A 144,179-nucleotide genomic window follows, 5' to 3' on the forward strand; every position below is an offset into this window, starting at 1 on the left:
ACTTCTGCAAAGTGCCTGAGTCCCTTGCCATATTCCACTCCATGTTCAGTTTCTTAGCCTGTTCTAGAAGAGAAATTAGTAACCCTGGCTCTGAAGTAGTGGTAGGGAGAGTTCACAATCAAGAAGGAGCTGTTTCCTTAATCCTGCAGTCTTGGGCCTGAGGCTAACTTCTTGCCTGTCTTTGGGCCATCTAAGTGAGACAGAAATCCATCTGTTTTTAACAGCTCCAGAGGCAATTCCTCAACATCTCTTGGTAGTCTGTTCTATAGTTTCTGAAAACCCTTGCCAAGGTCAACTAGAAAATAGGCCCTTGTGACCCAGAGTTTCTAAAAAGCTTACTTGACAAATTGAGTAATGAGTCAATCAAGAGGAAAAATAAAGTCAGAGATCACCCTGCTTCTGGAAGGACCGAGTCATCTACAGCTAAAGGAGTGGATTGTAAAGGGGACACAGAGGCCAGCATCCTGGAGCGTGCACAGCACAGCTCTAACTCGGGGAACTGAGGAGCTCTGTCATGCCCAAGAACATCAGAAGCTTGAAGTACAAAGGATCATTTGTTCTGTGCCCTGAGAATGAACTCCAATGAAGTTATTCACAAGGAATGATTGTTGTCAAGGTCTTGTCATTGGAGTTTTCCCATTTTCGTAGTGTCTAGAACTGATAACCCTTGAGATCACGTATAGTGCTCGAAGACAAAGGGCATCAATTAACATCAAGGAGCCACATTAAGAAAAGAGTGGGGGGACAAAGAGGTACAGTGCAGAAATAATTAGAATAAAAACATGTGCTTGCTGCAGGTATTGAGACAGAGCTTATAGGGAAGCTTATAGGGAATGTCAAGGGTCCATGTCTGTGAATCATGTTACATTTTATTGGCACTCTACTAAATATGATACATGGGAAATAATGTTTTATTGGATTTTTAAGAATACTTTTAGTCATTCAAATGTTTATTGAGCAGCACCTAGGTGCCACGCACTAGGCTGGGCAACAGGGCATGATGGTGCATTCTCCTGAGGAGTGAACAGCTTATTGGGAGAGACAAGTGTAAGCAAGGAACTGTGAAATAGCTTTAAAGGTGTTAATAGAAGCAAGGGACTTACCATGAGCAGACAGAAAGAGAAACTTAGAAGAGCAGCACAGAGAAACTGTTGCAAATTCTGGGGATTTATTTGAGCTACAGATAGCCCCGCATTGGCATTTGCAGACTGAATATGCATGAATGATAAAAACCCCCAGCGAGTAATCCAAAAGGTCCCTGTCATGAGGTAATTTGCTGAGATGCAAATTTGAATGGGGCTGCCAGGAGGCCAGAGTGTACTTGCCAGCCACTCAGCTAGTGAATGACCACTCCTAACACTGGCATTTGTGTCCCAGCACCACTTAGCTCTCCTTCCTTTCTCATCAACATCTGCACAATAATTCTCATACTGTGATGAATTTTTTTCTTCACAGAGTCAGGGAAATAGGGTGTTAATAAGGTAAAGATATAAGGTAATGAAGTAAGAAGTTTATTTTAATGGCAAAATTTATTTAAGTAGCTTTAGAAATTACTTTGGCCCCATATTCATAGAACCATTAAGAGTCTAAAAAGATTCTTTACATTTTTCAGCTACACTTTACTGTACTTTATGGTGGAAATTATATGCCATGATGACATTCATGATCTTGGAGATTCACCAAGGTCATGGATGAACCCTCTGAGAATGTCAAGGGTCCAAGTCCATGAATAATGTTACATTTTATTGGCTTTACTAAATATAACAAAATCTTATTTTAAGTTTGAAAAATAAGATATTCTTCCTTATGTGATTTCCCTATATTATGGGAAACGCTGCCATTCCCCTTCCTGTTTATGAAGGTTTAACATGTGTCACCAGAAGACAAAGGAGTTATTTATCCACAAAACTGCAGCCTGACAAGCAACTCATATTAAGAAACATAACTACATTCCCCAATGAAATGCTTTCCTTTTGGTCTATTGCCTGGAACCTAATAACCACTGAAACCCAAACTCTGACCCCACCCTGCCCCCCAAATACCTCCAAGAACCTCGAACTTAACATGACATCACCCACAGTCCCAAGCTGCTTCCCCTTCTATCTCCTTATTCAGTTACCAAGTAAATACATTTACCTCATAAGTGATTCTCAAATGCAAATGCAGCCAGGCCTCTCCAGCCCCACAGCACTGCCCCAAGCTAGCCGAAGCTCAAAGTATCTGTCATCACAATATTCTGAAACTCTGCCTCCTCTATTCTCTATATGGATGCAGAGTAATTTTTCTCAGAATGCATGGCTTGCCTTCATTGGCTTCTACTGAAGTTTAAGATTAGGTCCTATCAAGAGAAAAGACACTGGGCCCTACTAGAAGGTGAAGGGTAGGAGGAGGCAGAGGATAAAAAAAAAATACCTGTTGGGTACTATGCTCATTACCAGAGTGATAAAATAATCTGTCCAACAAACCGCTATGACATGCAATTTACCTATATAACAAACCTGCACATGTACCTCTTAACCTAAAAGTTAAAAAAATTATTCACCAAACCCAGTGATCAAGGTTAATAACACCAGTAATAAGTCATATTGCTATCATGTACCCCTGACATAATGCAATGAGAAGGCACTTCATCTTCATGGTATTCATCCCCCAAATCCAAAACCCTGGTCTAATCATGAGGAAACATCAGATAAATGCAAATGAGGAACAATTCTACAGAATATCTGACCAGTCCTCTTTAAAAATGTCAAGGTCATGAAAAACCGAGAAAGACTGAGAAGCTGTCGCAGATTGAGAAGAATAAGGAGATGTAATGACTAAGTGCAACATCATATCTTGGATTAGATTCTAGAGAAAAAAGACATTAGCGGAAAAACTAGTAAAATCAAAATAAAGTCTGTAGTCTTAATTTTAAAAAGAAAAAAGATATGGTCTATCAACAACCGATTCTTGGACAGTGATTCTGATGCCCATGGTCGACACATAACCTTTTGAGAAATGCCTTGACTGTGAGTTGTTTCTCCCCCTCAGTACAGGATGAGTTCTTTCATATCTCTATGCATTTTGCATTTGCCAAATGCTGGTCCTGTACTACTCATTCACCTTTCTCTTTTCAGTGAGACTCTATAGTCTGTCAGTATTCAATTTAAATGTCACTACTTGAGCAAAGTCACATGTAAATCTCTCAGTGGCTCTCCGGCCACTGAGAGATTTACATGTGGCCAGAGATTTACATGTCTGGCCTTCCACGGCACTGGATACACAGCCCCAGTAAAGCAGGTGTCACAGTTTACTATAATAACTTGTTAACAGGTTTATTTTCTCCAGTGATCCACGTGCTCTTGTTCAACTTTGAATCCCTAGTACCTAGCACTATGTTTGGCTCCTGCCAGGCAGGTAGTCAGCCTTTGCTGAATGAAAGGACCAGTGATTGAGGTCTGTGGCTACATGGTAAAATGAGAGAGACGAGTCATCAGAGGGAAAAATTGCTTTTTTGTTAACTATAAAGTGAACCAAGGTGTTAGAACAGTTAAAACAAGGATGAAGAGTGCTTTTAGATCTCAATCAATTTTTAAATTACTCGTCACATCTGTCCTAGCTAAAGACTAACTCTAGCACCTCCTGCGGCCTGTTAATATTTCACACTTGGGCAGCAGATCCAGCAAATGTTCAATGATCAGAGAAGAAATACTTAGAAGCTATTGGCTTTGAAAATAAAAATGTAAGAAGATGCCTAGTAAAAGCATCTGCTAAATATTTTTCCTGTTTGGCACATTAGACTGCAGTATCAGACACATGACCGTGGTCATACTGTACACAATGCCCAATGTCTGCCAAAACTCTGGCATATGAGAGACTTAGTGTTGGAGTACAGAGGGAGTCTTCCGGTATCCCCACTACACACAGTGGTGGAAAGAAGAGCTTCCAGAACAAACCCAGTCAGGCAAAGAGGCAAATACACTGCATTTAGTAACGCTGCTGGAGCCCGCCCTTCACCCTTCCTGAAGGTAGGATACTAAAACGGCTCAAGCCTAAATCTAATCCAACAAGCTATATTCTGAATAACGACCAATCTCTGATAAAGCTGTTCCCCTAACCCTTCTGCTGCCCGAAACACTCACTCTACAGCCCCTACTGGGCTACTGGGCTCCCCACTGGACTCTGGACAGCGCCGCGCCCTGCTCGGCCTCACCCACCCGGTGGCGCTTGGGCCCGCCCTAGTCCCCCACCCCCACCCCAGGGCACCACCTACCAGGGCCCCGCCCCGCCTCAGCCCCACGTGCGGGGCCCCACCCCGGCGCTAGCGGCCCTTTAAACACCCCCACCCTTACACATTACCCCCCCACCCGGACGGCAGCCGGATAGGGACAAAACTCATGGCGTACAGCCAGTTTCCTCCGCGGAGGACGTCCTGTGCTGCCCCAGCCGTTGGAGCTCTTCACCCCGGGCCACAGCCTCCTGGCGTCCCCCGGGCCGGGGCAGCCGGGCCGAGGAGTGTCGGTGTGGTCCGGCTACGGGGCGGGGCCGGCGGGAGCTCCGGTCGCCGCCGCCGCCGCTGCTGCCTCCGCCTGCCTCTCGGGCCGCCCGCTCGCCCGCCGCTGGGTGCGCTGCACGCGGGGGGCAGCCGCGGTGCAGAGGTTCATGCAGCGGCGGCGGCGGCGGCGGCTGCTGCTGCTGCCGCCGCGGAGGCAGACAGACCGGGCGCTGCCACCGCCGCCCTCCCCCGGCTCCATGCCGCCGCCGCTGCCGCCTCCTCCTCTCCGGCGAGGGGCGGGGGGCTCCGGCCCGGGGTGGGCACCACTCCTCGCAGCGCCGCTCCCCTGCCTGCCCTCCGCCCGGGCGCTAGAGCCGGCGAGGGCACCCGCCGCCTCCTAGGAGTGCACCCTCCGTGCGCCCTGCCGGAGCGAGGGGTCGGGCGTGGGCGGGCGTCGGGGCAGCGGGGGCCCCGCGCGGCTACAAGAGGAGGGGGCTTCCCAAAGGATGCCCGGCGGCTCCCGGCTCCTAGGTGCGAGCTGAGTCTGACCGGGAGCGAGCGGCGCGTCGCCATGCCGGCGTGACGGGCGCCCCCGGCTGCCCGCGCGGGCCCCCGCGCTGCCCCACGCCGCGCCGTGCCGGCACCGGGCTGCAGGATGGGCTGTATCCAAAGCATCACCTGCAAGGCGCGGATCCGGCGCGAGAACATCGTGGTGTACGATGTGTGCGCCACCATCGACCAGTGCCCCACGCGCATCGAGGAGACCTCGCCCATCGTCCTGCGCTACAAGACCCCCTACTTCAAAGCCTCCGCCCGCGTGGTCATGCCCCCCATCCCCCGCCACGAGACCTGGGTGGTGGGCTGGATTCAGGCGTGCAACCAGATGGAGTTCTTCAACACCTACAGCGACCTGGGCATGTAAGCGACCCGCCGCGCGGCACGGGAGCGGACTCTGGGCCCCCAGCTCTGCCTGCCACCTTGACCCCCCTCCCCAGCTCCTTCCTACTGCTGTCCTCATCGTCTTTCTAAACCTTCCTCCCGCCTCCTCTCCCACCTCCCTTCTCCCTACGCTTTTGTTTCAGTGACAGGGCGGGTGTAGGGAGGCTCCTTGCGAAGGCATTTTCTCGTGGTTTGCTTCTGACTTCCCAGAAACGCGAGGAGAACGATGCGGGGCGGGAAGAACGCGACAAGGAGGGTTCGAGAGGCGGAGGTGGGGGATGGCTGGCGAGTGCCTGGCGAGTTTCAGGGCGCCGTCTGTGCTTTGTGGGGCTCCCCGGGAAGAGTTTGGGGGAAACCATAGAGGAGTGGAGTATAGTGCCGGGGGCGCATGGGCTGTGCCGCGCGTCCTTTGGAGAAACCGGAGCGGGCTTGGAAGAGCAGGTCCCGGGCATCCGAGCGGGAGTTGGTAGTTCTGTCTTTGCCCTCGCGACTGTTGAATTCGAACCCTTGTCCCCCCGGCCAGGGAGCCCGGAGGCGTTTCCATCTGGAACCACAAGCCGGACATAGTTGCCTCTCTTTCCGCGCCCCCTGGACCAGTGCTGGTGGGGAGCTGGAAAGCACCGGGTGCGTCCCGGCCAAGCAGGGCGGATAGTCTTGTGCGAGCAGCGTTCGGCTGGCGCGGCGCGGGGTGTTTCTTATGCTAAAGGAAAGGATGGGTCTCTTGTCTGTCTAGGGTCCTTACTTTTTAAAACTTTCCTAATTGCCGCACTGGAAGGGATTCCCCTGGCGCCCACCGCCGAATTCTATCGGCGAGCTGGGAGCTCTCCAACTTTCAGCAGCTCCGGTTGGTGCGCGCCGGGCTTGGCTGTTGCGGTGAAGACCAAGGATCGCCGCGGCTCCCCAACCGCCAGGGGCCGCAGGCTACGGGCGGTCGCGTCCGGGACTTTTATATTTACCAAATTTTCACAACTCCGCACCTGCCTCCTTTCAGAACTAGACTCTGAGCAGGTGGCAACGACAATAGCTAAAAGGTTTAGGGCCTGCCTTCTACCTGCTGTTACAATGTAGGTCTAGAACACCCTAATTGGCCAGTCTGCAGCCTACAGGGAAACCCTTTTTCTGGAAATTCAACCTCATTTCACTTATTAATCTAAAACTCTAGAGCGCCCAAGTTTCGCCTATTTAATATGGATATGGGGTGGGGGAGTTCCCATTTTAAAAGGTCAAACCATCTTTTTAGCAGCAGTTTGCAGGCTTTTTATTGCACTCTGAGAGCATGTCAGTTAACACTAGTCATAGGCGCTAAAAGAAATTTTGACAGGTCGTTGTTTCCTTTTTTCCTCCCAAAGATTTTGCACTTCTCTTTTCAAGCACAAAAGCTTAATGTTAGAGAAAACTCAATTTCTAGCGAAGAAATGTGAGGCCCAGTTTCCAATACGCCTCAGCACACTGTATTCTTTCTGGAAGACAGCTAGATGTGAGAAATGGGGGATATTTTATTTGGGGTGAATCATGCCATTTAAAAACCGACATACCCTCAAAAGAATGATTATATGTGAACACATGTGTCTCTTAAAACTGCTTTTTAAAATAAATCCATTGTTTCCAGCCAAGTCAGAGAAAGCCACAGGCAGGGCAAGAGCCCTCCCTTTCATTTCCCTGGCTTCACCCTGATGGCAGTGGGTTGCTGGAGGACAGCAACTGCTCCCCACAACAGCCTGGGGCCCCTGGTAGAGGCGGCCAGGAGTGACTGTGCAGAAGCAGCCTCACTTTTCCCAAGACTGCACAGCGGACCTCTCTGTTGCCTCAAATCTCTTATGAATAAGTAAAAGCAAATATATAAATACAGAATTATTTCCGTAAAACTTACTTTACCTTAGAAGTCAAGCTGAGATATAAACAGACATAGTAGTTGAACTTCCTGGAATCTATAGGGAAGGTGTGTCCTCATTGGAACCAACTTTAATGGATATGAATCAGTGACAGAATTCCTGACCCTTCCCCACTGAATCCTTGCATTTGGGATTTGGAAAGAGGTTTTGTTTTTAAACTGCCACTTTTGTTACTTTAACATTCTTGGTTTTCATGTAGGAGAGCAAAAATAGACCCCCAATAAATCATAAAGCATATTATTGTAGATTTGTGTCCACAGTCTACCTGTTTCTTCATGGTTGCAATAATTGCTATGTGTTTAAGGCCACTTTGGAGCCCAGATTTGAATGAACCAATTTCCACAAGATATTTATGCCTGGAAAATTTTGCTAGTGCAAACTTTTTAATGGGAACTCATATTGCATGAAAGTTGCTGCAATCTATTAGTTATTATGTCTACTTTAGCCAATATCTGGATTGTAAAAAATAGCATGGAGTGATTTTTCACCCCTGTGCAGTGTTCTGTCACATGAACCACAATATGCTGAAAGGGTTTGGATTAGAAAACTGCCTTTTCAATATTTTGAAAAGAGTTGTGCCAGAGGAAATCCACAACATAAAATGGCAAGAAACTTCTGTTTACAGGAGTGAAAGAAAGCCTGAGGCTTTGTGGTTTAAATTGTAAACTTTTCCAAGAAGGGGTAGGCTTCTAAAAGAACATTTGAAATAGTTGATGGCCATGATGGCCAGAGCTTAATTTGAACTTGAACTCATTGCCATGGCACTTCCTCGAATGATTCTATAGAAACCAGGCTGGTCAATAGTTGTGGCACCTATTTATTTCTCATTTGGCCCTGGTGAATCTTGCTATTGCAGCCTTGAACAGACTGCTGCAAGTCTTCATTCCTCGGGGAGGAAGGGCTCCTGACTTTCTCAATCAACCTGTCAATATACAAACATTTACCAAATGCTTCTGCTGTGCAGGCAGCAGCACCAAAGAAAAAGGAATATGGAGGCAGTTTTCACTGCTTCTCGTTATAAGACGACACATGCAGAGAAAAGCAGTGCTCTTTGGTGGTGTGGAAGAAATGCCTGAGAGAGAGCTGGGGGGCCAAGCAGGGTGTTGTAGAGGTGAATGGACTCAAGGTGAACTCTGAGATATGGGTAATATTCAGGTAGGCAAGGAGGAGGGACTAATTCCAAAGGGGAAGACCAGCAAAGATATGGAGGTAGGAAAATAGAAGGTGTTTTAAGGGGGCATACGTTGGCTAGAGTGGAGTGTTCAAGAAGGAGAACAGTAGGAGATGAGGTTTGAAAGGTAGCTTGGGGTCTGTTGGGTGGTCCCAGAATAACACAGTCTGGAAAAGGAAAAGATTAAAGTCAGATCTTGACCAGACAGAGGATGTCAGGAAGCTTTTCCTATCTTCTTTGTACCTCTTGAGTATGCAGAAGCTTTCCAACAGAGGTGGAAGACGTTTATAATGGAACAGTTTTGAATGCTGGAGTACAACGCTGAAGAGGTTTCCTGAGTAAGATTTGAACAAGGAATGGGACTCTTGTGCCAGGGTTGAATGAGATGAAGACAAGGTCAGGGAAAACCAGCAATAGTTAAAGGCCTTTCTCATTCTCTTTGAGTCTTCTGGGGCTATAAGGGAACTCTCCATGGTCAGGCTAGGGCTGATAGTATGGAAACCATCTCCACTGCCAATTTGGAAAACTTTGGCCTGTGTGAAACTTTAGGAAGTCATAGCTCAGTTATAGCTTCAAGAGACAGCTCCTGCCTGTTCCTCTACTCCTCCTTCAGAGCCAAGATTATTGAGGATTTGGCTGTACCTGCTCACCTCTGTTGCTTGTTCAGTTTAGTCCAAGCTGATTTCTATCCATTCTGAAACTGCTCTTGCTAAGTTCGTCTGTGATTTCCATGTTGCCGAATCCCTCAGACACTTTTGAGAGACTCACCGTTTCAGCAGCATTCTTTGTAGACGGGCTTCTCTGTGTGGAACTACTCCCATCTTTTAGCTTCTATGCTATTTTTCCGCTGTTCCTCTAACTCCATCTTAACTCAAAATACAGTTAATGGGACTTTTTTCTTCTGGTTCTATGCTTTCCCTGGGTAATTTCATCCATCCTAAGGGTGAGAGATAACCTCTATGATACACAGTCACCTCCAGTCCAGATGTGTGTCTTTGCACAATGATGACATGACACAGTGAAAGACATCTCAAGTTTAGGGTATCCAGACCCGAACTCTTGATCCCCACTATAGCTCCCACCCTAAATCTGCACCTTTGCCGTTCTTCATCTTAGTAAACAACGCCTCCACTCTCTGAGTTGCTCAAGCGAAACCATCTGTATGTCACCCTAGATATTTCCCCACACATCCAGCCCATCATTAAATCCTACTGATCCCATCTCCAGAATATGTGTGTAATCCAGCCACCACTCTCTCTGTCTACTGCTACCATCTCAGGACATGTCACCATCAACTGTCACCTGTTCCTGTAGAGACTTTCTAACTGAACCTGTCACCACCATTCTTGTCTCCCTCCAGTCTGCCTCCCACATAGCAGCCAGAGTGATATATTAAAAATGTAGATGTTATTACTTTCTTGCTTAAACCTTTTAATAACTTACCATTGCAATTGGAATAAAATGGGAAAATCTCTTGCATGGGAGGCCGAGGCAGGTGGATCACTTGAGCCCGGGAGTTCAAGACCAGCCTGACCAAGATGGTGAAACCCCATCTCTACTAAAAATTCCAAAAATTAGCTGGGCATGGTGGCTCACGCCTGTAAACCCATTTACTCCGGTGGCTGCGGCACGAGAATCGCTTGAGCCTGGGAGGTGCAGGTTGCAGTGAACCAAGATCGCACACTCTAGCCTGGGTGACAGAGCGAGACTGTTTCAAAAAAAAAGAAAGAAAATCTCTTTCTGTTCTCTGAATTGCTGTTCTTAAGCCATGACAGCCTTCTTCCAGTCTTTCAAAAGAACCAACTTTATCCCAACTCAGAATGTTTCCATATGCCACTCTCCATCTGAAATGTGCTTCCTCCCTGCACTGCTGTAGCTACTTCCTGCTCCTCATTCCGGTCTCAGCCACTGTCTCCTCTGAGAGGCTATCCCTGATCTCACAGCTGAAATTAGGATCCTCCTGTTCTTTTCCTTCAAGATGCCCTGTTCTTATACTGGTTACCATTACTAAGAATATAATTAGTGAGAATATAATTGTTTACTTAATTTCTGACTTGTCCACTACAGTGTAAATTTCATGAAAGCAGATGTCATGTCCGTCTTGTTTATGAACAGTGCATGGTCCATAGCAGATGTTCAAGAAACATTTGATACAAAATAAACGAATGAACTATTTTTGTGACCTCAAATAGTCTATGTCCTCTTCAACAAATAATGTCTCTTCAAAGTTAGCTTTTCATGTTAAACCTAAGCCTGAACCCACAAAGATCTTGAACCAAGACACTCCAGCAGTTACTTAGCACTAATATATAGTTTAACTCCGCTGTGCTTTTGCGTTATTTGTCCTGGGTTACCCCACCAGATGGTTTGTTTCTCAGCACAGGGCTTACTTCTGTCACTTCCTCTGTCTCCCTGAGGTGTTCTGTACACTGGGAGTGGTGTTCAGCAAACACTGAAGCCTTGCTCTCATTATCACCTACCTGCTGTAAAGTGGCATTCAGTGTGTACCCAAGGAGACCTTGTTGTGGCATTGTTCCACCTGCATCACTAACTCATTAATCCCGGACTTGTGGAGGAGAAGGCTAAAGGCCTTGGCTGGTACAGTTATGTCCCCCAAGCTAGAGCTCCCCTTCTTGTTAACAGTTACACACGGCTACATGCCCAGTGTGGCTTTAAGTGTGGCCCTCATTGTTGACCATAGAGATGGTCACACAGTTGGGCATTTTGCTCTCGAGGACCAGATCAGCCCATCTGTCCAGGGAGCCTGATGAGTCTCCAGGCCACTTGACCAATACCCATTCTCCCCCCACTATTTCCATTTCATTCCAATCAGGAGGCTCACGGTCTGGAAATTACCAGAACTGCTTCTCAGCAGAAACACTGGGGATGCCAATCTAGAGCATCAGATGGGAAAGCAGGATCCAGTTCCTTTATTAAAGTCCTGAGTGCCCTTGGAGGGGAGATGACCCTTTGCCTCTAATCTCCTCCATCTCTGCAAAAGAGGAGCAGCAGAGGATTAACCGGTCTTATCAGGGAAGCATTAAGCTCACTGGAGATAAAGCACAACTCTGGAGTCAAAGGAGGAGTTGGAGAGATAGGGGAGGAAACAAATGATTAGGGAAAGATGTAGAGGGGGAGAAACAAATGGGAAATTAACAAAATGTGGCTTGTGTAGTCTGGGATATTAATCTGCGTTCCAGGGCACTGGATACGTTGGGGAAAGCAAGGACAGGAGATGGACTGTGAGGGCATCAGACTGCAAGTTATCAGTGACCCTCCACAGGCACCAGGGGCAAATGCTGTTTTAGGGGCAGGTCTGCAGAGGCATCATGTTCCAAGTTAAGGATGCAGACTGGCAAGTGAAAGGGAAATGCGAAGTCTGGTGTGGGGTGCGCAGTCCCAAATATCCTCTTTCCTTCTAATTCATACTGCATTCTGATCTCATCTGACTCCCTCATCTGACCCTCTCATCTGACCCCCTGGTTCTTGGGAACTAGATACTATTATCATGCTGATCTTACTGATGAGGAAACTGAGTCTCAGGGGGTCAGGTAACCTGCCTGAAGCCATACATCAAGTAAGTGGCCGAGCTGAGACTGCAAGCCATGTCTTCTGACCCTGTGTCCTGGCTTTCTATATACTGCCACAGTTTGGCCTGTGAGGGGACAGGTCACCCCTCCATTTATATCAGCACTAGAAAAGTTAGTAGTTATGGCCGCTGTTATTGTCATCATGCACCTAGCTCTTTTCCTCAAAGCTTCTTCTAAGGAAGCCTAGGGTTGCCCAAAGGCTCCAAGTAGTTGATAGCATGGCTTTCTTCTTACCCAGCTTGCTTTTCTGGACCACTTTGGCCTACTGATAAGAAAAAGTTGTCACAGATAACAGAGGGGCCACAAATTCTGTTGTGTTAACACCAAACAGGACACAAGAAGTGGCTGTCATTTATAAGTTGGTTATTATGGACTCCTTTGAGAAGAGAAATAACAGGAAACTAGCAGTAGCAGAGCATCCTGGTGAATACTTACAAAGAAGCAGAGTCCTCGTGGTGCTGAGGGTCCCTGGAAGGGGTTGGTGCGTGCCTGCACACCAACAGCAGAGCTGCCCACAGAGTGGGATATTCCCCCACAGAGGCAGAGTCATCAGGCAAGTTGCCTCTTATTCTCACCAATCCAAATCAGTGTGGTATTTAAGGATGGTTCTAGAGTTGTTGTTGTTGTTTTGGGTTTTCATAAAGAAGGTGTGAGTGTGCCTGTGCTGGGAGAGTTGTCCAGATCGAGGAACGTCTGGAGATGCTGTTTGGGAAGGAAGAGAAAGAGAAGGGAAATAACAATAACACACGTGAAAGGTCTATGTGACCGGCACTGTGCAGGGTGCTTTCCATGCATGGCCTCATTGAAATCTTACCCAGTGAGGGAAGTTATCCTATTGTGAGGTCCAGGGATGCTCAGTAGCTAGCTCAAGGCCTCATGGCCAGCAAGGAGCCGTACCAGGATTCTAGCTCATGTGCTCTGACTACTCTGTTTCTTTTTAAAAATTATTTATTTATTTATCTATCCGTCTATCTGAGATAAGGTATTGCTCTGTTACCCAGGCTGGAGTGCAGTGGCACAATCACAGCTCACTGCAGCCTGAATCCCCTGGGCCCAAGCGATTCTCCCACCTCAGCCTCCCGAGTAGTTGGGACCACAGGCATGTACCACCACACCTGACTAGTATTCTGTTTCTAATAGATGATGGCCTTATCTCCCAGGAAGGGGGTTCTCTGAACTTGCTTTGCAAAATAGTGATAATGGACCTAGCTTTATTGGTTTTCTCTGATTTCCGTATTTCCTCACTCCTTTGGAAACAGAGTAAGTTGCTCTGAGATCATGTGTGTGAACCTCCTTGCATTCCCCCTGAGAATGGCATTGGTGGTTAGCTGTAAGAGCCATATCTTTGTGAGGGGCCAGGAGTAAAGACAGCGGGGAATAAGCTCCTTTCATGCTGAGGAGCACATTCCTTGGGATCAGGGGGACGACATCCTCAGTTCTCGGGCTGCAAGCTGGTTGGTCTGGGCTGTAGCTTTTAGCTGTGTGCCTATACCTTCAGGCCCTAATGGGCAGCCCTGGGCCCCAGCAGACAGTCACCCAGACTACCCAGGTACTGGATATGGAGATCTGTTCATCCCCCAGACTCTCCAGGCAGTTGCTGTTCGGGTGGATGATTAGGAAGAGAAGGAGAACAAGGATTCCCTTCTGGTGGTGGAAGGGACCCCTGGCTCTGTCATCAGCTCATTGGACATACCTCTGGCTCCCAAGAATTCCTGCACTATTCCTTTTCTCGAGGCCTATGTGGACCCTGCTCCCTCATTAGGTTCTGGGGTACATGCCAGTTGGAACTGTTCACTGTGCCAGTGGAAGATTTAGCTGCTGGTTCCCCAGCGCAGGGTTCCAGTCAGAAGATCTGGGTCCCAGTGCCAGCTGCATGACCTTTGGCAGGTCCCTTAACAAGCCAGCGTCTAATTTGCCTGTACATAAATGGAGAGTAGTAAGATCTCCCCTATCCTAATGCCATAAGGATTAGGAATCAACACTTGTGGTTTTTGTTATTACAGAGCATGCTCGTTATTATTGCGAGGATGACTGTGGATCAGCCTTAAGGAACAGGAAGGTTGTGGCTGTGGCCCTGCAACTTCCCTGGACAGAGAAGCATTCAGACTCTGGAGAGGGGTCTCTGGCATGTCAGCTATACAAACCTCCCCTACAAACCCACTCAAAGATAGAGAGGAGGAGAAAGGCTTGCTCTGTACCTCTGGAGCCAGGGCTGTTTTCTGTTCAAACTCGGAGGAAGGCATTGGAGCCCCCCCCCCCCGCCTCCCCTTGACGTCATGTCACTCAGAAGTCACCCTCCTTGTTCTCCTCTAAGCTGTAGACTTTGGGAAGCCTCCAGGACCCTGGCTGCTCCTAATCCCTAGGCACGATGCCTGCAGCCTAGCCACATCCTTGTGGGGACTTCCTGTCCCATCCCTGAGCCCTATCTTTGGTAACAGTATCACTCAGGCTGGGGGAAGGAGCTACAGTTTGTCCAAGCCAAGAACTTGAGGGTGGGGTGATGCTGGAGCATGTGAGCCACGCTGTTCATGCTCAGGAAGGTTGTGCAGTTTCCAGCTTAGGCGGACAGTGAGACCAACACCTGAAATCATTTGTGTCCAAAGCTATTTTTGAGGTACTTTATTCTTTGCAGGTCCCTTTCATGATTTTCGTCTTCTTTATAAGGGGACCTCTCATAATTAACCTCACAATAATCATGAAACTTTTAGGGCAACAGTTATTCCTATTTCAAATAAGCAAGCTGAGGCCTAAGGAGATTAAATTATGTGCCCAAGGTCATCCTGGCAAGCACTGGTAGACTCAGGCCTGATGCTCAGGCATCCCACCTCCTCTCCCAGTGCCCTCAATACTGAGTCCATGCTCAGCCAACCAAGAATGGGAGTCGGGGATGGGAGAAGTCATCCTCAGAGCCATGTGCATTGGGCACCTCTGGCTCAGCCAGCATGTGGACACTTTTAGGGGCATCATTTATGACGTCTAAAGACAAGAGAGGGTAAACAGGACCACCTAAATGTCTTCAACAAGCGCAAAGAGACATTTTCAGGCTGTCAGATTAAAACAAAATAAATAAGGCCATTTTGTTATTAAAACAAAATAAAAGATGGCACATCAACAGGGTCACTGTGTGAAGCCTGCCTTGCAAAGCCTCTGGCTGGCTCCTGCTCCTGGGGCCTGACCTTTCAGAGCTGGCTGGTGGGCCTGTGTCCGGCACAGGCTCTCAGAGGCTGTCAGAGGCCTGGCTAATGGGAAGCGGTAAATCGGCATCCGCAGTCAGCACTTTCTGCAGCATCCTGAAGGAGCAGGCAGAGGCTTCTGGGGCATGCGTGGCGGCAGGTACAGGCTTTGGCAAGTCCAAGAGCTCCCAGAAACAGGCAAATTAGATGTTGCTTTGCCCTTGGCATGGGGACTCAGGCTGGGATATGTCGGGGAAGAGAGGCTTGAAGGGAATCAGACATGCCCATTGTGTGAGAGCAGGATCTTACTTACCTTCTATTCCCTCTCCCGAGACCACACATGCTGAGCCTCCATTCCAAAATGGCAGTCCCCACACCTGAGCTGGGCAAATCAATTCAAGAACAGATTTTTTGTTATGACTTAATAATTTGAGAATCTGTTTCAAGCTTCCACGAACCATCTTCACTTTCTTTAGGAAGGATGAGTGATTTGTGCCACAAACTAACCCCCAAACTCCTGTTGAAGTTATTTTCTTGGCTTTCAGAACCAAGGAGCCTGTCTTTTGCTAAGAAACCTGCGCACACTGAGTGATGGGCATCTATGTGCTCATCATCTGTCTCCCCATGAGCAACTTACTCAACTTGATGATAACAACAACTAGTGTGTGTCAGATGCTTTAGATGCACTGTCTGTGAAGTAGGTAGCACCATTATTTTCCTCATATTAGAGATGAAACGGAGGCCTACAGCAGTTGGATAACATGCCCAGCATTACTCAGCTAAGTAGTGCCAGAGCCAGATTTAGAAAGCAGGTCAAACTAATTCCTGTGACTCCTTATGATGTTGTACTGCCTCATAAGGGTTGAACGAATGAATGTCCAAATGAATGAATGATCAGGAAGTATTCAGGATATTGCTTGAGTGTTTGCTTTTGTCCTTGCTGAGGAGACTTGGGAAACAAAAGGTTTAAATCAAATTGGAAATGACTAGCCTCCTCGCCTCCCAGCTGCCTGGTTCACTCAGCTGCTCAGGATGTGATAGTAATGAAACCAGGGTCTTGGGATCAGACCCAGGGGACCATCCCAGCACCAGGAGCAGTCCTCTGTCCTTTCAGCTACCTCACAGGTGACTGTTACCAGCTACCAGTCACAGCAGGGTCTTGATTAAAGAGTAGAGAAATGGCCAGAAGAATGCAAGTGGTAGATCAACAGAATCATCCTTAACTTACAGGGTGTTAGGATGATGTGGGAAATCATCTAGCTGATTTGCTTCTTTTATAGATGGGGACACTGAAGCCAGAAAAGGGCAGTGCCACAACTAGTGAGGGACCGAACCAGGACTCAGACCCAGGTCCATGGGCCTGGATCACTGGCTAACTCTGTGGGTCAGGGCTGGGGGCACCCAGCACACCTAGTCTTCAAAGCAGCAGTCAGTGGTCACCACCCCCTGTTTTTCCATCAGTGCCTGCCCCCGCCCCCCATCCAGGTTTGCTGAGGGTCCAGGTCTTCAGGCAGAGATGGCCACCTGCCCAGGAAAGGAAAGTGCACAGGGTGCAGGAAGAACCCATCCCTTGGCAGCACAGAGAGGAACTCACATCAGCCCAAGGGATGTCTACACAGTTGCCGGGAGCAGAGAGTCCAGCCTATTTTCAGTGTCTATATGCAGTGATTAGCAAGCAAGAAAGAAGAGGGTCTCCCCAGAGACACCTATCACAGATGGCAGGAGATGGGAGGGCTTGGCAGCCCAAGGGAAGGCGAAAGTATGGAGAAATTGAGATTTAGCCGGGATTCCCAACAACCCAGAATCCCTTTCTTCCACCCCTCAATACTCCCCTCACCCCAGCCCTGGTGCTGATGGCCTGCATGGCCCTCCTGGCCCCCTACCCACACACAGGCAAGGTATCTTCCTAGCCCCTGGCAGCTCTAGAAGAAATAAGATCCAAGTAGCATCAAAGATGACAGATTGTGAGGGGGCCAGGGGCCCTCCCCTGACAGCAGGGCTCAGCTGGGAGGCCTCTGTGGAGCAGAACAGATGGGAGAAGTCTGAGAGGGATATCCTAGCAGCCTGGAGACCCTGTCTCTGTTGTGGCTTTTAGTTGGTTTCAGTCAATTCTTCTGTCGTTGTTGTTTTGTTTTATTGAGGCATTTCAGCATAGGGGCATGATCAAATTGTGCTGTGTCTGCTTACCCTAAAGGAGGTGCGGTTGGGGAAGAATGGGAGGGAACAGGTCTAGGCAACACCCCATTTTGCTTTGCCCTTGTTGGGATCTAAGAGGGGTATAGAGGGAGGACTGCAGAGGGAGACGAGTATATACCTCCGAGCATCCTGCCATCGCTGCCTGGCTGGCTTACTCTAAAGCTGTAGTTTCTGTACCACTCCACGCTGCCTGTCATGAGGACTCTGGGAATCCAGGGCGATGTCATGTGGTCCCCCTCCCCCTTACGTAGTCCTGTTGCAGCCTGGCCCTCCTTCTCTAAGCTTGCACTGGGACCTGGCTTCTGCCTTCCCTGGAGGCCTCTGTAGAGGAGGAGGCATCCTCATGTTTCCTGGGCTATGTGGACCCTTCACTTTTATCCTGCCTGCCTGGCATGGCCTGTTCCAAGTCCTATAACTCGCAGGGCTCCTGCCTGTCTGATCGATTGGCCCTGATGCCTGATTCTCAGTATTTGTTGCCAGGTTCCTGCCTGCCTTTGAACTACTTGTTCATCTTTGTGTCCATCTCAAGTTCTACCGGCTTGGTTTCTGACCCTTTGCTTGTCTTGGGATAGTCACTCTTTGAAGCTGCAGGGCTTTAGCCAGATGCCCTTCCCCAGACCCCTGGATCCCCCCACTTCTCATTGACTCCCTGACTTGTGCTCCCCCTCTCCCTCTGGAGAGAGAAATATGGAAGGAGCCACAGCTGGAAGAGCAAAGCTGTTCTCCACCCTTGGAGCAGAACCATTCACTCTTCTCCTGGGAGCCCATGAGTCACTCTGTCTTCCACATTGCCTCCAAGCCTGGCTGGGTGTCTACTTTCATCTCATGAGTGGGTTTCCAAAAACCATGGATGATCTTTATAAAGAAAATTACTTGTGATCTAAAGGGGCAACTCAGCTAGAGTTCTGGATGTCTGGTGAGGAAGCTGGGAACAGTTAAAACCAGAGTACCAGCTGGGTGTGCTCACGCCTGTAATCCCAGCACTTTGGGAGGCCAAGGCAGGTAGATCATGAGGTCAAGAAATCGAGACCATCCTGGCCAACATGGTGAAACCTCGTCTGTACTAAAAATACAAAAATTGGCTGGGCATGGTGGCGTGCACCTGTAGTTCCAGCTAGTTGGGAGGCTGAGGCAGGAGAATCTCTTGAACCCAGGAGGTGGAGGTTGCAGTGAGCAGAGATTGCGCCACTGCACTCCAGCCTAGTGACAGAGCGAGATTCCATCTAAAAAAAAATAATAATAAATAAGTAAATAAATAAATAAATCTAGAGTACCAAGAACTTCCCCTGAGCATGTGGGGTTTGGAATCCAGGGAGAGGGCACAGGTTAAAGGGGGATTGATTCAACAAGTGTCCGGGGCCAGTTCATCCACAGCAAGTCTGCAGCAGAGAGGGAGTATGAAAGAAGCTTAAGAACATGGTTGTCCTCTGGGCAAGCATCTTAAAGTCCTGGATATCAAGAGTAGATCCTAAAATATGGAAAAGAGAACAATTAATGTGGTGCAGACAGGGCCAAGGGAAGCTGTGGTGGGCCTAGTTCCTCACGACAAGACCAGACAAATTCTTGACCTTTGGTCCTGCCATGTCGCGACAGCATGGAACTGAAAGGCCCGGGCAAGGTTAGCAGCTGCTCCCATCCCTATCCCTGACACCTGAGAACAACAACCACCACGGGCTTCTCTGCTGCAGAGCTCCCTGGGGTAACATCTCCAGCTGGATGGCTGAGCAGATGGCTTTAGCTAGAAGATTCCAGAGAGGGGAGGAGCTAGGAACACTGAAGGGCCCTTTATAGCCACAGTGGACATCCTCCTCCCTGGCCAGTGCCTGGGCTGCTGGGATTCTCAAATATCTTTGAGAAAATTTGTCTTTTCAGAACCTGTATCTGACAGAGACTCTAGATAATCTAGGTACCTGTGGGGTTGCGTAATCACAATTGAAAAGTCTTTCAGAGATGGGACTGCTATATAATTAGGCTGAGAGTTGGGCCTGGGGTATAGTTAAGTACTGGTATGGATTTAGTGCTAATGGGCTCATTCCTCCTACCAGGCCCTCAAAGTTGAACAGAAGGGGAGAGCTAGCATTTGTCTACATGATAAAGTTTTTGCGGAAACCCTATCTGTTGACCTTTAACCTTGGGATCTGTACATAGTTACTTTTTCATGAAGCAGTTTATTCTCTTTAGTCAAATGGTTGAACAGTTGAGTAGGTCTGGCACTTGAAGCAGAGACACGTGGGTGCAGCCCTTACTGAGGAGTGTTTGTGAACACCTGGAAGCTAAGATGGCTTCTTGTCCACTTACATCTGGCCATGGTTTCTGTGGCTGTATCAATGACTTCAGATTGAGGGATCCTAGGCCAACAATTGGACAAACTCACTGCTGAGCCTAGAAAAGCAGGATGCTTCTGGATCAGAGCCCAGGAATGTTTAGGGCTTTATTCTAAGAGGGAGAGTCTTCCTTGGATGCTGGCGGGGGTTTTTTCAAGATTTACCTTCAACATCTGGTGCTTCCTGAAATGTCTGGTCATCAGAATTAGAATCTAGACTTATACCCTAGTACTTACGACTTTCCACTAAAAGGAAAATCTTGGAATGTTTTCATGCCATCCTCAAAAAGCAAAAACATTGAAAAAATGTTCTATCAGAAATGCCCCTGGTTAAACTGAAGCAGAGTAACCAGAGAGAAAGAAGTAGACGAGACAGTCAGATTGTCTTCATTGAGACATTTCAAAAGCACAGGCCAATTTACAGGGTAGCATTGAACTCTTGAGCTATTACAAGTCTACATGCATTTGTTTCCAGTCTCAAGTGTTCAAATTCTTCTCTGATGCCATCCTCTATAACCCAGCACAGAACTGAGGTGAATCACCCTTCAAGCTCCTTGGCAAAAATCAACTTCTATACCAGATTAAAACGCCAGTTCTGGGTCATACCATCCAACTTCTAAACATTTCTGATTTACCTCTATTACACATTTTAATTTTTTTTATTTTTTAAATATAGGTAGGGACAAGGTCTCACTGTGTTGCTCAGGCTAGTCTCAAACTCCTGGGCTCAAGTAATCCTGCCTCAGCCTCCCAAAGTGCTGGCATTACAGGCATGAGCCCCTGCACCCAGCCTGCTTCTATGTATACTTTAAAAGAATGTGTATTTCTTGTTGTCCGTAAGATCCCACTTGCTAGTTGTATTGTACAAATGTTCTACATTCTTGGTAATTTTTATGTTTGATCTATCATTTGAGAAGTTCTGTTGAAATTTGTGTATGCTAGTGTGGTCATAACTCTATGCAGGTTTTTCACATTTTGCTTTGTACATTTTGAGGATGAGGCTGCTTACCTCTTGAGTTGTGGGCTTCCTCTTCATTTTTGACCCCTAGGAATTTATTTTTGCAAATTCAACTGTGTATTCAAGAAGAAACTTGGAATGTAGGAGTTTTTCAGGAGATTTAGTCTATTATGATTTACTTACTATATTCTTCTGTTCCTCAATTATAGACAAAAGTAAACTTTTCATGTCTCCTTTTTCTGGTTTGAATGACTGTCTTTCAAAGCAAGCTGCCTATCTAGGCAAGGCTCTTTGATAAAAAGAACTGAGGTTTCTTTTTACTTAGCACTCCCTGTTAGGGGTGAAGGGGGAGCCAAGGCACTGGGAGGGTTTGGGTCTAAGGCCAAGGACAAGAGAGTCCAGCACGTTGTCCCACTGTGCACTAGGCACAACCACCTGGGGTATACTGCTGCCTCAGCAGACCCAGTTTCTCTGAGGTGCATTCCTCAGACATATCAAACCCCCCTGAGGCATAGCCATCCTCATTGTCCCTATGCAGTATCAGAGTCCGAAGTAGCTAGCTCCAGGTTTCTCTGCACCTGTTCCCTGACCTTACCCCAAAGGCTCACTTTGCACTGGCATTTGGCTTCTGGCAGGCAGGAAGCTTGTTGCTTTCTTCTCTTCCAGGTGGCTCTAGGAAGGACCAGCAGAGGGAAGGGAGGTGGGAGAGGAGACCAAGAGGCAAAGCAATGTCATTTGGAAGGTGCAGCCAGCAACCCCCAAGAAGGCACACATGCCTAGTATCACCCTGCACTCAGCAGGCTGACATTCTCCAGAGGTGGGGATGGAGCATGGGGATTCCCTGTGTGGAGGTATTCTACGATATGGAGCTCAAGGTGGTTGGGGCCATATAAACCTTGAATGTAATGAAAAAGGCTAGGCTTGAACTTTAATGTTTACAAAAATGCTTCCATGTATGTTACTCCTATTGAGCCTCACACACACTTTTAGAGATGGTATTATTGTTCTCCATGTAATGAGAGAAAACCAAGGCTCTGCATGCTGAACTGATTCAGCAGGTTTACATGGTTAGGAGGTGGCCACACTTGCCGTCCAGTTCCAAATTGATTACTCCCTTTAGGTAGCCGATACTGGAAAAGGGGAAAGTGATAGAACTTCTGAAGCTGAAAAGACCTTGGAGATCCCAGTCTTCTTCCTTGACTTTACAGGTGAGAAGACATGTAAAAAGAGGTAAAAAATAATTTCCCAAGCTCATACAAAAAGCTAAGAGATCCTCAAAGGATGGAGTTTATTTAAAATGTCTGTTTTTTATAACAGTTCAATTCAGTGAATGTAATTTTTATGAATGCTTATCGCTTATCTGAGAAACCCACTCTGTGGTGGGATGACAGTCTATAGGAATAACCTAGCTGAATGGACAACTACATTGGGAGGAAAAGATATGAGCTCCCTTTGTCACCTGATCTTCCTGGCTCAAAGTGACAGCACAGGTTGTCTCCTCTCTCATTTCCATTGAGTTCCCATTAGAAGTCTGAGCTGCATCCCAGCTGCCCGACTGCCATTGGGCAGATCCTTTTCTAATGCAGATTTTCATCATTGATTTATCACCTAATGGGCACAGATGAACATGAGGTGCTAGGCGTTTACACAAATGATATCTCATTTAACACTTATTCACATTACCTCTGTTTCACATATAATGAAACTATGGCTCATGAAAGACCATGTAAGTTGCCCAAACTTTCAGTGCCAGAATCAGAATATAACACCAGGTTAGAAGAATTCCAAAGCTGTGCCTCTGCCTACCATTGTGCTTATATAGATGCTTCACCTAAAAGAGAAAAAGGAACCTCAGATTCTGAGCAGGGCTTGGGAAAGCTGGGCACAGCAAATAATTTGAACATACCATGACAAAACTATTGCAATCACTCTTGCCAAATTACTGTACCGAAAGTATTTCAAGATTTATCTTTTAGTCGTAAGACACTCCTTAAAACATCTGATTAGAGTTGAATTATTTGCATTACCAGCTCTCTAGACCCCTCATATCGTACTTTGCATTCATCTCTTTCTACATGGGTTTCTACAAAAAGTGAGAGATTCATTGTTGTTAAAGTTGAAGTGTTAGATTAACAGGAAGAGTGTACCACAATGGAGAGGAGCATGAGATTCAGAAGCCACCCATCACCAAGAATTAATTTCCTTTAACCCCTCTTTGATTGCAGGCAACATTAAAAAGCACAGACTTTGGGCCAAGGAAGTGGCTCATGCCTGTAATCCCAGCACTTTGGGAGGCTGAAGTGGGAGGATCACTTGAGCCCAGGAGTTCGAGACCAGCCCAGGCAACAAAGCGCAAGACCCCATCTCTAAAAAAAATACAAAAATTAGCCTGGGGTATGGTGGTGTGCACCTGAAGTCCCAGCCACTCGGGAGGCTGAGGTGGGAGGATTGCTTGAGCCCAGGAGGTCAAGGCTGCAGGGAGCTATGATTGCACTGCTCCACTCCAGCATGGGTGACAGAGTGAGATCCTGTCTCAAAAAAAAAAAGAAAAAAAAAGCATGGTCTCTGGAACCTTAGTATGTGAGTTCAAATCCTGCTTGCACCATTTACTAGCTGTGTGATTTCAGGCACATTAACTGTCTGAGCAGGGGGAACGCAGTAGACCCATAAAAACACCTTGACAATACCGTAATTTCCCATCCAGCCTTCCCCAGGCAGACTTGTGCCAGTTCTCTAAAGCATCCTTATGGGTTCTAACTTATTCATCCTTTGGACTCAGTTCCCCAAGAAGGTCTGGCCTGAGCTGGCTGCAGCCATGAGAGGACATCCCTGGGCCTCCTGCCCACTGATGCTCATTTAGGTGTTATCATCCTGGCATTGCCTGCTTTTTGTCTCTGAAACCACAGCAGGCCATTAAGAGAGGCTGACTGTTACCTTCAACAACCCCTGGGACTTTTCTGACTGTGCTCACCACACACACAACCAGCCTTTCCTGTTCTGGTATTGAGCAAGTTTCCCCTCCTTGTGTCCACTGCTGCACTAACTAAGCTGAACTTTGTTCTTTCCTGACCACCTCTCCCAGGGTAAGGCTCTTTCTGATTATTTCCTCCTAGATCAGGTCTCTCATGAACTCCAGTCAAGCGAGTACCAGACCCAGAACTCAAAGCTCTGGGATGACGTTATGAGCTTAGAATGTCTAGGAACCTTACAGCTTTGTGTGTGTGCTTGGTGATGTGAGGATCAGACCTGCAAGGAGAGATCGTAGGTTAGTCTCAGAAAGTGGTGAACCGAGCCTGCACATTCAATACAGAGGGAGGTGAATGACCTGAAGCTTACAAAGAGGAAGCTCAGGACAACTCCTGCCAGTACAAATGAAATGAATGCCAGTACAAATGAAATGAAAGCCATTTCTACTATTGTTGAGAGGTTGACTGAGATGTTCCCTAAGACTCATTATCTATGATTTGTCTACTTTTAACATCCCACTTCCCCTCTGCCTTCTGAATTTGAGCATCAGCTTAATGTGCTGCCCTTGACCCATTGTATATTCACAACTTCTCAACCTCCTCTTTCTGAATGTGGGGAGACTATCATAGGCAACCTCAGACCCCCCTTGCCCTTGGCCTAGTAGAGCTCTGACCTTGGAGTGTTTTTAGCCCAGTTAGGTTATAAAAATCTCCTAAAACTGGTAAACAAGAGCAAGTTTCTGTCCATCTTCATTTCCGTAGGACTGCATCATCCTACCTGTCCAGTCAGCAGTCCTTATTTATTGTTTTATCAAGTACCAGCTTTATAGCAAGCACTGTACTAGGCATGAGAGGACTATGAAAATCAATCAGTTTGATTCAACATAGAAGAAATGTCTCAGACAGTATCCTAAATAAACATAATGCCTTGTGATCCCAGATGCCGTAAAACCCTGAGTGAAGAAAACAGAAATTGGTCATTGGGTGAGAAGTCTTTTCAACAGAATGGCAGTGGCACTGTGAGACATGAGTCCATTGAACTAATGTTTTAAAACATCCCCCTGAATTGTCCTCAGGGAAGATTCTGGACCTTTCGAGCAATGTTAATAATAACCATCCTTCATCCTTCATATAGGTAGTAGAAGTTTACAAAGTGCTTTCATTCACATTCCTTTTGCTCCTCACAGTAGCTGTGAGAGGAAGCAGAGAATCTATCATCTCTCCTTTGCAAATGAGAAGAACTAAGACTGAGACTTAAGGGGCAAAGCCTGGCAGAGACACAACAAAAAAAGGGAATTTTAGACCGATAACTTACCCCTTAATATATTTATTGTCCAAAGCCAGAAGGAGGAGACAAAAGACTAAAACAATATCTTCTGACTCATTATCCAGTATTTGTTTACTTTACCACCCTACTAGCCTTCAGGTTGTGAATTTAGCATCAGTTTAATGTGCAGCCAACCAAGAAAAAGTGTTAGTCACCTTTCATTTGAAAAGCTTGCATGGATGGGCTTCATTTGGTGCCAAAAATGTGTCTGACTTGAGATTGTCTTTGATAAGTTACAGATCCAAGACTAGATGTTTTGCTGGATTTTTGCTAAGATAATGCATTGTGGCCTGTCTTAGAGTTCTAAAGCAGCTGGAAGAGAATTTTGGAAAACATCTGACTCATCCCTCCCCCTCCTCCATGCAACTGAGAGGCAGGCAAATATCCTGTACCATGCAGGCCCTTCCATCCTCCTCTTTGCCCATCAAAAAGCCCTTTTTCCCTTTGAAGGCATGGGCAAAGTTCTGCTGCCATGATGGCACCTGGTACCAACCTACAGGATGCCCTAATGCACTCTGGGAAGGTAGGCTTCAGGCAGGGAAGTGAGACAGGTGGAAGCACACTCAACATGTAAAATCTTGCTTTGGTACCATGTTTAGGAGGCACCTTTGACTTGCAAAGATAAACTTGATGGAAGCAGCTTTGATGGAAGAGGTGGAAGTCTGAGGCAGGGATGGTGATTCCTGCAGTGCTTGGCCTCCTTAGTTTGTGGATATCAGAAGCTGAGAGGGGTTCAGCTTTTTTGTCCCAGGGCCAACCAGTTGGTACAATCTTTACCATGACTGGAATAGACCTGACCCAAGTTGAGGGCATTTCCCCCATCCTCCCACCTGTCTTCTTTGGTGTGGTTTGAGATTCAAGGAACTGGGGACTGATATATCCTTTAAAATGATAGTCAAGTTTGGTAGGTGGTGTTGAGTCCTCCCAGCCCCCACCCCATCTCTATCTTTTCCAAAGAAACCCCAAACTTCTCCCTTCCGTGGACAGGAAATCAGAGGAGTGGGTTGCCTTTTTATGGAAAGATTGATGGGTTCACAGCAAAACCCCTGGGTGAGGTACCATGGTAAAGAACAGAAAGGGGGTTTCTCCCATGAAGAAGTGGCAGGTCTCCTTCTTTTGTGGGCTCTATACCTTTGATGTGCTTTTCCCCTCTTGCAGCTGAAGATTTTGCCTTGAGGAAAGTTAGTTTACACCTTGTTGCTGGAGAAAATAGCTGAGGTTTGACAGATAAACAGCCACCCACTCCCTGTCTGTCAAGAGCCAGTACAGTTTAAGATGAATGGGGACCTCACTCTGTCCCCCTTTTCGCCCACGCTGTTACTCTCTGATCCTTCCTGCTCCATCATGAAGACAACAGCCAACCTCTTTCTCCCCATCCCTGTCTCCCACCTTTGGACAGAGACAGATCAGAGTTGAGCTAATCCTTTCAAAAATATTTAATGTTCATATGCCTTCCTTGCATAGAAGCAGTTTAAGGGTTCCTGTGATTCTGGATTTAAATCTGTCTCTTTCATTTCCTACAAATGTATTGCCATCTGTTGATTTCATTCCTGTGACACCCACATCAAGATCATTCATAAGAAAAATCAGGCCCATTTCTAGACCCCCCCCCCCCCACTCCCCAGCCTTACTCACAGCTCTCCCCAGTCCAAATGCCTGAGCAGGGATCTGTGAAAACGCTAACACACACACACAACAGACTGGCAGGAAATTTAGAATTTGGTGTTCATCTCCTAAATAATTGAAGTGGGCACCCACCAAGCCCTTCATCCCTGGGAACCCTGGTTACTGGACCCCCATTAATTTGGGCCCAGGAGTTCTCTGGTGCCTTTTGTCAGCTATTTTGGATGCGTCATCATTACTTACACCTTAATAAAACCACCCTCCTTTTTTATTGTCATCAGATGTGCGTTAGCAGTTTGTATCTCATCTGTCCTCCAGCTCCTAAGGACATTCTGGAGGAGGGACATTCCCTCCCCATCCTGCCCCCAACCCTCACACACACTGTGGTTCATAGGGTTTGGGTAAGGACTAAAAGAGGTGCTCCATGGGAAGTGTTTGGCACAGGGGCTGACGTGGTTAAGGGCTCAATGCATTGTCAGTGATGGTGTTTTAGTATATGCAGTTCTGTTGTGTAACCTGTTGATCTTTCTCGGATCTCTGCTTCCCTCTCCACCCCACTTCCTTAGAGCAACTCTCACTGCCTCTCACCTTCATTACTGCCATGGCCTCCCGTCAGGCCCGTCTTCCTCCTGGCTCCACATGCTTCCCCTCCACCACCTGTCCCCTGCACCACAGCCCGAGTAGGCAACTCAGAATAGAAAGCTGATAATATCACCCTCTCCTATTTGAAAGCCTCCTAAGGTTCCCCATTCCCTTCAAGATAAAATTTACACGCCTTAGCAAGTAATGCCAAGCTTCTGTTGGCCTGACCTTTCCGAGATAGGGAACCAGAAACATCTCTGGCCTGTCTTCATCTGCCAGTCTCTCCTTGGCACTAGGGCAGAGCTACACCACATGGCATGTAGCTCCCAGCCGTGATACCTCTAGACCTTTGCATATGCTGTTCCCCAGCCAGGCTTACCCTCTCCTCTCCTAGAAGACACCTGTGCATCTCCCCAGAGGCCTCCCTGGCACCCTTCTCCCAGTCTGAATTAGGCATCTTCCCTGCCACTGTCCCAGCCTCTACTGTATATTAATAGTTAATACGTTTGTAAATATTTTATGTTTTAACTCATTTAATCCTCACAACAACCCTATATTGGGTACTGTCACATTATGGCTACTTAAAGATGAGGAAATTGAGACATAGAGAAATTACCTAATTTGCCCAACATCTCACAGCTCCTGAGAGCTAAGATTTGAACCCAAATGATCTGGCTCCAGAGTCTACACTCATAACCACTGGGCTCTAATGGCCTGTTACACTACTGTACCACTGACCAAACCATGGCCCTCTCTGGACTGAGCTCCCTGAACTAAGAAACCATGTGCTGCTCGTGTTTGCACCCTGTGCCCTGACACAGGGCAAGAGCACAATTCCTTCTTAATTAACCCTTCAACCCATTCATCCTTCTAGGCCTGTGGTATTCAGTAGGTTTAAGACTAGCCCACCTTTTACAACCCATTACCCGTACATCATTTCATTAAAAAAGTGCCTAGAGGACCTTTTATGTGCTACAGTGGTAAGGGTAAGAGACTTAGAAGACAAGGCTCCACCCTTGAGGAACTTATAATTTGGTTGAAGAGATAAAGATCATACCCAAACCTGAAGTAATGAAAATGATTCCTCAAACCACAAACAAAACCAGTTTCTTTGTTTTGTGGTCAGTCCTCGAATAAAGATAGTCTCCCTCTTTTCTCACCTAGACCTCAAGATCCTTGAGGGGAGGAACCCCCTTGTGTACCATACATATGTCAATGCCCGGTGTTCAGTAAGTGCTGGTGCTAACACACCATTGAGTCTGTGGACTTCAGGCTTCTGCTGCTGCCCCATGTCCTAGCCTCAGCTATGCATCTTCCCAGGCCTGGGTGGTAGCAGTCACCCAGAAGACTTAGGGCACAGGGAGAGTCTGGGAGAGTCTAGGTTGGAAGTAGATTTTTGGGTGCAGAGTCTCAAGCTGCAATAGACCCTAGTGGTTCAAGACACTAGAACCTCCTTTAAGTGCAGCCTACCCCTCCACTCCCCAATAATGGTTTTCCATTGCATAATGTCCCCTAGTGACCTGCCTGGGTATAGCTCTCCACAAGGCAGCTGTCCCTTCCATGCAGACTGTCCCAAGTCAGAGCAGGGCTGGTCACCATGCCACTCACCTTCACAGCCAGTCTGATCATTGAGGAGCTGTGCTCAGGGCAAGGACACCTGGGATCTCTCACAGGTGTCATGCCCTTCCAAGACCAGGAGAGAACACCACAACTTTGCAGGACCAGCATCTGTCAGCCTGCCTCCTCCCTTTCTCCGTATCAATATGATATGGATGAGAACTCATCCAGCATTGGATGATATGGATGAATGGTCATCCATCCCAGAGCACTGTCCCTACTCCAGTTCCAGGGCACTCTTAGTTTGTTCTTGGCACGTACAGCTTTGCATCTGTCAGTGTCCATGCAAAAGCCAACGCAAGTTGTGATGGACTGTGCATTGGGTAGCCACGAGAGGTAGCTGCCACTTATCTATCAGCCAGCCTTTGACAGGCCTCACATGGATATGTACCTCCCATCACCTCCAAGCTGGAATACACTTTACTCATCTGTAAAATGGGTATGAACATGCCTACTTTGCAGAGCTTTTTTGAAGATTCTGCATTTACTAGTTTAACAACTGTTCAGTACCTATTATGGGCCTAGCTACCAGCACATAGTAAACACTCAGTTACAATAGCTTTAAGAAAATCTGTCTTAGACAAAGGAGTTTCAAAACTATATGAAGAATATACAAGAAGTAGTAGTAGTCCATGCTGTTTTTTCGTTTGTTTAATGATCTCTATGACAAGGATGTTCAGGGAGAGGAATATCTTGCGCGATAACTGGAGTAAAACCCACTTAGATTTCTATGTCCCCAAACCTCTGGTGTGGTCAGTGTTGGCACCTGCCCTCTCAACCATTTGTCTCACTGTACATGCATCTTGTCTATGTCTTCCACTAGAGACCATGAGGGCAGAGATCTGACCTATGTACATTGCACATTGCTGTCCCCAGTACCTAGCACAGCACCTTGCCCCAGTAGGCACTTCATACATATTTCCTGGACTACGGCAGGTGAGCCCTTTGTGAGGGTTCCACCTGCCCACTGGCCTGGCCTTTAATGTCAGGGGAGCATTTCTGATATATTAACGCCCCTCTAATTGTGCTGCATTTGTTTACATAGGCAGTGCAGCAGCCTGGCTTTGGTGTTTAAAGACAGGATTGCAGTCAAAGCTCTGCTGTTGGCTGGCTGTGAACTCCAAGTAAGTTGCCTGGTTCCTCTGAGCACTAATGATAATATTACCTGCCTCACAGGGTTGTTTTGAGAGCAGCTTCTGCTGCTGCCCTATGCCCCAGAATTATGGAAAAACATTTTGTAAACTTCAAGTCACTTCCTCTCCATAGTACAGATCAATGGTGGACCAGTGATCAGGGAGGATACAAATCATACCCCCAAAAAAGGCTTCTTTGTTGTATTTTACCTCAAGTGTTTTCTCGGAGAACCTCAACAAACCACACTATTTTCTAGTAATCAGCCACTTATCCCACCATTTGCAGTAAGGAAAACTGAGGCACGCCTTGATGGCTTATTCAGCATCAGCAGCCTCACAAAAGACAGAAGTCTCCTTTGGATTAGCTTTATCATCTTTCCCTTAAGCAGAGATGATGGTGCCTTTCTTGCTGCTCTGGCTCAGTTAAGAAGTCAAGTCTCAGATTTATTGGTCATCCTAACTATCGTTTCCTGAAGGCCCAAAGCCCTGTAATGCTGTTGTCTGGCTTCCCAGATTTATGACCATGGTTTCTAGCCCCTAACAATATCTGGAGTTCGGTTTACATATTCACTTTCACTGTCCAATCCAAATCCTCCCAGGCAGCAATCAAGCTGGGGCTGGTTCCTTATCCATTTGTGGGCTCACTTTTTCCTGGCAAGTCAGCCTTCATTCTCCAGGACGCTTAGAAGCCGCATGTTGGCGGTGGATTGTGCTACGGGAAAGAGTGAATGTATAGCCTGCACATTTGAAGCCTTGCTGGGGTAGAGAGCAACGCTACTGCTCCTGGAATGTCCAGGCCACTGTTAGAAAGGCCATCTTATTCCTTAGAAGAGTCTAGCCCTGCTGCAGGCTTCAGAAACGTGTGTTCTAAGCTCTTTCCTGCTCATTTAAAGCAGTCTCCTGAAAAGGTCTGCAGAAACCTGCCTTTACCCTCTCCCTCATCCTGCGTGGCTTTTGTCACATCCTTCCTCCAGGGTTCCTCTGGTGGTGGTAGTAGGAAGGCTGCCACCTGGCTTTGCATGTGGGAAAGCCCAGCCTCTTCCCTCCACCCTCAAAGCAGGACAGCCAAACTTGGATTTTCATGAGGAAGCAACAGCAACGGGGAGACTCTCATGAGAATGTTCAGCTCTTTGGTTGAAAGACCATACTGTGCTGTTTCTGGGGCAGCACAGACCTGGTTGATCGTGTCCACAGGAAGAACAGCCTTTGGGATTCATTAGTCTGGTTAAGACCAGCCCTGCAGCCTCCTCTGCCAGCTATAGACCTATGTGCTAGAGTTGGTGCTGAAGCCAGTCACAAACCCATCCCAGATGCGTGTGGTCTTGTTGATGTTCAAATGCCACCTCCTCCTCCAGGAAGACTTCGCCACCTCCCCAAGGCTGCCGTATGGGCTCCTTCTCTGTTCCCTCTCAACTCTGCCCCTCTATCACTATGGCCATTTTATAGAACTTTAATTATTGGCTTGGGTGTCTCCACTAGACTGTAAGTATCAAGTGTGTAGAGACTTTTGTTTCAACTCTGTATCCCCAAAATTCAGCGTAGTTCATGGCACATACAGTACTCTCAATGCCTGTTGAATGAATAAAGAGTCTGCTTGCATGTAAAACTACAGTGGTTTTATCTTGGAGACACTTGTTTTGGAATTCTTCTACTGATATGGACAGCATCAAGATGATGGGAAATGTATTGGTCTGGGATTTGTTTTGCCTACAAAGTTTCTTATGTTGGCTCATCTCCAACTAGATAAAACCCTGAGTCTAGGCTTCCCCTTCTAACAAAGCTGCTACACCTTTATGGACCTCCATTTTCCTGTCTGTAAAATGAGAGTGTGGGCTAGTTAGAAAAATTTCTGGTGTCCCCCTTGCTGCTTTGTAATTCTGGAGTACATTCGGAGAACACCCCAACGTGACAAAGGATCTGGAAATTCTTCATAAAATATTCAGGAAGGGAGACAACTCAGGGAACTTGACAGCTGTCTGGAATTATTTGAGGGGTTGTCATGTAGAAGATAAAAAGGATTAGATTATCTTGAAAGGCCCCACAGGTTATAAATAAGACCAATTATTAATTCATTCAGCAAATATTTGAGTACCTGCCATGTGCAAGGCACTATATTCTAAGCAATAGTGATGCAGTAATGAATACAACAGACAAAAATCTTGTTGCCTTTATGGAGTTGACATTCTAGTGAACAGAAACAATTCAGAAACAAACACAATGGAGAGGAGCTTCTTGGACCCTCAAAACGAGCTGCTGTGAACTATTGAGCTCTTTGTGTTCAGGAATACGTTTAGTACTTAGAAATCTGCTTCCAGTGGCTGCTTAGACTAAATGACCTTGTTAGGTTTTTTTAGCCCAGCAATCCCATGAATCTAAGGCTAGCGAAGATGTGTGATCTCTCTATTCTAACACCACTAAGCCAAATCATGACCTCCACTCAATGGTAACTGTCACTCTAAAAAGAGAGATAAGGTAGATGCGGTGGGCTGTTCTTATGAAAAGGCACCTAAAAAATAGTACTTTAGAAACGTGCATTGTGGTAGGGGTCTGGGTGGAGGGGTTGCTTTTTCTTGAGATCCGTGTGATATTGAGGATGAAGAAAGAGAAACACAGGGGGTGGGCAACTTCATTGAAGGACCAGAGAGAGTGTCATGAGGAAGAGAAGGAAGACACAGAGAGCAGGAGAGTTGGGGATGAAGCCTTTGATGAGGGGAGTGAGGAGGGGCAGAAGTAGGAGACAGACATGAGGAAACCACCAACTGAAGTCCCAGAAACCCAGCCTCCCTCCCGTCTAGGTCCTACTGCCATCATCCTCTTTCCGTAAAGCTGAGAGTCTAGGTGCAGTGTCCCAGGTTCCAAACACAAGTTCATACTCATTGACTAGTGGGACGCCCACTGTGAGAGCAGGAGGGAGGGATAGAGAGATCTAAGAGGGCAGAAGCCCTGCCCTGCTAGGAGTTTTTGCCTCCAGCCACCCGCTCTGTTCTGAGACATACCTGAGACCAGCTGCCTGCAGGGGGACCAGGGTCTGTTTCTGCTGTTAGCCTTGGTTCCCTCCTGCATTCCTGCATGTGGAGATGTAGACAGGAAGCCTGCAGGTATGGAGCAATTGAAGCAGAGTCTAGAGCCCAGACTCCTTACTTCCCATAGTACTACTCTGCATTTTGTAGTGCTGCTTATGCTTTTCAGTGTTTCCGCATCTATTTACTAATAACATCATGGTACAAGGGCAAGAACATGGCCTCAGAACTCAAAGTTCTGGAATTCTAATATTTTATTTGATTGTCAGTATTTCTGTGAGATAGATAAAATAGGAATTATTTCCTCTGATCTTCAGGTGAGGAAACTCAGTCACAGGGAGCACATTTATCCATACTTGTGGAGCTATAGTATAACTAGTATTAGGACAAGGATAGCCAACATAGTTAAAAAAAAAAAAAAAAGTACTGGACTTATAGTCAAGAATCCTGGGTTCACATATCAGCTATTGTCCAGCTATGTAACTTAGAATACATCTGTTTTCTGATGCTTAATTTTATTATCTATAAAATAAATAGGTTGGATTAGAAAAAGAAAATATGGCGGATGGTGGACATCTTTAGTCCTTTCAGTCCTTTGCATGCCTGTGGCAGACATGGCTAATTGATCATAGCTCACTGTCCTGCTGAGCCAGATGCAGCCCAGAGTCCTCAGTACAGGGCTCCTGGGAGCCAGCAACCACTGCTGAAAATCAGGGTTAGCACATAAAAGGAAATTGCTTGTCATTCCTCAACTAGCTCTCCAAGTTTTTTTTCCAGTCTAGCGTTCTGGGCATAGAAAACTGGTCTCCTCCCTTCCAACCTCATGCTCTCTACATCACATCATCCTGGAACACTCCTTTTCTATAGATCTGTAGGAAAAGTAAAGGACTAAAATAAGATCTGGGTTCAGGCCCCTTCTCTTTCCATTAGGAGCTTAGTATCCTCACAGAATGTAATAACACCTACCTCACATGATAGTTATGAGCCATACAAGTACATTCAGTTAGCAGACGTCAGTGCTTGACAACTGTGTGCCAGGCACTATGCTAACACACAGCAACTTGAGCTCCCCATCAGGCATCTTCTAGACCCTCTTCCCTCTCAGGAACTGAGCAGGAGCCTAGACTATTGACCATCCATGCAAGCTGTGTTGCTGCAACTGCTCTAAATCAGAGTCACCGGCCCAGTTAGGGGCAAGGTAGCCTGGAGCCTCAGGTAGAGGTGGATTTTTTCGTCTCATAATAACATTATCTTCCAGGAGTTCATTGCTTTTTCTTTTTGGTAGATCTTCCTGTTTCCATTTACTTGTTTATCTGCTCTTTGGTGCCTTTATTTTTTGCCGTTACTTATCGATAAAGTTATGCTGTTGTAAAGAGGGGAAGAAGAAGGGATCCTGGTTCATAATAACACTGGAGTGAGAGTTGGCAGAGACAGCAGCAGCTGCGAGGGCAGAGAGATAAGGCATCTGGAGATGGCTGCTCTGTTACCTACGTCACTGATCCGCTCACGGGGGCCAGCACACAGCTAGAAGTCAGCTTCCCCAACCCTCACACCCTGTCCCTACAGGCTCAGGCTTTCCATTACCCAGGCTCTGTGAAGATTAGTGTGTCATCTTTAAAGCACTTGGCACTTCTTGGAAAAAGCCATGCTGTGAATTCAGGCATGGCTAAAAGATTGAATTCTTATTAAATCTCTGACACCCTCCATGCATCAGAATTCTTACAGCCTTGTTCTGTTACATCCTCAGTGTCCTTTGCTAGTTCCCAGCTGGTCCCACAGACAAGCAAATTACTGGCAGGTTTGTTTAAGACACTGTACTTAGCCCACCTAGAACACTCATGAGTGACAAGTCCCCTTTAAAAGAACTGTTTGAAAAAAGTTAGCATTGAGGCTTGCAATATTCCTTCTGCTTCATCTTGAGAATGCAGGAATCTCTGGGGATATTCTAGGTCTTAGGAGACTAGATCTCTTGTTAATATGTCAAAAACCAACTTCTGGAAAATAAGTCTGGTCTGTACTGATTCTAAAATACCTTGGATTGTTAACCTTTGCACCATCTTTGTAGAACACACACAGAATGTGACTATTCAGAGGAAAAAAAATTCTTTCTGCGTAGACCTCCCCTCCATAGTTGACAAAGTCATGGTGTTGAGTTAAAAGTGCTATGGCTGCTCCTGTGTTGTTTGGGGCAGGTAGTCCAGAACCCTGAGACCATGGTGGAAACAGCTCCATTTGGAATTCTCTCTAGTTTGGTTCTTTCTCCTTTTCCCCACCTGGCTGCAAAAAAATACTCAGAGGGTGCTATCTATGTCCTTTCTTTGAATCTTCAAGGAGAATATCTTCACCCAACGTGTCTCATGCTACTGGACTGAGTAGAAGAGCACTGGAATCTTACTACTTATTGCTAGTGAAACAGACAAGGAGCAATATATGATACATGCTTTCGTTATAAATCCTGATGTGGAAGGATTCAGGTAGTGCCATGTGAATCATCATCAGGATGATGCTTCCTGCTATGCCATCTCCCAGCTTTAGCTTTAGATGCTGGAGTTGGTTAACCATTACCAATGTACCCTTTGTCCAAAGAGGAATTGTTTTCAGAGTTTTGGACTTTGAAAACAAAAGAATGTGTTTTCAAGATGTCATTGCTGTTATATAGTTTATACATTCCTGCCCACTGGTCTTGCTTTTTTTCACTTTTTCTTCTGAGGCAGTTATAAGCCTTGTTGATACAGCTGTTTAGAGAAAATTCCTATGGAAGTAGTTCTAACTGGAAGTCATCTGGGGAAAATTAACCTCTGTAGGTGGACTGAACTTTTTCAGGGAACGTGTAGGGACCTCACAATTGACGTAATTAATGTGTTTGCATAGTAACATACCTGTTTTCATTGTACATTTAATTATCTTCTTTAAAAATAATTCTTCAGGTGAAAGATGTTAATGGCTTCTCATCCTGCCCTGCCGAGCAGAGCCAAAGAGCTTGATAGTTTTAGGACAAATAAAAGGAAGTAGTACTTTACGCTGTAGGTAGTAAATGTGTGAAAAATCATTACTCCCAGAAACACTATGTGTTGAAATTATAGATAGATTCTAGACACGAACTTTTAGAGAGCACCATGGATGACAGATATAAAGTGAGTTATGAAAGGGACATTAGGGAGCATTTTCTAATCATTTTAAGTTATCATTACGAATGGATCCCCCATATTCTCCAATGAGTCTTGTGACACCGCAATCAGGAACAGAATGTTAGGTGGATGAATGCTGGTCTGATCTTCTGAGGTATTATTAAATTCATATGCTCTAGTCAAAATTTTTAAGCCAGTTTAACCTCTTTACCTATTTATGCTCCAGTCTTTTTAGGTCAGTTTAACCTTTATAGCTATAATAATAATAATAATAATTATTATTATTATTACTTTAATGTTCTGGTGTCTTTCAAATGGCCACTTCTTCAGAACTCTCTCAAATGATTTGGAAAAGCTAGGGGGGTACTCAGCCTAACCGTAAGATGGGAAACCTGAGCTGCAGTCCTGCCTCTGCCACCAGCTAGTTGCTTGACTAGGGGCAACACTGCACTTCTGCTTCATTTTTCTGCAAAGAAAGGGAGTTGGATTAAATGCCCTGCAAGGCCCCATTGGCAGCAAAATACTGTGGATCAGTAAATAAATATTATATGCACACTCATTCCGGGAGTCCCTAGAATAAAAGAATAGTGGGATTGGAGGTGGGGTGGGGGACTGCTTTGTCTTATTTTCCAAAAAGGATAAAGTAGAGCATTTCTCCCTTCTGACGGGAGAAGATGAATGTTGTAGGGACAGTGCAGGGAAACTCCTGACAGCATGGGGAAACCCCCCAAACTTTCGTTTCTCTGAACCTGAGGAGGTAGATAGTGGGGAGAACATAGGGTGGGAGTTAGGCAGGTCTGGGCTCAGTCATCCACTGACTCTCAGTCTCCCGTTGGTAAAATGGAGGTAAGTACATGTAATCTTTGGGTGGTGAGGATGAAATGAGACAAGTGGCATGATCTCACTTAGTTCCTCGTATAAAGTAAGGCTCAATAAATAATAATGTTTAGAGAAAGGAGATGGGAGTTCCAAAACAGGGCAATTATAATGGTAAGCACCTCATGAGTGGCCATCAGAGAAGGAGAAGCCAGTGCAATTGAAGCAGACAGCCTGAGAAAGGCCATAGCCTGAAGCCCACAGCTGTGCAAAGGCCTGCTGTAATAAATTAGACATAAGATTAGCACTGGAATACATTTCTAACCACCAAAAATCAGATTCACTATTTCACATTATATTCACGGTTTTTTTTTAAGATTGCTCAACTTTACAGATTAATATTATTTGAAAGTTGTATATATTTTAATAAATCATTGAAATTAACAGTTACACATTTGTGGGATTTGCAGAAAGATCCCCACATGAAGCAAAGACATCTTGTGTTTTGGTTCATATTGCTGTCACCTGCTGGCAGAATATGCAAATTGCAGGTTTGGTTTTGTCTAAGAAATTCTACCTCTAACATACATCTCTCTTTAGGAAAATGTAACTCTAAACCTAAAGTTACACAGTAACAAGTATCCTCTCTTCTGAGAATTCCCATAACCAGCTCTTGAGGAAGACCAGAGTGGACCTTGTGAGGAATTTCCGGTACTACCATGAAGCTGCTAGGTCAGGATATGCAGCTGTGCACAGCTCAGCCCTTACTCCTCCTCCAGGAAGCCAATAGAAAAACATTGGGGTCTAACCTCTAGCGGAAATAATGTGCTCAAAGAGAAAAGCAGGGCCACTCTGCTGTTCTCAGAGTCAGCAATCTCCTTGCCCTGCCAAGATCCTACCAGTTTAATGAACAACTCATACCTTTCCTCGTTGTTGGAAGCTCCAATTCCTCAACAAAGTCTCAGTGCTGCTGATAACCTTAGACCAACCCCAGAGATTGTTCTCATATCCCAGAGGGCATAAATATGGCAGTCACACCCCTACAAACTGCTCTTATCATTTTAATCTTGGTTCGTCTTGAGAAACCAGCAGATACTATGAAGCAGTTTCGTCACACTGATAAGCTGGTACTGTAACTCAAGTCACTGTTTCTCTAACAATATGGGGCATAAAATAACAAAGCTGGCCTTTCTGGTACGCTTAGCTGACGTAGTATTATCTTTATAGTGGTTTCTTCACAGAAAACAACTAGAGGCAAGTGGCTTTTGAACTTGGTGACTTCATCCTAACATGAAAATTTTTGTCTAATTAGGTGGAATGACTTGGCAAGAGAAAGCAATAGTTAGGTGGAGATTCATTCACTGGGGGGTTGGAGGGAATCTCCCACTGCTGTACAAGAAGGGAGATGGCATATGGTAAAGCCCTTTGTAATAATGGTTGACATTCACAAGCCACTTACTTTGCACACACCTGGGTTTTTTTGCACTTCACAAACATCTCACTTAATCCTCAACAATTACCCAGTAAGGGTAAGCAGTAGTAGTATCCCCATTTTGCAGATAAGTAAACTGCAAAATAAAAATTACATGACTTGCCCAGGATCACACTGTTAAATTGCAAGCTAGATTTTGCTAGTCAAGTCCAGTGTGTCATGTTCTTCACACTGTGAGGGTTAGGGGAGAGGGGAGATTTGGAACCACTCTTCTAGGTAGCAAAGAGAGGACAGAAAAACCAAAACATATCCTTTCAGCTATTATGTGAACTGCTTAATTCTGGTGTTACACAATAGTAATGATAGGACATCACTAAACATGTCATAGTTACTTTATTTTATGGTGATAACTAATATGTTTCCAGTCTTCATAGCTTGTTGCTCTTACTATAGAGATATCTGCTGACAAGTTTTTAAAATTGGAGAAAATTGTGCTTAGGCCTTGCCTTTTATGTGGCCTTCCTGACATTCAGCCTCAGATTGAAGCAGAAGTCTCTCTCAACTGAAGTCAACAGCTTTCATCAGAGGGAGAGCAATGCATGTACACCACTGTCACTGCAATTTAAGACCTGCGTCTTCTGCCCTCAGCTATTTTCTGCCACATGAGCCCAGGATTTTTTCAAGTTCCATCTCCCACCCCTAGACAGCCCTGCCGCTGGGGTCTTCAGTTCAGGCCCTCCAACTGGTGCATAGCCACGTAACCTTACTTTTTTTTTCATAAAACATAGTAAAACCATGTTTACTATTTTCTTCTAAGGGACACTCAGTGTCCTGAACCCCAATGACATGGAACTTTGTGCCATTTTAGATAGTTCTCCCCAGTCTTCTTCATATTGAGCCCAAATCAGTCAAATTTTATTCTTCATGCAGCCCAGTTCTGCCCACCAGAGCCCCCCAAAATAGATCTTCTCACGGACACACATAGCCACCTTGCAGACTTCAGGATGTGCTCGTGGCCCCCCCTCCCGCCGCCGCCGCCGCCAAGTTCTGTCCACATCGGTCCTCCCCAGCCCTCCAACCCGCCACTCTCATGCTCAGGAAAAATGGCATCTATGATCTGTGTCTGTTAAGCTCCTCCTCCTCCGTGCCAGCGTGCTACCTCTCTGCTCTCTTGAGTCAAGGAATTCAGTAACCAAGGAAGGGTTGGTGTTAGATTTCCCAGCATGTTATTCCTATCACAAAGATATCTACTGTCCTTGGGCTGCTTCCCAGACTTCACCGCAGCTCTTTGAGCCAGGAAAGTAACCTTGCTGTTGGTTGGTCTCAGTAATGTCACTGTCTGTTGGAGGGTTCAGCTGCCCACTACTGCGAGGTAGTTTGCCCTCCTTTAACCCCCTCTGTAACATGGAACAGTGGAGTTGCTTTAACTCTGGAGCAGTTTTGCCTGGCGTACTGGGATGGGCCTTAGCTGCCTGCTGGGCTTCTGACATTGCCTCTCACTGTCTTACATAATTTGGAGACACTATTAAAAAGTACCTAGAGGGCTGGGCACTGTGGCTCACTCCTGTAATCCCAGCGCTTTGGGAGGCTGAGGCAGGCAGATCACTTGGGGTCAGGAGTTCCAGACCAGCCTGGCCAACATGTTGAAACCCCATCTCTACTAAAAATACAAAAATTAGCCAGGTGTGGTGGCATGCACCTGCGATCCCAGCTACTCAGGAGGCTGAGGCAGGAGAATTGCTTGAACCTGGGAAGTGGAGGTTGCAGTGAGCCAAGATTGCACCACTGCACTCTAGCCTGGGCAACATGTTGAACAAGACTCCTGTATCAAAAAAAAGCACCTCTGGGGAGATGCAGATACACCAAGTTATTCTGCCTCTTGGGCCCACAGCCTTGTGACATCTGCCAAGCTTAGTAATGACAGCATTCTTTGTTCTGTTTCTTCTCAGTTCTGCCACAGTGTCTGGCTGTGCAGATGTACACACAATGCAGGAGAAAGAGCACAGGTCTGGGAGTCAGGGAACTTAGGCCTGTATCTCCCACTTAAATAGTTGTTCTATCTTGGACAAGCCACCTCACTTGTTTGTGCGTCAGTTTTTTCAACTTGATTAATAATACTTATTTTAATTAATAAGTATTCAGGGTTTCTCAATAGCAGTACTATTGACATTTTGGCCTGGTTAGTTCTTTGTTGGAGTGGCAGCAGAGGGCTGTCCTGTGTATTGCAGGATGTTAGCAGCATACCTAGCCTCTACCTAGTAAATGCCAGTAGTACCTTCCAGCTGTGACAACCAAAAGTGTTCCCAGACATAGCCAGGTGTCCTCTGAAGGGCAAAATTGCCCCCAGTTGAGAACCACTGCATTAACTCATAGGATTAGCAGGATACATTAAATAACTGTGTGAAAATACAAGACATCATGGTTGTCTTCCTCCTCCTCTGGCATTCCATTCTTCTCTGATTGCCTATACTTACGTAGAAGCAGAAAGAAGAAACAGCATATTCTGTCCGCATCCCTACGTGGTCCAGCAAGTGACTTGTTATGTCCATGCTTCACATCATGCAATTCAGGTAAGTTTCTCCTTTTCTAATGGGCTTGATATTTACTGTGTGTGAAGAGCCACAGAGGTGAGTAGCAGTGCCTGTTTTCATGGATGACACATTCTCATGGGAGGAATATTTAAGCACAGAAATGACTAAGACCAGAAAGGCATGCTCAGGTGTCAGAGAGGAAGCACTTCACAGAGGAGGTGATGTTTGGATTTCAGTAGACAGAGATAGGCTGGTATAGCCTGAAGGGGCTTGAATCAGAGGGAGCAGTGTGACCCAGGATAGAAAGCACGTCGGATTAGATGAGAAGGTAGCAAGAGGTAAGACCTTGTGGTCAGTCTCTACGAAGGCTTGGAATGCCAAATATGTTCATTGTCCCTAATTTAGCAGTGACATGGCCTGGCCATAGCTGTGTTGAAGGGGGTTATATGGCAATGGATTAGAGTAAGGAGAGGCCAGCACAAGGTGGCTGGGGGACCTGAATAGAGTGATTGTGGTAGGAGAAGGGAGGATGAGGTTAATGGAAGAGAAAGTGCAGGAGAAGAAGCAGCAGGGTCTGTGAAGGTGAAGAAAGGGAAGAGGAGGAGAGGACTACAGTTTTGACTCTGGAGCTCAGGGAAAAGGGTTTCCCAGAATAGAACAGGAGAAGACAAGAGGAGGAACCAGGAATCAGGAAGTTCAAGCACTGGAGAAGGGCCAAGGTAGAACATTAAAATTGAGGGTTTCCTAAATTCATCCACATCCATGCCTGAAAAGGTCTCACACACTTCCTGGGAGAAAAGGCACATGAGTGTTTGCTTGATGCTTTGTTCATTGCAGAGATGGGCTTCTTGAATCCATTTATTGTTTAAGGACTATTTATGTGGCCCTCAACAAATAACATTAAGAAAAAAAGAAAAGAAAAGCACCTCAGCCTGGGGCTTTCATTCCTGTGCAAAGCACCTTTTTATAAGCAGAAAGAATCAGACTTTGGATTTAACTAAGTTAACAGCAGGAGCAGAATTGCATGCGGAGCACATGCCATATGCTGCTTTTTCCTAATATTCTAACAATACACTGGGATGCTCTAAATCTATATACACAGGAGTGCGCCCACAGCAGGGGCTCTGGGCACTGAATTGGCACAGCTGGGCCTTCTGCCACTGCTCACACACCCAGACAGAGAAGCATAGCCTGGACTCTTGAGGGCGTGAGCAGGATCCCCACATTTGTGTTCTCAGGGACAACTCAGTCACATTCGCATCTTGGCCCCCCAGCAGGTGACCCGACTTTGGTCTGCTTTTCCTCCCATGAACCTTGCTTCACCTCCTCCCATGCTTTCTATTATTTCATTCCAGCACTCTATGCAATTAAGATATTGAGATCCTTAAATGCATCTAAGAAGGGACAATCAAAGTAATGGCTCCCAGGACACCCATCCATCTTCTACCCTGCATACATATTTAGTCATTAATATTTATCTACTAACCAGCCAAAGAGATGCTCCATGTGTCAGTGGGTCTGTCATAGGGAACCAAGTCATCCTGCCTCACCCACTGTCTCTCACAGACTCAATGCCATGTTCTCTCCCAGTGGGAAAGTGGAAGGAGATGCCCGAAGACCAGACCTCCCTTGGTTCCAGCTTGTGAATGTTAGCAGTGGTATCCAGCTGTGAAACCTTCTCTCCTCTATTCTCTGGCTTATAACCAAAGAACAGTGATTTACATGGGGATAGCCTTTCACAATTAGGCATTTTCACCAACATTAGCGCATTCAGTTGTCACAGTGAAAACTAGTGCAGGTGTTAACTGCCTACTTTATAAGGGACAGAGTGCAGAGAGGGAGGGATGTGATTCAGTGCCAGTGCAAGGACCAGACCCCAGGTGTCTGACTGCCAGCCCAGGCTCTGTCCACCTGGCTGACTTCTGCCGTGGCCCTTTGCATCTCTTCTTTCTCTTGCTGCAGGCTTCCTCCAGTCCATTCAGTGCTCATTATGGCCTTCGTGGAGTGAGGAATAAAGGAGAAATGAAATAAATGTATAAAATTAATGAGGAAAGTATAAAATGAATGAATAAATAAAAGAAATAAAAGGAGATGAACTGCAAAGAAGAAAAGTTTAGCTCCTATAGGTAATAGGGTGTCAGAATTACTTTTGTTGGCTTAGCTCTCCTATTTCTCAGTTTGCACATTTCCTTCACTTCCTATGTTTTAGGCTTTTATTTACTATAAGTTTTCCAGTGCTCCTACAATAAAGCTTATATTACTGAGGCCAATTTCATAGGTGGTTTTTATCAAGTAGCAAAATATCTTGTCTGACGTGGTGGCTCTGTATTTTATACCGGCTACTTCTAAAATAATCATAAGTGCGTGCCAAGTAATTATGTGTGGATCCATTTGCCACCTAATGGACCAGGGCTCTCGCAGGTGAGGTATGATCTTGGCACCATCCTTAGCCTTTGGGTTAACTTCAGCAGTGGTCTGTGTGCTCTCTGACCTTGGTGTGTTTCTTTCACTGCACCCACCCCCTCCCCCTGCTACAGACACACAGTAGCAGTCAGACACATTTTTGAACTAAATTTGTCTTTCTCTTCTCATCACCAAGCTTTCCTTTACCAACATCTGTTCAAACTGGCAATACATTTTTTGGTAGCAACAAATTCCATTTCTACTAGTACTATTATCAATAACAGCTGTTTATTGAGCACCTAATATGTGTCTAACACTTTAAACAGAGCTGTGAGCACATGCAGTAGGCCCCAATTGGTAGAAAAGGGACTGCAGAGTCTCAAGGTTAGAGACTCCTCGAGCACCAGATCCTGAGTCCCCTGGAAGGATGTTGGACTCTCCATGTAATAGAGACAAAAAGGGAGGTGGTCTTCCACAATTGTAGGTAAACTCTTCTGCCCAAAGTCTGGAGAAAGACTTAATTCCAAGCTCCCTCCTGGACTGGTGGTGATTGGGGTAGAGGCAGCCAATATATACACCATCTCTGTCTAGGGCAGAATTGAACTTGGAGATGGATTGTCAGTGATTGCAGCTGCCAAAAGCTGGGGAAGTGGTAGGAAATGAAAGAGGAACTGCCAGCACTTTTCAAAGCCCTTGGACATGCATTCATTTCAATCTTCACAACCCTGTAAAGCAGGAGTTATTTTCTCCATTGTTGAGGTGAGGATACTGACATTCAGAAAGGTTAACATTATATGTCACCCAGTAAGAGAGAGAAAGACCCAGGCTTCAGCCTCAAAATCTTTTATTCCTTCTACCACAACAGAATCAGGTGAAATCTCTTGGATTCCTTCCAGATCACATATATCTGAGTCTTAGGTCCTACTGTGCCTAAGTTGGTTGACAGGGGAAGATATCATGAAACATCTTGGTTTCCATGTGTTAGCATTAGGATGCACACATAAGCTCTGAGCTGAGACCACCTGGGTGCATTCCCAGCTCCAATACTTGGTTATGTCACCTTGGACAAGATATGTAATATTCGTTTGCCTCAGTTTCCGCATCTATAAAATGGGACTAATATTGGTACTCAATATTGTAGCCTACATAATGTAATAATTATCACATATTATTGTGTATATTACACCCCATATGATGTGGCCCCTCATTGTCTCTCATCCTCATCTCCTCCATCATCACTTCTTCCCAGCCTCACATGCCCTCTTACCAGTCCCTGAGCACTGCAGCATGCTCCCACTTTTAGACCTTTGCCCAGAATGCTCCTCCCCCAGATGGCCGACTCCCTCACCTCCATCAAATTTTTGCTCAGTTATCGTCTTCTCAATGAGGCCTACCTGGACCATTCCCTGGCACTCCCAGTCTCTTTTACCTGCTGTACTATTTCATCCATACTATTTCTCCCTAACCTACCACATGGTTTACCTTGTAGTTTACTACTTGTTTATTGTGTTTATTGCTTGTCCATATACAAGTCAGAGATCTTTGTTTTATTCAGTACTGTTTCCCAAGTGTCCAGTATAGATCCTGGCATCTACAGGTACTTAATCATAACTGTCAAAAGGATTAACACAGACTTATGATTAAATTAGATAGGACAGTCAGCCCTCTGTATCCATGGGTTCTGCATCCAAGGAGTCAGCCAACCATGAATTGAATGTATTCAGAAAATAAAAAAAATTAAAAGTAATAGGCTGGGCACAGTGGCTCACACGTGTAATCCCAGCACTTTGGGAGGCTGAGGTGGGCAGATCACCAGGCCAAGAGATCGAAACCATCCTGGCCAACATGGTGAAACCCTGTCTCTACTAAAAATACAAAAATTAGCTGTGCATGGTAGCACATGCCTGTATTCCCAGCTACTTGGGAGGCTGAGGCAGGAGAATCGCTTGAACCTAGGAGGCGGAGGTTGCAGTGAGCCGAGATCACACCACTGCACTCCAGCCTGGCAACAGAGCAAGACGCAGTCTCAAAAAAAAAAAAAAAAATTAAAAGTAACAATACAATAATAACAAATTCAACATGCAATATAGTGTTACAATTATTTACATAGCATTTACATTGTATTCAATACTATAGGTAATCTAGAGTTGATTGAGAGTATACAGGAGGATGTGCATAGGTTATATGCAGATACCGTGCCATTTTATATATGGGACTTGTGCATCTGCAGATTTGGGTATTTGGTATTTGAATTGGTCATAAAACCAATCCACCACAGACAGAGAGGGACAATTGTATTTGTTAATAGTTTAGCTCAATGCCTGACCCATAGGAAGGACTCAATAAAAGGCTTCTCTTATTATATCTGACTTTGACATTGATAAATTTGCTGTCAGGTTGTAGTTAAGTTTCAGGTCCCACTGGCAGGGAAGATGGACCGTGTTTAATGACTGGCCATAATGATTGCAGTCCCTCCCTCTTGCCACTGGCTTTCCCATTGGAGACAAATAGGCCCTCATACTGAGCCCCAAGGCCCATTGAGGCAGGTTATTAGACTCAGCCTCAATATGCAACTGGAGAAACTGAGTCAGGGGGCATCCAATGGCTTATTTAAGGAAAGACAGTCAGAGACCTGCCTGGCCCTTGGTCCCACAACCATAGAAAAAAGAAGCTAAACTGAGGGATTAGCTCAATTTAGTTAATTGGTGAAAATCAGCTCTGAGTGCAAATCACTCCAGAACATGCATACCCCAACATAGGCCTTATCAAGTTATACATGGAAAAGTACTGCAATTGTGAGAGCTCAATGCTGGCAGGTCTCGGTTGACCATAGGAGAAGCCAAATTTGCTTAAAGAATAGGAAACAAGTTGGAGAGAGAAAGTGTAGCTGAGTTGGGAAGAGACATTTCTTAGAGGTGACCTGGTGGGTGTAGGGTACTGACCAGCTTGCTGGGTGTCTGTGTCCTTTCTCCCACACCAGGTCTGCCAGGATACAGCCAACCTGGGACTGACTCCAGTGACTCCATTCCTTCCACAGCCCTCTATGATCCCGCTCCCAAGGGCCCAAGTGGCCTTTTCTACTTCTCTCTTCCTCCTCCTGCTGCCCAACAGAGGAGGTTCTGTTCAGTTCTGTCAGACAGCATTTCATGAGGGACTCAGCCAATACCAGCAGTGCAAGGATGGCTGTCACAGTATCTGCCCTGGAGGGCTCACAGCCAAGCCGGGTAGACTGAAGCCTGTTAAATTATTTCTAAAGCAGAACTCAGAGCTACACTTCCTGGGTTTGAACTTGGCTCTGCTACTTATAACTCTGTGATCTCAGGCAAGTGACGTAAATTATCTGTGCCTCAGTTTCCTTGCTTCAATAAAGCAAGCTCCACTTGCCAGTAGTAGTACCTACCTCATAGGGTTGTTATGGGAGCAAGTGAATTAAAATATACCAAATGCCTAGAACAGTGCCTGGCATATAGTAAGTGCTACGTGTGTTTGTTTTTGTTGTTATCATCATTGTTTAGTGTTATTCTGTAGTAACTACAATAAAGACACACAGGTGTGCTAAGAGCCCAAAAAGAAGCAATCTAGTCTAAGAGCTCTGGGAAGGATTCTGGGGAGAAGCAACTTTGAATTGAATCTGGAAGGATGACTGTGCATTACCCAACCAAAGAAGGTGCAAAGGATGTTCCAGGAAAAGGGTGTTGAAACCCATGAGCCAGACATAGAGGAATAAAGCAGACTGGTGTGTGCTGGAAACTACAAGGTGATTGGTGTTGCTATGGTGGCAGCCTCGGGGTGGGGCATAGTGAGTGATGAGGCCAAAGCAGGGTCAGATCATGAGGGGCTTTTGTCTTCATCAGTTCAGCACCTTCTCCTGGCTTCTGCAGCCCAGATCCCACTCCTCGTCTTCCCACTTTGGACTAGGCCTGGGCCTGGGACCCAGGTACCAATCATATTCCCCATTCTACTGGCCGCAATAATTATCAAGCGATGGGCATTGCGACCCAAGCTGGCCAATCATAATGTTTGCCCAGGATTTCTGCTGGAGCTGGGGTGGAAGAATCCAGCTTGCCCCTCATGGCATGTTGCTGGAGGAGTGTGGTTGTGGGTCCCTAAATGCCTCTTCCTCACCCCGTGGAGAAGGCCCCTGTCCTGACCCCTGAGATCCCAGGAACTGCCCAGTTCTTATGGTTCTTTTCTGCTAGGAACTTTCCCAGTATCCTACCAATAAATCCTTTCATTCTTTATTAATCTGAGCTTCTTCAAGTTAGTTTCTGATATTTGCAAATGAAAAAGTCCTGACTAGTAGACTAAGGAGCTTGGATTTCATCCTCAGAAGCCATTGAAGAATATTAAATTGGGGTTGTTGTGTGTTTTAGAGATGTCACTCTGACAGCACTGTGGAGGATAAATTAGGTTGGAGACGAGGACACCAGTGAAGGGCTGTCATCTTCGTCCAGGAGAGAAGTGGCAAGGGCCTGACCTGAGGTCACTGAAGTAGGAATGGAGAAGAGGGATTGACCTGAGAAACACCGTTATGGGAGCGGCGAGGTGGCCAAGAGCCGACAGAGCCAGAGACTGAGTCAGCTGTGTCTTCACCTATGAAGCCCAGCCTGGGGCCCCCTGAACCAGCTACAGGTGGTCCAGGTGGGGGAGGCCTGGCCTGGCTTTGAAAAGTCAAGGCCCAGAAGGAGGCAGCTGCCAGAGGCAGCCAGAGACGTCTGTTCTCCACTTGCAACCAAAGCCTTTCTGCCACATCACACTGTTACCTGTCCATGTCAGGATCTACCCCCTGCTGCTCTGCTGTCCCTGCCACTGAGGAATTTCTTTTAAATGTATTTATCTAGTTTCCTGCCTTTCTTAGAGTAGCCCCTGATCAAAATTAGGCTCTGCCCTCTGCTGTGTTTATACCTTCGTCCTGGAGCTCTCAGCCCGACCATGTTTCCCCCATATAAAAGAGGGGCCTCAGATAGCTGTGAATAATCCACTCTATGGGTTCCTAAAGAGAACCTGAGAACAGAGGCTTCCAGGAGGGAGGAGGAGAAGCTGGAAATGGCCAAAGAAGGGGTAAAAATAACATTTTTAAAGCATATTTTGTATACTAGAACATTTACATGTTATTTCATTGAATTCTCGCAATAATCCTGTTAGATATTTTCCATTCCCATTTTGCAGCTAAGAAGCCAAGGTTCAGAGAGATCAAATAACATATACAATGCCACATAGCTGCTAAGAGAGAGAATGAGGATTTGAACCCAGATTCAGGGTAATTCACACAATGCCCTTTCCACATTTGGAAAGATTTCTTTAAGCATTTGTGAGTGGGTTGTAGCAAATCTCTATTCTGAGGCCTATTAACATCTGAGATATGAGTTGGCTTATATAATGTTGGATAATAAGCTTTATAAACATGTATAAATATCAAGCTGATGGTGTTTTCCTTGGCATTTGTTACCTGATTTAGATAGCGGTGGCTTAAGCTTTCAAGAGAACTGAGATCTCTTTTCTTTGGCTTGTACTTTCTCCCAATTCAAGGGCAGCTGTCATCACTGGCTGCTAGAAACCCCACTCATCTGGGGTGTTTTACATCTCTCCTGCTTTCAGGCAGATCTGTGCCCTGGGCAGAGCAGCCTTCTCCTGATTATCAGCTGTGGCATCAAACCACCAGTGCCCTCAGACTATGCTTTTCCCCTCCCCTAGGGATGATTTAATTCCTTATCCTGCCTGAGGCAAGGAAAAAAAGCCATCTCCTGACTCACTTCCAACTTACCAAAATGGTGCTTCAGCAAACCTACTGGACAGATCTGGGAATTAATCTGTGATTCCGCAAAGCAGTCAGAGGTGTGGAGATGTGATGAAGAGTTGTCCCAAATGTTCATGAATATAGGCCATGAGTACGCAGTAGGTACTCCATAGTGCCTGGTTGGGAGTTGCCTTCAGGGCTGAGCTCTGGGAGGCTGCCCTGTAAGCCAGTATGTGCCTCAAAGGTGGGCCCTGCTGTGTGTAGAGGGGATATGATGTAGTCAGTAGGAGTGAGGACCTGCAGCCAGATGACCTGGCTCCATCACTTATGACCTTGGGCAAGTTGCTTACCTGCTCTGTCTCAGGTTCCTCATCTGTAGAATGACAGTAGTAATAGTACCTACCTCGTAGAGTTGTTAGGAGGATTAAATAAGTTAGCACATGTAAAATGCTTGAGACAGCTAAACCTTGGCACATGGTGCTAATTATTAGAAGCATTATTAGTACATGGGGCTATCAAAGGTCATTACCACTCGGAGCCCCTTGCCCTGGGACCCATGCTTTAGAGGGCTTTGCTCTGGCCCTCTCTTATGTCCCTTTCCACAGGGTGTGGAGCTCTGAAGGGCCAAGAACACAGGCCCATACCCTTCCTTCTACACCATTCTTCAGTGTTAGCCAGGACCCTGGAATTCCCTGCTTAGACAGTCTAGAACTCCCAGAACCTGTGTGGACACTTTCCCTGGGCCTGCTTCCTCAGGGTAGGCTCCACTACCCTGTGAACCCTCAGGGGTCCAAGAGTGACCGAGGTTAGGGTGTAGACAGAGCCTGGTCCTGAGGACTTCAGTATCCCACCACAGCTACACACCCATGGTGGGATGCTGAAGTCCCCAGGACTATATGCATGTGGCCCCTTGTGGACCTTGATGGTGTCCACACCGATGTGTGTTCCATCCCTTGCCATCATAGTGCAACATGTCTTTGATTTAGTATTTGTAGGCTTGATTTGTAACTTTTAAGTATTTAGTCATATGATAGGTGGGCTTTAAAAAAAAAATTGCCCGAGGCTCTACAAATTTAAAGAGTGTACCTGGTGACAATAATTTTGCTAGTAAAGAATGAGATCAAGAAAAGTCACTCTGAGTTGAGGCTCTGGTGACAGCATCTAGAAGTGATAGTATTACTGTATTGACTTAGGTTCACACTTCTCCACTTTGGCCAAGTGGATGAAGGGGAAAGTGTTGGAAACTTAGCTGTAAAGAACAAGACAAATGGTGTTTGCAGATATGGCCAGGGTTCTGGAGTCTCCTGCCTAGCGCATTTATCCATTGCCTCTGGTTAACTGTGAGTTCACTGTGGATGTCCTCTGCTCACCACATGCTCCTGCTCTTGGGGACAGCTCTTAGCTCCTCCTGTTTTCGTCCACCCACCTCACTTCAGATTCTGCTGGAAGCTTGTGTTTTTGCTATATTCAGCCTCGCTTGCAGTGGTCCGCAGGGACCCCTCTTCAGGACCCCTGTTATCCAAATGAGCACTGTTGTCTGTACATCTTGTATTTCCACACAAATTGGGTTTGTTCTTCTCTCATTTCACTCTTCTGCTTCTGCTCTCCAAATGATCTTCAGCTCAACATGCTTTCGTTTCAACATGATGTACAGCACACTGAATGCACGTAAGCCTCGACCCATGTTCCCGCAGTTGCTGGGCACCCTGCTAAGTAGGTGTGGCACAGTCAGCCCGCAACTGTGATGAAAGAAAGCCTCCAGGCTTTGGATATGGTGCAGTGTGATGGAAAGCACACAGGCACACATGTGAGTTTGAATGCCTGGCTCCACCACTAACTTGCTGTGTGTCTTTGGACCAGTTACTTAACTTCTCTTGAGTTGTGGGTGCTATGTGTATAAAATGAGGAAAATAATGCTGACCTTATGGCTGTGTGAGGATTTAAAGAAATGGCATATGTAAAGCCCCCAGCACAGCACCTGGCACAGATAGATTCTGAATAAATGTAAAGACAAGGACTTTATTTATCTTCGATTCTCGGCAGCCCACCCAGTGCCTCACACAATCCTTGCTGGTTTTCACCTTTCAGCTGTGAGGAGCTGACTTTATGGGAGGGAGTGGGCTGAATTCAGAGGCACGAGGAACAGTAGATCCACAGGCTGAGCCCCAAACAGAGCTGCCTCTCTTGACACATCTTCTCTTTCATGCTTAGCTTCCCTCTTGTGGCGGAAATGTCACCCTTAAAATTCAGGCATGCATCTGAGCTGGGCAGAAGCTTTGTGGGCCTGGGGAACCAAGCACATGTTCAGTGTATTGCCTTGGCAAGGCTTCAGGGAGTCTCGTGTGGCCACTTACGACACACGTCCTTTATTCTTTTGACCACTTATGTTAGAACTGCTGATGCGCTTTAATCTCTTGGATGAATATTCGTTCCTATCTGTCCAAGAGAGGTGTGTAATAGAAGTGGAAATGCAGAAACTGTAAAGGCTTGTAAATGGCAAAGAGGAGGAAAACAGCTCTCTTAGGGAGGCAGCTGGAAGAAGGGTTAAAGTGGGGTCGGCTTTCAACTGATACTCTCCTGGACAAATGTAGAGCATGCTAATGGGCTGATTGATTCTTGTCGCTCTGGGAAATCTCCCACACAGAAAGCGGAGGCCTGATCTGGGCCTCAGATTGGCTGTTTGTTCTTTAAATGTGATTGTGGGTAGGTAGGGCTTGTTTTTTACCCTGTGCGTCGTCTCCTTTGGAATCTCTCATGTCAAAGAAAGGTAAATATCAGGTACTCATATGTTTTGGTGTTTGTAGCAGATGCCACTGAAGGAATTGAAGACAACTGGGTGTGTTAAAATCATTTTAGTCCAACAGGGCTGCTTGGAGTATTTTCCCTGGAAACCCGTGAAAAGGGTTTTCAAGTTGAACTCGAGACAGTTGTAAATGTGTCCTTTTGTTGGAAAACAAAAGGTGAATGCTAATGCTGAGAGGGACTTGGGGAGCCAGATGAGTTCTTGTCTTCAAAGCTCTTAGAAGCTCTCTCTGCCTTCCACTCCTCCCTCTCTCTCCTACTCCTGCTTGGAGTAGCAGTTTGAAGCCGGTTCTGTAGGATCAGAACTCGGAAGTGTGAGGCCTGTCCTGTGGCCGGCAGACAGGCATAGTGACCCTGGGCCAGTCAGTTCACCTCTGCCCCTCCGTCCTGGTGTCTGCAAAATGACAAAATGGAATGGCATGAAGAGGTGCACATCAGCAGAGGAGCTGGGGATGGGACACTGGGGGCAGAAGTGGAGAAACAAAGGCCTGGGTGTCATGTGTCATGGTTCTTGCCACAACTCAGTCACCACCTAGCTCTGTCAAAGTAAGCCCTTTACTTTGAAGGCCTCAGTTTTCTTATCTGTATAATGGGGGTTTAGGTTACATCAAAGGTTCGCAAACATTTTCTCTGAAGGGCCAGAGAATAAGTATCTTAGGCTTAGTGAGCTGTAAGGTCTCTTTTGCAGCCACTCAGCTCTGCCATGATAGCCCGAAAACAGTCAAAGAGAATATATAAATGAATGAGCATGGCTGTGTTTGAATAAAACTTCATTTATTAATATAAAAACAAGCAGTAGGCCATAGTTTGTCAAGTGCTGGATTAAATGACACACAAGGTTATTTCTAGCAATAAAGCTGTGTGTTTTATCTTGTGAAGACAAAACCTATTAGTGTGTGAAATTATTGGTTCTTTTATTTGCTATGTGATTAACTGAAACTGTACATTAGATAGGTATCTTGGTATAGACTTTTTAAAAATCTCATGGAATTTCAGACCCTTAGAGCTCAAAGAGATTTTAGCAATCACAGAGTCCCACTGCGCCCTTCATGCTGAAAGCTCCTCGACAAGTTCCTAACTCCTAGTTATCTGTATTCTGCAAAGAGCCTGTCATCTAAGGAGGCAACCCACTCCATCCCTCCCATCTGTGAGCAGGTTCTTAGTGAAGGCAGAATCTGCTTCCATGTAACTTTCTCTCAGTGGTCCTAGTTATGCCTGCTCCTTCATTCCACCTTTTCTTTCTACCTTTGTCTCCAGGAGTGGAGCTGTGATTCTCTTACAGAGTCCATGAGGTTTGCTTCAAAGGACCACCTCCGTTCTGCCTCCTTCCCTCCAGTCTGAACCTGACTCTGGGCCCAGCACCCCTGCCACTCCCAACTGCCTCATGTCAGGTTTGCTCACCCTTGCCCAGATTTTTAAGGTGAGCAATTCTGTGGGACTGTCTGCTTGGCTTTCCATTCCAGCTGTGCTTCTGACGCTGTCTTTTAGACCCCACTTGACTCAACCTCTGTGCTCTTCCCAGACACCCAGAAGCCCTGCTGTGTCTAGCCCCTAGGTCCCAATTCATCTAGGAAAAAGGTTTAGAATATACCATAACCCTTTAGATATTTAAAGTGCATTCTTTCAGACCAGTGAGACCTCCAGTGCCTTCCATGTACCTATAATACCCATAGATCTGCCATTCCTGCCTTGAATAAAACAACTAACTGCCTTCTTGATGGAAACCTATGCTAACAAAGCACATATCCATAGAAAAATAAGTGCCATTAAAACTGTAATGAAATGGGGGCCCTAGAAGCTGCACTTTTCACATGGAAATTAATGGATAGAAGAAATAGCAGCTTCTGCTGACGAGGAAATGTGATATGGGGTGCTAAGACTAAAAGCTGGTTGTCTAAATGAAGAAAGAAAAATGTGGCTCACAACTGATACTCATCCCCTTACAAAAAAAAAGAAAAGAAAAAAAGGAGAGAGAAAAAGTGTGCTATTTGGAGGTCCGTTAGTCTGCTCTTGTATTTACAGCAACAGCAAACTACATGTCCCACAAGATACAAAATGCAAAATAGACAAGTATCCTACTCAGGGATTGTTGAGTAGGATTCTTGAATTCTACTGGAATTCAACAAGAATTCTACTCAGGGAGATCGTGTGTCTCCTTAAACTAAGGGGGAAAACAGCAGAGAGAGACCATAGTGCAACACAGAGTTCTGGAAGGTCTGAAAATTCTAAATTTGAATTTGGTCTTCCAGATATGAGGATATAGTTGTCAAAGTAGGAGAATACCACATATTTTATTTAGCATTTATAGGCTTCATTTATTACTTTAAAAGGCAGAAGTCAAGGTCAACATCAAGGGATGTGGTGACTCCTTAGCCAAGACAGATGGCAGGGCGCTGCCATTAGAGACAAAGCATCATGGGATCCTAGAAGGCTGGAGCTGGAAGGAACCTTAAGATTTACCTGTTCTTAATCCTGCCATTTTACGGATCGTTGTTGAGGCCAAAGGGGTGCTCAGGGTCCCAAAGCAGAGCCAACACTTGAACCCAGCCAGTGTTTTCCCATAAGTTGAAAGGGGATTTTTCAGCTGAGGAGGGTAAGATTACTGTAGGACAACTCTGATTGGAAAAAATACACTGGAAGATGAAATACATTAAAGCCTTGGGGTTGGTGAAAATAGACTCCTCTTTCTGAAGGGTCCTAGAGAAAAAGAACTTTTTAACCCCAGAGAGGGCAGGTGGATCACGCTGCAATCTGGCTTTCATTGTTGGGGGTTGTTTGATTTTAAACCATGACCTTGCCAATCTACTGATGGAAATTTACTCCCTCAAAGTACCTTCTTGATAGAGAGGGCAGACGCTTCTCTTTCCCTGGCTAAGCGCCTATCACTACAGAGAAATGTTGCCCTGGACAGAGCCAAACCTGGCCTATGTGGGAACAGCATCCCCCTCCTGAATGCAGACAAACAGCAATGCAGGGTGACCAAGCACCTGCAGCCTAGTGGCCACCTCTTCTCTAGGGCCTGGAAAGCAGGGGCAGGATCCCATCTCTGGTTCTGGTCAGAGAGAATGAAGAGCCCAGAAGCCAACAGGAGTCTGCACACATGTCTGAGCAATTCCAGTTAACCAGCGGAGAAAATGCCACAGGGATGTTGTCTCCAGTAGCCCCACCAAGAGCCACAGGACACGTGAAAGCTGCAGAATGCAACCAGGCCTTGGGCCAAGAAGCCTGGCTTTACAAATTGACCAGCTTTGGTGGGTGCAAGGAGAGGTGCTAGGAGCCTATGCACTTAGCTGTGTGCACTCACACACAGTCACAGGTCTGTAGGAAGAGAAAGCACCGTGGTGAGATAGTAGGAGTATTTTACATCTCTCTAGAACATTACAGTCTTGAAAAGACCTTCACACCTTTCACCTTGTTTTCTGTTTAGAGAACAGGTATTGTTATTTCCATTTCTTGCACAAGGAAGTTGAAGTTCAGAAAGATCCAAGGATTTGACTGAGACGGGAAATGGGTAAAAGTGGCTCCAGAACACAGCTGACTTCTGGCTTATTTCACAACTGTTCCTTCCAGCTTTGGTGTCATCTCCTCTGGAAGCCCTTTCTTGAGCCCTCAGCCCCTCCGAACGCCTTTCAGCACTTACAACGGTGTCCTGTACTCACCTCGTTCTTTGTCAACCTTAGATCATAAGCCGCCCCGGTGAAGGCAGGGATCATGACATGTTTTTCTCTGCCCTCAGGCCCTAGGACATCCCTGGCACATAGATGCTGCACAATAAGTACCCCGGGTCCTCTCAGCATGGCTTCCAGGGCCCATAGGATCTGTCCCGCCTTTGGGCTGCTACCTCTTTGACCTCACCCCTACCTACCTTCCCAAGCGGAGCTCAGATGCACAAAGCACTTTCCGGTCACCCCAGGGCCTTTGCCCTTGCTTGTCCCCTCTGCCTGGAACACTCTGCCTCCAGATATCCATGCATTCTCTCCCTCACTCCATTTGGGTGTTTCCTTAAAATGACAATGTGACAACATTCTCAAAGAGCCCATCTCTACCTTCTGTCTTAAAAAGCAGCCCCGTCTCTCATTACCTTTATCTTGTTTGTGTATCGTCTCTTTCTCCGGCCAGTATGTAAGCTCCCTGCGAAGTGGGAGCTTTGTTTTGTTCACTGCTGTGAGTCCAGAGCTTGGAGCGGTCTCTGGCACTCAGTAGACTTTTGTTAAATGAACGAACAAACCATGCTGTTTCGTGTTCAGGCAGCCAAAGGTGTTTTCTGTCACATCTTGAGAGGACAGTCATACCACATGCTCCTCCCAAAACTCTCTCACCCATTCCCCTCTAAAATTTGAGAATCACCACCTCTATGCTATCAATGGAGAAGGCTAAAGGGAACTTGTTCCAGAAGACCAGACTATCTCCCTGGGAGTCAGGAGGCCCCAGGATACACATGCGTCAGATGTAGTCTAACTCTAAGCTGTTTGCCAGGATGGCCATGGTTTCTGAGGAAAAAGAGAACAACAACAAAAAAATACGCTATATTGTTGTCTCTTTTAAAATAAAGAATCCACATTGTTATTCTCTTCTGGGAAGGCTCCTCGTCTTCCCCTCCCGTGTCCTCTGAGGTAACTAGCACAGGGAGGAATGAGTAAAGGCCACCTCCTCCCTACTCCCACTATCTGTTCTAATGCAGGATGGACCAAGTCTTTTCAAGTCCTGCTGGAAATCTCCTGGCTGGAAACCTTCCCAGACACCCAATATTCTTGCTTGCAGTGCATTTCTTCTTTTCTCCTTGAAAATTGGTTCTGGAGAATTTGTCTCTATTATAAACCCCATCCTGGGGGGAAGTGTAGTATTCAGTATTCACACAGAACTTTCTAAATGCCAGTCTTTCCAAAAGGTAGCACATCTATTCCAAACTGGATCAAATTAATTCTGGAAAATTTGAACCATTTTATGAATGAGTGAGTGAACCAGTCAGCTTCGGCACAAGCTCTGTCATTTAATAACTATGACCCAGGGTACCCTCTTTCCCTGAGCCTCAGTTTCCCAACCTCTAAATGGGCATTAGACTGTGTTCTGCACAGGTTTGTGTCAAGAATTTAGTTGGATAGTGCGTGTGTTAGCACCTCAAAAATTCGAATGTGCAATGGAAATGTATTTTTAACATCATGCACCTAAAGGCGTGTCCAGCGTAGAGTGTTCACAGAGGAGGCCTTTGGCTGAACAGTGAAAGGATAATTGGTGTCTATGTGATTTATTTATTGTCCCATGTCTTGTTTTGTAAAGGATTTGCATGTCTAACAGGTGTCTTCAGGTTAGTGGGCCCTAATGTGGAGGGCAGTGCTACAGGTTCTGATGACTGCTTTCTTTTGACCTGTGTTTGACCTTCACTGGTTTTCAGCAGTTTGGACCCTGACACTGCCCCTGCAAAGATGGCATCTTCTCCTGTTCTCCATTCCCCACTGGGGAGAGAGCTGAATAGAGGCCTGGTGGTCTCAGAGGTACACCCATCTGCACACTGGCCCATCTCCTATACCTGTTCAGCATCCCTTCTGTCCCAGGAAACACCCTTTCATTGCTGCCCAGGGCTGCTTAAGGCAAAATACTTAAGTGAGAGTTCAGGGAAAGCCAGCTGGGACACTATAGCAGGACATGCCTTGCAGAAGGGTGGCAGGTGTGGCTCCAGTCCTTCCAGCCAGCTGGAGGAAGTTTCAGGATTCCGTAACTTCTGATGCCACATACACATCCCACTAATTTGAGCATCATTTGTTTGCAGATATCCTTGGAGGGTAAATCCTAATGGGCATTCACACCCCAGTGAAAATAAATTTAGTTGTATGCTTAGTCGCTAATGTTTGTAAGGCTTTCACACGTGCTGTCTCATCACACATTTAATTTAATCTTCATAGTTCCGTGAAGTAGCTATTAGTCCTGTTTAACAGATGAGGAAACCGGAGCTGGAGCAGTGAAGTAATCTGAACATGCATCTGCAAGGAACAGAGTTGGGATTTCAAACCCAACATTATCCCCCTGGAAAGTAAGTCTTTTTCTCCCAGGAAGTCTGTAAGGAGGCAGAACCCTGACTGGGGGATTCACAGGACCCACCAAAGGAGGGTCCTGGCCAAGGCCAACAAACCTGGTTCAGAGGCCGTGTTGAGAGTCGGTTTGCTCACGTCCTCACCTTCACCAGGATAGGATGTGCAGGGTCTGGGGCCATTGAACATCTTTCGGCTGAGTGACCATCAGACAGCACAGCTGAGCCTCTTTCCCTACAATAAGTTTCTGTATTTTTATTTTTTAAATTAGAAAACAGATTTTTTAAAATCTCTCTAGCTTAGCTAATTGAACAATGCACTTTAAGTGGATTTCCCAATACTATAGACATGAGTGTATTTCTCAACTCTGGCAATTACTAGTGATATGACTATGGCAAATTATATAACCTCTCTGGACCTCGGTTTCCACATCTGTAAAATGGGAGTAATGCTAGTATGTACCTCATAGGATTGTTGGGAAGACAAGTGGACTTTGTAGTATTTACACAGGGCCTGGCATGTAGGAAGTGCTCACAGAATCCTAGGTGGACCACGGCCTTGCTGCCATATCTCCATCCGTTATTGGTTTGAGAGCAGGGGTGCGGATAATGCCTGCCTTATGGAGTAATGGAGCACCAGCATATTCTAGCCACTCCTTGAATAATAAGGCATCCTCAGAAAGGAGCAGCTGGAGTGGGACATTAGCGTGTACTCCTTTTGTCATCATTAGAATCCAAGAGTTAGTATATTTTTTTCAAGGCCTTCCCTGAGGCCAACCCATGAGAGCACTTGGTCTTGCAGCATTTGGAGGCAGATTCTTTGGGAAGGTGCCCTTTCAAACTCCAGAGACTTCACTCCTAGACTAATTCAGACTGTTGACCTAAAAAACCGGATTAGTACTTTTTAATAAACAGGGTGAATTGAGGTGAAGATCACAAGAAATGAAATCGGCTGGGCTTCATAGAATTCTGCTTTGCTTTGGGCTCACACCTTTCTTTTCTTCATCCTTAATCTGTTTTGTGTCTGTCAATCCAAGGACCAAGGTTGTGAGCACAATTATAATAGAAATGTGGTAAATAAGTAAGAAGGCTAATCCCTGGTAAATCTGTTTTGAAGATGGGAATGACGGAGCCGGAATAGAATTGCAGAGCAGCGGACAGATATACCCCAAGAATTTAGGCAGGGGCAGTGATGCCAGAGAGGCCAGGCTGCTTCTGGAGATGAAACTGCAGAATTATAGCCAGGGAAGGACACAGCACTGAGTCATGTCTTCTGATGTTATAATAAAGAAAATGTGACTTCGAGATCCTGGATCACACAACTTAACTGAACTCAACTTACATTCTCTTAGGCAAAATCTCTATGACCTGGATGGAAATTTAGCCAGAGAGCAATAAGAATGGAACAGGCAATGAAGTATAGCCTCTGGGAAGCCAGAGACGCTGCTCTATGGCTAGTTGTTTTTTAAATGTTAGAGGAAATTAGATAATAATGCACATTTGCTGAGTGCTTATTGTGTGCCAAGAACTATGCTGTGAACTTCGATGACCTGCATTCGTTGGATCCCCTGAAAAACCCCCATGCAGAGGGCATCCCAGTCCAGTTACCACTTGACAGTTTTCTGTTATAAAGACGTAGACTTTGACCTTGGGAGTTTGACTTTTCCCCCACTTCAGGTGACCAAAAGGAAGTGATATTCCCAGTTACTTGTAACTAAAGCAAGAGACTTTTTATATTTCCAAAATAGACTATAGGCACAGCAAGGACACTGTCTGTGAATCACAGTCAATGTGTTACTACTGTAGACAGCTGCTCCAGCCTCTGTAATAGGTAGCCCTGGACTTACCTGAGATTTCTAACTTGTTCTCTACACTTGTGTATTAGGCCTCTCAACTTGATAACCCAGCTCTGAAAGCAGAGGCCCATTGGTGGGAGTACAGAGAGCAAATATGAAATTCAATATAACCTTACCCTTTCTATCCCTGCCTATCAGTCTTGGAGAGAGTTCCTATTTCTGACAACTTCATACATTTGGAGTCCTTGAGGCAGAAAGCAGCACTGATCCTTGGACAACTCCTAGCCACCTGGACCTCATGGTTGCTTGACCCAGAGGAGATATGAAAGAGAAGGGCCACGTCTGTGCTAGTGTTTCTGGGATGGTCAGGAGACACCTATCTACAGTGGCCCCGTCAGCTTATCTTCACACAGAGACCTTACACTTTCCACCCTCTGAGCTGGGTTATCCAAGATGGTAGTTCATATTGGTCATTTTATTCACCCCAACTCCTGTGTCCTCCTTCATATTTGCCCAGCAGGGACATTTCAGGTTTCTGTCATTTCTATATACATTTATAGGGGCACAGACTTTCCAAAGCTTGATTATATAGTGCCAATATATGCTCACACTTGTAACTTCTTAATTCACAGCCTGTCCTAATACCTTTTTATCTCATTATACCTTCTGCCTCACTCCTCACAGGTCTAAATGTGCTCAGTTGCACAGAGCTCTGCCAGATGCTCTGGGAAGGTATCATAAGCTGAATCTCTAATAGTTGGGGGCATGGGCTCTACTCTGTAAAAGCAGAGACTCCTCAGGTCTCCCTGTGTGGCTCCATTCAAAGCTGAATACCATCTTAAGTCACTGTTGCCCACCAAGCCACTAGCCAGTGTGCACAGGTGATATAGTCACTGTTTCCATGACAGGCAAGCAAGAAAGCAGTGGTGAAGTTAACTCTCAGCTGGCTTTGGGCACTACCACTGGGAGAAAAAGCCACTGATTGCTTACCACTTGTGTTGGCCTCAGCCACAAGGAAAAAGAATAATAATAATAATAATAATGAGTAATGTCCAAAACGGCAGAAGTGAAAGCTCACTTGCTGTCTCTTACTGCCTGACTCCTCAAAGATGCCCAGCTCTGCAGAGGGAGGATCTGAGGTTGGGATTTCATGATACCCAGGGAATAGCAGGATCAGGGCCAGTGATAAATCCCCATTCGCTTTCTTTTTTTTAATTTTTTTTCCTTAAGTTATTGGGGTACAGGTGGTATTGGGTTACGTGAATAAGTTCTTATTAAGTGGTGATTTGTGAGATTTTGGTGCACCCGTCACCCGGGCAGTATTCACTGCACCATATTTATAGTCTTCTATCCCTCTCTCCTCTATTTCCCCCCAAATCCCCAAAGTCCATTGCATCATTCTTATGCCTTTGTGTCCTCATAGCTTAGCTCCCACATATCAGTGAGAACATATGATGTTTGGTTTTCCATTCCTGAGTTACTTTACTTAGAATAACAGTCTCCAGTCTCATCCAGGTCACTGCAAATGCTGTTAATTCATTCCTTTTTATGTCTGCATAGTATTCCATCATATATATATATGTGTGTATATATATATATGTGTGTGTGTATGTGTATATATATGTGTGTATATATATGTGTGTGTGTGTGTGTGTGTGTATATATATATATCACAGTTTCTTTTTTTTTCTTTTATTATTATTATTATTATTATCATTATTATACGTTAGGTTTTATGGTACATGTGCGCAATGTGCAGGTAAGTTACATATGTATACATGTGCCATGCTGGTGCGCTGCACCCACCAACTTGTCATCTAGCATTAGGTATATCTCCCAGTGCTATCCCTCCCCCCTCCCCCCACCCCACAACAGTCCCCGAAGTGTGATGTTCCCCTTCCTGTGTCCATGTGTTCTCATTGTTCAATTCCCACCTATGAGTGAGAATATGCGGTGTTTGGTTTTTTGTTCTTGCGATAGTTTATACTGAGAATGATGATTTCCAGTTTCATCCATGTCCCTACAAAGGACGTGAACTCATCATTTTTTATGGCTGCATAGTATTCCATAGTGTATATGTGCCACATTTTCTTAATCCAGTCTATCATTGTTGGACATTTGGGTTGGTTCCAAGTCTTTGCTATTGTGAATAATGCCGCAATAAACATACGTGTGCATGTGTCTTTATAGCAGCATGATTTATAGTCCTTTGGGTATATACCTAGTAATGGGATGGCTGGGTCGAATGGAATTTCTAGTTCTAGATCCCTGAGGAATCGCCACACTGACTTCCACAAGGGTTGAACTAGTTTACAGTCCCACCAACAGTGTAAAAGTGTTCCTATTTCTCCACATCCTCTCCAGCACCTGTTGTTTCCTGACTTTTTAATGATTGCCGTTCTAACTGGAGTGAGATGGTATCTCATTGTGGTTTTGATTTGCATTTCTCTGATGGCCAGTGATGGTGAGCATTTTTTCATGTGTTTTTTGGCTGCATAAATGTCTTCTTTTGAGAAGTGTCTGTTCATGTCCTTCGCCCACTTTTTGATGGGGTTGTTTGTTTTTTTCTTGTAAATTTGTTGGAGTTCATTGTAGATTCTGGATATTAGCCCTTTGTCAGATGAGTAGGTTGCGAAAATGTTCTCCCATTTTGTAGGTTGCCTGTTCACTCTGATGGTAGTTTCCTTTGCTGTGCAGAAGCTCTTTAGTTTAATTAGATCCCATTTGTCAATTTTGGCTTTTGTTGCCATTGCTTTTGGTGTTTTAGACATGAAGTCCTTGCCCATGCCTATGTCCTGAATGGTAATGCCTAGGTTTTCTTCTAGGGTTTTTATGGTTTTAGGTCTAACATTTAAGTCTTTAATCCATCTTGAATTGATTTTTGTATAAGGTGTAAGGAAGGGATCCAGTTTCAGCTTTCTACATATGGCTAGCCAGTTTTCCCAGCACCATTTATTAAATAGGGAATCCTTTCCCCATTTCTTGTTTTTGTCAGGTTTGTCAAAGATCAGATACTTGTAGATATGTGGCATTATTTCTGACGGCTCTGTTCTGTTCCATTGATCTATATCTCTGTTTTGGTACCAGTACCATGCTGTTTTGGTTACTGTAGCCTTGTAGTATAGTTTGAAGTCAGGTAGTGTGATGCCTCCAGCTTTGTTCTTTTGGCTTAGGATTGACTTGGCGATGCAGGCTCTTTTTTGGTTCCATATGAACTTTAAAGTAGTTTTTTCCAATTCTGTGAAGAAAGTCATTGGTAGCTTGATGGGGATGGCATTGAATCTGTAAATTACCTTGGGAAGGATGGCCATTTTCATGATATTGATTCTTCCTACCCATGAGCATGGAATGTTCTTCCATTTGTTTGTATCCTCTTTTATTTCCTTGAGCAGTGGTTTGTAGTTCTCCTTGAAGAGGTCTTTCACATCCCTTGTAAGTTGGATTCCTAGGTATTTTATTCTCTTTGAAGCAGTTGTGAATGGGAGTTCACTCATGATTTGGCTCTCTGTTTGTCTGTTATTTATGTATAAGAATGCTTGTGATTTTTGCACATTGATTTTGTATCCTGAGACTTTGCTGAAGTTGCTTATCAGCTTAAGGAGATTTTGGGCTGAGACAATGGGGTTTTCTAGATATACTATCATGTCATCTGCAAACAAGGACAATTTGACTTCCTCTTTTCCTAATTGAATACCCTTGATTTCCTTCTCCTGCCTAATTGCCCTGGCCAGAACTTCCAACACTATGTTGAATAGAAGTGGCGAGAGAGGGCATCCCTGTCTTGTGCCAGTTTTCAAAGGGAATGCTTCCAGTTTTTGCCCATTCAGTACGATATTGGCTGTGGGTTTGTCATAAATAGCTCTTATTATTTTGAGATACGTCCCATCAATTCCTAATTTATTGAGAGTTTTTAGCATGAAGGGTTGTTGAATTTTGTCAAAGGCCTTTTCTGCATCTATTGAGATAATCATGTGGTTTTTGTCTTTGGTTCTGTTTATATGCTGGATTACATTTATTGATTTGCGTATATTGAACCAGCCTTGCATCCCAGGGATGAAGCCCACTTGATCATGGTGGATAAGCTTTTTGATGTGCTGCTGGATTCTGTTTGCCAGTATCTTATTGAGGATTTTTGCATCAATGTTCATCAAGGATATTGGTCTAAAATTCTCTTTTTTTGTTGTGTCTCTGCCAGGCTTTGGTATCAGGATGATGCTGGCCTCATAAAATGAGTTAGGGAGGATTCCCTCTTTTTCTATTGATTGGAATAGTTTCAGAAGGAATGGTACCAGCTCCTCCTTGTACCTCTGGTAGAATTCGGCTGTGAACCCATCTGGTCCTGGACTTTTTTTGGTTGGTAAGCTATTGATTATTGCCACAATTTCAGCTCCTTTTATTGGTCTATTCAGAGATTCAACTTCTTCCTGGTTTAGTCTTGGGAGGGTGTATGTGTTGAGGAATTTATCCATTTCTTCTAGATTTTCTAGTTTATTTGCATAGAGGTGTTTGTAATATTCTCTGATGGTAGTTTGTATTTCTGTGGGATCGGTGGTGATATCCCCTTTATCATTTTTTATTGCATCTATTTGATTCTTCTCTCTTTTTTTCTTTATTAATCTTGCTAGCGGTCTATCAATTTTGTTGATCCTTTCAAAAAACCAGCTCCTGGATTCATTTATTTTTTGAAGGGTTTTTTGTGTCTCTATTTCCTTCAGTTCTGCTCTGATCTTAGTTATTTCTTGCCTTCTGCTAGCTTTTGAATGTGTTTGCCCTTCCTTCTCTAGTTCTTTTAATTGTGATGTTAGGGTGTCAAATTTAGATCTTTCCTGCTTTCTCTTGTGGGCACTTAGTGCTGTAAATTTCCCTCTACACACTGCTTTAAATGTGTCCCAGAGATTCTGGTATGTTGTGTCTTTGTTCTCATTGGTTTCAAAGAACATCTTTATTTTTGCCTTCATTTCGTTATGTACCCAGTAGTCACTCAGGAGCAGGTTGTTCAGTTTCCACGTAGTTGAGCAGTTTTGAGTGAGTTTCTTGATCCTGAGTTCTAGTTTGATTGCACTGTGGTCTGAGAGACTGTTATAATTTCTGTTCTTTTACATTAGCTGAGGAGTGCTTTACTTCCAACTATGTGGTCAATTTTGGAATAGGTGTGGTGTCGTGCTGAAAAGAATGTATATTCTGTTGATTTGGGGTGGAGAGTTCTGTAGATGTCTATTAGGTCTGCTTGGTGCAGAGCTGGGTTCAATTCCTGGATATCCTTGTTAACTTTCTGTCTCGTTGATCTTTCTAATGTTGACAATGGGGTGTTAAAGTCTCCCATTATTATTGTGTGGGAGTCTAAATCTCTTTGTAGGTCTCTAAGGACTTGCTTTATGAATCTGGGTGCTCCTGTATTTGGTGCATATATATTTAGGATAGTTAGCTCTTCTTGTTGAATTGATCCCTTTACCATTATGTAATGGCCTTCTTTGTCTCTTTTGATCTTTGTTGGTTTAAAGTCTGTTTTATCAGAGACTAGGATTGCAACCCCTGCCTTTTTGTGTTTTCCATTTGCTTGGTAGATCTTCCTCCATCCCTTTATTTTGATCCTATATGTGTCTCTGCACATGAGATGGGTTTCCGGAATACAGCACACTGATGGGTCTTAACTCTTTATCCAATTTGCCAGTCTGTGTCTTTTAATTAGAGCATTTAGCCCATTTACATTTAAGGTTAATATTGTTATGTGTGAATTTGTTCTGGTCATTATGATGTTAGCTGGTTATTTTGCTTGTTAGTTGATGCAATTTCTTCCTAGCCTTGATGGTCTTTACAATTTGGCATGTTTTTGCAGTGGCTGATACCGGTTGTTCTTTTCCATGTTTAGTGCTTCCTTCAGGAGCTCTTTTAGGGCAGGCCTGGTGGTGACAAAATCTCTCAGCATTTGCTTGTCTGTAAAGTATTTTATTTCTCCTTCACTTATGAAGCTTAGTTTGGCTGGATATGAAATTCTGGGTTGAAAATTCTTTTCCTTAAGAATGTTGGATATTGGCCCCCAGTCTCTTCTGGCTTGTAGAGTTTCTGCCGAGAGATCCGCTGTTAGTCTGATGGGCTTCCCTCTGTGGGTAACCCGACCTTTCTCTCTGGCTGCCCTTAACATTTTTTCCTTCATTTCAACTTTGGTGAATCTGACAATTATGTGTCTTGGAGTTGCTCTTCTCGAGGAGTATCTTTGTGGCGTTTTCTGTATTTCCTGAATTTGAATATTGGCCTGCCTTACTAGATGGGGGAAGTTCTTCTGGATAATATCCTGCAGAGTGTTTTCCAACTTGATTCCATTCTCCCCGTCACTTTCAGGTACACCAATCAGACGTAGATTTGGTCTTTTTACATAGTCCCATATTTCTTGGAGGTTTCGTTCATTTCTTTTTATTCTTTTTTCTCTAAACTTTCCTTCTCACTTCATTTCATTCATTTGATCTTCAGTCACTGATACCCTTTCTTCCAGTTGCTCGAATTGGCTAGAAGCTTGCGCAGTCGTCACATAGTTCTCATGCTATGGTTTTCAGCTCCATCAGGTCCTTTAAGGACTTCTCTGCGTTGGTTATTCTAGTTAGCCATTCGTCTAATCTTTTTTCAAGGTTTTTAACTTCTTTGCCATGGGTTCGAACTTCCTCCTTTAGCTCGGAGAAGTTTGTCTGAAGGCTTCTTCTCAACTCCTCAAAGTTGTTCTCCATCCTGCTTTGTTCTGTTGCTGGTGAGGAGCTGCATTCCTTTGGAGGAGGAGAAGCGCTCTGATTTTTAGAATTTTCAGTTTTTCTGCTCTGTTTTTTCCCCGTCTTTGTGGTTTTATCTACCTTTGGTCTTTGATGATGGTGACGTACAGATGGGGTTTTGGTGTGGATGTCCTTTCTGTTTGTTAGTTTTCCTTCTAACAGTCAGGACCCTCAGCTGCAGGTCTGTCAGAGTTTGCTGGAGGCCCACTCCAGACCCTGTTTGCCTGGGTATCAGCAGTGGAGGCTGCAGAACAGCGGATATTGGTGAACAGCAAATGTTGCTGCCTGATCGTTCCTCTGGAAGTTTTGTCTCAGAATGGTACCTGGCCATGTGAGGTGTCAGTCTGCCCCTACTGGGGGTGCCTCCCAGTTAGGCTACTCGGGGGTCAGGGTCCCACTTGAGGAGGCAGTCTGTCCATTCTCAGATCTCAAGCTGCATGCTGGGAGAACCACTACTGTCTTCCAAGCTGTCAGACAGGGACATTTAAGTCTGCAGAGGTTTCTGCTGCATTTTGTTTGGCTATGCCCTGCCCCCAGAGGGGGAGTCTACAGAGGCAGGCAGACCTCCTTGAGCTGCAGTGGGCTCCACCCAGTTCGAGCTCTCCATCTGCTTTGTTTACCTGCTCAAGCTTCAGCAATGGCAGGCACCCCTCCCCCAGACTCGCTGCCAACTTGCAGTTTGATCTCAGACTGCTGTGCTAGCAATCAGTGAGGCTCCGTGGGCATAGGGCCCTCCAAGCCAGGCACGGGATATAATCTCCTGGTGTGCCGTTTGCTAAAACCGTCAGAAAATCGCAGTATGAGGGTGGGAGTGACCCGATTTTCCAGGTGCCATCTGTCACCCCTTTCCTTGGCTAGGAAAGGGAAATCCCTGACCCCTTGTGCTTCCCGGGTGAGGCAATGCCTTGCCCTGCTTCGGCTCACACACGGTGCACTGCACCCACTGTCCTGCACCCACTGTCCAACAATCCCCAGTGAGATGAACCCCGTACCTCAGTTGGAAATGCAGAAATCATTCGTCTTCTGCATCGCTCACACTGGGAGCTGTAGACTGGAGCTGTTCCTATTCAGCCATCTTGGAACTGCCTCCTCAAAGAATTTTTAAATTTCCATCTTGATTTTCTTTTTGACTCAATGCTCATTCAGGACCAGGTTATTTAATTTCCATGTATTTGCATGGTTTTGAAGGTTCCTTTTGGAGTTGATTTCCAGTTTTATTCCACTGTGATCTGAGAGAGTGCTTGATATAATTTCAGTTGTCTTAAATTTATTGAGGCTCATTTTGTGGCCTATCATATGGTCTGTCTTGGAGAAAGTTCCATGCACTGTTGAATAGAATGTGTATTCTGCAGCTGTTGTATATCTGTTAAGTCCATTTTTTTCAAGGTATAGTTTAAATCCATTGTTTCTTTGTTGACTTTCTGTCTTAATGACCTGTCCAGTGCTGTCAATGGAATATTCAAGTCCCCTACCATTATTGTGTTGTTGTCTGTCTCATTTTTTAGGTCTATTAGTAATTGTTTTATAAATTTGCAAGCTTCAGTGTTAGGTACATATATGTTTAGAATTGTGATATTTTCCTGTTGTACAAGGCCTTTTACCATTATATAATGTCCCTCTTTGTCTGTTTTAACTGCTGTTGCTTTAAAGTTTGTTTTGTCTGATATAAGAATAGCTACCCCTGCTCGCTGCTACCCCATTGGCATGAAATGGCTTTTTCCACCCCTTTACTTCAACTTTATGTGAATCTTTATGTGCTAGGTGAGTCTCCTTAAGGCAGCAGATAGTTAGTTGGTGAGTTCTTATCCATTCTGTGGGTTCTGCATCTTTTAAGTGGAGCATTTAGACCATTTACATTCAATGTTAGTATTGATTTGTGAGGTACCAGTTGCATTCATCATGCTCTTTGTTGCCTGTGTACTTTGTCTTTTTGTTTGTTTTTGCTTTTTAACTTGTATTTTTGTTTCATAGATCCTGTTTGATTTATGCCTTAAAGAGGTTCTGTTTTGATGTGTTTCCAGAATTTGTTTCAAGATTTAGAGCTCCTTTTAGCAGTTCTTATAGTGGTGGTTTGCTAATGGAGAATTCTCTTATCATTTGTTTGTCTGAAAACAATTGTATCTTTCCTTCATATGTGGTGCTTAGTTTCTCTGGATACAAAATTATTGGCTGATAATTGTTTTGTTAGAGGAGGCTAAAGATAGGGCCCCAATCCCTTCTAGCTTGTAGGGTTTCTGCTGAGAAATCTGCTGTTAATCTAATAGGTTTTCCTTTACAGGTTACCTGATGCTTCTGTCTCACAGCTCTTAAGATTCTTTCCTTCGTCTTAACTTTGGAAAACCTGATGACAGTGTGTCTAGGCAAAGATCTTTTTGTGATTAATTTCCCAGGTGTTCTTTGTGCTTCTTGTATTTGGATGTCTAGGTCTTAACTCTAGCAAAACCAGGGAAGTTTTCCTTGATTATTCCTCCAAATATGTCTTCCAAGCTTTTAGAATTCTCTTCTTCCTCAGGAACACCAATTATTCTAAGATTTGGTCATTTAACATAATCCCAGACTTCTTGGAGGCTTTGTTGATATTTTATTCTTTTTTCTTTGTCTTTGTTGGATTGGGTTAATTCAAAGACTTTGTCTTTGAGCTCTGAATTTCTTTCTTCTGCTTGTTCAGTTCTGTTGCTGAGACTTTCCAGAGCATTTCACATTTCTGAAAGTGTGTCCAAAGTTTCTTGAATTTTTTATTGTTTTTTCTTTAAGCTGTCTATTTCCTTGAATATTTCTCCCTTCACTTTTTGTGTCATATTTTGTATTTCCTTGCACTGGGCTTCACCTTTCTCTGGTCTCTCCCTGATTAGCTTAATAACTAACCTTCTGAATTCTTTCTCAGGTAAATCAGGGGTTTCTTCTTGGTTTGGATCAATTGCTGGTGAACTAGTGTGATTTTGGTGGTGGCGGGGTGGGGCTGTTGAAGAGCCTTATTTTGTCATATTACCAGAGTTGGTTTTCTGGTTCCTTCTCATTTGGGTAGTCTCTGTCAAAGGGAAGGTCTAGGGTTGAAGGCCATTGTTCAGATTCTTTTGTCCCACGTGTGTTCCCTTGATGTAGTACTCTCCCCCTTTTCCTATGGATGTGGCTTCATGTTACCCAAACTGCAGTGATTGTTGTCTCTCTTCTGGGTCTAGCCACCCAGCAAGTCTACCCGGCTCCAGGTTGGTACTGGGAGTTGTCTACACAGAGTCCTGTGATGTGGGTCTCTGGGTCTCTCAGCCATGGATACCAGTACCTATTCTGTTGGAGGTGGCAGGGGGGTGCAGTGGACTCCGTGAGGGTTCTTGGCTTTGGTGGTTTAATTCTTTATTTTTGTGCTGGTTGGCCTCCTGCCAGGATGTGGCACTTTTCAGAGAGCATCAGCTGTGGTATTATGGGGAGGAACTGGTGGTGGGCAGGACCATGTAACTCCCAAGATTATATGCCCTTTGTCTTCTGTTACCAGGGTGTATAGGGAAGGACCATCAGGTGGGGGTGGGGCTGGGCATGTCTGAGTTCAGACTGTCCTTGAGCTGGTCTTCCTGCACCTGCTGTGGGGATAGGGGTAAGATTCCCAGGTCACTGGAGTTGTATACCTAGGAGGATTATGGCTCCCTCTGTAGAGTTATATAGGTTGTCAGGGAAGTTGGGGAAAGCCAGCAGTCACAGGCCTTACCCAGCTCCCACACAACCTGAAGGGCTTGTCTCAGTCCCCAAAGGGCTGGTCTCACTCCCACCATGCTCCCTGCAACAGTCCCCAGACCCTTTCCAGTTGGAGAGCCATATGGGCTTGAAAACCTGCCCCTGGCTATCTGCCTCTCAGCTGCGAAAGAAAAGGGGCTTGGTTCTTCCACCTGCCTGTGCAGTCTGCACACTGGATTTGCACCCTCCCCTGAGTTCTGGCCAGGAGGCTTCTCGCCCTATTCAAGTTGTTGCAGAGTTAAGCTAGAGAATTCCTTCCCCCTGTGGAGTTTTACCCACTGCTCCTCTCCCATTGGATCCCTGTGGTACCAGGCAGGAATGGCCTGCTAGGGGACCCAGCAAACTCCCAGGGCCTTTCTGCTGCTTCCTCTACTACTGTATTTCTCTCAGCTCTCCAGACTGACTCAGCTTCAGGTAAACTCGGAAACTTCTCCCACAAACAGAACTTCAGCTTCTCCAGCCAGGGGTGTGTGTTCAAGAGAGGAGCGTCTCCCTTTCCTGCTTCTGCAGTTGGGGCACTCACAGTTTTGGGGGGTGGTCTCCTGGGTTGTGCAGGAGCAGTCCGCCTCCTTCAGAGGGTCTGTGGGTCCTCTCGGGATTGCTGGTTTGTTTTTCCAGTCGATCTGGACCTACAGCTTACAATGTGAGCCACCTCCCGCTGCTCTGTCCAGAGCTGCAATCTAGTCTTGCCTCCCGTCCACCATGATCTCACTCCCCTCTCCCCGTTCTTTTTCTTTTGAAGACAACTCTTCATCTTCTCTGGATCGTAGGACTCCAGGCTGGTTTCTGGAGTCAAAGGTCAGCCTAGAGTGGGATGCAGGCATAGTTGCCATAGTAGGTACTCAGGGAGGAAGACCAACTGGGTAAGGAGAGGAGGACAAGAACATGAGACAGGCCTCTCTCACTACATCAGGACAGTTGGAGATACTCTCGTTCTACTTTACAGATGAGGAAACTGAGGCACAAAGCAGCCAAGTGACTCGCCCTAGGTCACATAGCTAGGACTTTGCAGAACCAGGAATGAGATCTATTATGGAGCAAGTTTTCCTTCTTAACAACAACAACAAAATGCTACCACTGACCAACCATCGAGAGGTTGTGCACATAAAGTGGTTTTTCTTGGAGAAGAGATGGATGTAGAGTGATCTATGCATGGGGCTGTTTGGGTTGGCCAGTGAAGTGAGCTACCCATCCACAGATGTAAGCAGCCCAAGCTCACTGTGCTGTGCCAGAGTGGCCAGGCCATGTGCTGACCAGTGACCAGCCTGCCCTCAACAGTGGCTCCTGGGTAATAGTAGAACTCCAAGACCCAAGGGAGAGCTGAAATCCAAACTTATATTCTCCCCAGCAGTCAAAGCAAGTCAAGATGAAAATTTGCTGAGAACAGCAGAGGTTCGTGGGACGACTGGCAATTTGAGTTTCTTAGAGACAGATAATATGTTGATACCAGATGTCATCTTAAGCTAAAAACCTATGGTTACGTTGCTTAGATGATCTTTTTTATTTACTCTAACCCATAATCCAGAAGCCATTCTAGATTGAATGTGGGGCATTGAGCATTCCTGTGAGAACCATAGCTCAGTATTTTTAGGTGCTGCCATTTCCAGCTGGGGAATTACGTTTCTGTCTGCAGCTTCCTGCATTTAGTATTTGATTTTCTCTGTGTTTAATCTGTCACTGATCCTGGGAGCCAGCACCTTACTCCTCTGTGCCACTGGAGTGTTGCCCCCCTACTTGCCACCACCCCAACACACACACACACAGAACAGTTCCTGAATCGTTCGTCTACTCAGGTCCCAGAGACCTACCTGGGTTGGGGGTGGGGGGTGGTCTGTGTAGCACTTACTATCTATCACATAAGCAATTCCCTGCCCTTTTCCTCCTGCCCCCTTTTTGGCAGGATGAGGAGAGGGCACTCTGAGGAGGTCTGGGGTTCCTGCAGGCTCACAATGACTGGGGCAGAGGTGGAGGGGCTGGCCATAATGCTCCTATTAAAAACAGTATGAAGTTCCTAATCTCCCTTCCCCTGCCCATGCCCCAGCATTGGCTAGGAAGAGTACACATGCCCCCAAAGGTACCTGAACCTCCGGGCAGCACCAGGCCTATTTGAGCCTCATCAGCATTCCTGTCTGCCTGTCCTGGTTCCTGGCCCGCTGGCTGTACTGACCACTCTACCCTCCCCTTGTCCATCTTTAAACCTGTCCAGACTGTTCAGCACACCTCTGTTCTCACCCATGATAGCTTTGCGCTCTTATGCTGCCACCTGCACTCCGGCTGCTCTTGCGGGGCTGCTGCATCGAGTATGCCATGCTCAAGGGAAGGGAGCCCACCCCGCACACAGGGCATGAGCAAGCCCTTTGGGAACAGGGGGAAATGCAGCCACCCTGAGGACTGACCTTCCAAGCCTCTGAGTGCAGTGTTGTCAGCAGACTTGCTTCTGCAAGGATGGTGATGACTCTGCAAGGACTGGTATGGACCAGACAGAGTCATCATTAGACCAGGTCTAATGATGAAGCCAGAAGTGTCCTGAGCATCAGACATGTCAGCTCAGCCACCTGCTGATTTGGTCACCTTAGACAAGTCTCTTCAGCTCCCTAAACTTATTTTCTTATAGACAGAACCAATCTAATAATATCTACTAGGCAGAAGGGTCATTCTGAAGATGAAACAAAGAAATGTATGTAGCATGCTCTAAACCCTCCAGCATTCAATAGGTGTATAAACTTCAGTAAGTGTTACTAGCACTGTTATTGCTGTCATGACCAAGGAAGTTCTGTCTTGTCCCTCCCGGCATGTCTTAACCTCACTTGGCATCCACATGTCCTCCTTATCTTTTCAGGGCTCCGTCCAGAATATGTGACCATTTTGATTCATGAGAGCATCCATATAGGGTCAGAATATTCACTACAGAAACATTACGGCACATTCTGTCTCCACATCTATAGGGCACTCCTGCACTATCAGTCTTCCAAGAAAAGTGCAGACTGTTGGAAGTTAAGGAACATCTGCCCTGACAGATCACAACAGCATAAATTTACAGACTCATCACCACACAGTGCAGCCTGGCCACAGGCAGTTCTAGGTCCATAGTGATTGGGAAATGCCCACTGCAGCTCTGTGTAAAAGAGCAGGTGTCAGCATTGCATGCACACTTCGCAGTGGAGAGCCCCGCCATGGCATGACACTGAGCCCTACATGGAGCACGGGACACAGATTCTCTTTATAGCTGTCCCAAAGCAGGGTGGTAGCCTTCTGCTTCTGTCTCCAGACTGCAGCCTCCTGCTCTATCAGGGCCCACTTGCCTCCAGTCATTCCTGCCACCTCTGTTCCTGCTCCTCGCTTGCCATCATTTTTCCCTTGGCTATAGGCATGGGCATGTTCCTAAGTGCTATCTATTCTGATGGCTTCTGCTCCGGGGTTGCATTCGGTGCTTCCTGTTTGGGATCAGCCTTGCATCCCAACGTCTTGCTTCCTTCCCCTGCTGCACCACTGGCTCAATAAAGCAGAGATTCAAGAACACCACACACACACACACACACACACACACACACACACACACACAGTCATTTGCAAGCCCTGTGTGCCCCTCTTCCCTGTCCCCCATGCCCCCACCCTGCTCCTCTCTGCCCGTGCACCGTCATTGATCCTGGGCCTATGCAAGTCCCTATGCAGCAGCCCTATTCTGTATCATCCCAGCCAATCAGGACACATCAAGGTATAATTCAAATTTTTCCTAAGAAAATCAATGCTTGCCTTACCACCAGAGCCCAATCTATAACTGCTAATTTCATTGCTTTCTTTAAAAAAAAAAATAGTGTTTCCCATGCGACCTGCTTGTCTGCCATTTACAGGCCCTGGAGAAGCCTCAGCTGATCAGGATTCTTTTATTCTGCAAAGAATTGCCCTGAAATACTTTTCTCTCATGAGTTTGTCCTCAATTAATTTGGCAAAGGTTCAGTCTCTTAGAGCCTTTACATGTGAGAAGGAGTAGAAAGATATTTTATGTAAAAGAAGGCAAGCCCCTGCCTTTAAAATGGGGATCCATGGTCATATAGGGTCAAACAAACATGTCAGGGCAGTAGTGTTTCTGTTTCTTCTCTTCTGCCTTTGACCCAGGAGAAAAGGAAATAAAAGGAGACAAATGCCCTGTCGGCCTCTTGTTTCCTGGTGGGAGCAATGGGAAGGGCAGGGACTTGGAACCTCTGCTTGGAGATGAGGATTTAAAATCATTTTTATCATTTTCCTGCTGATTACCACCATTGTTCACACCTGGAATGTAGACGTGACTTAGCCATGTCTTCTTCCCACCTTTCTGCCGAATATCTGTTCTGGGCCATTTCTCACAAACTGCATGCCCCACTTTGAGAAGCTGGAGAGATATATATTTGAAAAAAACATAAAATAGGAAAATTTAATAGGTGCTTATTTACATATTACATAAAGAGTTTTCTATTCCAAACAATGCTTCTCTCAGGGCTCCTTTGAGGAGGAGCTACCCAAGTATATTTTATTATTTTTTTAAATATATTCTTAACTAATGTTGTTATAAGTGGATTTGTATGAGTGTAGGTTTGGGGCTCAGACCCAGGTTTGATTTCAGCCCGGCCACTTAGTGGCAAGTTAGAATGGCTCTGAGATCCAGTAAGCTTGTCTGATGATGATCATATCCACCTAACCAACATTGCTGGGAGGATTTAATAAGTTACTTATTCCTTCATTCATCAAAAATGTGTATTAAAATGGCATTTCTGAAGGCCTCTTTTACTCTCACTGTATCACACAAAAATAACTAACTAGACAGATGTCATCAAATTTAAAGAGTATGTTTGGGATGGTTGGACCTAAAATGAAAGCTGTGCTGTATACACAAAATTCATATTGGGGAGCCCACGCCCTGGGGTTGCAGGGGTCAGGACTGGAGTTCTGGGTGGGCACAGCCAGCTTGCAGCTGAGGAGCATGGGATAAAGGGGAATCAGAGTCTGCATCCTTCATGACAAGATCAGGCTTAAGGAAGCTTGAGGCTTAAAGACCAGTAGGCATAGAATAGGCAGAGAACCAAAACTGAATCCACAGCAAGGGGTCTACAGAAGAGAAGAGGCAGGGCAGGACTAACTAGGGGTGGGAGGAGGTAGAGGAGGTGTTGACAGCACTGACCACCTGGAGGAGCCCGTTTGAACAAGCCCCTGGTGGGCAGGTGGTGGTTAGCAATGCCAGGGAGGGTTGGGGGTGCAGGCTGCACATAGGGCAGGACAACTCAGCATCCCCCACTGGAAGGAGGAGGGCTGTGGCTCTGCCATCCAAGGGACACTGCCACACTTTTTATTCTCCACATCAATGCTCGCTTCCATTGGCACAGATAATTAACATTGATGGTAGCTCATTAGCTAATTATTTCTGGCTCATGTTTACCAAGTATACTACAGGTATTTTGGGCAGATCATCCTCCTGAGAGCTAAGTTCTGGAAAATTCCTCAGAAAGATAGACTTTTGATACATAAGCTTCCACCACTTTTTGTTTTGCAAAAAAAAAAAAAAATGATGGCTCAATCATGTTAACCACACAGTGTCTAGGTTCTCCTGCTGTCTTGCTTCATTGAGAAGCAGGGGTAGTGTGGTAGAAAACGTAACAGAATGTGGATGTAGGTTTAAGACCTCTGTCTCCATCACTTACGAACTGTTGGACTTTGAGAAAATCACGTAACCTTTCTGAGCTCTGGTTTCCTTGTTTATAAGGTAGAGGACATAATACCTATTTCATAGCATTATTGTGAAGATTAACTGAGATCATTTACATGGGGATTGTTTTGTGAAATGTAAGGTACTAAGTCCATATCTGGTTATGGTTACTTTCCCATGAATTCAGCCACCAAATCCTTATGGAGGATCTCCGTGGCAGTGTCAGGTGGCAGGACCAGTAAAGAATTAGGCTTGAGATACCATCTGTATTAGTCTGTCTTCATGCTGCTGGTAAAGATACACCTGAGACTGGGCAATTTACAAAAGAAAGAGGTTTATTGGACTTAGAGTTCCACATGGCTGGAGAGGCTTCACAATCATGGTGGAAGGCAAGGAGCAGCTAATCACGTCTTACATGGATGGCAGCAGGCAAAAAGAGCTTGTGCAGGGGAACTCCCCTTTTTTAAAACCGTCAGATCTCGTGAGACTTATTCACTATCATGAGAACAGGAAGGGAAAGACCTGTCCCCATGATTCAATTACCTCCCACCGAGTCCCTCCCACAACATGTAGGAATTCAAGATGAGATTTGGTTGGGGACACAGCCAAACCATATCACCATCCTTCTTGCACCAACCCAACCAGACTTTCATGGGGGAGCTGTCAAGGCCACCACCTCCCCTTCAGCCTTGACTTCCCTCACTCTTGGCCCAACATTGTGTTTAAGAAATACAGAAACAGCTAGTTCTACCCTTCCTGCCTGTGCCACACCTTGAGGCCATTGCTCATGCTGCTTCCTCCTCTGCTGCTCATCCTTCACCCAGGATGCTGCTCGGGAGCCAGTCAGCCTACGTTCAAATCCTGTGTTGCCCTAAGCCAGTTTCTTCACCTCCCCAAACCTCAGTCGCACCCCCACCCCAACTTTAAAATGGAAATAAAGTTAGTACCAGCTTCATTGGGTTGTTGTGAGGATTGAGCAGTTGGTGCATGTGAAGTGCCATGAGCAATACCTGCACAGAGTAAGCCCTCAAATAAACATTAGCCATCATTATAGTCACCATCATCCACCTCTTCCCAGATGGCCAGATGGCTTTTGCTGCTGCCCCTGATGACATGTCTCTGTCCCCAAATATCCCACATTGTATTGCAGTGATCTGCTCTAATTCTGTCCCAGAATTAGAGCAGGGACACTGTTTCATGAGTCTTGTTGTCCCCTGCACCCAGGACAGTACCCAGCACATGGCAGGTGGTGAAGAAATCATTCGAACTGATGTCTCATGAGCTGTATCTCTGAGGTGGCTTTTATTACTGACTTTGATTGGGACTGCATTCCCTTCAAAGGGGTTAGTTTTACCCATGAAAGGACCGAGTTAATAGCCTGTGACCTTGGAGAGCTCTCATTCCATTGTCCTTGGAGTGGCCTCCTCCTTTGGTTCCTGACACCTACTTCCCGTTGATTTTGTTTTTTTCAGCCTAGTCTTCCTGTTGAGTAAGGGGTCAGTTTCAGTGAGGCATTGCTCTGCCTGTCCAGGAGCTGAGAAGGTTCATGTGTCAGTGTGTGGACAGATGATTGTGATGACCAGGCTTAGAAAATGTTGTATGTTCATTTGTGTTTACGTTCTCAGAAGCCCTAAAAAGTGTTGCGTGGGGGATTGGACTTGTCATTTCTTAGTTTTCACATGGACATCTTTTGACCTGTACTGGAGTTCAGGGCCAGAAAGTAGACACTGGAAAGAAGATTACAGGGCTGTGGGAGGGACAGGAGCAGCATTGTATAACTGACCTGGGTAGGAACCTCAGGACCTCACTTTTATTTTGAAAGAGCTATTTCTGCAAGAGGCAATTACTGGCTTCCTGTTTGGCTTTCGATCCTCCCCTGCCTCTGCTGTTCAACTTTATAATTGCTGCCAGGAGGGCGAAGAGCCCCAGTGTGGCTCAGGGACAGTGGGAGCTGAGTCTCGGGGAGTCTGTGCAGCATTGCCAGCCACAGGGCTCTGTACCACTGAGGGAAAGCTGCTCTTTAACCCCCACTGCGGTTATGTTAACAGAGTTCCCTTTCTCCCAGAGAGAGCTCCCTCCTACTGAGTCCAAGGGATACTGGTGACATCTGGAGGGCAGGGCCACCCCATAACACAGGGACATAGGCACCATCGATACCCACCCCCTCACCCGCCATTCCAGAGCTCTCTCTTACTTCCTTGCCAGTTCCCAGCTCCCAGGGCACTCTGGATGCCCTAACTGCACAAAACTCCATCACAAGGCTGCATCTTCCCCTTCCTAGGAGCCTCAAAACAGGCCATGCTTCATGGCTGCCCCTCTGAAATCTTAAATGCAAACAGCCCACTCTGAGATCTTCCTCCTGACCCATTCTTTCACTTCCTAGAGCCCTCTGCTTTTTCCCTGCTGCCCACCGTGGTACCTCTCAGGCACATCACTGCCACCACTCCCTTCCCACTCTCCTCCATCCTCTTGCCCCTTGTTGCTACCTGTTTCATGTAGACATTCACTCTTCATACACGCTGATGGAATACCACTATATCCCAGGCTGTGGTCGGTCCTCGTCTGTAGTAGTGATCAGTTAAGGTGTTCCAATCCACATGAAGAGAGACACATTAAATCATAAATAGGTTCACATGTATATAATTACAAATGATGGTAAGTCCTATGAATCAGGAGAAGATGCAGTTCTATAGCAGAGACCTAGTTTCATTCAGTGTGGGAGGAGGAGGTACATGGATCAGGGGAGGTATCCCATAGGAAGTGACACTTGGGTTTAGACCTAAGGATTACTCAGTTGCCCAAGGGAGCAATGGGAAAAAGTACCTTCCAGACAGTGTGTGCCAAGGCTCTGAGGCAGGAAAGAGCCTGGCATGTTGGAGGACTATAAGGAAAGCTGTTGGGGGTGGAAAGCTGTTTGCAGTGGAACGCTGAGAGCATGGGGGAGTGTAGTGTGAGATGAAGCTGGGGAGTCAGAGGCCAGAGGATGCAGGACTGTGTGGAGCACATTAGGGGTTTGGGTGGTATTCTGCCAGTACTAGGAAGCCTCTCAAGAGTTGTACACTGGAGGAGCCCACCAGCCCCACACAGCCCAAAGCCAGATTCACCCAGTGTCTGCCCCCTCTGCCCCTCCCCATGGTTGGCCAAATACGTCAAGTTAGTCCTACATCCCTCCATAAGTCAGGCAGGCTGGAACAGTCAGGAAGCCCTTCACAGAGGATTGAAGGGTGAGAATAACTTGGCCATAGCTGGATGCCAGTCGGTGAGGCCTGGAAATTGCAGTTAAGTGTGACACCTACCATTCCACATACTTCTCATGTAACCCACATAGCAGTTCTGCAAGAAGGCATTATTATCCCATTTTACAGCTCAGAAGACTGAGGCCTAGGAGAGCCTTCGTGACAATCATGCTGCTGAGTGACAGACCAGATAGTGGACCTGGATCTTCTGAGTCCAAACCCAGTGCTCTTTCTGCCCCACCCAGCAGGGTCTGCAGATGGGAGAAAACTCCCTTGGGAGGGAGTGAGGAGAACATGGAGCACAGTGGAGTAAAGGGCCATGCAGGGATGACACTGGTGTTCCTTTTGAATCCACAGCAGTTCCCATGCAGCGTTGATGGGTTCCTGAATACAGAAGAGTCATAAAGCGCCTGATTTCAATTTAACATCTAAAGAGCGTGAGGTTCCAGAGGCCTCTGTTGCATGGCAGTTCCCCTGCTGGCTCTCACATGGATGCCAGAAACATCAGAGCAGAGATGATCCATGCAGGGACAAAAGCCAGTCCCTTGAGTGTTGGAAGGAGATGACCAACAGCTTGAGCAGAATTGGGTCAAAGCATCTGCAGCCTGGGCTTTGCGTTGGGGCAGGCTGACTTCTGAACCACCCTCCCCAGGGTGCAGAAGGTAAAAGCAGCAGACACAAGTACCCTCTGCCATCCCCAGCACCCCAGAATGCTCTCCGGCCTGAGCGGCCCTCCTCCCATTCCTCATTGCACTGCAGTCATTTACTTACGGCTTATGCCTGCTAGTAGCCAGGTCAGAGTCATCTTTGTGTGTCTCCCCACCCACCCCCCGCCCACATACTGCCTTAGATGCCTACACATTTCAAACATTACCTGTTAAAAGAATTAACCAATCAAGTAATGTAACTTTTAAAAATTGACAACACAACACAGTCATGTGGATGTTTCCTCTGGGTTTAAGTCCCAGCTCTGCCACTTACAAGCTGGGCAAAGAGAGACACATTACTTTATTTCTCTCCATCTAAGTTGTTGCATTTGTAACACAGGACTTACAATGCCCCCTTCACAAGGACTTATGATGACCAAATTAGTTAACCCATGCAAAGTACCTAGCATGGTGCCTGAAGTACACTAGGTGCTCAAGACATGGTAGTTTTCCTTCCACAAGTACTTAAATTTGGCCTGTTGAGGTATCTGTTAGGGTGAGAATCCTGCCTCCATGGTTTACTCCAGCTGTCATCCTGAGTGTCACTGTGTCTCAGTTTCCTCCTTTGCAAAATGGAGATGGTGGGCTGGGCACGGTGGCTCTTGCTTGTAATCCTAGCATTTTGGGGGGCCGAGGCAGGTGGATCACAAGGTCAGGAGTTCGAGACCAGCCTGGACAACATGGTGAAACTCCGTCTCTACTAAAAATACAAAAATTAGCCAGCGTGGTGGTGGGTGCCTGTAATCCCAGCTACTTGGGAGGCTGAGGCAGGAGAATCGCTTGAAACTGGAAGGCAGAGGCTGCAGTGAGCCGAGATCATGCCATTGCACTCCAGCCTGGGTGAAAGAGTGAAACTCCGTCTAAAAAAAAAAAAATGGAGATGGTAATCATAGTAGCCACCCAGTAGTGTTGTTGCAGATTAAATGAAAGCAAGTGTGTGTACCACTTTCATCCACAATCGCTGAGACAGACATCTCACCTGGGCCAGACTGCATGTAGCCACACTGGGGGAACATTTAGGCATCCCTAGGAATTTTGCAGTCTCTCTGCCCCTGTAGTTTGATAATACCCATATGAATTCCTCTGTCCACACGTGTGGACAGTGTGGCCCCACCTCTGCCAGCTGCAGACAGGCACCCCTTGTGTGTGCTAAGCTGGCATCTGCCTAGTAAGACATTTCCATGGTACTGTCACCAGGGTACACACTCAGCTGCCAGCATCCTTATATCTCCTGCCCCAGCTCAGCTGCTGCCAGAAACTCACCACATCTGCTGCCCTACTCAGCATGCAGTGAAATGTGGCATGCAAAGAACACAAAGTGGAAAGTTAATGAAAACAATAAACTCTGATTTTAAAGTCTGTGCTGCTAGAGCACTCCATCCTCAGACTCTCCCCTTCTGTTTTCCTGTGTCTGCCTCCCTCTGCCCAGCTTTCATGACCTTGACCCTTCCCCCTACACCTTGAGCATTATTTGGTGGAAACTGGGAAGCCCCTTCCATCTTCCCACCCTTACTCTGCCCAGCGCCAGTGAGAGAAATGAGAGAAATGACTGCTCCAGCAGCAGAGTCCTGCCCTTCTGCCACTGTGCTTTCTCTGGGGACATTCCTCTGCTCTAGTATCACCTATGAGGAAACCCTGTGCTGTGGGGATGGTGGGGGAGCGAGAATCAGGTTAGAGGACCTGGGTCAGTACTGGCTGCAAAAGCCTTTGGTTTTGACCAGGGAGAGGGGTCAAAGGTACTGGAGAGCCAGAGGCCAGAGTTAAGTTTGTCCCATCTCTGCCACTTATTTGCTTTGTGACAATGGTGAGTGATTTAGCCTGAGCCTCAGCTCCTTTATGCGCAAAAAAAAAAAAAAAAAAAAAAGTAACATAGTACCTACTTAGAAGGTTACTATAGCAAGAATTTAGTAGACTGCCTGGAAGCCTTCAGTAAATATTAGCTCCTCTTACCTGTAGTAGCAGTATTAATAATACCTGACATTTGAGATTCCTCCCCCCAGCCTGTCTTGATCATCTCAACTTTGTCACCACAGCTGTTTTGCTGTGTTACTCTCCTGGCCTTGTTCTTGCCCCAGTAAACACATCTCTTTATTTCCTGGTTTCTAGACTTTGGATTTCCTGGTTTCCAGACCACTGAGGCCAAGGAGCCCCCAGCCCAGACTTGGCATTGACTCCCAGGTACCCAGACCCTGTGGGTTATGTTCTTTCTGGTCATGGTCATTTGTCATGGGGTCACTGAGGCCTCTAACCAGGGAGGCAGGAGAAAGGCAAGAATGCTGATAGAAGGGCTGATAGTGCCCTGCACTCCTGCTACACACCGTGCCCAGCAGACCTGCCCTGGTTCATTCATTCATTCAGCTGATAAGTATCTAGTAATTCCTGATTGATCTTGGAGAAGATTTGACAACCATGTCTTTATCAGTGTCTCCTTGACCTTGAAAATTTGTTCTCCTTAATTATTCCCAAATCAGATGGGAATAAATTGCAGGAAGTGCTGTCTAGGCCAAAAGATCTGAAGAGATCTTGAGTTCTGACCCCAGCCTCCGAAGCTAGCACATCAGCTTTAGGTCCAGATGGGAAGGGATGGTACAGTGGCCCTCCTTCCCCTGAGCTGCCCAGGGTCCCCAGCCAACTATGCTCAGTGTTCATTATCTCCATCAGATGCATATGCTGCCATTAGATTCAGCCACAAAAAAACTAGTCGTGTCTTTACAAGTAACAGTTAAAACTGCAGATGTTCTGTGCTAAAACAGTCCATGAGATGCTAAAACAGTCCATGAGATGAGGATGCATTGCCAAACTGTGCCAGTTAACCGAGACAGGGTAAATGGCGGAGGGCCCCAAGAGCTTCTCTTCCAGGGATCCACCAGAAGATTCCATACTAGGAATCTTATTTGACAAATAAGGTGAAAAGAAATAAGTGCACCACACCTTCTCTGTCAATGCCCAGGCACAAAGGGAAAAAAATAAAAAGAAAGGCATTAGGTGTTCATGGTGTTAAGGCCTTTTATAGCCACAGGACCTGCCCGATTGTAGACTCCAGGTACAGGCACCAAGGTAAGCCAGGCTTTGGGGCTGGGATCCAGGCCATGTGCAGGCAGGAGTGGTGCCCCACTTCCACAACCTGATGCGCAGGTGGCAAGCCTGACAAGCAGCAAGTCAGAGACATCCAGCAGGGCTCAAGAGCTGTAGTCCTTCCCCAGCTGCAGGTGTCACAGGAGACTCAATCAGGAGGAGCTAGAACCCTGATAGGAGAGTAGATGTGGACCCAGGTGCAGGAAAGCCACTCTGAATCCCTGGGAGCCTTAGAGCCTTACAGTGTGGTGCCCTGTATTCTGGGAGGAGCAACTCATCCCTTGGGAATAACCACTATATTTCTCTCTTCTGAACCCATAACTCTTCCCTTGTGGCCCTGAAAATCCCACTCGCCATCAGCACAAGGACTGAGGTCTTTGGTCAGAGATTATAGGAGCTGGACATATCCTTATCCATGAGGTTGTTTATTCTACTCTGTTTTATAGATGAGGAAATTGAAGGTGAAAGGGCTCACATTGGAGCCCAAAAGTCATCCCAGAAAGGGCATCTAGGATGGTAGCTTCCAGAGCAGATGTTTTTAGACTTGAGACCCTCACCAGATGAAATTATATGCAGAGAGAGAGAGAGAAAGAGAGGGAGTGTGTGTGTGTGTGTGTGTGTGTGGTTTCTACATCCTCTGTGTTATCCACAAAGTCTAACACAATGTTAAGAACAAAGTAGGTGCTCTTTGTGAAAAGAATACTGTCTGTGGATGTGCGTCTTTCTTGGTGCATGCCATGAATGAGTCATTTCTCTACTTCAGTGTCCTTATTATGTCAATAAAGTGTGGTCGTCTACCTTCCTGTTACCTTGTCAGGATGGAAGGCAAATACTCAGTTCCTACTTGCATAAAGGGAGGAAATGAGTCCTACCCTTTAAGGAAGCTCAGGTCCCAGCCAGCCAACATCCTTTTTGAATGAGCAATACCCATAATAATAGTTCTCATTTGTGACCTGTTATGTGCCAGGCAGGCATGATATAGATTAGTTTTCATAGGGTTCTCATTAAAAAAAAAAAAAAAAATAGGCTGGGTGCGTGGCTCACGCCTGTAATCCCAGCACTTTGGGAGGCCAAGGCGGACGGATCATGAGGTCAAGAGATCAAGACCATCCTGGCCAACATGGTGAAACCCGTCTCTACTAAAACTACAAAAATCAGCTGGGCGTGGTGGCACACGCGTGTACTCCTAGCTACTTGGGAGGCTGAGGCAGGAGAAGCACTTGAACCCAAGAGGCCGAGGTTGCAGTGAGCTCAGATCGCGCCACCGCACTCCAGCCTGGGTGACAGAGCGAAACTCCATTTCAAAAAAAAAAAAAGGAAAAACCTACAGGGTAGGTTTTGTTATTAACCCCATTCACATAAGAAATGAAAGCCCAAAGAGGCTTAGTGATTTGTCCAAGGCCACATGGTAGCGGGTGGTAACATCCAGATTTGCATGCAGGTCTTGGGAGTCCCACCCCGCACTCTTCCCCTACCCCTTCTCTCTCTTTCCCCGAAATGCTTCATATTCATTCTATGTAATTCTGTGAGGTAACTCATTCCTTTTTATTACAGAATAAAGACAAATTAATTTTTTTAATGAGAATATTCACAAAATAAAGAGAAAACTCCTATCGTCCCAGAACTATAGATAAGCACTTTTCACATTTTGGTGTATCCACCCAATAATGTCTTTTCTCAGGTTAACTAAGGTTTGCCTATAATAGCAGAATTCCAAAATAAGAAGGAAAAAACACACATCCACTCCCCATCTCCTCTACCTGCCATTTGTCTGGCTTCAAGGGCTGGGAGTAGAGGATACAGTCTACTGCCATGGGCTGGATTGAATGTGTGTTGCATCCCCATGCCCCTCAATGCCACCACCCAGCCCCTACATCCTCTCCCAGCTTAGCTGGGTGCCTATTTAATGCAAGCTGTCAAAGGAAGGGCACTCAGTACCTTGCCAGGAGCCCTAGGGACACTCGTTCCAATGTATCTGCATTCAGTCCCTTCCCATCCCTTCGGCTGTCACGTGGGACTCTCCCCTAGACTCCAGAAGAGCCTTCCCCATCTTACTCCCTCTGCAGCTCCCTTGAACTCACCTCACAGCCAGCCCTGCCTGCTCTTCCAGAAACACTTGCCCCATTCATTGCGCTGCTTGAAGGAAGCACCTGTTCTGGGCTCTTCTGGAGGTACTGAAGATGCAGCAAAGCCTGTCCTCAGGACGCACGCAGTCTAGTGGAAAACTGGCAGAGATACAAGCAAATCAGCACACTGAAATGCATATGCAATTGGAAGCCACTCTCAGAAGGTGACCTGGAGCTGGAAGTTGAGGATGAAAGGGAACCAAGGGTGGTGGCTTATGCCCATAATCCCAACACTTTGGGGGGGTTGAGGGAGGAAGATCATTTGAGCCTAGGAGTTCAAGACCAGCCTGGGAAAGGTAGTGAGACCCCATCTCTATTTTCAGAAAAAGAAAAGGAGTCCAGGATGTAAAGAACTGAAAGAAAATGGTCCTGGGCAAAGGGAACAGCAAATCCAAAGGCCCAGCAAGTCCAGTGGGAGGAAGCTTATCTTGTTGAAAAATGAGAAAAGTTGAAGTTGCTGAAGTCTAGAGAGCCAGGAGAGGGAGGGGGTGAGGATGAATGAGGCTGGAGAACTGGTGGGGCAAATAAGGAAACATGGACATTTGAGTGCAGTAGAAAACCATCGTAGGGTTTTTCAGAGATGAGACATGGCCTGATGTACATTTTATAAAAATCACATTCGTGGCTTGCAGGGGCAGCACAAGCTTGGAAGCAGCGTCCCAGTGAGGAGAGGACCTGCATGGTCCCGGATAGAGGAGAAATGGCTTGGAGCAGGGTGGTGGCCATGGGGTTAGAGAGAAGAGACAAATTCTGGGCATATTGTAGAGGCATAGTGGAGAAACATGTTGGTCTAAGAGCAGGTGAGGATTGGGGCATGGTGAGGGACAGGCAGGTCTCCGTGCTCGCCACCTGGAATGCCGCTCACATCGATTCCCCCTCATCTTCTGGGGTCCCACTGCAGCCCCATTTCCCCTAAGAGGGCTGCTGACCTCTACCTCCAGCCCCAGTTTCCTCTGCTTCCTCTTGGCACCCCCAGAGCCTGGCGTAAGCAGGGCCTTACTCCTGAGGGAAGGCATCTGACCTATCACCTTGGGTGGGCTGTGACCTCCTTCAGGATGGAGAACAAACGCCACTGGGCCTGGCACAAGTCCCAGTGACTGGTAGGGAGCCAAAAGGGCTTGCTGTGTGGCCAGAGGACACGACCCTTGTAAGGGACACAGCCTGGGCCTGCACGGCGCTCTGCAGGCGTTAGAGAACACTGCTTCTCTGTGTGGGATGAGGCGCTTTGCTCCAAGAAACTCAGAATTGGAGTCGGAAGTCAAACATTTTCAGATGTGACCTAGAAAACTGGCCAACGACCCCAGACCTCAGGGCTGTCAAATTGAAACAAGTCAGCAGAGGACTCTGAGAACCCAGCTGGGGCAACTTAGAGGACACAAGGTGACCTGACCTCCACGTGGTGAAGGTTAAATACACAGTGAGAAGATGTCTCCAATGCTAGAAGAACTCACTCTAAACAGAACACAAGAGTGGTAACAAACATGAAGCTTGTCTCCGCACTGATGACTCTTGAAAAACACTGCAAATGATATTTTCTGCAATAGGAAAAATGCCTCCCTGTGCGCCAAAAAGAAAAGGATGTGGTCAGAAAGGAAGTGGGCGGAGGGGAAAGTGGGAGGGGAGTATTTACAGGCTGCTTGGAGTCTGATATAAACAGTGCAGAATGAGGAAAATCCTAATTTTAACACTTACTCTGTAATCATGGTTGCAAAGCATCTGAGAATCAGGACCTCTGCCAGAGCCAGGGCTGGAAAGTGGTCTCAGGGGCCAGGTAGCTGCCCAGGTGACAGGCGCCTGGCCTGGCTCCCCTCTGGCCCCAGCCCTGTGCCAGCTCCACCTCCGTGCCTCCTCTCTCTTCACTGTCCCACCATGCACTGTTATTTCCAGCTCCTCCTGAGGAGGGGTTGGGAGGAGAAAGTTGCTGCAAAGTCAGCAATGACACGGAACATGAGACTCACGTGACTGGAAGCACATTGCTCTCCTTCACGTTAGATGGAGGGAAGCCTCAATGCTCAGGGCGTGGTGTTCTCTTTAACTAAACTTTCCACATACCCAAATAGTAGAACCTTAGGTTCCAGCCATGAAGATGAAGAGAAAAGGCAGAAGCCTCTTTTCCCACCCTGTAAGTGCAGTAAAGTTAACGCAGCAGTCAGGATTCCTTTAAAGAGTAGGCTGAACATAGCGGTTAGACCACAAACTCTCAGGACAGTGCCTGGCATTCAGGTTAAGTGTGAGCTATGATCAAGATGATGTTATCAGAACTATTAATATCCTCAGCTTTAGAGCCAGAGCCTGTCTTGGAGATCCCCTGCTGTGCCTACGTAAACACTTTAGTTGATTAATTTTTCGAGATGTGGTGGTGGGTAGCTGAGGAGGAACCTGGGTGGCCAAAGAGAAGGCATTGCGGGGAGGAAGAGGGGTCGTTTAGCAATTGTTCCAAAAATGTTTGAATATTTTAACAACTGGCATGGTCATAGCAGTGTGTATCAGCTAATCTCATTCATGACTTTTATTATTTTTCAGAGCTTTTGGACTCTTAATTTTGTACTAGGGAGGCATCATGAGAAAGCATGTGTTTTGAATCAGTCCTTGGGTTCACAGCTTGATTCCACCCCTCACTGGCGGAAAGATCTTGAACAAGTTCCCTACTGCATAATGGAAAATAGAAAGATGCCCACCTCATGCAATTGATGTACAGAGTAGATGTGATACTGGTTGTAAGGGTGCTTTGTGCATGTTAAGACTAAACAAGCAGCAGTGAAACCACACATAACAAAAGGAAAATATTCCGGATTGGAACTGTCCTGGGTTCCGAACTGTGCATCTAGATCTCCCAGCTCTGTCCATCCCTAACATTTGAGGCTTCAGAGTACGAATACAAAGGCCTGGGTGCCATGTTTCTCAATATTTATAAGTTATAGGTCAGACTAACAGAGGGCTGAATCAAGTAAGTTCTGTCCTCCTACCTAGACAAGTATACCTTTGTAAAAACCTGAAGGCTATGTTCAAATTTAGGATTCTTGGACTCCTCAAAGTTTTGTGCCAGAACCTAGCAGCATAGGAACAAGTGACCCTCAGCCCCTAGCTCCACCTACTTCCCCTCCCACCCCTGGCTCTGTACCACATTGAAAAAGATGGTCCAACACACATATGCATGTGGGTACCCAACACATGGTCCCAAACTCCATGCATACCCCCAACAAACAGCCACCCTCTGGCCCACCCCTTGGGCCCAAAAGTGCATACACAGTGGAGTGGACTGCCCTTGGAAAGACAGGACAGGGAAAAGGCCTGAATAGACTCTGGAGGTATGTTTAGGGACATTTGGGCTGGAAATACTGAGATCCTAGGTACCCAGAGAGTGTTCTCGAAGGAGGGGCACATCCTTTCAGCCCCACAGACTTCTTACCCAGTGTGAAAGAGCATGCCCAGAAGATACCAGAGTGGGTCTCTTAAAAGGGTAAGGCCAGCCAGACACAGTGGTTCCTGCCTGTAATCCCAGCAACTTGGGGGGCGGAGGCAGGAGAATCCCTGGAGGCCAGGAAGTCGAGACCAACCTGGGTAACATAGCAAGACTCCATCTCTTTTAAAATGTTTTAAAATTAGCTGGGCATGGTGGAGCATGCCTGTAGTCCCAGCTACTCCAGAGTCTGAGGTGGGAGCATCACTTGAGCCCAGGAGTTCAAGGCTGCAGTGAGCTATGATTGTGCCACTGTGCTTTAGCCTGGGTGACAGAGTGAGACCCCATCTCTAAAGAAAAAAAAAAAAACATGTAAGGCCAGGCCAGGGCTCCTCTCACCTGGATCTAAGGGTAGTACTGCCCCAGATTTCAAAGCCTGCCCTAGAAGCTCTCCAGGCTTGAAACCATCAGTCCTCCATGTGTGGTTCCCCCTGACTCCTAACCCACACCGCATCGGGGGACATTAGTATCAGTAGAGTCCCTGCACAACTGCCCACTCCCTGCCTCCAAGAATGTTGCTGCCAGCCTCTCCCCAGACTCCCCAATGACTGCAGGGCTTCAGGGGGAGCAAAGTGGAGTTCTTTTCAGAGAAGTTGCTCTGCCCCTCAAAGGCAGTGGGAGAATTTGTTGGGTCTGAGTGGAGTCTTGACCTTAACCCATGGACTGCTTATTTGAATGAAATGCTTAATATGATGTTTGATTGAGATTTGCCTCTTTCTTCTAAAAATGGGATGCAGAAAGCATGAAGGTTGCCGTAATCGATGTTTTCATTATTAGGCCCACTGGCAAGTCCATTAGCTGTGAGCTTTGGGTCAATGGCTGATTGTCTAAAGCAAAAACACTGTTTATCACAGTGAGGAGGAGGGTTGTAGGAGAAGGAAGGGAATTAGATAATAACTAATATTGACGGCCAGGTGCGGTGGCTCACACCTGTAATCCCAGCACTTCGGGAGGCTGAGGCAGGCGGATCACCAGCTCAGGAGATGAGACCATCCTGGCTAACATGGTGAAACCCTGTCTCTACTAAAAATACAAAAATTAGTTGGGTGTGGTGGCACACGCCTGTAGTCCCAGCTACTCGGGAGTCTGAGGCAGAAGAATTGCTTGAACCCAAGAGGCGGAGGTTGCAGTGTGCCAAGATCACACCGCTGCACTCCAGCCTGGAAACGGAGCGAGACTCCATCTCAAAAATATATGTAGATATATTTTATTATTTATATATATTATATAATTATATATAATATATATAAATATAGTTATATATATTTATATATTATATATTTATATAACATAAAATATATTTATATATTTTATAATATATAAATATATTTTATATATTATATAAATATATAATATATAAATTATAAATATATATTTATATATAAATATATATTATATATTTACATATCTATATATAATATATATTATATATAAATATATAATATATTTACATATTTATATATAATATATAATATATAAATATATATTATATATTTACATATTTTTATATATAATATATAATTATATGTATTATATATAATTATATATAAATATATAATTATATGTAATATATATATAAATTATATATAGAGAGAGAGAGACATTGTGTATTGTAGTTTACAAAGCATTTGCTCCTACATCATCACTTCATTTCATTTCTGTAATAGTTCTGCGATGTAGGGAGACCTGGAGTTATTTTTCTTCCTGTTTTACACATGAAAGTATTTAGCTGTGCTAAGTACTTCCCATTCATTATCTCATTTAATTCTCACACCAAATACATCAAGTAAGTACCGTTATTATCTTTATTCCTTATTTCTTAGATGAGGAAACAGGTACAGAAAGTTCACACTCTAGTAAGTAGTAGCACTAGGTTTACAGGCCTAAGCAGTCTGGCTCCAGAATGCTGCTTTCAGCCATGATGCTGGACCAGCTCTCTACTTCATCTCTCTTCTCCCCTTCGTTGCCCAACTTCTTCTCGTTTTTTTCTTGTGCTTGTTAATTCCCTTGCAGAATGGCTTCCACCAGCATATCTTTACTGCTGTCTTGAGAATTAACAAGTTGAATGGCTTTTTCTCGTCAATTTCTGTGGCTTTTGACACTGCTGACTCACTGAAATTCTCAACTGTGGAAATTAGTTCTCCTTTTTTGCTGGCTATTCCTTTGCTTTTTATACTCTTCTTTGTCTCTGGCCATGTGACAGGTCTGTCATCCTCAAAGAGCTCACCCAGCACCTGATCCTTTCCATGCAGATGGTTGCCAAATTTACATCCTTAGCCCTGACTGTCTTCTAAGCTCTGGACCCAACTTTGCAATTAACTCAGACACAGTGTCCGCCTATTTAGTCAATTCCACAAATGCAGCAGTGTCCAAATTGAAATTCATGGTCTCCACTCATCTTTCACTTCAGATCAATTTGATATTTATTCAACAAATGATTTTGAACTCCTATTTTCCCAGCACTGTTCTAGGTACTGGAGATATAGCAGTGAATAAAATATATAAAAATCCTTGCCTTCTTAGGGATTATATTTGGAGAGTGGGATGAGGGGAGACAGACCGTTAGCAAAATAAGTAAGTTATAGTGTATTAGAAGGTGCTGTGGAGAAAAAATAAAGCAGAGATGTGGGATGGGCAGCACTGGGGCAGGAGGTTGCAATTTTAAATATGGTTGTTAGGAAAGATTGCAGTGAGAACGTAGTATTTGGGCCAAGAATAAGGGAGGCAAGGGAGCAAGCCTTTCAGATATCCAAAGGAATATTGTTCTAGGCGAAATGAACAGTAAGTGCAAAGACCCTCAGGTGGGAGTTTATTTGGCATGTTCAATGAACAGCACAGAGGCCAGAATGGGCAAGAGGGAGAGAAAAGGAGATACAATCAGAGAGGAAATAGGGAACCGGATCATGTAGGGCCACATAAGCCATTTTAAGTAGCTGAGCTTTTCCTGAGTGCTTTAGGAGGCATGGAAACATTTTGAGCAAGAAAGTGACACGATTTTACAAATATTTAACAAGATCACTGTGGCTGCCATGTTGACAATAGAACAGGGACACAAAGTTGAATAATTAGCAAGGAGACCAGTTAGAAGGCCACTGCATTAATCTAAGAGAAACAACTCTAGCTTGGACCCGTGTCATGGTGACGGGGGTAGTGGAAAGGAGTTGAATTCTAGATATATTTTGATCGCATCCACAGGATTTGTTGATAGGTAGCATGTGGAATGTGAGAGAGTGTCCAAGAGTGACTCCAAAGTTTTTGGCAAGTGGGCAGGTGAATATATGGATTTGGAGCTCAAGGGAGCAATCCAGCCTAGAGATACAAATTTGGAAGTTGTCACAGTGCAGATGGTACTTAAAATCATGAGACCAGATGAGATCACCAAGGAAATGCAAATAGATAGAAAAGAGAAGAAGACCAAAGCCTAAGCCCTGGGGCCCTCCAATGTTAAAAGGTTGAAAGATGAGGCAGAACTAGCAAAGGACACTGAGAAAGAAATAATGAGATATAAAGAGAAACAAGATTAGTAAGTATGCATCATGTGCCAGACACCATGCTCCAGACAAAGGATGCAAAGACAAACACAACCCCATCCTCACCATCCTCATGCTGTAATGCAGCAGTCAGGTACTACACCTTGAAATACCATTGTGATTGGTTCAGGGTTAGGTGTAAAATGTCAGGGACAGTGAGACCACAAGCTTGTTACTTCTGTGAATGATTACACACACACACACAGTCAGCCATACTTGCCTCTTCTGAGTGATCTTTTTATTTATTCTTTTGTTTCTAACAGGCAATTGGTTACCAAGCCTTGGAGAATCTACCTTGGTAATATCTCTTATATGTGACACTTCCTGTCCATTTTCTCAGCCACCACTCTAGATGAAGCCCTCATTAAAGATCACCTGCAGTGTTGCAGAAGCTCCTAAACATCCTCGTTCCCTCCCTTTAACCCTCTAATCCTACTTTTTTCATTACTTTTCTTCCTCGCAGTTAACTTTCCTGAGCAAAAGTCTCACCACCTCTAGGATGCAGCTCAGGTGCCTAAACCCATTATTGAAGGTGCTCCACAAACCGATACTACCCTGCCCCACCAGCAGTGTCTTCACTCTTCCCAGTGTTCTCTGTTTCCTGGACACTCCACATCCATGCTTGGTATCACACTTTAGCCTGTGACACAGACTCCCACCTGGAATGCCTGTCTCCATTCCAAAGTGTTCATATGCCATTTCCTTCACAAAGCTTTTCCCCTGCTGTAGCCTGCATGGTTGTCCATGTCTCCGAATTGCTGTATCACTTGGAGTCTCTGACACTCATTTTTGTATGTAGGTATATGATGGCACGAGTAGTCACTAAAATACATTCATATTCACTACTTCATTCAGTTTCGTTTAAATGTGCCTCCTCCTTTTAAGGATAAGCAACTTTCTGTGCAAAGCATGATACTATTCTAATAATAGATTCTAAATGAATAGATGTTAGATTTTTTTTAAAGGTGAGTAAATATATAAAGTATAAAACTGTAATAAAACACTTTGTTGTATACAAGTTCTACCAAGCTCCAGGAATATAGTCCTGAAAATAATTCAAATAAAGTATTTATTCTTTTAATAAATAGTTATTAAGTTTTATGTGCCAGCAATGTGCAAGACACTAATGATTCAAAAATAAGTCGTAATTCCAAGCCTCAAGAAACCTGTAATCTAATGAGAAAGACACATAGATCGTTATAATATAATCTGACACCTGTAGTTGTAGATATATCTATGGGTGCATGGAAGAGAAGGCTTCCTAGAGGAGGTGATACATGTGGTGATTCTCAGAGGATGAGTAGTTCGATACAGCGGAAATTGAATAGGAGGAGGAACAGCATAGGCAGAGGGCCCAGCGGTGGAGGTGAGAAAGGCATGGTGTGTGGAGATGGGTAGGCCAGATGATGGAGAGCCATGTATGTCCTGTTAAGGAACTTGAATTTTACCCTGTGGGTGATGCCAACAATGTCCATATAGAAAAGCCTTGGGAGGATTTTATGTATAGAAAGAGCATGATCAGATTTGCATGTTTGAACACTTGGACAACCTAAAAGATGGATTTGAGAGAGACCAGAGTTGGATGCAGAGAGACAAATTATGTGCCATTCCAGTAGACCAGGTAAGAGATGCTGAGGGCTTGGATTAAGTGAAGGCAGTAAGAGTTGGGTGGGGAAAAGGAGATAAATTCAAGCATCACTTATGGGGCAAAATTCACAGGATGCAGTGATACAGTCACTGTGGCAGCCTAGGGGAGGGTGTGTAAAGAGCCAAAGATGGCCCTTACTTCTGACCTTGAAGATTGGGTGAGCAGTGGGCCACCCCTTGCAGCAGAGACAGGGGAAGACGGCTTGGTTTATGGTGGAAATGATGAGTTCAGTTTGAGCCATATGGAGTTTGAAATGCCTCTGGCATTCCATTCAAAGTAATCCCCTTAAATGGTCATTGAGTGACTCAAATAGTGCTACTGTTCTTGGAACTTTTCAGAGACTTCTCAAAAAACCATTACCAAAGACATTTTATCAGCTACATAAACCAGTCATGCATTTTATAGACATAACTCTCTTTTTGGAAAAAAAAAAAAGAGAAAGAGAAAGGAAGGGAGCGAGAGAGAGAGGGAAGAAGGGAAGGTCACTGCCTTGGGGTGTACATTAGTATCTATTTTTCATAAAGGAAAAATTTGATATTTTTCAAATAGAAAGCAACTCCCTATTCACTAGACTTAAATCATAATGAATTTTGGCTGTTTCCAAAATCAAACCATCCCTTAATGATGTAGTCCTAATTCCCTAGGGCTATGGAAGAGAACATGCCTCTGACCTGAGGAATTCCCAAAAGCACAGTTGCAGAAGTAACAACAGTATGGATGGAACTGAAGTGTAGCCTCCAATGTCACTATTCCCAATGACTGACTACATGTGGCCAGATGTGTTTGTTCTGATGTGATGATTAAGAAGCCTGTTGTATTTCTCTGTTCCAGAAACTCCTCCAAGAAAAGGGTATTTTCCTTCCCTCCTGAGATAGCCACAAGAGTGTGTCTTTATTGTATTATCTCTGTTGTTGTTGTTGTTGTTTTTCAAAAAACCTGAGACAAAACTAAGTTTTATGATTTGTCTTACAAGGCTGACTTGCCCAGTGACCTGGCCCAAGTCTCTGCTCACACAGCTCTGGGCAGGAAGACGGGAGGCAAAAATATGAGAACTGTAAAGACTCTATAGACAAAGTCACTGAATCTACCAGCAAGATAGCCTGAAAAGGACAATGTTGTAACAGAATAAAATGTACATCCACTCAAAACCAAATTCCCCAGGCAATATGCCACAGTAAGCCCAGTGTGTAGGAGGGGAGAGCAAGAACAGTCTGCCACTGCTGGGAATACCTGCCCTCCAATTCTAAGAAGGAACTCAAAGGCCAGCAGGGACTGGTCACAACCAAAATGAAAAACAAGATTTAGGCAACACAGAAAATAGATGTATTGTGACTGAAGAATTGTCTTAGCCCTTTGCTTGGGGGCATGAAACTGACTCCAGTATGGTTATTTCATGAACCCAATGAGCAGATTGGGTCTCTGCCCAACCTCTGACCCACTCAAAGAACATGTACTCCCTTTTGTACAGTAAGAAATGGCATAGAATTACCTGGGAGCTACTACCCCCAGCTGCAAAAGCATATGTAGTAAAATGAGCTCTCTCTGACTTTCTGCATCAGGTCAATTCCTTACTTAGTGTCTGCCAACCATGATACACTGCAGTTATTCCCAGCAGTTACCAAGGGTATGACAAGAGAAAAGGCTCTTGCAGCTGTGGGGTCTCCTCCTCCCCAGGCAGCCAAGCCCTCCTTTCACTTCAGGCTGGGGCTGACTGGCCTAGGAGGTACTGTGGGGGGTCAGTAGGAGGCATTGGTTAGTGTCTCCATGTCCCCATGTGACAGTAAGGGTGCTGAGATGTTAATCAGCACTAGCTTGACAATGCAATTCCCTTTAAGACCACTTGTATAAAACCCTGCAGGATCTTCTGTCACTTCATAGGAGGAAGAACTTTATGTCAAACAAGACCACTACCTCTTAGCTGATGAATAAAGCAATCTCATTTCTTTAATTATTAAATTCTAGTGCATTATTACCAAGCACCATCCCTGGTACCCGGAGTGAAAATATGGAGAATGCATCAACAGACTCTGCTGACTAGACTTCTGCCCTTATTGTGGTCCAGTCCAGTTCTCCATGACTGGTCTTGGAGCTGCTAACTCATTAGACAGCCTGAGTCGTCTCCACTCTAACTCCCTCCAGTGCTGTGTAAGGGTACTTTGGGAGGCCGTGTGATACAGTGGCCAAAACCGGGGACTTTGAAGTCAGACAACTCTCAGCTTCACTTCTTGCAATCTTTAGGACCTTTGTCATGTACCTTAACATCTTTAAGCCTTCATTCCCTCGTGTGTAAAATGGAAATAAAAATTTATTTATCTTGTGGAGTATTTTGAATATTGACTGAGATAATGTACTTATCACAATGGTTGTAATAGAGTAACACTCAATAAGTATCAGCAATTATTATTAGCAACAGTCTACGGCAGGGGGTAGAGACATTGGTTCCTCCTCCTCCTGTACAAGGTCAGAGACAGCCAGGAGGAGTAGGTAGGTGCCAGAATGGGAAGTTTGCCAAACTAAGCTGTGAGGCTTCCAGGCTGGACTGGAAGGCAATTGGAGAGCAGTGCATTAGAGTGTATGCCAGCCTGTAGAACAACTTTCACTTTCAGTTGGTTTCCAGAAGATGACCATGATTTCCTCATGTTACCATTTTCTATGCCTAAGTGATGAATTGGCTGATGCCTAGAATTTAAACAACCCTCTTTGTTAAGTAGAAATTCTATTACTATGATTTCCTAAGAAATTAATATAACCTTTAACTTTGCCTCCTTTTGCCCTTCTTTCCACCAGATACTGCCTTCCAAGTACATCGAATTTCAACCATTATTTCTTCCCAAAAAGCAAACCTTATTCACACTCATATTTCCAAGAAAGTGGTTCTTGTAATGGAATTCCTCTAAACTGCTGATTACCATCATCTAACTAGTTGATGTCTCTTTGTGGTCTCACAACTGCCTTTTTGAGCTTCCTGTTCTCAATTGGGTCAGCCATGGTTGTATTTAACTTGTTTTGGCATGGCTTTGTTATTTTTACTTTGGTTTGTTCTCATTTAATCCTGAAACAGCACAGCATAGAACTTTTTGACCTGAATTCCCCCTGTGAACTTCCCATTTTGCCCAAGTTGACTATGTTAGTAAGCAGTGAGCACCTCTCCAGCTTTTGAAAAATTCATTCAGCCTCTTCTTTTCTTGTGCATGTCTTCTGCTTTGCCAGGTCAAGCTGGGAACTGCCTGACTTGAGGGAAGGGAGAGTAAAAGCCATCAGTGACTCAGATGGGGTGAGCTACCCTTGGTACGGGAACACCACAGAAACTGTGACCCTGGTTGGCCCCACCAACAAGATCTCCAGGTTCTCCGTCAGCATGAATGACAACTTCTACCCCAGTGTGACATGGGCAGTGCCTGTGAGCGACAGCAATGTGCCACTGCTCACAAGAATCAAGAGAGACCAAAGTTTCACGACCTGGCTGGTGGCCATGAACACCACCACAAAAGAGAAGATCATTCTGCAGACCATCAAGTGGAGGATGAGGGTGGACATTGAGGTGGACCCTCTTCAGCTCTTGGGGCAGCGGGCCCGGCTGGTGGGCAGGACTCAGCAGGAGCAGCCCCGGATCCTGAGCCGGATGGAACCCATCCCCCCTAATGCACTAGTGAAACCCAATGCCAATGATGCCCAGGTCCTCATGTGGAGGCCCAAGCGGGGGCCACCTCTGGTTGTGATCCCTCCTAAGTAGAAGCAGACTGGCCTGACTGTGTGTGGATCACACGCCTCTGAGACATGCAGTGAGGGTGCCAGGGGTGGCAGGAGCCAAACAGAGTTTCTGAGCCAAAGCAGACCTCTCGGTTTGCCAGCCTTTGCAGCCACTTTTGAAGAGTCGGGCTGCTCCTTGGGTGGTAGAACCATAATCCTTAGGAAAAATTCCTTCCTCTTAGGAATAAAGAAATCACTGATTTGACAGACTTGCTGTGATTACCATGCAAGTAGCCATATTTTGGAGCTGACCAGGATGATTCTTTTATCTGAACTATTGACCATTTCTTTCCTGTGAGATGCAGGGGATGGAAACGAAATTAAACAGTGCCTGTGGCAAATGCTGCTTCCCAACCAATTAGAAGTAGGAGTGAAAACATCCACACCAGGTGGTCGTAAGACAGACTCCTGCTGTCTGACTGGAGGGTGCTGGGGAAATGGGTGGTGAAAGAATGGGTGATGGGGAGAGGAAAGAATAAGGTTTTATGACACATTAATACTTCTGCATTTATTAGTTGATAATCAGATCGACACACTCACTGGAATGAATGCTTAGAAAACTAGACAAATAATGGTATTTGCTCCTTTCTGAGGGAGAAAGCCTCCTTGGAACTGTCCAAGGTGCTGATGTGAACTAACGGAAACACTTCATTAGTTCCATCTACCCACCTCTTTCCAAAAAGATTGCTTATTCAGAGTATTTTTAATCACAGTATTTGGCTTTGTAATTCCCGTATTCTGCAGTAGTTATGATATTTGGGGACCTGTCCATGTTTTAGTGAAATCCTAACTGTGATTTTGTTTACAGCTGCTTATTCTGTTCCCATGATTAGCCCTAAATTTATATTTAAAAAGTTATAGCATTGCTCACTAAATGAAGGTAATAAGCAGATGACAAACTCTGAATCAATAATAGTAAGAAAAATATTATGAAAAATAGACAATCATTAAGAAGATGAAAACCCTAATAGAAAAAATAGTAAGTTTGAACTGACAATTCAAAACTGAAAGAACAAATGCTCAATAGGTATGAAAAGTAATTAAAGATACAGAAGTTAAATGAAATAAGATTTTTTTCTGTGATTCTGGTGGCAAAGTGTTTGTATTTTGGTTTTTATAAATGCTAACCTGAATTGATGAGGTTACAATAAAAAGATAAACACACACACACACACACACACACACACACACACAAAAGTTATAAGCCATGAATCCATGTAAGATTTCAAGAACATTTCAGCAAATAAGAACAGCATTTTCATTCTATTTCTTTTGAGTTTCTGAATGATCTGAACATATAGAATGGACACATATATGCATAGACACACATACACACATGCACGCATGCATGCAAGGCATATAGCATAATTACTAGCATATTTGCCACCAGTGCCTACATATCTACCTGTAGCCTTTGTATGTACATACGCTGTATATTTTTATATATATTTATTTTAGCTCTATTTCACAGAAGTTCAAACTTGAACATTTGTGAGAAACTACTTCCTAAGGCTTAACTTTAGAGCTCTTTAAAGAAAATCTAAGCTACTCATGTTAAGTAAGCCTGTATTGCTAAGATTTAACCAGTAAAGATGAGAGGCCAGGTTTCCTTTAGTCAGGCCAATATAAAACTTCTTTTTGAGGGTTTCCAGTCTTTACAGTGAGGATTTTTGCAGTTCTAGCTTGAATCACCCTTCCTCCCCCACCTCACAAAAAGAGCTTTTCCCTTTATTCTCCATAATTCAACCATATATATGGTTGTATATATATATTTGCTTGTTCACCACCCCCTTCCATGCAAACTAATTATAAAACTTTCACATTGTCACTGTGGATTTAATAAGTAGACACTGCTAGCTTAATTTCAGAGGGAGAAAGTTGAAGTTCAAGGCAGTTTACAACCTCATGGTTGGCTCCAAAGAGCTGTCTTATACTAGAGTTTGTGGATAGAGAATAAAAAGCAGGAGGGTTTATTACTTTTATTAAAAATTCAATTTAGTCTAATTTATTTCAGATTCTAGTCCCAGGGGATGGTACTTACTTACGTAAGAGTGCTAACAGATCTACTCCAAATTATGTAGTGTTAACCTCACACCCCAACCATCAACTACTCTGTTATAGATTAGTTATTGATGGCAAGTTATTTATAACAACACATTAATAATACATCAGTGGCTCACAGAGGACCTGGAGACATTCATTTAGAAACAATACAGCTGTTACGTTTGGAATTCTCTGTCCCTTCCCATGTTTCCTTGTTTTATTTGGGAAAGGCAGCCCCAGAGAGCTCCATGGCTAAAATACAAAGCAGCTTATTTTCCATGCTGACACCACAGGCAGCACTCTCTCCCCCAGACTGAATTAGACTCCACCCCTATGGGATTCTGGGGAGTGGATACTGATCCTAGAATCTAATCCATGTGGCCCCACTTTAAGAAAACCTGGTATTTTAAACTCCAAAGTTGTAACAAACAACAGATTGATTAGACTTTACGTTACAAAATGCTATCCAAGATTTATGTTTGCAAATTCCCCTAGTGCATTAAAATAAGATACGACTTACACAACTATATTTACAAATAACTTTTTCAGAAGCATATCTGTATTTCTAAAGCAAGGTGTAGCATACTTAGCTAGACTTGTTTCCCATGAAAAATCACAGTTTTTCAGAGTTTTAAAAGAAATTACCCCCACAGCAGTTTTCTGGGAAGTTGTGTAATTACAAAATGAAAAAAATGGGAAAGTGCTTATGAAAGTTAAAAGCACTGTATACATTGTGATTATTGTTGTTGATACCATTGTGAACTCTACAGTTGGGTCTCTCAGCTCTGAAGTCAGCCTGGCAGAACGCTCTATTGCCCTTTAGCCAATTATTTTCAAGTTACTGTGTTTTACAAGGAAATGACCCCTTTTCTTCCTGTGATTTGTGGATCATTATCTTTCAGCTTAGTCAGGATATTGCCAAATGAAAGTCTCTTGTACAAGAGAGAATTAACCTTGAAATCTCTGTTGAGGTCATCTCTGCCCTCCCATCCAGCCCTCCTTCCCCTCAAAGTGCCTGAGCCTGACGCCAGATGCCATCAGTTTAAAGGGGCTCATTTAGTGCCTTGATTAAGTTTTAGTTGGGTGGTCTCAGGACTTAGACACACACAGAACACATGGCTTCTTGGTGCCACTAGAGTTTTGAATTCCATAGGAAAAAGCATTTCATCAGGTCTTAAGTTTTCTTAATCAAATCCTTTGAGATCTTTTAGTCCATGATCTCAAAGGAAATTGAGGCCTCATTAAATTAGGTCATCTATTCAGAATGGTATACCTAGCCAGCCGAAGAGCCAAGAGAAGGCCCCATCTCCCAAATTTCATCTCACAACATGGTCACACTTAGCTAGGACCCACAGCCTCTTGTCTCCAACCAAAACATTATCGTCATCCCTAATCCATTCACCCACAAACAAATGAGTCTAAAACAAGAGACAATTGGATCCATCCTTTAAAGAACAAGAGGAAATCCTTGTTACTATTATGTAAAAGAAAATTTGAATGTTCCAGATTCCCTTTATCTGTGACAGCTGTTTTGAGGTTGAACCCTTAATCTGGGCCCTTTGCTGCATGCAGTTTACATTCCTGGGTCGTTGCTGTAGCTCACATACCTAGCCAACTGAAGAGCCAAGCACATCTCCCGAATCTCATCTCACATGAGATGGGGGCACATGAGAAGGTTGGAGGCTAGTCCCCTACCCACCTCCCATTCCGTGGACCTTTTTACAACTTCCTGTTTCCTGGTGCTGGAATGATATTTCATAGGTCAAAAGCATGTACTAAGCAGCAATTCTGATCAGTAAAATAAAAGAACTACGATTTATAGAGTATTTTTACAAAAGCCTTCCACATGCATTTTCTCATCCCCAGTCTTATGAGTGTAATACTCATAAGGAGTATTATTATCCCCATTTTCAGATAATAAATTGAGACCAAAGAGGTTAAGTGGCATATCCATGAGTACACAAACAAAATGTCAGGAGCCAGGATTGAAATGGGGTCTTTTGTCTCCAACTTCCATGCCCTTCCACTATCCTGTTCTGCCTCTCCTGTTCATCCCTGCCTAGAGGGCACAAAAGAAAAGGAAGGAAAGGAGAAAGCTAGTCCCTTTCATCTACACTGTCATGTAGTCTCTCCCAATCTATTAAATGGACATACTAAACATACAAGAACAAACACTGCTTTCTTATGCAAAGAAACCCTTTGGGAGGTTATCCCAGAATATAATGCCTGACAGGGGCTGCAGTGTGGGTGAGCTAGCTGTCACTCAGCAGCTCTTAGCAGAGTACTTGGTAATTGGAGTAGGAAATCTGCTCTCCTGGCCTCAGAATCCCTTAAGCACCACAAGGCCAAAAAGGGGAAGGAAAGCATGCATTCTGCAACTGAGGTCCCAGCTGAACAAGGCCCTGCCACCCGCCATCCCTCAACACGGCAGCAGCAGCCTTTGGGGTGTGAGCAGTGGAAACAATGGCTTTCCAAGCCCTGGTTAGCACATTGAACGTGCTTGTTAGAACTGAGGGCACAATTAAACATTGCAAGAGCCGGCTCCCAACTGAGTCGCGAAGAAAGATGTAAACACACACACACACAGACCCACCACACTCACATACTCTTCAAACTGAAAAGAAAATTAATCAAAAACTCAATGAATGCCTGAACTCTATAATTAAGCCTAAATGATCCTTAGATAGAAAGGGAGCTGAGTGAGCAAGCTCTGTGCACACAGATATTTTTACCCCAGAGTCTTATTGCCATTAATTTCTTTTGAGATCTTGAGTACATCTGGTTCCAGTTTCCCTGGTAGGACATCTGCCTATGGAAGGCCATCAGAAGAGTTGCCAGTTCAGTGGCCAGAGGACAGTCAAGGTTATTTAGTCATTCCAAACACTCACAGGAACACATCTGGGGAAATGGAGTGTCATCCCCACCCAGGTCAGCGGTGCACCTGCCCATGACAGAGCCCATCACCAACCTTAGGGTCCTAAAATTCCCTTTATGTTTAAGTGCTTTACAGTTTATAAAGAGTTTTTCATTTCCTTTGTGTAGAACGGGAGGCATCTCTGTTCAAGATGGAAAGTCTTAGTATTGGCCTGATCTGTCATTGTTGTTATTAATAGTAACAACACCCATCTGATTAGTATGTTACAGTTTACATAGTACAGACACAAATATTTTGCCATTTTATCCTCAACAATCCTGTAATATTTTGGCATTATATCACCACTTTATAAGGAGGAATTTGAAGCAGAAAGTTCAAGTGACTTGTCCAAGGTCACAGTAAGTTAGTGGTGCACTAAGAACTTGAGCCCTCTGCACACAGATATTTTTACCCCAGACCTTTACTCCATTCTCACAGAACATTGTCTCCCTGGTTAAATGCAGGCACCCTCCTCTGCTTGTCCAGCCACTACTGTTTCTCAGGCAGGGCTGACTAGGAAAGAGTGCCCTAATTGATCTCTGGATGCACTTTAACCAGACAGAATAAGCTCCACTGAGGAGTCAGGGTTCAGGTGGCCCAGGCTGTGCCTTCAAGTGGTTTCTCTCCTATCCCACATTAGAAGGGAGGCCCACTTGGGTGCTCTGAGGTAGGAGGCCAGAACCTGGGACATCAGCATGACGTGAGATCTTGGAGGTCCTGCTGGTAGCTGGACTTGAACAAATCATTTAACTTTTCTGAGCCTTGGTTTCCTTCTCTGTTACCTGAGATGTTAATACAGCCCAGCCAACATCACTATCAGAAAGACAAAGTAGGACAATGTCTGAAAATAGTCCAAATTGCCTAATGTGCTGCCTCATGTAAGATATTGTGACGAGTAGAATCACAGGGCCTGAAGCTGATGGCAGGCCCTCTGGCCTCATCTACTTGGAAGCCCAAAACCATCTCAGGAGAACTCACTCTTCCTGCCAAGTGAGGCCTGGCCCCTGCGGAGAGTGGGTCCCATTTCCCCCAGCCACCTTGTTTGTTCAGGGAGGCCTGAACCCTGGTGGTCAAGGAAAGAAAGATTTTTGCATAGCACTCCAGGAAGCAGCTCTAGAAAGAATGTGTAGCTGGAACTCCAAGCGGCCTTTTGGAAAGGAAAGGAGGCTGGAATGTCAAGTCTAGGCCAGACTTGAAATCCCAGCCCAATTTGCCTAGTTTAAACCTAGAGAAGCCAGCCAGGAACAGCTGCATTTTTCCTGTTACGGGCTCAGACAAGAGATTCAGAGGAAAATAAATATATATTCAAAGTTTTATGTGGGTCTCTACACAGTTTTTGATGTCCCAGATCTTGGCTGGGACCCCACAGTTTAACAGTGTTATTTCAGATTTGGCCGTGTGGGTGCAAATAAAATGAAGAAATACTTCTTTGCACCCTATAGCCCCCAGGCTGTCTCACCACACTGGAGGCATATATGATGATGGCCTCTCTCTGCACCTGCCTGAGGCAGCCCCACTCCCCATGGTCCCACATGGACCAGCCACACAGTTCACCTCAGGGCTGCTTCCCAAGGGCTCCCTGTCCCCATACCCCAAACTGTGCCTCTCCCAGCTGGGCCTGGGAATGGCCCCTGAGAGAACCTAACCAGCTCTTCTCACCAGGACAAATGTGAAGCCAGGCTTCTGGGCAGCAAGCCATGTGGCCAAGCTTAGGAGCCCATCCTCTGCCTCCAGGCCCACATTTGTCCTTGGCTAACCCAGAAAACAGGTTGATCCTCAAAACAGCTGAGTGCTGGGTCAGAAATGCCCGGGAGAAGGGAAAACACATTAGAATTACAGCAATGATGGGAGAGGCCAGAGACACAGAGCACCACCCAGCGCCACATAGACCTTACTGGGGACTATGAGGAATACAGCCAGTGCCATGAAGTATTTGGATAGTGAGATCGCTGAGCCTAGGGCCAGCATTACTAGGAACAGAGAGGAAATATAAAGGAGGAGAGATTGTTTGCTTCATGCCAGTCCTGGGACTGGGTGAGCCAAGCAGGCACTAGGATCCAGAATATTTTTATTTTATTATTATTTTTTCACAGAGCTGGAGTCTTGCTATATTGTCCAGGCTGGTCTCATAAGATCCAGTGTTTAAGAAGGCACTCACTGTCAGGCCATGCACAGGCCTGGGAGTAAGTCCTTTCTTAAATACTGGATCCTGTACTCACCTGCCCCTGTGCAAGCGAGCCTCCAGTGTTTATCCTAGGCACCTGGCTTGCCTCCCCTAGTCCCAGCCCTGCTTCATGCCCACCTCCAGCTCACTCCTCTCTTCACAAGAAGATCGAGCAGGGAGGATGTTGCGGTATCTGAATACTTGTTCTGTTAACAAGTCTGTAGTGAGTGTCTCCTATGTGTCGGGCTAAACAGAGTCCTGCCCTCAGGGAGACAATGCCAACAGGAAGTTTTGGGAGCTGCCCATTTTCCCCCTTGGGCTTACCGATCAGAAGGGAGCCCAGAACCTGGGGAAATGCCTGTTTAGTTCTCTCTATCCAGTGCATCAGCCAGTGTGTCTGTAAGGAGATGTTGCCTTCCTGGCCCAGGGGCTTCATGAGGATGTGTGAGGTTGACAGGGAAGGACTTCTGTCGAGCACTTTGAGCTCTTTGAAGGAAAGGCGCTAGGAAAAACCTACAGCCACGTCAGTACGTGCACAGACACTAGGGATGAAAGAAACAGCTGGTTATCTCTCCATCTGCTCTTGTCCCTTCACCCCGCCCTTCAAACCAATTAGAATATTCCACACAGACATGATCCAATGAAATGTTAATTGGAAAAATAACAGGAAAGATAATACATGCACTTCAGGTTGAGAACTATTTCATTAAACTGGGCTTTGAAAGCAAGACAGCCAATTAAATTATTTCCCACTTCACTCCCTCACGTACCAGAAACTATGGAAAGCTATTACTTCTAATTAGGAAAGAAAGAAAGACTCTGCACATGCATATCAGATGAGCAGGGACTGAGAGGCTACGCCACCCACCTCTTTGTACACACACATGCACACGCATCAGGGAACTAAAGACTCATCTGTCTCACCTAAAAAATTTCCTAAGTCTTCTGAAATAGCAAGAAAGCATCTGTTCCCAGGAGCCACTCACAAAATCAAACAAAGGAAAACGCCTTCTTCAGGCACATTCATCAGAAGGGAAATATGGCATTTGCTGTGAAAGAATAAGCAGCTTTAAACTCAGTTGGATTCCAAACCTTCTGCAGCTTGACATGATCCTGTCTTTTTCTCTTCAGTAGAGTTAGATCTTTCCAAGCCTGCTTTCTATATCAAATGCAATGTTCATTGGCACAGGGTGGTCTCATGGACCAGAAGACCTGAGACCCCTGAGGCCTGATTTTGGCTTGATGGTGGTCTGATGCAGGCCATCTTTGGGATCTTCACTTTTCCATCTGTGAAATGGGAAGAAGGCCAATCTCAGTGCCATATTCACCCTCAAAGTTTTTAGGCTTGTGAGAGCACATTTGACGGAGAGCTCTGAGCCTCTGTGCCTTGCTTTAGAGAAAACTGATAGAATCCAAACATGCATTTAAAATATTTTCTGCAGAAAAATTATCCTAACCCAGAGACACCCTTATTGTATAATAAATATAACAGAAATAATATAGTGAAATAATGATGACATAAAGCAGTCATTGTGGTGATGTGACTGGCACACAGGCATCTCTCCAGTATGGTCCAGGAGCAGCAGGCAGACTCAGGGTGTCTCAAGGCCTCTGCACACCTGCAGCCACATTGTGCCCTACTCATTCCCCTCTATCCCTGCTGTGTCTGTTATTCTATGTCACACAAGTTATTGAGGGCTGGCAAAGCCTAACACAGTCAGTGCCTCTGACTGATTCTAACCAATCTCATTATTGCAGGAAGGGGAAGTGGCACCAAAGAGCATGGCAGCTATTTCACAGCACAGGGAATGCAGAGGAACACTTTCTAGAATGGCTTCTAGGCTGTTACGTCCCCAGTTATATATGTAATGGCATTGTCTACTGACTTCAAACAATTGGAACAAGTTTTTTTTACCATCTACCTAAGAATTTGAAATTTGGTTTTCTCCTAAAATTGCAACCATGCATACAATCTGAAAAGGCAACATGGTAATTAATTTATCATCATAAAATTTGTGTCATTATAGTAGTACATCCCTGTAAGCAAACAGAGCATATCAAAAATTCAAAGATACCAAACAGAAGAATGATCAAGAAAAAAAAGAGAAGGATGCCTGATGCTTGGCTTTACCCTAGAGCAACTCTCTTCATATGTTCAAGACTGCTTTTTTCTAATTTTAAAACTTTAGTTCACCCACTTTGCTATGGCCACAACTATTACATGAGAACTTCAGGTTGAATAACTAAATAACTTCAGTTTTCTCCAATGTTGCATATTCAAGAAGTAAGTTTTATCTCATGTGATTTGGACTCTGGAATAAAACAGTAAGTTTTAGCTCAGTCATGGTGTGACCCCCTTGCACAGGAATGTTGGGTGAGCTACAGAGCTCTGGTCACTCAGTGATTCCTGCAAGTCCCTTTGTGCTTTGGATGCCAAAAAAACAATGCCATTGGGGGTCTCAACTTCCCCCCCATTTCTGAGGATTGCCTGGTGCCTTGCTAATGGGTTACACATATAAATGACCTGTAATCCTTTAATATTACTTTAGTTTTTAATCTTTTTAAAATAACCATATGAAAGTTATATATTCTCTTTATAGAGAAGTGCATATGAAAATAAATACCAAAAATTTTGCATAGAATTTCAGGGTCATCTCCCCTTGAAATCTATTAATGGAGCCCAGATCATGACCATCTGCTTTTAGGGAATGACATTTCTTTGATCACTGTCTTAATGCCCGCTTTATTTACATGTTTCCATGTCCACATACAGGTCTCCTAGTAGGACAAGGAAAGCCCAGCAAGCACAACCACATGGCAGAGACTGAGAAGGAGGAAGTGAGCAATGGCTGGCGGCTCCAGAAGCTGAATCCCTGGACAGCTGGTTTCCCATTAAAATGTGTGCCATCCTGCCTACCTCCTCGCCTTCCTCCCGTCCCATGACCAGCCCCTCCTACCCACCCTCCACGAGCCATGTGGCACTTGCCCTGGGCTGACTGGGCTGCCTGATTGGCCCATTTGGAGCTGTGTTGAAGTGAGAGTTGTGCCTGCTGTATCTTTTTGTGTATGGAAAGATGGAATTCATTCAGATCCCAAGTCCTTTCCCCAACCCTCAAAGTGAAGCGTCCCAGGGATGAAGAGCTGGTCAGCCTGGACTTTAAATACCTAACATGGCCCAGCCTTGGTTCCCAAACCCTGCCTTCCCTCCCTATGCTTTTGGGTGGGAAACGTATCTCCCTTCCTCCTCCTTCTCCATGTGGGTGGCCTCTCTAGGTTTCTCTGCATTCTCTGATCCTTGGAGAGCCAGGGCCAAGGCAGTCATCTTGTTCCCCCTTCCACGGCCAGGCTGGGTGCCTTCAGGTGACCAGGGGCAGAGTATAAGTCACCAGGATCAATGGGGTGAGGGGAAAACCACCTTAAGAGGGTAAAAATGGTGTGCATTGGTTTATTTATTGGTTTATTTATTGGCTTGCTTACTGATGTATTTATTTATATTTATTATACAACACAAAATCCATTTCCATTTTTTAAGCATCAGCCCCAGAATTTGTCTTCCTGGGCCCATAGAGCACAGTGAATTATTTCTCTTTGAAGCTTCAGAATAGAGAGGGAAATTTTTCTCCTTACGCCCAAACACCTCCACCTCAGCCACATTTTCAACCAGACATGGGATTAGAAATCACCAGCTAACAAGGCTGTTAAGTCACACAAATCAGCAGAGGCTTGACTGTCTAGATAGCTCTCAGAATCCGGCCTCCACCCCGACCACCTTGCACCGGTCCTCTCATTCTCCTTTACTCAGGTGGGGATTGACCAGCCACCTTCAGCCTAACAGTGCAGAACAAAACTTCTCATTCTGCTCTGATGTAGTATTCTAACATCAGATGCACATTAGAATCATCTGAGGAGCTTAAAAAATATCCATGCCTGGTCCCTTGCCCAAACCAATTACAGCATCAAAGGGTAGATCCTGGGCATCGGAGTGTTTTAAGTTACCCAGATGACTCTAATGTGAAAATAGGGTTGGAAAGTTCTAGTATCACCTCTCCCTTGCCCCTCCCCACCCAGATTCTTTCATCTTTACTTCCCAAGCTTTCCCTGGAGTCCTCTTCCCGTTCCTCCAGCCCCTTCTTCTCTCTGCACCTTCCCCATCAGCTCAGCCAACCATAGCAGATCCCTGGAGAGGGGGCAGGTCCCATGAGTGGTACTCTGAGGCTGGTTTCTGCATCCAGCCTGGGGGCTGCTCCCAAACAATTTCCAGCTTTTCTAGGAGCAGAAACCTATCCTCTGCAAGATTCTCTGTTCACCTGCACCTTCTCCAGGTTCCCAAACTCCAAAAGTTTAAAGGGCACTTTGGTGACATTTCTGTCTCCAAGCCCCAATCTTGATGGTATGGCCCATGTAAGTCTTATAACCCAAGCCTTGGCCATTTCTGCAAAGCCACCTGAGTTGAATGAGGATCTACTGTTAACAGAGAAAGGGGTCACAGTGCTCCCCCAGCAAGTCCTTTTTCCAACAACCAACCTCCTCAGCCATCTAGGAGCTGATGGCTCAATGCAGCAGCTACTGTGCATTCAAATCCTAGATGGCTGAGAAGAGGCATCTCACCCTTCACATCTACAAGATCTCCACTGCTGGGTATGAGTAAATGTGTGTGTGAGTGTGTGTACACATACATGTGCACACACTGTCTACATACAAACCATCTAGATCTATAGAGATGCCAGGCTTCACTTTACATGTGATTACATTTTACATGAAAACAGTTGAGGGCTTTCGTTATCTTTCGCTTGATGGAGTTTCACTGTATTATGTTCATGATGGGCCCCAGTGAATTCCATATCAGGTATATACATAGAATGTATAATATATACAAACTGTTAGACACACTACACACACACACACACACACACACACACACACACACACACACACACACACACACACACACACACACACACAGCCTAGGGAAACCTGTGATGTGGGTAAGTTCATTTTGCCATCCCGTCTCCTCCATCTAAGTAATTTCCCAGGGCAAGCATTGTTTCACACACTCCCCTCAGCTGCCCAGCCATTCCCTCTCCAGTGTCCCATACCACCAAGCCTTCTTTCCCCATCAGTCCAAATGTCCCTGCCCTATGTCCCATCTCTCAGGGTCCTACTCTCTGATAGGTGACAGTTCAGTCAGTGGGTGCTAAAGAGTCGAGTGTTACCCTTCCCAGGTGACATTTACGTTTTAATAGGGGCTACAGATAATGCCTTAATCAGAAAGAGTGGCTGTAGTGGTGGGAATTTCAGGCACAGAAGTGGGCCAGTAAGGGAGATTCTTTTATATCAGGAGGGCATTTTAGAGCCCCCAAGTCATACCTGTCTGTAAGCGCAGCCCTTCATAAGTGCATGAGCACAAGCAAGCACACTTACCTACATTATACCCTCCATAATTTTGAGATACCTCCCTTGCATTGGCCCTATCTTTAAAAATGAAAAAAAAAAAAAACAAAACAAAAACAAAACAGGGAACTAGCTAAATTAATTTAGATCTCACTGGGAAATGTAGCCTATTTTTTCACCGGCTGCCAGCCATCTGGCCCACCCCACCCTGTTCAATTTCCCTTCTGCTCTTTCTCTTTTCAGCTACGACCGACTGTATCAGTTAATTTACTTGTACGTGTCCTCTCTGCTGTCTCCTTACCCTGCTCCCCTACACCATGTATTTCCTTCCTTTACCGTTTCCTCCTTGGAATTGTGCTGTGTTTCATTGTCCTGGAGGACAGAAGAGCAGGTTAAGGCATGAGCATGTGTGTATCACTTTGAAGAAAGAGAAACCAGGTATTCTGCTACAGTTTGGAGAAAAACCCAATGAAGGAAGAAATGAAAGCTGGCTCTGCAGAGTGCCTTAAAAATGACTTTAATTAGGAAATTCTGAGTTGTCGGTCTTCAGATGTTACATAAACTCAAACAGATGTTGCATTTCACTTCTCTGGGATTAAAAAAAGTTAAATACAGTGTGTATTCAACAACAACAACAAAATATGTTTTCTCTTTAATTTGGTCCTCAAAGATGCAGTGCCTGGTTTTCTACAAAACCTGGGGATGTCCCCAGGAACAAGCAAGCTCTGGAACATACAGAGGGCAGATGCAGGAATCCTGCCCAGCTAGGAAAGCTCTGGCAGGCTAAGGCACAATATTGCCATCGAATTTGGTCCAAAAGACAATTCTAAGATGAGAAAAAGCATGGACAACTGTAAGGGGAAGAAAGGGATCCTCACCCTTCTCCCTAATGACACGCTTTGGGCTTAGTCTTTTGGGGCTGCTATAACCAAATATCCTAAGTTGGGTGGCCTATAAACAACAGAAATGTATTTCTCACTGTTCTGGAAGCTGGGAAGTCCATGATCAAGGCTCTGGCAGATTCCATGACTGGGGAGGCCCTGCTTTCTAGTTCGTATTTGACACCTTCCAGCTGTGCCCTCACATGGTACAAAGGACAAATGAGCTTCCTTGGGCCTCTCTTACAAGAAGTCTGTCTTCATGACCTAATCACCTCCCAAAAGCCCCACCCTCTAATACTATCACCACGGGGGTTAGGATTTCAACATGAATTTGTGGGGGATACAAATATTGGAACATAGCACTCTCTTCATCTATGATTCGGTGCTGTGAAATTGGGAGAAAGAGAACATTCTAGAATCAGAGGATAAAGTTTGCCCTTCCATCTCTTTCGTACAACCATTTCTTCTTGGAACACCCTTGACCAGATTCTGCTTTGCTTTTGCTAAATTATTTTACTTTAGCTTAATGTGTTTGCCACCTAGGATCTGATCAAAACAGGTCATCTTAAAGTTTGAGTTCCCGAGGCAGCTAGGTTTCTGGAATGTTACCTTCTCTCCCTGAGTGTTGGTATATGTAAATGGTCAGACTCGTCCAGGCAAGAGTGGGAACTGCAGGGTTGGAAGAGAGGTCTTGAGGTGTACTGGGATTCTGAAAACTATGGAGGTTGACAGGACTGAAGACCTAGCCTATCAGAGCCCTCCTCCTGCCCCTCCCCACCACCTGCACTCTGATCTTTCCACGAGATATATGACCCTTCTGTGGGGTCCACAGTTTTAAGAGGGCTGAAAGTCACTAATTCACATTCATTCATTCATTCATTCATATTCTCTCTCTCTCTCTACACACACACACACCAGTCAAAAGAGGGAGAGCAAGGAGACCCAGATATTGAAAGAAAAAGTGGTAAATAGTGGTTATCACTCCTGGAAAAAAAATTTAAGAAAAGGGCCTCTGTCATGCATGTCATGGGGTGAGGGAGTATTTTTAAATATACATATGTCTAACCTAAGACCCCTCTACCCTCACCAGGTGGCCTGAGCAGCACATGCTCAACTCTGGAGCAAGCAGCTTTGCAGACACATTTTAGAAAAGGGATTCCTGCATCTTCTCTATCAGAATGCATGATCTCTGGAAAGAACAATTGGCACTTTTTTCTTAGTTCATTCATTTCAAGAAATAAATAAGGAACTGGCAATTGCTGAACACACTGCAGTATGTATGTGTGTATATATACAGCACAAATGTATGAGTGAGGATTGGTAGAATATAGTGACAGTTGAGGCAAACTGAAAATACAGGTGGTATTTCTTTCTCACTTAAAAAAAATGTAAGTTCCATGTTAACTTGGAAAAGGGAACAAGGATGTGTCTGATTTTTTGAAAACCAAATTGTCATATATTTAACAAAGTCACTTGGGGGAGAAAAAACAATATTCAAACAAAACTATATATTTATTGTTATCTACATGAAGAAATGGTATAGTCTGCCATGTTACATATATGGTCACATTTCTTTTATTTTTGAAATTAATTACCTGAACCATCTTATGTTTTGTTAACAGAGAACACAGTAATCCCTTTTTAAGGTTTTCCCAGCCCATCTACTTCCAGTTTCTCAAAAACCCTGGGTCATGAACTCAGTCCCAAGAGATTCAAAACCCCAAGCAGAAGGCGGGCATATTAACCTGTTCCTGCCTTCCCTGCCCACTGCGGAAGATGGCAGTTCATTGCAGCCAGGAAGCCCAGGACACAAGTTGTCACCTTGGTATAGCTTCTGGCATACCAAGTCATTATTCTCAAAGCAGAATGACGCCAAGGGGCCAGTACTGGAGGCCTGTCCAGAATCATTCCTAAGTTGTGCTGAAACAGACTCCCTCACAAATCTCTAAGTTTGTTCATTACACCCAAGTCAACAACCTAAACCTCTGTCCTCCCCAAGTTGGTGACCTGCCAATTTTCTTGGGCTCCCAGCCCAGGTGTGGGCTCCCTTGGAGCTCCCATGGGAATCCCTGTTTCAAACCTTGACGAAGAGGAGCTGAGCTGTCAGTTCCTTGCCTTGCAGAAAGTTCCAGCTTCTAATGAACTTTTCCACCTCCTCCATGCCCTTCTTCTCCCTGAAACCCTACTTTTTCATAGCTAAAGATCACTGGAGTGATCTGCAGAGCAAAAGGATGTACTATTTCAGCAAGCACTTATTATGTGACTGCCATGTGCCAGACTTTTAGATGCTAGGAACTCCTCAGCAAACCAGACAGACAAAAATCCATCCCTCCTAGAACTTCCATTCTAGTGAGAGGAAAGATAGACCGTAGACATAATAAATAAAGAAATTTGTATGTTAGGCAGTGAGAAATATTATGGGAGAAGAAAAAAACAAGAACAGATGAGGGGAACCAAGAGGACAGAGTTGTTTCCTTTATGTCTGGGCTATACCAAGAAGCAACTATCAATTATTACATTTAATAAAGATAATTTTTGGCCTTCTCCAGGCACCTCCTTTATGCATTAACAGGCATCCTATTCCATTAGAGGCTTCACGTCTATGCTTTATACATTTCAGAGGAGAATCAGGTTTATCGTCTACTGTTTTTACCATAATCCATGGAGAGTCCATTTACTGCAGCTTTGAAAAATAAAATGACTTTCACAAGTTCACACAGCTGTTAAATATTAGAGTGAGGATCCCAATATGGCTCTTTTGACTTCATCATATGATTTCCTCAATGCACTTGTAAAAAGCACAAAACATGAAGCTGGAACATCTAAAATAGAGACCCAGCATTGCCTCTTACTAGGTATACAAAACCTTGAAATGTTCCCTGCAAACATAAGACTGGATGTGACTGGGTGTGGTGGCTCACGCCTGTAATCTGAGCACTTTGGGAGGTCAAGACAGGCAGATCACTTGAGGTCAGGAGTTCGATACCAGCCTGGCCAACATAGTGAAGCCCCATCTCTACTAAAAATACAAAAAAATAGCTGGGCATAGTGGCATATGCCTGTAATCCCAGCTACTCAGGAGGCTGAGGCAGGAGAATCTCTTGAACCCAGGAGGCGGAGGCTGCAGTGAGCCAAGATATCACCACTGCACTCCAGCCTGGGTGACAGAGTGAGACTCATCTCAAAAAAAACAAAAAGACTGGATGTGAAATTACATTATAAATCATAAGGCACAGTACAAATGTGAGGCTTTGGGGCAACTCTGCAGGCTGTCTCAAAACTCTACTCACCTATCATCTGTGTGATTCATTAAGTAAATAAATATAATTAAAAGTTATTTTTATAACACACTGCACACAACTCCCAAAGCGATCCTTACTCAAGTTGGAAAAATTAAAACAGTATATATTTTCTGTCTGTAAACTAATTATCTGATTCAAATGGATTCAAAGCAAGCCCACTTCTAAGGTGTTCTCTAAAAGCATGTGCATAATTACAGTAAGTGTATTGAAGAAGCAGCAACACGTGGCCTTTGTGACCAGCCTCTGAGCACTCACTGTACACAGTGCAAGTGTGGAGAAATGGCCAAGCATGTGATGGTTCCCAGGGGTGTAGAGGTGGCTGTGAACAACCAGTTGGATTTATTCCTGTTCCAGCCTCTCCCTCTTTGTTATCCTAGTCATTGGAGAATGCCCACCAGTGAACAGAAAAAAGTGTCACATTGGCCTGCAAGGCAGCTGGTACCGAGTCCATCAGTCTAAGCCAGTAAATAAAATTGAATTCTGCTTAGCAGATCTTAGAAGGGAGATCTTAGGAGATACAAACTATAAGAGGAGAGGCATACTCTACTTTCTGAAAAGCTTCTGAAGCTTAGCTGCCCAATCCCTGTGCTTCTACAAAGGGAATGTTCTTGCCCTCAAAAAAAAAAAAAAAAAAAAAAAAAAACTACAAAAATAAAAGTATACCTTCAGAGAGCTGCAAATGTCGCCTTCTGTCTTCTCAACCCTGCCACACAGCTACAATCCTGGCTCTGAATCCTAGCTACAATCCTAACTCTGAACCCATGGTCAGAGTGGGAGACTTTAGAACAAGGAAAGACTGGTAGCTCCTCAGCCATCCACCCAGCCTGGGGATGTGGAAAACTGTCCTATCCCTGCCTCTGAGGCTCCTCACCAAGATTCCAAGAGAAATTGGATTAAACCACCCCCAAAACAAAGATATCTTGATGAGCCTAGGTTCAAAATGAAGGGAGTGGGGAAGTCTCATTTTCAGGAGGAAAGATAGAGAATGAGCCAAGATAGAAATGCAATAACTTCAGGAGTAAATAAAAAGGAGATGAAGGTCAGGCGTGGTGGCTCACGCCCATAATCTCAACACTGTAGGCAGCTGAGGTGGAAAGATAACCTGAGCCCAGGAGTTTGAGACCAGCCTGGGTAACATATGGAAATCTCTACAAAAAAAAATTAAAAATTAACCAGGTGTGGCGACACATGCCTCTAGTTCTAGCTATTTAGGAGGCTGAAATGGGGGGATTGCTCAAGCCCAGGAGTTTAAGGCTGCAGTGAGCTATGATCTTGCCACTGCACTCCAGCCTGGACAACAGAGCAAGATCCCATCTCTGAAGGAAAAAAAAAAAAGATATGAGGATGCTAAAATCATGATGATCATAGTTTCCAAACCAAAAATTTCTGTCCCTAGCCTGATCAAGACATAAAATAGTTTAAATCAAATCTATCCCCCAAATTCTAGAATGTGTCTTTGTTTCAGCTCAACAGCTAGTCCATGGCAATTTTTCACCCTTGTAAGACTAACTACATTGAAGATGAGGGGAACCAGTTATTTCCCATCACTGAGGAAAGAGAAATGGGCTCCAACTGAAGCCCTAGGGACCCTTTGTTAAGATTCTGAGAGGATGAAAAAAAATGGTACCTGGTGGAGAATTTTGAGTTTTTTCTGTTCCTGACATCTCTTTCCCACTCGGAACAGAGGAGTCCATTAAGTCAGTGGCAAATGCAGCAGGGTGAAGAGTTCATCCCTGGGCAATTCTGAGTTGACTCTCCACTTCTGAATTCCAAAATATTAAACTGATGGCAGAAATGATCCCCCAAATCATACTTCTTCCAGAGATCCCAACCCCTCAGTGCCCCTCAGTGGGAAGTAGGAGAACTTAGGGCGCCCATGACCAGGCTACATTTCAAGGTTATCAAGAGGTGGCCTGCAGTCTGATTCTCTTGGGTGTTTAATGATACACAAATATCTCCTCAATGTCAAATAAATAGCAGCCATGAGGCTGCCATCCACTTGTAGAGCTCAGCAATTTAGTTTAAAAGAAAAGTGAACAGGCCTAGCTTCCCAAGAGTTAAGATCCAATATGTTCCCTGACTTCCATGCATCTCTCTTTCTCAGATTCAGAGATTCCTAAGCCCTCTCAATTGTATAAAGCCTCATGGCTTACCAAGTTTTGACACATATAGTGGTACTTCACTTCATCCTATCAACAACCCTGTGGGTGTTACTAGCCCTGATTTACATATGAAAAAAACAGTCTCATAAATGTCAGAGCTGGGGCTTGAGTTGAAGTTTCCCAATCTTGTCTATCCAGTGTGCTTTGCATGGCTCTGGTGTGGAAGAAGCCTGAGAAAGAAGCCTGCATATTTTGCAGCCATGCCATTTTTCAGAGAAGAACACTGAGGTCCAACAAATAAGTCCATTAGCTTAGCCACATAGCTTGTCCTGAGCTCAGCAAAGAGAGACATCCTCTGCCCCTGCTGTTAGCTAGCTGGGCTCTTGCCGACTCAGGGATGGAGAGGCTGCCACCCCAAGGAAAGGCCCTTGAGAGAGGACTGAGGGTGGGGTGAGTTTCAGCCCAAGCTTCTCCCTCCCCTGTGAGGTGGGAGAGGGGCAGGAAATCCTCCAACTTATTCCACTGGGTTTTGTGCCTCCATCTGTTCTGCTTCCAGCAGAGATAAGCCCTCCAGGCAGTGTGAGCCTCCAACATAAGAACCCACCACACAGCTACAATCCTAGCTCTGAATCCTAGCTACAATCCTAGCTCTGAACCCATTCCAGGGGCATGGAAGGGCTGAGGGGCTCCTGGGGAGTAACAGTAAGTCACCTATTTCATGTGTGGCCTCAATTCCATGCCAAAAGCTACCACAGAAATGGGAGTGCCCCAGAAAACCACTTCCCTTTAGGATGTGAGACCCCTATGTTTCCCTCTTTCTAAGTACCATTGAAGCCCCAGGGAGTATCAGTGATAGTCCACTGATTCACCAATTCATCCACCTACCAGCTCAGTCAAAAACTGGGCCCCTCACCACACGCCTCTCTAGCTGAAGCCTCCTGCTGCCTTGGGAAGTAGGTGCTGAGGTAGCTGTGTCAGGGATCCTTCAGAGTGTCCAGAAGCCCTGGTAAGGTCTGGAAAAGACTGAGGGGCACCTCCCATCCCCGGCCCTGAGGAAATCCCCCTCACCTGGGCCAATTCTAGGAAGGTTGATTTCAAGAGAATTCTAGGCTGATTAATGCGCTCTATGAAGAAACACATTTTGGAAAAGAGGTCCAATCCCAGACCTAATCCCAGCTGGCCCTGTGTTCTTTTCTTTCCCAGGCTTTCCCCTCACAGTTTGCTACTTACTGTGTTATTCTATCACACAGTCCCATCTCCCCTAAAGATGGAAAAGACACCAGGAGGTCTCAGGATGGATGGGCTGAAGCTCATTGCAAAGTGATTGTGTGTGCATGCACAGTGAGTCCGAGTGCTGAGTTACTTAGTGACCACTCATCCTGGGATCTTAGAGGCAGGGAGTCTCCTACAAAAGTTGCAGGAAAAATAGCACGAAAGCTGACAGAGGGCTCCAGCTCAGTATTGCCTCCTTCCCTCCTGAATGAAAGATTTTTCTGCTGGTGAGCTCACTTAGGCAGAAACCAGAAGCTATGAACAGGGAAATTCTTGTATCTCTGTTTAGCTCCTTTGTTACCAAGTTACACTAGGAGGCAGGAACTTGGAAAGGAAGGCAGCCCCTCAGAGGTTCAGTATAACAAACGTCTACTGTGTTAGGCTGTTGTTGCATTGCTATAAAGAAATCCCTGAGACTAGGTAATTTATAAAGAAAAGAGGTTTAATTGGCTCATAGTTCTGCAGACTGTACAGGAAGCATGGTACTGGCATCTGCTCGGCTTCGGGGGAGGCCACAAGGAACTTTTACTCACGACAGAAAGTGAAGCAGGAGCAGGCATCTTACATGGCAGAACGGCAGCAAGAAGTGGGGTTTGTGCCACTCTTTACTACGACCAGATCTCGTGAGAACTCTGTCACTGTGGAAGAACAGCACCAGTACATGAGGGATCCTCCCCCAGGATCCAAACACCTCCCACCAGGCCCCACCTCCAACACTGGAGATTACATTTCAACATAAGGTTGGATGGCGACACATTCAAACTATATCATCTACTATACAGGGGATGCAAAGAGGAACACGGCATTGCCTTCCCAGCCCCAAGGCTCCCGAATGACTCTGTGAAGATGCCTGTGACCTAAGTCTGGTAGAGGGACATGCGGCCTCTAGGAAAGAGGAGAGTGGGTCTTAGAGTCGACGGAGCAGGGGCTTGAAAACCAAGCTGAGGAGTTTCCCAGTAATTTCTCTTGTGGTCCACAACCAAGTAGATGCGAAGAATGGGCCCAATTGCCTCTCTTCACTCCCATTATTCAGCCCTCATCAGCCCTCATAAATATTCATTTATTATTTATTCAACAAATATATAGGGCACACCTACATATACACATAGACCTATGTAGGGCACACCTACATAACACTTATGTGACAGGCACTGTTCTAGGTGCAGAGGACACAGGAGTGAACAAAGCAAACAAAACCTTCAGGAGCTAGCATTCTAATTGGGAGTTGGGGAGTGATAAAGAATATTAGTACATAAACTATATGTCATGTTAGTGTAAGTGCTGTGAAGGAAAATAAGGCAGGAAATAAGAATGTAGTTTGCTGAGGAGCTTAAAATAGGGTAGTAAGAGAAGGTAGCAGATGAAACACAGACTTAGATGAAGAGTCATGCAGATACCTAGAGAAGGCACTTACCAGGAAGAGGAAATGAGCCCTGCAAAGGACCTGAGGCTGGATCAAGCCTGATCTCATCAAGACCTGTAGAGGCTCAGTGTGGCTGGAGTGGAATAGGCCTTATCCTTAAGGTTCAGCTTGCCAGGGGCTCATTTGAGTGCCCTTCTGAGTTTGAACTGACACATCTCACAGGTTTTCTTCAGAAGCGGGGATGTTCTGGCTGAATAGCCAATTTCCCCATGAAGATCCTTCAAACTAGTAGTTCCTAGGTCTTCAATGGAGGTAATGAGTTCAGAACACTTATTCGAGAAAGGAAGAAAGGGAAAAAATAAGGAAAAGTAATTATAGGACACTCAGAATATTGGAAAGACTGTGGATGTGGAGACAGAACTAAGTTCTGTGCACATGCTGTGCTGTTCTCGTCAGGCCTTTGCACAAGCTGTGCCCTCTGTGAATGCCCCTTCCTTCCCTTGCCCCAGCTCATGCTGCAGGGCTCAGCCATTCCATCTACTCACTCATACCTCTGCACTTATGTAACTGTTCTGCAGTTTGTTTATTGTGAGTTCCTGAGGTCAGGAGCAATACTATATCCCCTGGACTTCAGAAGAGATGTCCATTGAGCAAATGGAAATGAGATTCTAGGATCAAGAGCCTAGAACCTGTGCTGTCAGGGCAATTGTTGCAGTCGCATGGAGGAAGCATCTACACAAGGCAAAATAGTTCCTTTTTGGAGTTACTTTTCCTTCTCATTGGCTCTGTGAGTTGACAGACAAGCCTGGCATAGGGCCCTTGAAACAGTCAGTCAGTCCCGTTCCCCATAGGTTGGGACTTGAAACGCTTGCAGTGGAGCAGCACCTTCCCAGGGCTGGAATCAACTGGACACAACCAAACTCCTTGTCTTCATGAGGACCTTGCAGGAGTCATGTGGCTGAGCCTCTCCTGGGGAAGGAGGAAAAGGTCCCATCACTGGTACTAAGTTCCCGTAAGATGAACCCAAGCAGAAATCTACATCAATGGCATTTTTAGGGACCCAGAGGAAATGTTCCTTGGCTTTGGCTGCTTATCTTTTGCCAGAGATTTCAGCTGTGGCATTTGCTACCCCAAGGGTCCAGAGGCTTGCTCTCAAATGCCCATGTCACTAAAGGCTGTTTTGCAGGAGCCAATTACCAGGGTAAGTCACACTTTAGTGAGAAAAGGCAGCAAGGCAGGTGGAGTGACAGCCTCCTAAAATGCCCACGGAAGCCCACCTCAACATGGCACCTTTCACACCTCATAACTCACAGCGCTGGCTTCTGCCTCTCAGTATCACACAGAAGCATCCCAGCAGCCACTCAAAGTGCCAGCAAGGCAGATGTAATTGTCTGGGGCATCAGGGTGTGAGAAAACAAATCCTTTGTAGAACAAATGTGGAAAATGCTTCTTTATTTGTTTCAAATCATGTTTTCTGTAAAACTGGCTCTCAGGCAAGAGAAGCAGCATAAAAAATTTTGGAGGTTGAGATGAGTAAAGCACAAGAATGAAATAAAGGAGATTCTGCAATGTAGGTCTTCAAACAGGAGGGACTAACCTTATTATCTTTTGAGAGAGGGGGCTTGGGAGCTAGGAGGATGAGTAAGAAGGAGATCCATTTTTTATAGATGCCTTTTTTTTGTATTTGAATTGTTTCTGTGTATGTGTAATAACTTTTCAAAAAGTTTTAACTCATCTTATGACTATATACACCCTTTCCCACATTTGATATGGGTATTTATACTGCTCCTGTGTATTTCCCGTTCAAGAAGCAGCAAACACTACACTTACTGAGCTTACTAAGTGCCAACTGCTTCAACCTTCCTCAGTTTATCTTCATGACAACCCTGCAAGGGAATGGAATGACCATAGGTTTTATAGGTGAAGAAACTGAGGCTCACTGACATTAACTCACTCCAGTGCACTAGGTAAGTGGCAGTATTGTACTTAAAATCCAGGCCATCTCACTGCAAAGCCCATATTGGACCTTGTTCTTGACTTCTGTTTATATCCTGAACCAAGGAGATCTGGATTCGATTAGGGAGAAGGTTCCAGAGAAAGGATGCTCTGTTTATACTGACTGAGAGGCATGAAGATGAAATCGAACCCTCTCCTCCCTCCTCTGGCTTGGAAATAACATTTCCCTTTTCCCCATCTGCCATTTCCCTTCTGATGTTTGTTTCCTCCCACATCTCAGCAATACCTAATGCTGCATTGTCTCTCAGACCCTGGTCAAGACAGCAATGAGCTCTTCTCTCCTGTGAGTGTTAACTGTTTCATAATTCAAGCCTATATCCATGATCCTTCCCCTCTCTCTCTCTCTCTCTCTCTCACACACACACACACACGCACACACACACAAGTTCTGCATCAACTTTCAAATCTGTCAAACCAACACTCTTACACCAGAATATTGGCTCTGCACTAAGGCCTAGAGACTGGAATGAACCATTTGCCCAAGTATAGGTAGGGGCAGAATGAGTGAGTTGGAGTCATAGTGAAGCCTTGCATACCCAAGGCCATATTCCTGTGTTCATGGACCTAATGATACACTCATGGTCTCATCTTAGGAGCCCCAGAAAATGCCACTTCCAGCACAACTATCCCCCAAGAAAACTACTCTCAGTGGGCAATGCCAGGATTTCCTTTTGCTTGAGGATTTGATCCTGTTACAATGCACTTCCTCCCTGGAAGGACAGCCTAATGCCATAACAAGAGAGCCCCTTTCCCACCTCCACTCAAGCTGTGTGCCTGGTTCTGCAGTCTGTATACCACACAACTCTAAAGGTGTCACTTACATTGTAATTATTATTGATTTGTATATTTTGTGACAATTTTATCACAGATGGCAAAGGTCTAGCACTGGTGTTGCTCACCCCCAACAGGACAGAATCCACTTTATCCTGACCCTTTGCTGCCTTGACTTATACAGAGAATGCAGGCACCGTGAACCTTGTCTGCCCCATTGTCTTCTTTCTTCAGGGGTTTCTGAAGAGAACGGGGCAGACAAGGTTCATGGAGCCTGCATTTCCTCTCTAAGTCATGGGGCTCCTAAAATGAGACCATGAGTGTGTCATTAGGTCTACGAGCACAGAAATATGGCTTTGGGTGTGATGGCTTTGGGTGTGATGTCCTCTTTCTGCATTATAACTGGAGCCAGGGTTGAACTCTCTCTAGGAGACCTTGCCTGGGGACTCTAGCCCAGGACTTCTCACTCAGAGTGAGCAGGGATTGGAGAAGAACATGGGAATGTATCAGAATCATGGAGGGGGAGGAGGAGGAAGAGGAGTATTTCAAAATACTCAAAGCTGGGACCCCTCACTTAAATTTCCCACCAACACTTACGAGGAGAGGAACCAGGCCCATGCATTTTGAAAAGCTCCCCATAGCCCTCAGCCCCACTTCTATTGGAAAGCGTCTCTCTGGACTGTGTGGAGGCAGAGTAGACACAGGCCTGAAAGGCTTCAAGGCACCAAAGTATCTCACTCCTGCCTCACCAGAAGGCCCAGAATTCTCCCCCTGCTCACACCTTTGGGTTAAGGCATCAAATCTAAATGTTATGTTGGAAACAGGGACACTAGTGTTAACTGGCTTTTAATCTAATTGTTGTTAACATTCACCCAGCTCTAAGCAGAAGGTTTTGATAGGTGACCTCATTCAGTCTTCATGGCACATGCTATCTTTATCCCCTCCTACAGAAAGGAAGACATAACAATCATTTCTCCCATTGCCCCTACTGTTCCTTCTGATTGGACAGCCCAAATCCCAGCATGGCTCACTTCCTCCCCTTCAAGTCTTTGGTCAAATGTTACCTTCTCAATGGGACTGGCCCTAGCCAGTCTCACTAAAAGTATAATCACCACTCTTCATCCTCAGCATGTTGCTCCACTTTCCCCCATGGCCCCCATCACCTCTAACTTACAGATAATTTGTTCATTGTTATAGTCCTGTATCTCCATCTCCATCCCCATCCCAGTAGCAGGGGAGTTCTGTAAGAAAGTCTTTTTCTATTTTATTCACTCAGTATTCCAAGCACCTAGAGCAATGCCTGAGGGTGGGTACTCAAAAAATGATAGTTGAATGAATGAGAAAGAGGATAAGCATTTCCTCAGGGTGTTCCAGCTGTGAGCAGAGGACAAATGACAGACTGGAGCCCTTATCCACCCTATGCCACTATTTTGTTGAGACCTCCCTCCCTCAGTTACAGCAGAGATTTGCTCAAGTAGCCTCAAATAAGGAAGAGTTTACAATAAGGAGCCATATGAATGGGAACCAAAATTAGAACTAGAAACATCTCAGGGACCAAGTTAGCCATGCATGGGGGCTGCCTACGTTTATTTTTTTAAATTATTTTATAGACTTAGGGGATACAAGTGAAGTTTTGTTACATGGATATATTATAGAGTGGTGAAATCTGGACTTTTAGTGTAGCAGTTACCCTAATATTATACATTATTCTCATTAGGTAATTTCTCATCCCTCACCCCACTCCCACCCAACTACCTTTCTGAGTCTTTGATGTCTATTATTCTACACTCTACGTCCATGTGTCTGCATTATTTAGCTTCCACTTATAAGTGAGAACATGTGGTATTTGACTTTCTGAGTTATTTCAATTAAGATAATAGCCTCCAAGCCGGACGCCATGGCTCACACCTGTAATTGCAGCACTTTGGGAGGCCGAGGCAGGCAGATCACAAGGTCAGGAGTTCAAGACCAGCCTGACCAACATGGTGAAACTCTGTCTCTACTAAAAATACAAAAATTAGCTGGGCATGGTGGTTCGCGCCTGTAATCACAGCTACTCAGGAGGCCGAGGCAGGAGAACTGCTTAAACTTGGGAGGCAGAGGTTGCAGTGAGCTGAGATCGCACCACTGCACCAGCCTGGGTGACAGAGTGAGACTCCATCCCCCCGCAAAAAAAAAAAGATAAAAGATAATAGCCTCCAATTCTATCTATGTTGCTGCAAAAGACGTGATTTCATTCTTTTTTGTGGCCAAGTAGTATTCCATGGTATATATAATCACACTCTCTTTATTCAGTCATTCATTGACAGACACTTAGGTTGATTCCATGTCTTTGCTATTGTGAACAGTGCTGCAATAAACATATGAGTGCAGGTATCTTTTTGATATAATGAGTTATTTTCCTTTGGATAAATACTCCATAGTGGGATTGCTGGATCAAATGGTAGTTCTATTTTTAGTTCTTTGAGAAATCTCCATACTGTTTTCCATAGAGGTTATATTAATTTGCATTCCCACCAACAGTGTATGAGTTTCTTTTTCTCCACATCTTTGCCATTATCTGTTTTGTTTTTTTTTTTTTTTTCATAATGGCCATTCTGACTGGTGTGAGATGGTAACATTATGGTTTTAATTTGCATTTCTCTGATGATTAGTGATATTGAGCATTTTTTCTTATGCTTGCTAGCCATTTGTATGTTTTCATTTGAAAAATGACTGTTCGTGTCCTTTGCCCACTTTTTAATGGGATTATTTGCTTTTTCTTGTTGAGTTGTTTGAATTCCTTGTAGATTATGGATATTAGTCCCATGTCAAATGCATCATTTGCAAATATTTCCTCCCATTATGTAGGTTGCCTGTTCACCCGGTTGATTATTTCTTTTGCTGTGCAGAAGCTCTGGGAACTGCCTACTTTACCTCTTTCATGGGCCACTTAATATTTCTTTTTCATGGCCTCTCTCTTCTTCTCAAGGGTGTACTCTGTTCTTTCTCCTGCTGAGTGTGTCTGCTCCTTTAGTTTCAATCTGCCCATTGACTACGTGGCCTCTCTGGTCCCTCTCCTTTGGTTCCCTCATGACCTTTCTGCTTCAGTTCCCACTCCTGATTGCCACCTGCTCTCTGTATTTCCCTGTTGATTTGCTGGGAGAAGCCTGTCTGATTGGCTGATGCATGTCAGTGATGGTAGGCTAGCCAATAGTGGCTGCCCTTGGATCAGGTGAACCCCCTCACCACCAGAGAAGTCAGGAAACTGGTGTCTCAGAGCACAAAGCACAGGCAATAAGCAGGGGCTGCAGGTGTGACTCAATCAATAACTTGTTCACTACAACTATTTACTGGATTCTCTCTAACAGAGATAAAGGTCAGGAGGCAAAGGGACATATCAGTTTTGATGGAGAAGGAGGGTTGGTGAGAGGTCTGGGCACTGCATGTGAGGTTTGCAGACTTGTGGGCAGCTTCAGGAACTGGGGTACCCAGCAGTTCTGATGGCCAGGAAAGTGGGCAAAGCAGGTTCTAAAGAAGAATGGAGGGGTCTGGGAACAGTGGCTCATGCCTGTAATCCTAGCACTTCGGGAGGCCAAGGCGGGTGGATCACTTTAGCTCAGGAGTTTGAGACAAGGCTGGGCAGCATGGCAAAACACCATCTCTACACAAAATACAAAAAAAAAAAAAAATTAGCCAGGCATGGTGGTGCACACCTATAGTCTCAGCTGCTTGAGGATCTGAGGTTGGGGGATGGCTTGAGCCCAGGAGGTCAAGGCTGCAGTGAGCCAAAATCATGCCACTACACTGTAGCCTGGGTGACAAAGCGAGACTTTGTCTCAAAAAAAGAAAAAAGAAGAACAGAGGAGTAAAAACATATTTGACACCTTTACAGTTTTACCTTAAGCTAGGCTTGTTCTAATACTCACAGTTTGTCTTTCTTTGACCACCTAGATTCTAATGACTTCTTTTTTTCAGCCTAAAACACCAGGTATTCCCAGGTGGCCTCCCATCTGTGTACTAACCACACCTGACTGCTTAGCTTCTGAGATCAGGAGCATTCAGGGAGGTAGGGCTGTAGACTGAGGGCCCTGATGACTTTTAAAGAATCCTAGAAGGAGCAAAGATTCCAGGTGTGTTAACAGAGTTCAGATGCTAAAGTGAGAAACAGGTGTAAAATAGTCCTCATCTCTCTCCAGAACCCCTTTTCCCTTCCAGCGACCTTTGAAAGACCCTGGATCAAACTATGGAGCAATGCAACTACTATTCAACGCCTTCTGGTGCTAAGGGCCTCTTCTCCTTACCTTGAACTGACACCCATTAAGGAAGCCTGGCCCAGGAACAGTGCCTACAAACCTGCAGATAACAGGGGCATTCGACTTGATGGTGCCCTCAGGGCATTGGGATTAAGGTGTTAAATGGAGAGTGCCCCCTGCATATCCCTGAATGCCCAGTGGGCAAAAAGCTTAACCTGAGAGAGTGAAGATGCCTATATGTGTCCAGGGACTGTACACCCTGCCTGACCCTCAATTCACCAGGCTAGACAAGCCTTCCCACAAACAACCGAGGGCTGTGGCTAACCCTCCCCCTGCCACATAAATGGTAGCAGAAAAAGCACTGGCTCTAGGTCCCACCAGGTGAATCCCCAGTAATGCAAGACCTCCAAACCTCCTCTCTTCTCAGCAGGTCCAAGGGAGCTTTTGACCAACACAGTCTCCTTTTGACCACCACAGTCCTCTGGAGGTCCAGGTGATCTCATGCCCCAGCCTGATTGCCTTTAGTGGCTTCTGCCATGCACTTGGGGTCCCTTGGCTCTTCTCATCACCACTAGATTTGGTGGTGTCCCCTTCAGAACCACAGTGATGACCAGAGTTATCAACACTGACATGGCCAAGCTTCTGAAGGGCTGTCTCCATCTGTTACAGCTCCCATTGTAGGGTTCCCAGAATGGTGGCTTTGTGCACTTGCTTTCTCTCTCTCTCTCTCTTTTCTCTCTCCCCACTCCCCACTTCCTTGATTCTTATAGCTTCCTTTCTTAACAAACTCAAGACATGACCCAAGATCCTATGTCATAGGCATTTGTAGGGTGCCCACTCCAAAACTATCCAACCCTCCAATAATCACTCAGAGTCCCAGGACAGACCCAAGGCACCTCAGCCCCCTGTTGCCTCAGATGAATTCCCAGTGCATTGAGGTCATCTTCTGGGAAGGTAGGGTCACATCTCAGTCAAGACACCTACATCCAGTGCCTTTGAGTCTTTCATTCTCACTATCCTTTTTTATCCATGGAACTTTTTCATTTTATAAGGTTTATTTTATGTGTTTTTAATAAAGAAAGGCATGAGGTTGTCCCCTCCTCCTCTCCCACACTCTTTCCTACACCTGTGCAGACCACATTTACTCTAGCCTTCGGGCTTTGCCTATAAACGGGCTCTGGCAGCAGCCTGCGTCTACAGACTCCCTACATGGATACAGAGCCACACCTCCCTCTACACCCTCCTTCATTAGGGACTCTCTTTAATAGCTCTTTCTTGGGGTTTCTGCCTTTGTTTCACACAAAAGCCTCTCAGGGCAGGCAGAAGCCTCTGTTTAGATGGGGCCTGTGTCTCTGGGGCATTGCTCTGCCTATAGGAGATTGTTATTTACAGCTTTTTAATATCTGCTTTCCATTCCTAGCCTCTCAAGAAGCAATCAAATGGGAGATACACTTGCAGCTGCTCTAAAAACTCACCTGGCTTTAAACAAAGGCTTCTGGTAACTTGGTTCCCACCCTCTCGGTGGGCCCAGGTTGGGGGTTCCCACATCCCTGTAATTATGCTTTCTGTTCCAAAGGAATCTGAGGCCACTCCTTTGAATTGCCTGAAACAAGGTGGTGTATTTATGTGTAAGCAAGCCAGAAAGCCAGGAAGGGCAAGCCCATGGACCTTCCAGGTGGGAGGGCCCCAGTGCCTTGAATAAATCCAAGAGCCTTCTAGCACTCAGGGCAAGGAATCCATCAATAAAACATCAAAGGCCAGTGCCATTAGAGGAGGCAAAGCGGGATATTTTATTCATGACTGTATTTTGAAGGGGCTTGCTCATGACTCACAAATTATTCATGAGCTTTTTCTATTTTTAAATGTAAATTACAAGGGTGTTTAAAGGGGCGGAAGTCCTACACACTTCCCTTTGGTACCACTCTGCTATTTTTGGGAAAGACTGCCTCATTTCAGGTAGTCCTGTCTCATAGCACGCAGTCCCCATTGTTATGACCGAGGGCCTCTCCCAAGCAATTGGAAGGCAGGTTGAGCATCTGCCCCCAGGCCTGCCTTTCTGCTGCTCATTGTACCCACAGCTCCTGGCCAGTCAGTACCAGAGACCATCACTGTGACAGGGGTCATAGTGGCCCAGAGGTCATCTCCTACATCACTGATGAAAATACCATCTGTAGACCTGCTTCTGAATCTCCCAGGGCAAATCTGTTCAAGGTGCAGATTCCTGGGCTTCTGTTGACTTTCCAAACTAGAATTTCTGGGGTGGGGTCCAAGGATCTTCATTTAAATAGGTTCCCTGAATAATTCTTATACACACTGCAGTTTCAGGAGCACTGAGCTAGTCCCATGGTTTTCAGACTTTAATATGTGTGTATCAGCGTTACCTAGACAACTTGTTAAAACAGATTGCCAGGCCCCACCTGTAGAGTTTCGGATCCAGAAGGTCTAGGGTGGGGTCTGAGAATCTGCATTTCCAACAAGTTCTGAATCAGTGCTGATGCTGCTGGTCTGGAGACAGCACTTTGAGATATGGAGACTGCACTTTGAGAACCGCTGAACTAGTTTATCACTGCCTGAAGACTCTTGAGACCCAGGTCCACACATCTGGGTAAGAGATGAGTTCAATGAGAATGCAGGTCTCCCAGCCCCCAGGCCTATAGGCCGCTATTCACCACTGCCTCTCATCACATTCAGGAAGCCTTTCTCACTTTTGAGCTTGTTCCCAGGGCCCTCTGACCTGCCAGAATATGGGCGGAGCAGTGACATCTGTTGAATATCATGAAAACTTGAAGAAAAATTTGCAAAGTCCTTCTCTTCAATCCCTAATCCCAGAATGTTGTGCATATATTATAGAGGCACCTGCTTTAGAGGTTCCTATCTGCATTTCTTCATCCAACGTACACCGATTAAGCACTTACTGTGTATCCACCAGGAATGCAAACATACAGAGTTCCTGCCCTCAGAGACCTGACCGTACAGAGGGACCAGCACAAGCTGATCATCTGAACATGTTGCAGCTCTGGGCAATGATGGTGTCTATGGGAACACTAAGAGGGCCACGTAAACCAGCCTGGGTTGAGGGCAAAGGATCCCTAAGCAGAGCAGCACTGGAGCTGAGTGTTGAAGGATGTAAGGAGTCAGCTGTCAAAAGGAGTGAGAGGCTAAGCAAAGGAACAAAGCTGAGAAGTAGCACTGGTCGGGGCCGGGCCCAGGAGCAGGGGCGGGGCACGGGTTGGTGTGCTGCAGGCCCTCAGTCTGTGATGGCAACATCACTGAAATGTCAGAGCAACCCATCCAGTCCCTGTGGAGGGCATGGTGGGAAGTAAGTGGGTGGGATTTGGAAATGAGGCACTTCCTCAGTTAAGCTGGGCTAGAAAAGAGAAGAATGTGGAACCATGGGCCTATGACACACCATGGCCTTGACCTTGAGCATCAGCTTTTGGAAGAGCATTGCTCCAGTAGGGAGGGAGTGAGGACTTGGGTGGCAGACAGGAAGTTAGCAAAGTTTTCTGGAGAGACCCTGCAGCTGGGCTTGAAGAAGCCAGATCCACTGATTGGCCTTCAGGAGAGTCCTAAGACTCGTGTGTGCAAAAGGCTTCTTCTGCCCCTGCCTCCCTGTGTCCAGATTAAACCCATTCTTCAGGCCCAGCTTAAACATGTCCTGTCTCAAGAAGACTTTCCTGCTCCCCTATTTAAAAGTAAATTTCCCCTCTTATCTATGAACTCCTATAGCATTTTATCTATGCCTCCCTTATAATATATATAATTTTCTTGTGTGCTTATCATTTCCTCAACCAGACCAAGGTTCCTGAGGGCAGAAGCTGTTTGTCATTCATTTTTATGTCAGACACATAGCATCTGGCCTAATGCCTAGCACATAGTAGGGGTTCAAAAGATGTTGAATAGATGAAGGAATGAATTGAGTAAATACTTGAATTAAATTATTTCCCATCATGGCCTCATTCCCAGGAAGCAGACTAACCACCATGCGGTTGGAATGAATATCCAAGAAGAGCTTACTCTTGATTATTTGGTGTTGCTCATAGACAACCAGCCTTAGTAAGGGATGAGGCCCTTACCAAACCTCCCACAGGCCAAAACCCTGAATGAGTGATGCAGAGCTGTTCAGCCAGAGCCCCTAGTACCTAACCAATAGACAAGGGCCTGTAGAGTCCCAGTTCCATCAGCAGCTGACAGATCACTCCGTACATGCTCTGCAGATAATTAGCTTGTGAGCACTGGGGACTGCAGGCATTTTGGGAAAATAATTACAACAGGTTAAAAGCCCCGTCAAAGCAAAATCAAAATGAAATCAAAGGGACTGCTGAGGTCAGGCAAGGGATGCTCTGGTCTTTGAAATCCCATCAAAGTAATTAGGAAAGGAAGGTTGAGGTGAGAAGGGGAAAGGATGAGAGAAGAGGAACAACAAAATCAAATTCCTGCCCTTATTAGATTGTGGAATTCTGGGTAGGTGCAGACCCGGCCTGCCAGATAACAGCCCATTTCTGTCTCCTCCTACAGTCAGGAGCAGTGGGTGTGCATGTGCGACTCACGCACATGACCCCTCTTCCTTCACTATACACAGACACACACACACACACACACGCACTCCAATCCCTCTCCTCCTCAAAGCTGATCAGGAGGGATGACTTCAAGGGAAGAGCACTGCTGTGGAATTGCTGGGAAAGGAGGACCACTCTAATTATTAACTCATGAAATCAGGCAATTCTCTGTTAAGTGGCGATTGCGAACCCAGGATTGGGCCAGGCTCAGAAGGAGTGGGTAAAAACTATAAGACTCATCCCAACCATCAGTGACTTATCCCTCACTAGGGGAAGAAAACTAAGGCACATGAAACAGTTGCAGAAACCACATGGCAAGCTGTGAGTCACTGTGAAGCCATGGCGTGCCAAGCAGGTGGGTGCACTGGAGCACCCATCCCTCCCAGTGCACACAATAAGGGGGTACAGTGTGCACTGAGGATTTAGAAACAATAGGGTGACTTAATGGAGGTCTGCTTTTTCTTATCACCATTTTTACAACTCTTATTATCTGTGATAAAATATTCCTCCTCACAGGAACAGAGGCCCTGCGGCACCCTCTCTTTCCTCATATACCTCTCATGTTAAGATTAAGATTGCCAAAGAAGAGGAAGTTAGCATAGATCAGTGTAGTTGGGAAGGTTCTCAGATGCAGAGGACCAGAGGTTAAGCCTTGGCGTGTGGGGAGGGTTTGAATTGCGAGAGGTAAGTGTAAGGATTCCAGTCAAGATTGCACTTCTGTGTCTGCTGCATTGAGGGGCATTTCCCAAGCCAAGGACTCCTGATTGTCATGAGTCAGGGGAAGAGGAGCCTCCTGACTGGCACTCTGGAGCTCCTTGTGGGGCTCTAACGTAGAAGGAAGAAGCATGTCTCTTTCAGTCAGGCCCTGGGGTGTGCCTGGGGCACATGAGGGAAAACAGGTAAGATACTTGGAAGAGAAGCAGGATGTAGTAGGGAGCTTTGATTGGGTCCCAAGGTACTGAAATGAAATGAGAAAGCACTTTTAAGAAATAGAAAATGGAACAGACAGCAGAGGGTATTGCCTGGAATCCACAGAGCAAGTAGCAAAAACTGAGAAGTCTCTGTCCTGGGGACAGCCTCTCTCTCAAGGCTCAGAAGCTGTGTCACATCTCAGCAGGAGGACCTGAGAGGCAGCTTCGAGTCACTGGAGGGCTGTCAGGAGGAAGAGAAATGAGTCTCGCTGTGTAGCTTCAGAGGCAGAATTAGGCTCTGTGGGTAGAAATTATAGGGAAGCCGATTTCAATACAACATTAGCCTGATTTTTTTTGCCATTAGAGATGTCTCACAGTAGGGTACACCATTTGAGAGGTGGTGAGTGCCCGGGCACTGTGCATGCTCAAACAGTAGCTGGACGACCACTCATTGGAGGATTGGAGCATGTTGTAAGGAACATTCTGGCCAGGAGCATGGGTCTCGGGAGTCGCCTGCTGATGCACAATGCTAGTAATAGCTATTCATTTGGAAGAGCGTGTTGCATGACTCAGTCTCCAGGCTTAGCCTTCCCTTTTGCATAAAGAGTTTTGGGGATCCTGAGATTTTTTTATTTTCCTTTACAGAGGATCGAAGGATGTTATTTTCCTTTAAGAGGATTGAAGGAGACATTCTAGCAGCGAGCATGGATCTCAGATTTCTCTTTAAGTCTGAAATTCTGTAATTCCAAGCCCCATCCTTGACCAAGCTCTTGCATTTATGCTACTCAATGTCTAGACTCACCCAAGCCAATCCTGGGAATATAAATGACAATCTTCAGGGACACCCCCCACCCCCCCGTTGGTCTGCCACACCCTAGCCACCCATCGCTAGAGGAAGGCCAGAGAACCATGTGCTTTCCTATTTATTAACAGTCAGGGTGAATCATCTAAGGTCAGGAGTTCAAGACCAGCCTGGCCATCATGATGAAACCCTGTCTCTACTAAAAATACAAAAATTAGCTGGGCGTGGAAGCACACACCTGTAATCCCAGATAGTTGGGAGTCTGAGGCAGGAGAATCACTTGAAGCCAGGAGGTGGAGGTTGCAGTGAGCCAAGATGGCACCATTGCACTCCAGCCTGGGTAACAGAGTGAGACTCCATCTTAAAAAAACAAAAAACAAAAAACAAAAAAAACAGGGTTAGTAAAAAGAATGCAGCCATGGGAACAGGAGACCTAGGTTCTGCTCTTCAGCCTGTCCTTAACCAGCTCTGGAACCTTGGGCAGATCTTTTCTCTGGCCCTTGCTTTCTTTATTTATCAAATGAAGATGGTTCTGAGTAGTCCTTTCACTCTTGTCAGGTCAAATCAGTTCTCTTATTTTCATCATACTTTATTGAGAAAATAAAAGCCATCAGATAAGAATTGCCCCACCTTCCCATCTGCCTGCCTCTAAAGCTACATACCCTGTCTCCTCCTTTGTTTAGTTGGAAAAGTATCTCCACTCCTATCTAAAGTCAGCTTCTCCACTTGTGCTCTGGACCCAGCATACTCAAGAGCACTTTAATCCTGAATTATCCTCTCACTTTCCTGCATCTACAGCTTTCTCCTCCCTACCAGGTCATTCCATCAGCATACACACATGCCAAAATAGCAACAAAATACATTGTGTGGACCTTATTCATGTTCTGATTTTTAAAAATATACCTCATAAAACCATTTATAAGACAATCAGGGAAAAGTAAACTCTGACAAAATATTTGATAGTATAAAGAATTTTTTTAATTTTAGGTGCAATAACACTCTTATGTAATTATGTTTTCTAAAATGCTTTCTTTTAAAATAATCCAAGGTACAGGACGAGTAGTGGGGTTATAGATGAAACAATTTTTCATATGTGTTGATAATTGTTGGCATTACAGGATGCGTACATAGGAGTTCATTACACTATTTTCTCTACCTTTGTATATGTTTGAAATTTTCCAGAATAAAAGTTAAAAATAATAAACAAATAAGGGGCCAGATTCTCAGCAGGTTTTACACCACATCTTGGTAGGACCCTCCCAGGGTTCTAGATGTTTTAACAAGGAGAATTAAGTTGGCTGTATAGATAGGAGATCCTATTCCCCAAAAGGCATATCCAGCAGGCAGAGAACTGGGTGGTGTGCCCAGGCTCCATCCCTGCAGCCCTGAGATTACAGGATCCCCAGATCCCAGCAGAGGAAGTAGTCAGGTCTTACAGAGAGAGATGTCCAAGCCAGGAGACCTCCATCAGCCTGCCCAGCTCTCAACCCACCGGAGGGCCAAGATAACTCCCATTTATCCAGTGCTTTACCACTTTCTTACAAAACCTCACACATGCCTAATCTCATTTCATCCTCACCATCCCTTTGAGGTTTTTCTCATACTCCTCCATTTTGTTAATGAGGAAATGGAGGCTGAGAATAAAAAAGTGACTTGCCCAAGGTTATTCAGCTGCTAAAAGGCATAGCTTGGACTTGAACCCAAGTCTTTCTCTACAAAAGTTGTAGTGTTTTCTTGTCTCCATACTAACTATAAACTCCTTGAGGGTAGAGACTGCATGTTTGTTTTCATCTTTGAATCCCAAATGCAATAATCGTTCTGGGAACATGATAAGAGCTCAGTAAAAGTCTGCGGGACGAATGGATGGATGTGAGCTGTGCCCTTGTGTTCAGTGTAGATACTTCTTCTCTTAAGCAAGTGTATATCACATTCTGTGTTGCAGGCATAATGTGTATGGCTGCTGTCTCCCCTAGTGGATGGTAAACTAGTGGCCAGGAGGGGCCTTCCATGCCTCTGTGGCCTGCAGCCGACCTGGGTAAAATGGTTGGGAAAAGAGGGACAGATTCCTTACACACGGTAGTGGTAGGAGTCTCCTTAAGAAGACACTTAATATACTTGTTATTTTTCTCTCAATGAAAGATTTTAGTTTTATTGTTATAGAATAGATAGAACCATAATTTTTTACTCACATGCTGATTTCTTAAGCTGTTGGCATATATTACATATCACTTCTCTGACTTTTATAAATTATTTCCTCCCTGTCATTGAAAAGTCCAATTGGGATGTTGGCAACCACATCCCTTCTTTGTCTCTCCATAGGCCCCTCTCACTTCAGGGTCCGACACTGGGCAGGCTAGGATCCTTCTCCATGGGATAATGTTAGACTCTCTGGGCCCATCAGTGAGTTGGCAGAGGCTCAATGGGCATCTGAATTCACCGAGAACTCCAAGCACCACGGTCCTGGCAAGTGGCAAGACAGTATTCTCAGGCGCACACTGAACAGAATCGATTGGTTAACAGGAGGTGGGGAAGGCTGGGGAAGTGCAGTTTAATTTCCTTCTCTGGCGCCCTGCCAGCTGGATAGGACAGCAGCTGCTAATATATTTCAAACAGGCAGTTTCATGCAATGCTTGCAGTGTAAAAGCTGGGTTTTTGTCAAACCCTGGGAAGCTAAAATGGTGAATTGTGAAAGCCTAGGGCTGGCAGAGTCCGGGTGGGCACGTTCACAGGCTTTGACCCTGGCAGCTCCAGCTGGTAGTGGCTCTTTGCCAGCCCTGGCCTGAGGTCTTCCCACCTGGAGTGAGGTGTCAGAGTGTCTGCCAGGAACAGCATGTCACCGAAGCTACCATGCATTTTGAGTCAGGCCGGAAAATTCCTAGGGATTTCAGGGACAGAAGACATCAGGAGGGCTCAGATACAAATCAGGCACAGAGCAATCAGGGTTTTTAATAAACAATGACATGCCTGTGTGCCTCTGACCCACTCCTGGCACATCCACAGTATCTGTCTAGGATGAAGGGTGGGACAGCTAGGGTTTGGTTGATTTGATTAAGACAATGACCATATAGGGTGGGCTGACATCTAACCACGTCATTCTAAGACAGTCCTCCCCCACCAAAGAACTGGAGGAAATGCATACTGCAAGGTCTCTTAACACCACTGAGGAAAGGACCTATGGTAAGATGGAGTCAGTGCGAATGGAGAATCCCTCAAATTAACTTCTAGCTCAGCCCCTTGAGGAAACTGTACCAGGTTCCTGCAGAGAGAAGGGCTGTGATTAAAAGTGACGCAAATGGAGATTTCCAGCTCTTGAGACAATGAGAGCCTACATTTTCCTGGGAAAGGATTTGTTGCTTTCAGCAGATCCTCCAAAGGGTGTGTGTCCTATAAAAGGCTAAGAATCACTGACCTACAGGCAGAAACTGGTTGGTTTACAGATAGGCTTAGTGATCTGGCAGGCCTGCCCAAGTACAGATTGATGCTGTTGACCTTAGATATGAAGATAAACAAATTAGGAGTTCCCAGATTTTCACTGCTTTTGTAATTCATCAAAACTACTAAGCCTGATCTCCCAAGAAGCTTGCAGGGTTTTTTTTTCCTCAGCCTGTTTATTACAAAGACTGGTGATTTCACATTTGCATTGCAAATAGCTCTTTTTTGTTGACATTTCATTTGGTCTTGAAGGGCCCATAATATTTTTCCAGTTTGGGCAGGGTTAATGGCTCAAATCAAAAAACCAGTAGATATTCATGTACTCAAAATGTAACAGATGCTCAATAACTATAATTTGAATGAATGAATAAATGAATGAATGAATTTGAATATAGGTTTCCAACTGCACAATAGCAACACACATTCTGTTGTCTTTAAACAATTATAAACTTAAAATGTTTTGTTTTTAAGATTAAATACTTTTATTCATCATTTATTCATTCATTCAACAAATGTTTGCCCAATACCTCATTTAATTATTGACTGAAAACTCTGTGACAATAGGAAGCCTGAGACTATGTCATACTCAACTTTACATCTTCAGTATCTCCTGGTACATATGAAATGCTCAAAAAATATTTGCTGGGTGAAAAACAGGAATTCTGGATGTCATTTTTTTTTCAGGGAATTGTCAAACACACTCAAGCTAAGAATTTGATTTGTGTACCCACTTCTTAAATAACAGTAAAATATTAGCAAAGAGGCAGCGTTCGTAGCTCTTTGGATATTCATAGCATATAGACTTGAAAAGTTGTAGCAACCCATTCATATATTAATTCAACACATGTTTGTTAAGCACCAGTCACTACATAGCCACAGAGGACATAGAGGTAAGCCTGAGCTGTGGATGACCAAGTCATTTCAGCAAAGCCTTATTGATTGAAGGAGAAGATGAGTGGAGAATAAACAGCAAGACTGAGGGAGGAGGTGAGTGAAGATTAGTCACAAGACTAAGGGAGGAGTTGAGGAGAGAATAAACAGCAAGACTGAGGGAGGAGGCGAGGAGAGGATAGCCAGCAAGACTGAGGGAAGAGGTAAGGAGAGGATAACCATCAAGACTGAGGGAGGAGGTGAGGAAAGAATAACCAGGAAGACTGAGGGAGGAGATGAGAGGAGCCTGGCCAAGACCAGCAGATCTGAACCTGTTTCCCAAAAGGCGATGTTTAGCTGAGATTAAAGGATGAAAAGGAATGAGAGCTGGGCAGAGGCGGCAGGGTCAGAGGTGTCACAGGGTACATCCAGGAAAACCCAAGATCGGACCTAAGGAATCCTCCGTCCACAGCCGTTCAGACAACTGAGAAACCTAAGAGTCAAAAATCAACTAAGAAGGCCTAGGAGTAGTGTGAAAGGAAGAGATAAACATCTTTATCTGATTCACCTCTACCTGCCTCTCCCTTTCTTTCTCAACAATAAGATCTACAGTGAATGCTGAGAAAGGGCTTAACAGGGGGAATTTTTCTTTGAAGAGAAAAGAGCTAGTGTGAGGCCTGAAGGTAAGAGCCAGCATTCTCCATCAGAGGAAATGAAAGAAGGTCAGTAAAAGGAAAGGGTGTGAGGCTGGAGAGGAAGTAGGGTCAAAGCCCACAGAGCCCTTTGGGCCATGTAAAGAATTTATTTCAAATCCTAAGAACAAGAGGATGTGGGAGCTGAGCTGGGATGTAACATCCCCCATGTCTGTACTTTTGAACTATCTCTCTGGCTGCAGATTCTTCTTATCAAGAAGCAATTGTACAGCTGAGCAATGATGGTGCCCGAGGCTGGGGATGGCAAATATAAGGAAGTGAGTGAATTCAGGAAATATTTAGGAGATAGAATCCAAAGAGTCTAACGATTTGTAGAGCACTTTTTGAGTTCCTGCTATATGCCAAGCACCTTCCTTTTTAAATTCTCCTAACCATTTTCTTTGATTATTTCTATTATTATCTCCATTTCCACAAAAGAAGAAACTGAGACATTAAGTGAAGCAAATTTCCAAAGACCACCAGTTTATAAATGGCAGAGCTGAGATTCAGGACAGGCACAAAAGCTCCGATCCTCTTATCCTTCCCTCTTAATCATCATGTCATACCATTTAGGTTTCTGGCTTAGGCAATGGAAAGAATGGTGGTGTCATTTACTGAGGTAGAAAACACAGGAGGATTTGGAAATTTGGGTGAGAAGAAAATTATGAGTTCAGCTTTCAACATGCTTGTAGGACATCCAAATGAAAATGAGCAGTGAGTAGTTTAGAGCTCAAGAGATAGATTTGGTGGGGGAGCGGAGTAGACATACAGATTTGAAAGTCATCAGCAAATAAGCAAGAATCGCACTTCACAGGCTTCCTCCTTGGGAATGATGCTGAATTTGGGAGCAGATTCAATGCTTTCCAAGTGAAGAGGAAGTGGGAAGATGTCAGTAGTAATGAGCCCAGCTGAGCCAGGGCACCAGGAGCTCCAGCAGTGTCTCATCCAGCTCTGCTTCCAGGTCATGCCCAGGGGACACTAAAAGGCATGACGTTAGGGCCCTGGTGTTCTGCAGCCCCAGCCTTCCCAGGCAGTCTGTAGCACTGCTGCATGCCTGTGCCGTAGGAGCTGCCTTAACACTGATTAACTCTTCCTTTAAAAAGTCACGTTTCTACATTGCCTGCCAAAATGGTAACAGACAGATAATGTACTGTGTCACTAACACATCCCTGTCTATTTAAAAACCTCCAGAGAAGCAAGCAGATGAGCCTTGGAGTCAGCTCAGTGGTGGGAATTATTGCTTGGCTAATTATAAGCAGTGTTCCCAGAACTCCAGAACACGCTCAGGAGGGTACAGTCCTTGTCTTCCTTGAGGATCTATGGGTGACTTTTGAAAACATTAACAACGCTCAAGACACAGGAAGCCAAGTGGGGACATAACACCCTTGCATGATTGTGAGTTGAGGAATAGGCCCTCATTTGTGGGGTAGTATGTCAGCTGGCCACCAGTGATCCTCTTCTCCTGATATTTGTGCCCTGTATTGTCCCTTCACCCTGTGAATCAGGATTGGCCCTGTGTGGCCAATAGAATATAGCAGAAGTATGTGAATTTCAAGGATAAATCACAAACGGCATTGCAGATTTCACCTTGGTCTCTTGGATCACTCACTCCAGGGGAATTCAGACACCATGTTGTGAGGTTACTCAGGCAGTCCTATAGAGAGGCCCATGTGACAAGAGCTGAGACACCTCCCTCCACCCCGCTGGCCCACTGCCAACAGCCAGCACCAATTTGCCATTAAGGAGTGAGACTTCTTAATGTTGAATGTTCCCTCCTCAGTCAAGCCACAGCTGACATCTGACTGAAACCTCATGAGAGACTCTCAAGCCAGAACCACCCAACCAAGCCCCTCCCAAATTCCTCATCGACAGCAATTGTTAGAGAAAGTAAATGATCCTTGTTGTTTCACATCACTACGTTTTGGTGTGATTTGTACATTAACGAATACAGTCAACAAAAAGATTGGGTCCTGGGTAGGGAAAGAAATATTGAGTCCCTGCTGTGCCACAGGGACTCATGTACATTATCTCATTTACCAGGCCTGCTTCACAGATGAATAAACCAAGGCACGAAATATATACAATTGAAAAGCCTGCCCAATTCCACAGCTAGGAAATGCAGAACAAAGATTTGAATCCTGGCCTGCCTGCCTTCAAAGCTCTGGCTATTTCTCCCACGTATTCTGCCTCCCTAGAAATAAGCAGCCCAAAACACTGGTTCTAGCTCTGCCATGACATAGCTCAGTGATTTGGGGGAAGGTTCATTCTCCCCCAGCTCATTTTCTTTCCTGGAAAGTGGGGGAGTTAGAGTCGTGTTGTCTGTTGAGGTTCCAGTTAGCTCTAGTATCCTTTGACCCTGTGGCTCCATCTCATTGCTAACAACATCTACCTTCCTCCAAGGACAGGTTGTTCTCAAAGACTTCCCTCCAGCTCTGGCTGTTCTCCACTTATCATGAGGAGTTGGTTTCAACTGTAGCAAAATGGTCATAGGTTAGTCCTTAAGAAATCCCTAGAAGTTATGGGAATCTTAAGTTACCAAGAAAACCAAAAAAACTTTCTTCCCTGGAGGCTTTTCAAAATAATATTATTAAGGATTTGTCCAGGAGCTTTTAGGTTAGCGGAGCAAATTACAAAGAAATGAAGCCAAGTCCAAAAGAAACAGGGTGGTGAGCTTCTAGTAATTTCTGGCTTGCATATAGTAAGCATCTCAAGGAGAATTCATGGACTGAATACATGAATAATGGGTGTTTTTATTGTGTTGAGTAGAAATCAGATGTGTGACAGAGGACAAGTTACTCAACCATTCTGAGCCTCAGTTTCCTTATCCACAAATAGTAAATTAACTCAAAGGGGCTGTAATAAATATAAAAGACAATAATACATATAAAACTTTAGCAGGATGTCTGAAAGATAGAACACGCTTAATAAAACAAGTCTTTATATTCTGTTAAAGAAAAATGACCATATTCATTCAACAGAAAATGAAGGACACTTCATCGATATCCTCAACAGTTGGAGTGCAGGTTCTTTTTGGTTCTGTAAACCTCTGAGAAGCATTGGCATCTGTGGAAGGGGAATGAATTTTGGAAGGAGAAGCCCAGATGGTAGACTCAACAATCGCTCCTGCCACCCTCTAGCACCTTAACAGCACCTGCCTGCTGGACTTTCTTGCTCCAGCCCCCACTTTTGCCACGTCCACCCTCAAAATCCATCTGTGACCTCATCACTTTGTGCATTTAAGTGCCACCCACCCCAGTTTGCCCTCTCCTGACCCAAGATTTAGAAATCTGTCAGCTTTACCAGCCAGATTAAGAAGCTGACTCTGATTAATGGCCACTTCAGCCAGGGACTCCAGCAAGTGACCAAAATCGGGACCTTCCCTTCTCAAAAGGGACTTTCATTCCCACCGACTGCATAGTGTAGCAACCATCTGTGTACATCTCCCAGGGGAACTCCAAGAAGGGGCTGCTCTGTCTTCTCCCTCCTGCCTGTCTTCAGATCAGACCCTCAACACCTACCCACTCAGAAGGCCGAGTCTTGCAGTTCAGTCCACACAAGGAAGTTTTCAAGAGTGTTAGATTCTGTACAGGTCTCTAGGAGGTGGACCCATAGCTGTACTAATTCCATTCTGATTCTGAAGATATCATAAATGCTTTCTGATCACTCGCCTAGTTCAGGAAAGTGAGTTTAGAGAAAGAATGTGGCCCTGGCATTATTGTTATCAAGCCTATTTAGTCCAAAAAGAGATCTGTCAGGCTTCATCAGGGACTGTTGATGGGCTAACTCAGTTAAAACCTTTCATTTCATTAGGGGCAGGAGACCATAATGATATCTTGAAACCCATAAGTAAAGGATTATAATAGTTTAATAAGTGAGGAGGGCTCCAGAACATTCAATAATAGAATTAGGTTAGGCTCAGGAAGAAAATATGATCATTGGATAAAAGACAGCCCTTGTTTTTCATTAGACCTCACTAGCATTGCCAGTGGAGATGATTTGTTTTCCACTCCTCTCATTTGACTCTAAAGAGTATCCTATTTCCTCCAATATCCTGTCATCAAAAAACAGCATGAACCTCGTTGAGGTTAACCACCTCCCACAAAAAAAAAAAAAACAGCCGTACTTTAACCATGAATCTTATATCCAGTTTGGGGATAAGAAAATCAACTCAGCATTGACATGACCACATGTGTGTACCAGTCCATCCTCCCCAATCTGTATTGTCCTTTACCATTTACAAAGGCTTGTCACCTGAGTTATCTCATCTACTATATTCTCACAACAGCATCTACTCACATTTTTCAGGTATAGAAAATGAGACAAAGATGCTTGGTTCAACATTTATTGAATATCTCCTACCTGTCAAGTGGGGGAAGGGGTGTCACACAGATGACTTGCCCAAGGTCATAGATCCAGTAAATGTCAGGGCTGGGACTTGAAACTTGCTCTTCCACCTCTTAATCTGGGTTGGACTTTGATCTTGAAGCTGGGCCAGCAGGATCAGGCCCTCTGACTATGGGAAAGATACCGAGTGTTTGATCCCACAGATAGGTACACATCTGTCATCCTATGGCTCTGATTCTGTATTTTGAAAAGATCCATCTTAAACTATTTAGATGAAATCAGTTTTAAAATAAGAGATTTATTGTCTTTTTTCTCATAAGAAAGATGACGATCCTGCAAAGATAAATGAGAACGTTCTGAAAGAAAATTTAGAAAGTCTCATCATGTGCATCATGTGAGCATCAGGACTTTGCTGTATTCTGCATAATAAAACTCTGCTTCCTGTTATAAATGGTTTTCAGTGCCTGGACTTCTCTGTTTCAGGGACGAATATTTCTCCATAGAGAATAATTCAATACCACAAAATAGATGTCTTGTCAGCAATCATTCTGTTATATGTACTTATCTCCTATGGGTTTGTCACACTTACAAGACCATAAGTTCCTCAAGGCAGCAATTGTGCCTAGCACAGTGCTGACAAACATTTGGAGCTCAAGCAGTCTTCATTGCATTGAAATGATCTCTACAAAAACATCAGTGTGTTTTAGGTTGCTTCAATTATAGAACATTCCTGGAAAATTAGGTTTTGTACATGTGAGAAAATTTTTCAGTTAACTTGAAAAACACTCCTTTATGCACCAAAACTTTTCTCACAAAAAAAGAGGAAGAGAGAAAGGATGAAAAGAGGGAGGGAAAGAATGAAAAAGGAAAGAAGGGAGGAAAGGAGAAAGGAAGGAATAAGGAAGAAGAGGAAAGGGAGGGAAGGAAGGAAGGGAGAATAAAGAAAGGAGGGAAAGAAGGAAAAGAGGGAGGGAAGAAAGAGAGAAGGACAAAGGAGTTGAGGGAAAAAGAAGGGAAGAAGTCATCTGAAAATATTGGAGAGCTAACAGGATAGTGAAAAATCACCAAGACAATACCTAGAAGACTGGAAATATAGAGAAGTGAGACCAACATCTTTCCCTTAGGTATATTTTCTAATTTCAGAATTTTTGAAAGCCTCCAGGTAGTAAAGGGACAAAATTATGAGGAAAACGTAATAAACTCCTCCTGTTTTTGTTTGGAACCTTGAAATGTTGTGAGGGTGAACCAGGGGTGTACCAGCCTTTGCAGTGACCAGCTCAACTTCCAATCTACTCAACCACTGAAATAGGATTAAAGTGACCCTGATTGCTCAGGCCCCCAGGGCCTCAAAGAAGCAAATGAAAATTCTCACTGGAGGCAGCAAACAAAAGTGAATTTAGAATAAAAGCATTTTCAGACAAACAAAACCAAGAGTTTGTCACATCCAGATCTGCCTTAAAGAAAACATTAACATTAGTGTTTCAAGTGGGAGAAAAATTATTCCAGATGAAATGACACAGATGTGGAAAGAAACGAAAAAGGAAATATGTGTGCAGAGTTGGCTACATAAACCAGTAATAAATATGTCATTGGAGTTTAAAATATGCATAAGCTAAAATACATGACAACAATGGCATGTAAGTCAGAAGGGGATAAATGGAGTATAAGTACCTTAGATCTTTGCATTTTCTGGGGAGAGGGTAAAAGTGCCAACTGATGGTGAACCACGATAAGTCAAAGTTGTCATCTCTTAGATAATCAATGAAAGAATAATAAAAGTATATAACTTCAAAACTAATAGAAGAAGGAAATGCTTTTTGAAAAATCAACCTAAAAGAAACAGAGTAAGATGAGAGATTTAAACCCACATGAATCAATGGCTATATTAAATGTATGTAGACTCAGTGCTCCAATTAAAAGTGAAGATTATCCACCTGGACATAAAAACAAAACACAACCATGTGCTCTTCACAAGAGATACATGTAGAACTGGAAACAGAGAGGCTGACAGTAAAAAAAGAAAAAGAAAAAGAAAAAATATGCCATACAAAAGCTACCTTGAAGAAAGCTGGTAAGTTCTATCATAGAGCTAAAGGCAAAAAGCCTTTTACTAGAGATTGAGAATACTTCATTATGATAAAAGGCTTAATTTACCAGGAAGACATAACACTTTAAAATTTTTATGTACTTAATAATGTAGTTTCAAAATAAATGAAGCAAAATCTGACTGAACTACTAAGAAAGTAAACAAATCTATAAAAACAGTGGGAGATTTAAATACACCTCCCTCAGAAATTGATAAAACAAGCAGGCAAAAATCAGTAAGGATACAGAAAATTTGAATAACGTGTAACAAACCTATCCTAATTGACATATTTAGAGCACTGCACCCAGAAACTGCGAATTACACATTCTTTTCAAGCACACTCAGAACACTTTTAAAAAATTTACCATATGCTGCACCATAAAGCAAATCTCAACAAATTCCAAAGGATAGAAATCAAACCAAGTGTCTTTAACCACAATGCAATTAAGCCAGAAAGCAATAAGGAAAAGATTACTAGAAGCCCCGTAAGTTTAGAAATTAAGAAATACACCATCTGAATAACAAAGAAATCACAATATAAATTAGAATGCAATTTAAATAATAAAATAACTCTACGTGTCAATACTGACTTCTGGGTTCCAGCTAAACCACTAATGCACTGGAAAAGACGCTAAAAATAAAAAAATTCTCAATCGTACTATACAGTTGCAACTGTTCCCCT

General features: G+C 45.0%; 1 protein-coding gene across 3 annotated transcripts; it reads left to right on the forward strand.

Moving 5' to 3' along the window:
* The first annotated feature begins 5,101 nt into the window (after positions 1-5,101).
* Positions 5,102-110,499, forward strand: FAM78B (family with sequence similarity 78 member B). Of its 3 annotated transcripts, XM_054526184.2 has the most exons (4): positions 5,102-5,392; positions 96,808-97,736; positions 107,242-107,367; positions 110,103-110,499. In XM_054526184.2, the coding sequence occupies exons 1-2, from the start codon at positions 5,130-5,132 to the stop codon at positions 97,328-97,330; spliced, it is 786 nt and encodes a 261-aa protein (XP_054382159.1). In that variant the 5' UTR covers positions 5,102-5,129; the 3' UTR covers positions 97,331-97,736; positions 107,242-107,367; positions 110,103-110,499. The 3 variants fall into 3 exon arrangements, with proteins under 3 accessions (XP_054382159.1, XP_054382158.1, XP_054382157.1); XM_054526183.2 differs by having other exon boundaries at positions 96,808-97,739; positions 107,242-110,499; XM_054526182.2 differs by having other exon boundaries at positions 107,242-110,499.
* Positions 110,500-144,179: the final 33,680 nt, after the last annotated feature.

Source organism: Pongo abelii, chromosome 1 (assembly GCF_028885655.2).
Source record: "Pongo abelii isolate AG06213 chromosome 1, NHGRI_mPonAbe1-v2.0_pri, whole genome shotgun sequence".
NCBI lineage: Eukaryota > Metazoa > Chordata > Mammalia > Primates > Hominidae > Pongo > Pongo abelii.

Coding starts and splice junctions, on each gene's coding strand:
- FAM78B (XM_054526183.2), top strand. CDS start 5,130: ATGGGCTGTATCCAAAGCATCACCTGCAAGGCGCGGATCCGGCGCGAG. Junction 5,393..96,807: donor ACCTACAGCGACCTGGGCAT/GTAAGCGACCCG, acceptor CTGCTTTGCCAG/GTCAAGCTGGGAACTGCCTG.